General features: G+C 41.4%; 1 protein-coding gene across 1 annotated transcript; it reads left to right on the plus strand.

Moving 5' to 3' along the window:
* Window positions 1-46,116: 46,116 nt before the first annotated feature.
* ZNF516 (zinc finger protein 516) lies at window positions 46,117-102,371 on the plus strand. The gene is made up of 5 exons (XM_062500698.1): window positions 46,117-48,013; window positions 88,408-89,877; window positions 94,731-94,835; window positions 95,746-95,813; window positions 102,309-102,371. Exons 1-5 carry the CDS (start codon window positions 46,117-46,119, stop codon window positions 102,369-102,371), a joined length of 3,603 nt encoding a protein of 1,200 aa, XP_062356682.1.
* The last annotated feature ends 41,808 nt before the right edge of the window (window positions 102,372-144,179 follow it).

A 144,179-nucleotide genomic window follows, 5' to 3' on the forward strand; every position in this document is an offset into this window, starting at 1 on the left:
AAAAAAAGTGAGTTTGAGAGGATCAAAGGACAAAAAATCAAAATCAGGCTATTTCCTAGCAACTGTGTTGGCAGTAGGGGCAAATATGAAAGACATTAGAGTTAAAAATGTTGATTCTTCAAGAAAGGTCTCCAGATTATTTCTGCCATAAGGAAAAGCTCATTATATGCCATAAATGAAATGATGGAAACAAACACCAGTCATCTTTTATCATTGATGCAATTACATTGATAGCAAGGGGACAACTTGCATGAATAGAAAGTAAAGAGGTTATGACCACATCCTGACACCTGATACAATTTGTCAACAGATATGACCAAGTTGCTTATTGCTGTTCCACATTAATAGACACATCAAATCATGAAATATGTGCACCTCTCCAAATGGAAAAATATTTTCAAATCCATTTGCTAGATTTATGCCTGACTAAATTAACAGGGTGCAAGAGCTTGACCTCAATCCATGCAGACCCAGAGTACACTGCTGTGCAAAACTTTGATGGGTGGGGGTGTGTTTTCATAGTACAAACTCTGGAAGCAGCCTGACACCGTACAGCTACTGAGGCATGATTAGAGAGGAGAAAAAGATTGCTGTGGTGCACATCAGAAGTCAATGTATTTAATCCAAGTGTATAAGTTTATTATCAATTGAAACATTTTTTTTTTTCAGAGTGAAATTTGTGCCACCCTCAAGAAACTCTGGAAGCACACAAGTGATAGAATGGTCCATTTTAACTGGAGTCAGAAATGTGAGTTTTTCTTTAAAAGCATTACTGGGAATGCTTCTGTGTGGTGATCTGCAGACATAGATGGGTATTAGAGCTACCTGTGCCTTCCAGTTGGTAACTTCTACACGTTTTTTTTATATCTCCAGATACACCAAGAAAAAGTCTGGTTTAGAATGTAAAGAGTAGTACAAGATTATTTGTCACAGTTTGTGTGCCCCTTTTTCTGACCAAGCACAGCTTGAGAGCAAAATCTCTGTCTTAGATTTAAACAGAATTTCAGATAGATTTGTAGTAACTGAAAATATTAATTGGCACAAAACCTGGGTAACTCTGAGCAAGCACACAGAAAAAGAGACTGACTCCCCCAGATTACATTTCACAGACCGTATTTGTGTTTGTGACATGTACACACACACACATATGCAGACACACATATAAGAAATGTAATCCAAACTTGGCTTGTTTGCCTGTCTTGAAGTATTTTTCTGTGCTTTCAGCCTTGCTTTTACAGAGATGGCCTTTTTCCTCACTACTCTACCACAGTGTTTCTTGGGAACCTTTTCTTATCTAAACTTCCACCAATCACTCCTAAGGCTAAGTTATGCAGACAAGTCATCGCACAGAATTTCATCAAACTGCCATTTTCCCTAACTTGAGAAAGCCTGGTCCCAAACGCTGAACAAATAATTTATTAGACCATAGCAAAAGTAAATAAATGCTTTCCTGCTCCAAGTATTTCATTAGCCAGAATTATTATACATGCAAGTCTATAAATAGTAAAACATGTATTGAGCCATTAATATTGCTGACATTCTCATACAAAATACTGTAATTTAAAGAATTTGAAACTGGAGGACATCTACTGGAAGATTTCTGGCAAAGATAAAATGAGTAAACTGTCTGCAAACAAATTAGTCACCCATGGAAATGGTTCATTACTAACGAAATGAAAATTAAGAACATCATCTCTACCTGAAATTTCTAATGACATCGATGATATTATGCATATATGTCCTGCATATCTTTTGAGTCTATAAATTCTTGCACTGTTTCAGTTTTGCTTTTAAAACCCAGAAGTGCTGGGCTCAGCAGAAGAAATGTGAGAAAATCTCCTATTTAAAATTACATGGACAGAGGAACTCTGCTGGTGACTTTCCGTGAAATTAATATACCGCTTGATTGTTTTTAAGGTCTCTGCATCTTCTGAATTTTTAATTGCCTTTCCATTAAAGTGGAATACCCCTTGCGTACTAAGCTTGATATGGGTTCTCCAGTCCTTTCACTTTTGTAGCCTCCTATTTTGTTATAAGAACAAGGAATATAAAACTGGGCCCTATGGAACCAAATATGGAAAATATTAAGTATTTTAAGCATGACTTTGTCAAGTAATAGAGCAAGCACTGTGTTGTGTATTCTCGTGTTTTACTGTCTAAGGAAAAGACTCTGTACAGACTCTGAGAGAAAAGGAGTAGGTCATAAAAATCACATTTTTAGGTAGAGGAGTTGAGAAGTTTCATGCACCTTTCATTGCTCTGACTTGTCAATTTTTGCCATATGGAAATTGTTAGCTTAATACTGTAGTTCTAAATACTGCCCAGGAATGCTGATTTATAATGGATTTCTTACTCTTTGTGTAAAGAAATGCTGAAGTACTATATACACCGTGATTAGAGAACCTACACGCTTGTATTACAGGCGTGTGCCTGGGGTGGATTCTTCAGGCTCAGATAGGTGACATCTGCTCTGGTCCACTCACAGGTAAATCTGGCACCAGTGAACTCAGAATTCCCACATAATGCTGCACTTCTGGAGTAACTGGGAACTCAATTTGGCCTGCAATTGAAAAAGTGTGCAGGAAAGATGCTGATGCATAAGGGACAAAATCCAGACATTCCAGATGCGTTATTTACTACTGAGGCACTTAAAGACACCACATTAATATAACGAAGCTGCTTTTGAAGAATCGGCAACATGCATTTTTTAAAGTGCATCCTCTCTATATTTTGACCAGCTGCTACGCATGTCTACTTTGCTTTTCTTTTTTTCCCCCTGTAAATTAGAATTAAATTTGATTGTCCCAAATACATCCCACTCAGGCATTCATGCTGAAAGCAGCAACAATTGTCAATGACCTTTAACACGCCTGCTATACAAATTAGTGCAGATCATTAATCACACATAGCTTACATTTTATGATTCGTGTATCCTTCATTACCAACTTTCCCCTCTCGCTCGCTGCCCCCCACCCCCACCCCTTCCCTTTATTCCGAGGGTTCTTGTAATAAGCACTGGAAAGGCCAGGATTTAAAGCGTCCCCCCGCCCCAATTTTGTTTTCTTCTCGCCGGAGCAGTTCGCGTCCCAAGGACAAGACGGAGGGAGGGCGGAGCGGGGCCGGTGCGCCCAGGAAGGGCCGGGGCGGGCCGGGGGGCGAACTCCGGCGGGGAGCTCAGAGCCGGGGTGCCCGGGGGCGATGATGGGGTTCTGGCGGCGCGGAGCGTCGAGACGACACCGTCCCTCCGTCAAAAACGCTCCGTGTCAATTGTACGTCATCGCACATTACGAGACAAAGAAAGGAAAAAAAAAAAAAAAAAACCAGAAAAAAAAAAAAAGGGCTCCATCCACACCCTTGATGTCTAGTACCGAGCGTTAAATTAGGCTTCCCAGCCACAGACTAAACACACTCCTCTCGCCTGTGGCACACACAGATTTGGCGTGATTAAACCGAGCTTCGCAAACAGGCAGGAAAACAAGAATTGAACTTTTCAGCCATAGGAAGGGGGGGGGGGGGGGGGTCGGGGGGGGCGGTTGTTGCTTGTTTTTTATTTTTTTTTTTTTCTTTCTAAAGCCATATGGCAGATTGATTTGTTCGGAGGTCTTTCAACTTCCCCAGCGTGGCTGTTGAACAGTATTCCTCTTTGATCTTGATTGAGGACTTTAATGTTGTTGTTTCTGCGCATTTCAATAGATCCATAAATATTTTACCAGTGGAATTCGCCAAAAAAAAAAAAATAAAAAGAAAATAAAGTTTCTCATAGAAATGCATCTGGGGCAACTCCAGCCCGCATCTTTCGCAGCGGAGGAGGTACGTGGGAACCGGGGCGGCGGTGGGCAGAAGGGCCACTCCGCGCCCGCACAACGCGACGCCCGCCTTCCTCCCCCCCGCGCTCCCGCAGCGCCCGGGGGCGGCGGCACCCGCGCCCCAACTTTGCCCCGCGCAGACAATGGTCCCCGGAGTGTGCGGGCGAGCTCGGCACCGGCCACACCGGCGCGGCCGCCGGGGGACGCGCGGCGGGGCGGGCGGGGCGCGGCGGGGGCGGTGCGCGGGCGGCGGCGGGGGCCGGCGGGGCCGCCCCCGCCCGCGGAGCCGCTCGGCGGATCATGTGCAGCGCGGCGCCGCTCGCATGCGGCGCGTGGTTTCACCTTCAGAGCGGCTCGGCGCGCCCTTCCCCGAACGCAGCCGCTGCCGGCCGCGCAGGAGGTGAGGGGCGGCGGGCCGGGGGAATGGCCGGGGTGGGTGGGGGGGTCCTCGGGCTGTGCCCCTGGGGGAAAAAAAAAAAAAAAGCAAAACCCTTAACTTCGCGCCTCCCCCGGGGGTGCGGGGACTGTCCCCCCGGTCATCGGAGCAGCTCCAAAATGGTAACTTTGCGCTGTTCCGCGAGGAGGAGGAGGTCGGGTTTGCTGCAGTGGTGGTGCCGGGGGATGGGGGAGCCCTGCGGGCTCCGGCAGCCTTTTGGCTTTGTACGCTCCGTCAGGGGCGTTAGGGGAGGGGGGACGGATTGCGATATTAATCCATTAAGAGACAAAGAATAAACTGCCGCACTTTAAAGTAAAAAGCTTCTGCTGAAGAAGGCGGGTGATGGGTCGTCGAGCCCCGAGTAGCCACCTCAATTATTAACAGTGGGTTGTTGCCCCGCTTTCTCCCCCCACCCCCGCTAGCACTGATCCAGCGTGTGCGTGAAATGCCCGATGCGGGGCTGTGTCCGTCTGTGTCCCCCCCTTGTTTGCGAGTCGCTCTCGGTTCCGTGGCGAGTCGGTCGCTGCGTGATCCCCGTTAGAGAAGTACACAGTTTATCAAAGGAAGTTGGGGGTGGGCGGGCAGAGAAAACAATTATTCACATATAGACAGCGAGGAGGACTCGGAGGACAATGTCTCCGTAGCGATTATTTCCAGAAGAGGAAAAATAGCCCGTTTGATGCGAGTGGGGTGGGGGAGGGAGGCAGGGAGTTTAATGTACATGTTAAAAAAAAAAGGGGGGGGGGTCGAAAGGGGGGGAGGAAGGGGGGAGAGAGATAGAGAGGGAGGGAGAGAAAAGAAGAATAGAAATAATGCAGTTCCAGACATTTTGTGCTATAAAAGCTTTCCTCCTCCTCGTCCCTCCCTCCCTCCCCCCATTACTATCTTCGGTGATCATTAGCATAGCGCCGAGTCGCGATCCTAATGCGAATTAAGCACTTGGGCAAGTTGAGGAAAGTTTGGATGGGTAAACTTTGCTATGAGGGAAGAAGGTGGGGTGCTAAAACTGGCAGTACGTGTGGGGAGGCGTGTGGAGCATGACAGCCGGCCGTTGTTTTTCCCCTCAAACCAGCTAACCTCTGCAATTAACTGCTGGAGACAAACCCTGTGTTTTAAGCCGAAAAGTGTCGGTTTGGAGTCGGCACCATTTATTAGGAGAGTTAATAAGCTCCCAGCAGCAGACAGGGATCTTCTGGGGAATGCGCATTGTGTGTGCCCACAGCTTATCCTTTACATTACCCCTGTAGATACGGAGGCGCTCGGGCACTGGACGTGCGAATATAATTTTGCTCGGACTATTTTGGAAACATTAATTCTGTTCTTTATTTAATCCAGATGCAGGGTTCCCCCTTCCCCCCCCCCCCATTTGCTGCCTTATTGTTGGTGTACATTTTCTGAAAAGGCGACTGGTGTAACCTGTGGAATTTGAAATGCAAATAAAAGCCTGTGGGAGTTGAGGCAGAACAAATCAGCATTTATAAAGTGAAAAAGATTTAATGTCTTTGAAACCACTGCGAGATTTTTTTTTTATAATAAGAACTCAATCGTGACGTCAAGTCGTTTGGGCAAGATTTTTAATTTTTTTTTTAATGTCTGAAACGCGGGTATGCGGGGTGCTTACAGGAAAAACAGATTACAAGATTAACATCTGTTAACATGATCGTTTATCTCCAGCCAAAAATAGGTCAGTCCTTTCTTAAGGAAACACGATTGCTGGGCGCATGATTAAATAATGAAATTAGGCTGATGAGTTCATAAATTAGACGCTGTGTCGACGTGCGTTACGATCCGACCTGTGACAAAAACACGTAATTCGCGGTCCGCCGGAGAGAGATGCGGGGTCAAAGTCCCTTTTTGGGGAGAGGCGCAACTCTCTCGCCGCCGCCTCCTCCTCCTCCTCCTTCCTCCTCCCCTCGCTCCCCATCGCCGGGCGCTCCCCGCCGCTCCCCCCGCCCCCGTTCGCACCCAGCCGAACTCTCCCAGCAAGCGCAGAAGTTTCCTCAGCGGGGAGGGACGCGGGGGGTGCCGAGGTGAGGGGGGGTTGGAGAATGGGGCCGGACGGACGCGGAGCCGAGCCCCCGCCCGCCGGCGGCCCCGCCTCGCCGGGGCGGCCCCAGCCCGCGGGCCCGCCCCCCGCCACCGCCCGGCCCGGCCCGGCCCGGCCCCGCTCCGCTCGGCCCCGGGGTGTCGGGGCGCGGCGAGGTGGGACCAGGAGCTGCCGTGGCACCGCCTTCCTCCGGCCTTCCTGCTGCCCTGCCCTGCCCTGCCCTGCCCTGAGCGCACTCCCGGCCCGCCCTAGTTACGGTTGTCCCCTCGCCGTCCCCCCCCTCGCAGCGCCGGGATCCGGCTTTTATTTTTTTTGGAAGTGGGTGCAAAAGCCCCTTTATGGAAAAGCTCCTCGGGCCTGACGGGGCCGTCGATATTTTGATTGTTGTGGGGTTTATTTAAATATTATTTTGTTATTTTGCGGCGGGTTCAGCGGTTCCTGGAGAGTCTCTCCCCAGAGCTGGCGCTGGGCCGTGTGCTCAGGGCCGGCTCCTGGGCAGCCGGGGAGAGGTCCCAGCAGCCCGCCCGGCAGAGGACCGCTGCGCTTTGGCCCCGTGCCACGGACCTTATTTCATGCTTGCTGCACTAAATGAGTTAACAGGCCGAGGGTTTTTCATTAACTCGACTTGGCAACCGTGTATTTCGTTGGCTTCTCCTCCCACCACCCTCTCCCACCCCCCCCTCCCCCCCCCAAAAAAAAGCTCACCAACCCAAAAAGCATAATTTTAAGCAAATTCTGAGTGGCTTAATGTGCGTTGATTTTGATTTGGGAGGGGGAGTCTTTTTCAAAATTGGCTGTTGGATTTCTCTTGTGCCCCCATCCACGGGCACGGTGTGTGTGTGGGTGGGATGATAGCCTAGTGTTTTACTTTGTGAGATGCGCTGTGTGTCCTGATTTGAGACTGTTGCTTTCCAGCGGTGTTTTTTACGGCCCTGTGTGTCCTGGACCAAGCAGGAGGATGCTGACCCTGTGCCGGGGCAGTGACCTTCAGCTGCCCTGCGAGGGATACGTGGATGGGGCTGGGGGGAGCGTGTACGTGTACATGCTGGGGATCTGGGTGCTGCATGCAGAGCCGGGAGAGGTGTCGCAGCAGGTGGATAGGAGTGTGTGTGCACAGATGCAGGGCAGGGATGGGGTATGTTGCATTGCTGCATGGGAGCCAGATGTGTGTGCCTGTAAGTTCTGCTGGGTATGCCTGTGCATGGCAGGAAGAGGCTCGCATGGCTGCGGGGTGGGGGAAAGCTTCATCGGAGCAGGTGCGTGTGTGTGCTCATGCCCCCCTGTTTGTGGCTATGTCCCGTGGGCAGGGGTGGGTAGTTGTGAATACTGGGCTTCTCTAGTAGGGCCCCCATGTGCTTGCTCCTCAGGCTGGATGCTGCCAGTGGGCTGAAAATAACTGTGCTGTAAGAAGTGCTGGCTTTTTTCGGGGGGAGCAGTGCCAGGGAGGGGTGTTGGTGATGGGAGCAAAAGTTTCATCTCGGCGGGGAGTGTGTTGGTAGTTTTGCTCCAGTAGTTTTGTCTGTGGCAGCTGGCCGGGATGAGTTGTCTGTCAGTGAACATTGTTGCTTTTTTTCTCTGCCAAAGTGTCCTTCACTTCTGTCATAGCAAACCCACAATCATCAGCCTGGTCATCAGCTACTCTGTGCACTCCAACTTTGTCCCACCAGGGTGGGCACAGTGGTTTTTGGAGCTTTCCTCCCGTTGAAAGTGGAAGATGAAGTTGCATAGGAGCACCTGTGGTGTAATTAGTATTAAGGTGTGGATATTCCAGCAGACATCTTCAGTTTCACAAGAGTAGCTGCCATAGCCATCTCGAGTGAGCTCTTTATAATAAAGTCATTTGCTGGGGCTCTGTTGTTACTGGCACAAACACACCTTTACTAGCTCCTGGTGTAAAGTGGTTTTTAGCTATCTCTAGAAATTCTTGCCTGGGGTTTGTTTTCAAGCCTTTAGTTCCTGTAAATATGAGTGGTGTTGAAGTGACACCTAGTTAGTGATAAGTACTGTAGAGGTTGTGTGAACAATAGGGCATTGTAGCCCGCCCGATAATGCTTACAGGAAGGAGAGAATACATAAAACATCAGTGAGAATAACATTGTCTTAAGGAATGATCTGAAACATGTTTGAAGAGAGGGGTGGTCTATGTTAGCAGGGCACCTATCTAAGCTCAGAATAACCTTCTGAATTCCTGTACCAGTTACATCAGTAGGGTGAAACCTACCTACTGTTACTTGCAAGTGGCCTCAATAACTCCATCTGCCCAGAATGGAGCAACGTTTTGTAGATTAAGGTTTTCCTGTGGCAATGACTTATGTATTTACTTACAAAAATAGGTTCATTGTATGATTTTATAATTGGTCATAGTATACTGTCACCAAGATTTAATAATAGCAATTATCAGTACAGAAGTGTTTATTGAAGGGGTTGAAAACGATTGTGCCATTGTTCTGAATCTCTCCCTGTTGAATTGGTCCTTATTTTAGCAAAGGAGGATATTTATGTCTTAACATCTTACAGATCACCTTCAGAAGCTGGGCTGTTGGCTTCAGTTGACTGAAAAATGCATAACCTTTAAAATGCACCCTGCTGTGGGAGCTTATACCAGAGGGGTCAGCCTGGAAGAGTATCCTCATAGAAATGGTGTAGTCACCAACTATTGAGAACTTTGGGCAGTCTGCTTATTTGTTTTTTTTTTTGTTTAGGTCTTTGTGTGAAGATGACTTCAACAGGTACCTTTAGTTACCTATAACTATTATCTTGTTTTTTATATATATATATATATATATGTAGTTATAATTACTGGTAAGTATTATCTGTCTATAGCTACCTATAACTATAGTTATCTATAGTTACCTATCTACAGTTCTCTGTGGTTAGGATCCGATGAGCTTTATGCTGAGGTCCCATCTAATGAAGAGTGTCTATATTTAGTATGATCCAAAACCTGTTGGCTTTGAAAGGCCTAACTTCTGTGAAGACTTCAGTTAGTGCCAAGAACTTCCAGGACTTCTCTGGGATTACATGCAGTGTTCAGAAGGATCCAGTGCATAAAGCTTTCATTGACGCCAGTGATGAAGTCTGTATATGTGTACTTAAACTGGAAATCTGGGTTTGAGTATAGTGTTTCTTAAAGTCATCAAAATAGAAAGCTGAAATGCAAAATGATTGCATTTTGCAGGAAGTGACTTGTCCAAGTTTGCAGATTTCACAAGAAAAGTGCCTGTTTAAGTTTTTGAAACACAAGTATGAATTTGTAGATACATACCTTTTAAGACTGAATGGACATTGGACTTTTGCACAGAGAGAATATATGGACTTACTGTTGTTTTTCACAACCATGTGATGTTCTTTAGTTGGATAAGAGCACATACAACCACCCTAAATATTGACTTGTTGCTTGAGAATCCACTGCTGCCCCACAAAAAGTAGCCTTTCCACTCCCTTTGACTACTGGGAGTTGCATGAGGGTGATTCTGGGTGGAATGACAGTTTCTTTATGCATATCTGAAATCCTTAGTTATATTGGCAGCTCATCAGCTAAAACTTACTACGGTCATTTTTTTCCTCTAGCCATAAACTTAATCCAGATACCTAATCACAGTTTGACAAAAAAGCAGGGAAAAAAGTCGCATTTATTTGATTAGAGATCTGCAATATAAATATTTGAAACTTGGAGCAACATTGCTTTTTCAAAGCAGACATCTTAAATGCTGCAAATATTTATACAATTCAGTGCTAGGATAAAGCTGTTCTGACTCAGACACTGAAGGCAAAATGCTGTTTTTCAGTTACTGACTGTAATTGCACGGAAACTCCGTACCGTACTTCGGAGTTAGAACAACTTATCAGATAGCAGTATTTCTTGGTTGTCACTTCTATGTTATAATTAAATAAAACTTCCTTTCCTTTTTGAGCATGACCGATTCTAGTAAATATTATGTTAGTGAGCCTGCATAGAAGCTTGCAAGTGGATTATGGTCCAGGTAGTTAACACTGCTACGGCTTTCATTAGGATGATGACTTCATTACAGATGTTTACTTTCATTACCTAAGTATTAGTCAGCAAATGTTTGGTCTCTTGATGTGCTGAACCTGCTTTGCCATTTGAAGCCAGTGAACTCTCTTTTTTTTTTTTGTGTGATAATTACTCAATGCTGATTGTTCATTTTTTGATGTTTACATTTGGGTTATCTGCAGAGGCACTGTGTTAGCAGTTTCTCCTTGCATTCCTGAAACCGCGTTACGGCAGCAGCGCTTTTACACACGAACGTGCGGCGTTAAGCGTGTGGTCTGAGATTTAAATTAGCGCGCGGATGGACAGAACTTGCATCTCATAAGTTGCTACCGAACTATTTATTGCCTAATACATTCTGGTAGGCCTCATAGCAGTAGCACAGATCTGCTGTAAGATAAGTTGTTTGTTTACCACTGCCAAACTGTGAGCTAACGCTGCACATAGTGTCCATGGCAGGGACACTGGGACAGCGGCTGCTGAAGACTCTGGTCTATAAACTGTTTGAAGTCATGGAAGAACAGAGGCTGTTTTCTGTGGATTCAAGACTGCTTACCTTTTGAGGACTACTTAAAATTAATTTTTGCTAACCTTTCATTTAAGTGATTGCTTATGGAAAAAAACCTAAATTTTTTACCAGCAGGATATTGTGTCCCTTAACTTGTTCAACAAAATCCAGATTTCATTATGAGCTGTCGCAGAAGCTGTAGGCCTGGCATTGCTGTTGTACCGTTGTGGTAAACCCAAGGTAACTTTAGTAGGGTGACTGAATTTACAGCATTGGATGTGGGGATGAATTTAGCACACAGCACTTAGCTCCTAATTAAAGCTTATAGTATTACATCCATAATCAGGGCAGTCTTAGAATCTCAAAGAAATTACTTTTTCCTTTGTCTACTCCCTTTTCTTTCTTTCCATCTCACTGTGTGGTGTTGGGAAGCTTGCTTCTTCATGTTGGGGTTGTCATATTTATGTCCCAAAGGAAATGCTTTCCAGCAGTGTACTTCAAATGGCAAAGTAGAAAAATTTTGTGGCTCCCTGAATCTTTAAGGCTGGTTTCTAAAATGATCTAGCTTTTAATCTTCTTTTCAAAGTGAAATAAAAACTACAAAGCATATGTAATTACAATTCGTAGCTATTTTTAGATTCCTGACATGTTTCATTTATAGTATAATGATAAAAAAAAATAGCAGAGAGGCTAGATAGACAATTTTTCAAATCAACAGCATCCACTTCAGCTACCCTGTGTGTATTTCATATGTATTACCTTTGGTTCTTTTTTTTTGTTGTTGTTCTTTTTTGGCTGGGAGTGCACAGAAACTGTATGTCTCAGTACATGCTGGGGGGTGCAGAGAAAACGAGAGCTCTGTCTGTCGGGCAGGTCCTGTTGTGAGTGTTTGCTGAAAACCGGATCGTATGTCAGTGAGTTTTAACGTACTGCACGCACACACACACACACACACAGAGACATACACACACGCATGCTTTGCTTTTCCGGCAGGTACAATAAAGGAAGAATGGTGAGTTGGCTTGTCACTATTTTTACATTGCATAGAAATGCTTATGTTGGCTTATTATGGGGATAAAGCTGACTGAATAGTAATTTTTCCTTGCCTTTTTAAAAAAGATGGTGAGCAGGGAATTGGTGTTAGTTTTCAGTAAAGAAAGAGGGAGAGAAGCTGGTGGAAATTGAGGTGTTACGGTCACAATTGTAGCCTGATTTTTAAATGGTCACGTTTACTTATTTAAAAATAGATTTGGGAATGAAATTAGCCATGTTCTTTGTTTTTAAAAGGGTAACGTGTGTGCACTCACCATATGGTAACATTTAACCCATATTGTATGAGCTGACAACAAGTCACATTTATTCTCTGATTTATTTCAGTGTTTCAGAATGTTCTTTTTCTGAAATCTAGTACAATAAAAGATGCATTTAGGATTGTGCAATGTAATTGTCTGTAGCTGTTTTGCCTCATTGTTACAGTGATACCAGGTTCATGAGTAAGCAATATTTTCCTCTTCTGAAATAATTTCCTTACGAAATAGTCATTCTCTGAATGTTGAAATGGTTTGGGGGAAGAGTTATGAACAATAGCCAGTGACACGGTGTGTTGTAAAGGATTGCGGGGCGAGGTGTTACAGTCTCTGCTGGCTGAAACTAGAGCTGCTCCTTTGATGGTAGAGTATGTGCTTGCAAAGTCTTTCTTCTCCCCCCCCCCCCCCCCCGCCAACCCTCCTGTCCACCAGTCTTCACACAGAGGTTGCTTAGTTTTCTATTTTAATGGATGCATTCTGGCTTCCTTTGTGGTAGACTGCGAGGCACCTGTATTGGTGAGCTGGTAGCAGTATTGGGCAGCCACAAGTATGATAAAACTATGAATTGGGTGACTTAAGGACTGGCTTCAACTATGCAGTTAGGGAAATAAGATACCTTATTTTCCCTTTGGATTTGGATTTCCCTGGGAGTTGTGTTTTTAGGCTTTCTTTCCCCTGTGCCATCCTATCTATGCACATCTTCAGGGTTTCAGGAGACGAGGCTCTACTGTGAAGTCCCAAAGTGTGCAGTAAATAAGAGTTATCCCCCATATGGAGCGTTGCGTGAGAACTTTCAAAAGTCGGTGGCACTCCTCACTGAGGTACCAGTTGCTCACCATCTGTCTCTTAAAGTAATTTCATTTAACCTTGGGACTCTAAAATTTTCAGCAAGGTTATTCATGTGTTTGTGTGAAGTGTCTGTAAGTGTACTGAAAAACTGCTAAGCTTCTAATTTCAACATGGTGTTTGAATACTAATGTATACCAATTAGGAATGGCTGACGTTGTAATTTATAGAAGTTGAAAGGAGCATTAAATACCACCCTTCCAACACTAAATACAGCTTTTCTTCCTGTGTGTAGCTGCTTACATGAAACCAAGGGTCTGCCTTCCAGACTGTTGTGCTAGCACGTTGATGCATCCTTGGATAAACTACCAGGCTTGTGTGCTATCACATCAGTCCCTTTGCAGCATCCTGTGTGTAACTGTACCTTTAGCTGATTAACACAATGCTTTCTTGGTACTGTTTTTGATGCCTCTGTGAATGATAATTTTAAGACCTTTTTTTAAAGGAGTATTTTCGTCACTAAAGAGAAAAGCTCAATGAAATCTGTGAATACTTACTTTAATTAGATTTGCTCTTTTTGTCTCTTTTTTTTTTCTTTCCCTCCAGATAAATTTTACCTCAGTAATGAATGCTGTGATCTTCAATGCATAATTTATATTGACATTAATAATGATAGTTGGAGAATATTTTAATGCCAGTTTGAGAAAACATGACAATTTATGTTGATAACATTGGTCCCATTAAATTAGAACAGATTTTAGTAGAGAGTTGTGAGTATGAGTAGTGTGATGAAATAACCCACTTCTTTTCATTGTGGCAAGCATATTGGGGAATTCTTCTTATCATGAGTGGTACATACCAGGTGTCAAGTGACATGCCAGACACACAGCTTTGCTTCTGAATGACTCTTTCCAATTAGAAAGTAATGGCTTTAACGGGATCAACCAAGTAATCGGAGTCTGTCAGTTCTCCAGTGCCAGGAGGTGTATATTTGCAAATGTTATTTATTTATCTGCTTTTTAATGAGTTGCAAAATTGCTGGTAACCTTGGGTAAATTTTGGGGGGTGGTGCAAGTACTATGTGGAAATTGTGGGATTAATGGTTTAGCAGTTGGGATTAAAAATAGTCTCAGCAAATTACCCTGTTGATACCGAAGCCAGAATCTGTTAATGGGGTTACAAGCAGATTGGTTTATCGGTCATTTATTTTCTAGGTTGATTAGGGATTATAGGTTGCCATCACACAAGTAAGCAGTGCAAAAAGCGAGGATTGCTAATATTTCGCTTCAAAGTTTCATGCACTTAGAAGGAGGGTGTCTGTAGCTCAAAAGTGGTTTCTAGATTATGGGCAGCCCTTCCCCTCTGATTTTTGTATTCTGAAGTAGATGTCTAAGGGGCCTAGGTATTGTAAAGGGGTGGTTTGGCTTGTTTAAAGCCTGAAAACAGTAATCTGTGAAATTCATGCAGGCCATAAAGAAAATTGTGCCTACTGCTGAATTGCCTGCTGTTTTATCTCCTTGTTTCAGTGCAGGGCATTTCTTACTCACAACAATAAGTATGGTGTGCAGTCTGTGCAATAGACTGATGGCTTATGCATAACAAAATCCTTTAACTGCCACCTTTTTATTGCAGATCACATGTGTGTCTCTGAGCTAAGGGATAGAGTTGCAAACCAGGGCATCCCCTCTGAGTCCTCATGAAAAGATGACACCCATGATAGAACCCTTTAGATATTACTCTTATCTTCTGATATCAAGTTCAGGAGATGCTGTAACTTTCACATTCCGTGCTACCTTGTCCTGATGTACAGCTTGAGATAACATCGTGACATTTATTTGGGTCTTCAATTCTTGCTAAGTCAAATGCAATGAAATAGCAGGTGAACATTTCTGCAGCTTTTTAGCTAGATGTGGAGTACTGCACAAGATTGGTGGAGAGACCTGTAATTGTTTTTGTGTCCTTGGCTCTGACAGAAGGGAGAGAACAAGAAGTTCAAGAAGAAAAATGCTGGGTTGGTTTGTTTGAGGAGTGGAAGATACAAATTTAAAAGGAATCCTCTGGGGATTGGCTGATGTGGCAGGCCTGGTGAAAGGGATAGAAATGGAGACCTTGAGTTGCAAGAGATCAAGCTAATTCCTTACCATTCTAAAGACTAGGTCTTCTTACGTCCTTGCAGAAAGCTTGTCCAAGCTTCCTGCAGTTCTAAGACTGATATTCAAGGATCAAGACTTGTATCATCAGACTGGAAAGGAAGACAGTTACCTGCTTAATGCGGCTCTTTGGTGAGTTTTGTGCTCCTGGAGGATGGGACTGTGAGTGTAATGGAGTTGATGAAGGATGAGCAGCCCAGGGCAGTGATAGGGTTAAGAAATTTGTCTGAATTTTGGTTCAAGTCTTTTCTCCTGCTGTTCAGTTTGCACACCAGCACAGGTTACTTGGAGTGTGTAGGGAGCATAAAGCTGTCCTGCTGGCTCAGTGAGATTGGGAATGCTGCTCTCTGAGTTGGTGTTTCCTCTGAACAGGGAAAAAAACTTCATTGCTTGGTACAGTCTCTGTCATCTGTGATCCCCATGGAAGAAGAACACTATCTCTTAAACTAAACTCTCTTCAACATGGAAGAAAAAGGACAAGATGGTGTCAGTTGAGAGTCTATCAGCTAAGGAGATGCTAGACATGAGATAGATTTTTGTTTTCTTAAACACCCAGTTTATTCTGCTTTATTCATTGTATTTTACACTTTGAACAAGATAACAGTATTTGAAGGGCTAAAATCTCAGCTTCTTATTCTCATACATAAAATGAAGTTTGGAACTTGAATCTTTTAAAAAGAAACTACCTATGTGGGTATAGCAATAGGTGAATGTAGGAAAATAATTTTGCAGACAAATAATAAAAATGCTTTTCACAGAGTCCTCCCTGTTTTCCTCCCATGCTGCTAGGGTTTAATGGATTTTGCCTAGCATAACTCAATTCTTGTGGAATCTTACAGCAGCTCTGCGAAGTTTATTGAAGACCAGGTAGCCAGAATTACTCCTTGTGTAATTCCACCCACAAGTAAGGTAATTACACCTTGTGTTGGGGATAGCGGAGCTATGCCAGTATGAACTGGTTCATGTGTAAAGATCTCTCAGACGTTTCACATCTGGCATTGGTGTCAGTCTCTTTGCTCAGAAGTGATGAAGGGCTGGTGCAAGCAGCAGGCACAGCAAAAGCTGGAGGAGAAGAAAACAGGGCATGATGAGCTGAGCACAGACTTAAAGGAAATAAGACTGTAGCAAGATCATACAAAAAATAAGGAGGAGGAAATGGGTGTTTGGAGGAGCTGTGAGTGTCCAGGAAGACTGTTGAAGGTGGAGAACTACTTTCCCTTGTACCTAGGAACACTGAGTTTCTGTAGGTAGGTGTCTTTCTTTCATGAGAAATCACCATGGCAGGAATCTGTATTTATCTGAATTAAGGTAATAAATCATTCCCCTTTGGTGATGCTTTTTTTTCATGAGTGGTGAGGCCGAGGTGTAGCCGGAGCTCCCCTGGTCATCCTGTCCCTGTACAGTGTTGCTGAATGTCACTGTCTTGGATGCATTAATGGGGTCTGACTGAGATTTGTTTTATTTCCTGCAGCACTGGTCTGCTGGGTGGTCTCAGGTGCCATCCTGCAGCAGCACCAGAATGGGATGGGGTATGTGCAGAGTTGTGTAGGAGCAGGATATGGGAGATGCCTGGTCTTTAGTCTGGTGCCTAGCATGTGCAGTCCTGCTTCATCACGAGGAGCCCTGGATGAAATTAGAGTGGTGGTGGTCATGGAGAGGGGATGTTAAACAGAAGAAGAGGAGGAGGTTGGCTGAGCACATGTTTGCATGTGTATGGGGTAACTGAATTTTTCTTGTGTGTAGTTTTTTGAAGGGACTTCAGATTTGGTTCTATGGCACAAATCACTGTTTATTGTAGAATCCTCTCCTGTCTCTTGTCCCCCAGGTGTACTTTGCTCTACAGTTCCTTTTTCCTGGCTGTTGTGCGTTTCTGAACTTGAGCTGGTGTGAGCATTCAAAACTTGAAGGTGGCAGAGACTTGGGATGAGTGGGTGGATGTGGCATGCTGAGCATGGGAGTTTTTGGAGGAGGAATATGAAGTGAAGCAGGTTTGTGTTCAGAATGAAAACAGGAGTGATTCAGGTGTTGCAAGGGGCCCATGAGAAGGATGCAGCTATGCTGAGAAACCAGGCTGTTAGCACAGAAGGGTTGGGAGGATGTCAGGCACAATGCGAGCAGCCATCTAAGACTGATTAATTTTAGCACTGGTAGCAAACTTCCTTAAGAAAGAAATTGCTGTTAATTAATAGAATTTGTTAGGACTAGCTGGGTTTGTGAAAGATGTGTGTCAGCAAAAACAGCCATGAAAAGAAAAAGCACTTGGGAAGTCTGTTGTTCATCCCCTGTCTTTTCTGTGAATACTGTCATGAATCTGTCCTGAAAGTACATTTTCTAGACGTGACTTTTACTGCTACAGCCTTAACTCTGATGACTTTTGCAAAGAACGTGCTGGGTATAATGTTTCTGCTCTCTTAAAAAGAGGTAGCTTTATGTTTCTAGCATTATAAAGGAGATAAAATGAAGAGTTGCAACAGTTCTTTTCCAGGCTTCTGTAGCTCTGATCAGTTCCATATGCTAACAATCATCCTCTACATCAAACCACAACGTGATGGTCAGGTAAAGGTGCGTGGGAACACAGCAGGCATCTGTTTTTATCTGACACAAAGTCAGCGGTTTAGGCTTACAGAAGATTATGATTTATCAAGAGAGTATAATTATAAGCTGTTGTCATACAGTGGCACCCAGTAGCAGTGATGATCTGTTGCTGCTGTTCTGGGATGTGTACAAACACACAGTAAGAATAAATTCCAGGACTTGATTGTATCTCTTCTGTGTACATGTGGTTGTACATGGATCCATTAAGGGGTCATTAAAGTTCTCCAAAGCATATCTGCTGTCAAATTAAATGCTAATAAATGTCTGTTAATTATCACAGTCCTTTTCACAATAATAAGTTATTAGAATCAAATTTACTGTGCATTTTGCTACAGTGGTGGGGGGAAGCCAACTTTGTTGTTTCATCCTCATCTGGAATTTGAATGTGTATGCATAATACAAGGCAAGAATTTGGCCACAGTCTTCCTAGTACTGAAGGTTTCGTGTGTGGTGATGCTGTGGAAATGTCCTCTGCTCTCTCCAAACACAGCTGGTTTCTGTACAGAAATTGGTCCTGCCACAGGCTTGCAAGAAAACAGCACAGTGGGGCTCTGGTTCTGTATCACACCATGGGTGCCTAGAAATGTCAATGCCAATGTCCCTGGGTCATTCTAGAAATTAACCTGCCAGCTACCTGAAAAATATTAGGATGGTTCATTAGCCCTCTCTCTTTGTGTCCATTACAGAGGGGTAGTAGGGGAAAGTCACATAAGAGATCAGTGACCAAGGAGGGAAAGGTTTAGCATGCCTTGTATCATGGGTATAATCATGTGAGTACAGCTCTCTTCCCTGGGGAAGAGTACTGTGTATGGAATTCTCTTTCATTGCAAAGATGCTTTCCTTTTTCAAACAGCAGCAGCAACTTTCTGGTTTTGGTAATTCAGCCTACTAGTAAGAGCTGTGTGGCACAGTAAATTGCACAGATACGAAGATTACTTTTATGTATTTCCTGAGCAGTGCAACTGGAAGTGAAGTGGTGCCACATCCCATAGATATGTAAACAGCATTGTAATTTCTTCTAGACAGTGGTCAGAAAATGATACATACTCCATCACTTTAGGACATTGCATCAGCTTGACCCTAGAGGCTAAACCTTGCTCATTTACTGTGCATTTCCATGGTGTTTCTCCAGTGACTTTGGCCATGTTAGTTTAAATTTACATCAGCGTATGTTGGACTAGAGCTTTGCATTGGGTGTGCTGAACATACACTGTGACATAGAAGGTTGAGCAGGATGACAGGAAACTGGGCTGGCAGAAGATGTGCTCATGGCATGTTTTGTGCCTCTTGAATACTTTATTTCAGCCCTGTATTCCCTGAGTCATGTTAATCCTGGTATCGGTAGGTACTGCCTACGCCCAGGTTATTTCTACCTTGAGGTCATGGCATAGGGTCATTATCTCACTTTCTGAATGTAAGCCATACTGCCTTGTAGGTTGATGAATTCATGGCTTTTAGGGAGTCATGCCTGCTCCTGTGCATGTGCATACACACACACCCCCCACTGCAAAATAGCAACTTCAAAGCCCTCGCTGGGTAATCTTCACTGACATCAGTGAGCACTTCTTACTCATCTGAGGAGCCTCGCTGACTTGAGAGGCACTTTCTTGTGAGTAGGAGTTTGCCAGTGTTATAAGTGGTGGCCCAGTCTGGCCACAGAGGGTGATGGTGTGACTCAGTTACCCTAAGTTTGTCATTGCCTGGGCAGGGGCACATACGCACGCATGAACAAAGAGGGAAAAAAAAAAAAAGGAAAGGTGTTGGTGTTACCTGACTAGGATTAAAAAAAAAAAAAAAAAGGAATTGTTGGTTTCATGTCTGTTGTTGATGCTGTTTAAAGTCAGGTAAACAGAATACCTGCAGCCCTTTAGGTACAAGTGCCTCCTTGGCTGTGCATAATGATGTGGAACATGCTGTGTTTATGGCAGTGCAACGTGATGAGCTTCTGTCCCCTTGCCTCCTTCATGACTCTGTGGACTGGAGTCTCCTCAACTCTTTGCCATCTCCACCCACTGACATGGAGAGTTCAGGGATGTAGGCTGGGCCAGTTTGGTTCTCTGTTTACACAGAACATAGACCTGCATGCTCTGAATATATTTGTTTAACCAACAACAGGTTAGTTGTTAATAGAAAATGGTACATACCTTGCTGGGTAATAGGAAAATGAAGGCAATATTGTCATGATGATTGCTTTAGAAACAGATTGTTTTCTGTAGTTCCTCAAGTAAGAGAGAAGACACCTAGCGAGGTATTATTAAAAAAGGTGCTTGCTGGAATAGTAGTAAGTGTATGATGAACTTAATGCCAGAGATAACAATCCAGTTTAATAGAGTGACTTCAGAATCCTGTTGTTACTCAGTATTTCTGCTTCTTTTGTTTTAGTAAACAGCAGATTTTTTTTTTTCCTTCTCCTATTTAAATTTTTTCAGAAGTAGGTTATCTGTAGTCCTCTATAGTTTTGAGGTTATATATTAGCAAGCATCATATTATTAACCCTTCAAGTCAGTGTTGATTTTTTGTAGTATAAACATAGTATATGCCTATACATGTGGCAACAAAAGTCGGAGATTTATTTTAAAGCTTTAAAGGTGGATATGTAGTGTTGGCAAGAAGCAGTGTACCCTAAGGCATCCTTACATTGCCATTTGGGATTTAAGCCTTTATACTAGTAAATTTTATTGTCTAGGTTAAAAGCCAAATTCATTCAATGAAATTAATCTCTGGTTCTTTTCCAGTGTGGCAGAGTTTAACCAGGGACAAGTGTAGCTTGTTTGGTTAAACATTAAAAGATGCTGTTGATTTGATATTTTTTTAACTAATATTAGAGTGAGCTCAAAATGAGAAGAGGTTTTGAAGTTGTTTTTTTTTTTTTAATGGAGCTGCCATGCTGCCAGTAATAAAATGGATATTTATTTATTTATTTATTTAATCAACATGTTTGCCATGAGTACAAAGCTTGTAATTTTACACTCCTTGGTCTGGCAGGCTGATCCCTGTAGGCAGATGCTGGTGGTCACTTGGAAGTCTGTTGACCTGACTGCAAAGATTGGATCGTGTGGGTCAGTCTGTACAATTTGGGGTTTACTTTCAGAGACAGTGATTCACTACTGCCTAATTTTGGAGCTCAAGTAAATGGTTTGCTATCAGTGCTTCTTTTTGAAGTGTTCCTAACCAGGGTGTAAAAGCAGGTAGTTAATGTTAAATGGCAGGAGAAACAGTTTGTCTACTGCATGAAACCGCTGTGTTTATGTATCAGTGTAATGTGTGTAATCTATCCAAAAGTTTATGCATTCATTGTCCTCCTGGAAGTCTCAGAGATCCACAGTGCCCCTGAGCACCAGATTTAGCATTTGACGCTCAGATGTAGTTTTCAGATCTATAAAGTGTCTTCATCCTTACAGCTCCCTAGTGGTTGTGCTTTGTAAGATATTGAGGAGCTTGGTACTCTTCCCAAGTCAGCTGTGATTTATGCTCAGTCAGAGAGCACTGAGGCAGCCCATTGAAGTTACCCTAAGGAAAGCTGTCATCATCAGAATGATAAAAGAGCCTCGTTGGGCATATATTACAATACCAGTGTGCAGGATAACCCTGCTGCAGGTCAAGAGCTCCAGCCCCAGCTGATGCTTCTGCCCAGGTACCTGAAGGATGGCAGAGCTGCAGGTACAGAGTCAGCAGGTGGGGACAGTTGTTCCTGTGGATTTTTCTCTAAGCAGTGAGGAAAATGTGAAAGAAAGTTTAGGAAGACTAAAATACCAACTGGCGTAAGTGGAAAACAGCTTAATAAATGCAGTGCTGACATAACATAGGTGAGATCTTGTTGCCCGGTTGCTCCACATGCCCTGCTGTGACAGCTGGGGTGGTTGAGCAGGGTAGCACGTATCTGCTCCCCTCTGCAAGTTTTCATGTTGCAACTCCTATATGGATGTCTTCTGGCCAAAAACTTCTCTCAGGCATCACTTTAGGAAGCATGTTTTGACACTGCCTGCTTGCATATGTGCTTAGAGGGAGTCACTGCAGGTGTCACTGCGAAGACAACTCTGCTCTCGTGTATGGTTGAAAGGTTGCAAAGCAAAGAAGTTAGTGAGAATTACTTAGTTTTCTTTGAAAAAAACCCAAACCCTAAATCTCCCTCATTAAAATTACATGAATTTAACACAAATGTATATCAGCACTGGATATATCTGGGAGGAGTTGATTGATATGAAATAGTGGATTTAGAACACTCCAGATCAAGGACATAGTATTGCAAGTATCAGAGGTTTTGGGTTAACCAAAATGGTATTTTAATTTTTTAATTTTTTTTCAGCACATCAGTAGATTCACCTGGGGACAGAGATGGCCCTTCATTGTGACTGTCTGTGGAGAGGTGACCTTAGCAAGAGATAGTGGCCTCAGTGGGCTCCTCAGCCTGCTGTATGCCTTACCCCTTCCTTCAAAGGAAAGGTTTGGTATAGAGTGGCTGATTCAATATTGAGAGGTGTGGTTCTTTGGGTTTGTTTTTGGATTTAATCCATGTACTTTTTTTTTGTGATTGTGACACTGCCATAGGTGAAAACCAGGTCTACTGAGAAACATCATTAACACACTAGATGTCCTATGTAACTTTACCAGGTTGAGGAGGAAGGGATTTGGTTGGGATGGTAGCAACTGGCAAGAATGCTGAAGTGTGCTAAGACCAACTGGATGCAGTCACTGGGGTGCAGTCAGATTTGATTGTCCTGTGCTTAGTTACTCTTCCTGTAGTTACTGATAGGTGAGGCATCCTGAAGTGTAGCAGGCATCTGCATGTTTGAGCTAGGTCATAACAGTACCTGATCTTACAGATTTAATAGTCTGGGGTGGTTGCACAGCATAACAAAAAGAGTTTGCATCCTACTTCAGATTAATGAGATCTGTCTCTTAAAGCAGGGGGTTTAAGATGTAATTACTCTGAATTTATGTGTCAATCACTTGTGGTGTAAGCGAGGTAGCTTATATAAACTTTTCTTTAGGATTGATTTTGTTACTGTGAATGAAAAGTTGGTTTATTTTTCTTTTAAATAAAATTGGGTGCTAAGATCAAGCTATTTTTTTTCCCTGCACATAGAATGTAACCACTTCAGTGGGGCAAATTTCAACAAAGGCGCTGTTACTTTATGTAGATTCAACAAGATGGAAGTTCTGCCTTGTGCCTTATGGATCTCATCTTCTTTCAAGGCCAGTGGTCCAGACTTCTTGAGCAGCTGAAGGAAAGAGCTCCTGTCTCTCGTGTCATGATGTCTGTCGTAGTGGCTGTGCAGTGGAGGGCAGAGCCATGGTGGAGTGGTAGGGGTGGAATAGGTAGAGACATGAGGGCAGGGATATAGCCTGAGGTGTTGGCTCACCTCCATGAAATCATTGAGACATTTTTGTTTGAGCTGGGGAGTGCTTTGAAGTCCTCCGGTGGAAAGCCTGCCTCCTCGCCTGTCTTTGCTTTCAGGTGGGTAGGTTTTCTACCTACACTTTACCAGAAGTGTAGGTTTAGCTGCCTGTGCTTTACAAGAACAGAATGTTTCCTGTGGCAATCACAAATCGCATGCAGAAACCCATGTTTGATTTCTCAATTCTGAGTCTCCCTGTTCTTACAAAAGAACGCTGCATTTTTTTGTTCGACTTGTTAAATTTTGAAAGGAAAAGATTCAAATTGTGCTTTTCAAGAGTGTGTAAAGTATTTAAGCCATTGTCTTGGCCAGCAGAGAGGACCTTGTGGAACTGGGAGGCAAAAAGGAGAACAGAAGTACCTGTTCAATTAAAAATGCCAGTGCAGACTAAGGAACCTGTAGCATTTTTAAGCCAAAACTCAAACACCAGTTTCAGTTCAAATGTTGACTGACACAGTCATTGCCCCTGTTGCAGCATCTGGGTAACTGTGAGGAAATACCTGAGTATCTCCTGGTTGCTGCTGGTGTCTTGCTGACCTCATGCAGTGATGTGTGTTTCCTCCCACTGGTGCCTGAACACACGCTGCTGCTGGGGCTTTCTTCCATCCACGGTGGACAGGAGCGAGCACTAGGATTCGTCTCTGTGCTGCTGCCTATCCTTGATTGAAACTGTTGTTGCCTCCTCTTGGTGCATGGAAGCACATTCCTGAATGTTGAATGCTGGCAGTTTACTCTTCAGTTAGGAGTGAAGGCAGCCCTGTTGACCTTGAGCTTGCAAAAGTGCTTTCCTAGTGGGTTTTACGGGGTTTCCTTCTTCTGCTTCTGTTTGTTTTTCAGTAATTGAGACTTGCCACTGTTCGAATATTGAGAGTGAAATTTTAATTGCTGAATAAAACTTCAGTTATTTGTATAAATTATGAGGAAATCAGTTAACAGCTTTGTGTTTCTTACTGTTCTGGTTATTCCTACTAGGAAACGTTAAGGAAATACATGAAGCTGTCAAGGCTGCAAAAGCAAGAGAGTCTTGTTCTTGAAGAGAAGAGACTTGGATAGCTCATAAAATCTCAGCCTTTGGGTGCTGCGGAGAAGTAAATTGAAGTCATTATGACATTGTGGCAGAGAGCGTCTGATCTGCCAAACTGTCAGTGTTTGATGGACGTGGTATCTACTGACACGATGCTGTGCGAGTGCCAGCCAGTTTCTCTTCCTGTCAGCACACTGTTGATACTGCCAAGTGCCTGTTACTCCCTCGAACTACTGCACGTGTAGAAAAAGCTGCTGATCAATACTATAAAAGGGCAATTTATGTTGGGTGATTATCAGATGCGTATTGAGCTGTCTTTTGGTTATGGTTGTGTAATGTTAGGAAATTAGTGATTGAGACGGTTAAGTAATGGTAACAGATAATTTCTCTAAATTACAACATAAACATTTGCAATGTTTAATAACTTACCAGATAAATATAGTTTCCTGACAGCTTTCCAGCATCAGTTTCATTTAGGAGCTGAGTCACTAACACCCTAAAGTTTAGGAGGAAAAAAAAAAATCAAAGTATCAGGAAGTGACTTTTTTATAATATTATAAATTTTATAATATTATAAAATTTGATGCGCTTTTTTTGTTTGTTTGTTTAACGTAGCACAAAATGAGCATCCCAAAGAAATGATCTTAACACCCTGCTATGATCAAGTGCCTCCAGTATGAGTCTGGAAGCAGGTTCTGAAAGTGGAGATGCAGCAGAAGCAAAGGTGAAATTTGAAAGACCAAATGCCAATGTTATGCAAGACAGCAGATGAGAAATGATTCAGTAATGGTTACAAGCATTCATAAAAGGGGAGGAAAACCAACCCAGATTCCCACTTAACAATATTGATTCCATGCTTGAAAAATGAACTGCAGTTTATTGTGTCCAAGCTGTAGAGAATGCTCTCTGCAGATCCAGGGAGAGGTGCGAAAGGAGGGTTTTTGCTGTGTGCTTAGGCAACTAAGTAATATGGGAGGGATTAAAGGACTTCTCAGGTGAAGTCATCCTCCAGTTAATGTTTATGGAGAAAGCACTGGCATCTTGTAGTCTTGGCTGAATATATTTTGGAGGAGTAAGGATATTTCTGTCACTGTATGAGTGACTTGAAAATAAGATCAAAGCTCCAGTCTTCTATTGGCATTCTCTCCTAACAAAGGTGTGTGCTTTGTATTTTACTGTGACATAATTTCTAGGGGTTTGTTTTTGTTTGTTTTTTTCCTCTTGTTTTTGTGTGTGCAATAGTTTGTCATCTCTAGTACAATGCACAAATTAGTTATTCAGGCAAAAACTGTAAAATCTGGATGACCTAATTATAGATTTCTAATTTGCACTGTGACCTGTTGTTATGTATTCCCTTACTCAGAAGAGCTGAGTACTTGGAAATTCCATTGCAGTCAACGGAAAATGCAATAATAAGTACTTTGAAAAGCAAGCTTTTTTTGTTAAGCCCTTAAACATGGTGGCTTATGGAGATACCCGAATGAAAATTCTTTACCTAAATTAGTAACCTAGTTAGTATCTCCAGAGCCAGTGAAGTGTTTGAAAAATATTTGCACATAATTTGGGAAATTTCAGGTTTAATTTTAAATAATTCTGAATCTTATAGATATTTTTGCTTGGAACAGATGAGTAGAATTTGATTATGTATTTTGAGTACTGTCTTTTTTGGTCCAGTGAAATCTCTGATTTTTTTATTAAATGTACTGTGTCATGATTCTACTCACATTCAGAAAATCTGAGTGGTTTTGAAAGGAAGAGTAGCCCCACTGGACTTAAGCAGATTATTTATGTGTGTGAAGCTACTCAGTTGCATAAGTGTGTGCAGAACTGGGGGTTGTGTAAAGTTTCAGTTAATGGCTTAAATTCCTTTTTGTTACATTCTTAATAACTTTATTTTTAAGGTGTCTGAAAAGCCTGTATTTACAGCATAGCTCACTCTCTGCATTTGGTTTGAGAAAGGAAAATCATTTTAGGTCAACTGCTGTTCATGTAGAAGGAAAAAAAAACTGATGTGGAAATAGAACGGATTTTGGCTTTATGCATTTTTCTTCAGTGATACAATGGACTCATTCATGAACCTTTAGTAATACGTATTTTGATATTTTTCCTTTCATTGTAAAGCATAGGTGCAAGTTTTCCTGAAGAATTAACAACACAAAAGCCTTAATTTAGAATTATAATTACAAAATGATGACTTTACCATTTGGAGCAGTTTAATGGTTTTATGTCAAATGAGAAGATAGATGAGGCTTCCTCAAACACAGGCCTCTTTATGACACTGTGAATAATATGCAACAAATAATTTTGTTCAAGCAATATACAAAAAAACATGGAAGTGATAAGACTACATGTTTTAGGAAAGTGCATTCATGAATGAGCAGTCTTAAATACAACCTGAAATAGTTTCAGACAGTATGGACATGCTGTGAAGCTCAGGACATCCTAGATTTCCTCAGACAATATAAAATACTTCTTGTTAATAAATTTGAAGCAGGATTCACTGTGTCCTTTTATGTAGTTGTTCTGGGTAATACCTGGGAGTTAACGGTTTCAGACACCTTTTAGTTTCTCTGCAGACAAATTGAGGCATTTTTCAAAGTAGCAGTTAAAGCCTACTGAACTCCCATGCACTAAAGGGTACTTCCAAAAAAGTACTTCCCTCAAAAACATACACTATAACCTCCCTCCATCTGTTTTTCCCTACTTCTTCCTGTGTGCTAGAGACTTTTCATTTCTAGCTATGCATTCTTGAGTACTTATCACTAAATTATCTGCTTAACTCTTGCATTAAAAAGCCAGTGTGGAGACTTACAAAAAGCGTAGCTGAAGTTTTCAAAGGAACTTTCTTAACACCATTTCTAAGACTCTTCAGTTGCTTTGAAAATTTCAGTTTAGGCCTCTTTCATTCTCTGCCTTTATCATGCATCTGTGCACGTGCAAGTGTATAAAATGTACTGTATGGTAAAACTGGCTAAACATCTGTTTCAAATTAAATGTAGTCATTGAGGAAAGATTGTTTTAGGCTCAGGTTATTTCACCAATATTCTGTGTTGAACTTCTACTCAAACCCAGTATTGCCTGTTTACAGCCTGTGGAGTTGGAGCGAGGCTTGAGTGAAAAGAAATGTCTTCGTGTGGCTGGGTGCCAGAGTGAGCTGACCTCTCAAAGACATTTGACCTGTGGAACTCACTATACTGAGATATTATCAGAGTAAAATGTTACAGCTCAAGCTAACTAATGGAGAGGTTATGACATATGACTTTTGGCTTAAGAGGGCTACTGAAAGCATAAGGTCAAGAAGACACGTTTTCAAAGACGGATGCTCTTGCCTTCTTCTAAATCACTCTGTGCCCTCTGAAGCTAGGGTACTGGTCTCATCTCTTACTGCTGTTCTTAAGATGAAGGATGGCTCTGGTTTTAGAGAAAGTATTTTTTTAATCTGAATTCACTACTATCGTGGCTCAGATTTTAAGGAAATGTCCTCATGATTGTGTATGCTCTATTATTTTGGTACCAAATATGAACAGCGCCTGTCACAAAAGGAAATTCATTGCAATAAGATTGATTAAAAAAAACCCAACCAACCAGCCAAACAAAAATAACCAAACCAGAGCAAACCATTGCAGCAGTTATGCTCGAAGTCAGCCATAGTAAAGCCACAGAGTGCTTGCAATGTCACTGAAACGACACTAAGTTATATGACGAGGAATGGTGACCTTGGCAGCACTTGCACTTGATTATCCTCAGAAGTTTTGTACAAGAGGCTCCAATTCATGTTAGAAACCAACACTGTAGTATTAGGAGAGCTACACACTACTGTGGTCTGCAATTTACGTATAATGTGCTTCACTCTAGATTAGCTTTATTAAATCAGCCACTGCTTGCAAATCTGCTTCAGCAAAACCAAATCTGAGGCTTTAAAATTTTTTTTTTCTTTCCCTCATTGACAAAACAAGCAGAACCAGACAGACTTGCTGCATGCTGCTTCTCCATCCATGGAAAAGATGAATTCAGAACTGTTAAACCAGTTTCCTGTTTAAATCGCTGGATTTTTTTGTTGCCTAGAACTGGAATTCAAATGAAGCAAGAACCAACTATTTCTCTCTGACCTCGACACATTTGCTTTTCTTGGCCAGCTAGAAAAATGTTAGAACAAACTTTATGGCAAGACACTAAGAGAATAATTAAAACCTTACCTGTCGTTTTCCAGCTCTTGGTTGTGTTTCTTTAGAGAATTGATTCAAATAATTACAGATAAAAATAAGTGTAACACTATCAGAAAATCTGCTGTGGATGGTGGAATTGAAGGGCGAAAAACTGTCATTTTTTTGCATATTTTATGGTTGATTATTGATGATTGTGGCAACTCTCCCTGGAAAGGTTTTATTGTGCTGAATGAATGTGACCAACTTTAGACTTCAGCATTTGTTCAGTAACATACTTTAAATGAGGAGCACCTTTGGTGCTCAGCAGCTGCATTTTTTCCTTTAGTGCTTTCATCAGTGCAGAGCAAGAACAATAATGTGGAGATAATTATAAAATGCATAGATGTTGTTTCTCTTCCTTGCTCAATAGGCCAGAGACTTGGGAATATGAACCAGTGAAGCAATAAGCATTCCTCTAATAAGGATGCTTTTACAAATGAAATAGCTTTTAAATTTGATATTTCTGTGCTGTGCTAAAGATATGTTGTGTTTCTATGCCTTGGAGTTTCATATGTTCCTATCAGGGGCTTATCAGAGTAGTTTCAGTGTTTTGGGTTGCAGATCCCTTATAAGGAAATGCAGCATGATACAAGAGGTGTTGGTTCAGTTGCACTTTTGGTTCATTTGATGTATACGGAAACATAGTTCTCAGTTCTGTGAAAAATACCACTCTAATAATATCAGTACAAAATGTGGGTCTTTTCTCCAAGCCCCACACTGTGCAGTTAAACCTAAGCTGGGCTATGAAATGCTCTTTTTTGCAATACAAGTGCGAGTTCCATACTGGCCTAGCTCACTCCTGTAATTAGCTGCTGCCGCACAGGTGTGGTGGCCAAGGGTACAAACTATTGCAAGCACATCTCTGGATCTGCATGTGTTGTTTTCATTCACAATGTTAATATGGATGACAAACATTATTAATATGGGTTACTAAATCTATAACTTTCTTACATCTCTGCAGTTTATTTTATTTTAGGCTGCAGGAAGCATTGTGAACTCTGAAAAAACTATAAAGAGAGATTAATGGAAGTAACACAAAAGAATTTGAGATTTAAATCTGAAAGCCTGTAAAATTGCTGCTCTTATTTTGATATTAACATATATTTCATGATTTTGTAAACTACTTTGGTCAAGGGCTTATATAGATTCTGGGTTAGGAGAAATATTTTAAAATAGATATTGGAATGAAGGTTGATAATATATGAGTCCAACTCTTTAATGATTTAAAGTTGTTATTCATTTAAGTTAGACCTTGCTGCACTGGTACACATCTGGTCATTACTTTCTTTTGGCAGGATTTCCCTAACAGTTTGCCTTCATTAATAGCTACCAAGTGACTCTTAGACAATAATTAAAACTTCATTTGATGGTATTTGTAATATGATGGTCGTATCATTGCTGGAAAGTGAAATCAAATGCTTGTTAGCAGCTAAATTTCTACAGATGAGCTTCACTGTTTCAAACAGAGAAACTATTGATTTAGCAGTGAAAGCTGTGACGTTTGGTCTGTGCACAAGTACACTGATAATTTCCTCTCTTCATAGTAGCATGCCCTTTACTCAAAAAAATCTGTGTACTGAATGCCCTTTAAATCTTACTGACATATTTTTTATATGTTATTGCTTAAGATTTAAAGAATCTCTGTCATTAGTTACCAAAGTTTATTAACTTGGTTTTTGTTCCTTCCTTTTGGCTGCAAGATAATTGCTGTGAGTTGGTCACTCAGGTTCATTCGATAGAGGACAAGAAGGATGCCTCTGAAGCCTCTTGTAGGCAGTGTCTGGTTTGTAGTAAGGGAGGTGTCTGTGTTCCTGACAGCCTGTGCAGTGGGAAGTAGTGACGTACAAACAGAGCAGGTAACAGAGTGGTGGATGTGTGTGTTTTTAGAGCTTTGTTTTTGTTTTTTTTTTTGTTCCAGGGAATCACCACTGTTTGCCTTCCCAGTTTGAAAGTTGTGCTGTTAACTCTTCTGGATGCTGTTGCCCTCTCACATATGTTCATAAAAAGGCAGGGAAGGGAGTCCTCTTTACCTTGCCAAGGCATATTCCTGCTGCTGTGCTAGGGATGGTTGCTGTGCTCTGGGTGGCTCCAGTGCCAGTTGTTCTGCAACTTGCCGTGAAAGATAAGCCTTGCCCCAAAATTCTGCAGCCACATAAAAGTGACTCCCCACCCTCCGACTGGAGGTGGCTGGGCTGTAAGATCTGAATGTAGGGAGGCCTTTGCCCTTTTCTCGTACAGCAGCAGATGGCTTTGGATTTGTTACTAATAATCATGGGAACATAAGAAGGTCTGAATTGGGTCAGGCTTGAAGATTCATGTGCTCCATCCCCAGTCTTCACTCTGACAGTGCTTGAAGCATCAGAAGCCTCTTGGGGTACTCTCCCAGTTTGACCAATCTGCAGTTCAGTGACTAAGCTAGAGGTCATATCTGAGTCTTCTTGGTTTTTTAGCCTAGATGGGCTTTTCTTCCTGGAGTTAGTCCATTTGCAAATATTAAGCCTTATGTGAATTGGTTAGATAGTGGTTCTAGGCAAACTGGGATCTTTCTTAAAATTCTGTGTGTCTTGGGATCCCAGCCGATACGCATCTTGTAGGCGCAGGCAGGGTTTAAAAAGAATACCAGTGCAAAAGGGAGTAATTCTAAATGTACAAGGAAGCTAAATGTCAGCCTTGGACTTGAAAAGAAAAACTGAAGAACTGGTGTCTCCCTTCTTGTATGGGTATAAGTGTTCAGTGAGTGCTAAAGTTGTAACAGCAAGTCCGGAGTGACACTTGTCTGACTCAGATTAGAATTTGACCCTCAGTTTGTAATCAAAGCCTTGAATGGGTGTAAACCTCTTGTAAGCTGGCAGTCTTTCTGCAAGCCCTGAAGTGAAAGAAACTTGTTGATGAAATGAGCTGTATCCAGCTGCCATAATGGGGTTCCCAAAGAGCAGTTGCCTCATACAAGATATATCATGTTGACCAATGACAGGGCCTGTTGATGGCTAAACACCACTTCAGAGGCTGGAGCAGCTTCCCTTGGTCCAGTCATCAAGGTAATAGCATGGGACCACCCTTTGCACCTTTGGTTTGTTGTGATAAAGCTGTCGTTTTCAGCAAGTTCCAAGTTGGTAATATGCTAGAGAATAAGTGATAAAACAGAGGCTATTCTGGACTTAATTTTCCAGCACTATTGCTATATCTCAGGGGGTTGTTCTGTTGACTTCTCCTTTATAGGATACCTAACAGTTTGGGCTGAAACAACCTCTTACTGGTTTTGGTGTTAGCAGATGGTGCAGCTGCCTTTAGCTGTACCCAAGACAGACACAGTTTTTCAAATGACAAACCCTGTAAGACACAGCTTGTCACCTCTTTCAGAGCTATCTTATCTTACAGTGGTGTTGTCACCATCTATTTTACTTATATTCAGGGTTATACTAGAAATATTCTGGCAGAAGATCTTTCTTCCCCTAATTTTTTGATTACTTCTAAATCCCTGGAGTAAGTGGAGACTATGCATGTTCTGTGCATTTGACCATCCATCCACTGACTATGTATGTGGAGGGATTGTTCTGTTTATAGGTAAGCTTTTGGAAGCTTTTGAGGAGTATTTTATGAGTGAAGCAGCAGAGCAAACAAATACCACATTTGTTTGCCTCAGTTACGGCTTTCCCACTTACAGTTTTGTCAGTGGAGAAGGTAGGGATCATTTCCCAAAGCACCTTTTTCTGCAGTCCAGTGGTTCCAAAAGAGAAGATGCAAGCCTGTGAAAACAGAAAGTTCCTTGAAAGGTTAGTTTTTCCTAACCTTTGTGGTTATTGGAAGAAGCTTGAGATACGACTGAGTGTACTGTAAAAGCTCAAAAGACAAATACGAGAATCCACTGCCAGTTATGGTCAAAAACCTTGCCTACGTTGATGGATGTACCATGATATTTGAGTGCTCGACCAATGAGGTTTAGTTCTCTGAGATGGCAGTACTGTAACAACCATTTTTGTTTTGCTTTTTCTGCAAGTTTTATCCATATCTGTTTTTGGAGATTGTATTTAATTAACACCTTGATTTTAAAAGTTACTTGAATGAATCACGCTTGAATTAATCAAGTTCAGGAGATACTTGAAAGCCTGTCAAAAAAGAAACGTGACAAAATGAAGGACAATGCTTCTAGTTGTAAACCTGTATTTTCGGAGATGTGATATTGAAAGGAGTTGTCCTGTTTGAATACAAAACTGATATGAGGGTTTAAGGAAAAAGTTTCCTTATTTTTACAAAATACTTGATTATAGATAAGGTGGTGTACTTTTGACCCCATACACGCTAGTAATAATGTGTTTCTTTTTCAAGATTGTGTTTTTTTACTGTTGGTCAGATTTAGGCAATTTTTTTTTCTTATATATATGGCAAGTTTTTACTTGTGAGAAAATAATCTCTTCATAGAATAAACAGTAGCTTTGGTAAATGTACCCATTACTTAAGGAAGTGAATACAGGTGTGCTTATCTAAACCTGTTAAAAAAAAAATCCCAAATCCCCTAAAGTATTAGGAAACGTTCTAGCTGACTGTTGTAAACCTGCCAAAATTAGATTACACCTGCCTAAAAATGTGCTTTTAGTCAGGCATTTTCTACAACTTATGCTTGCTATTTCTACTGAAATATAAACCTCCCTGGCATAGATTGCTTCTTTTTATTTGTATGCTCTTTGTTTAGTGCTACAAGTGGAGTAGCCACGGAGTACTAAAGGTAATATATAGTTAGAATATTTTTTTTTGTAGTAAGAAGTGTCAGGTAACTGTAGTGTAGCAGTTGTTTATACATAGAGCAAATATAATACTGTGTTGTTACATCATGATTATTTAGCACTGTCTGTGATGTAGAAATACATTAAATAGGGAGTAATTGAGTAATAAATGGGTGAGATGCAGAGAAGTGAAAGCAATGGTAAAGATGGATAACATAAAATAGGAGAATGGTCTTTATGTATGTGGCCAAGACAAATGGCATTTGTGTGTTTGGAATAGCATCACAAAACATCCCATAATGAACCAGCCACGCTGTAATCCATGCTTATTTGTTGTGTAACAGGTTTAAGGATTTAGCAGTGTGGCTCAAATTCTGCTCGTGGAGTTAAAGAGTCACAGTTATGTTGTACTTCTCTGGTGGAAAATCTACTTGCTTCAGCATTGCCCTGAGGGGTGAAGGAGTATATTTCTATTTGCAGAATGGTAAAATGTGTGATATAAAACAGCATGCTCATGCTGGAGGAAAGTGAGTTTGAAAAGCTTTCAAATCATACTTAAAGTCCCATGTGTAGAAAGAGGCTAACCCGTGTAAGAAGAATACGTCACTGAAGTGAGCATCACCTCTAAGGATTTTGCCCTTTAATTTAGTGTTCTGCATAGCCTACTTTTTTTCCAGTTGTTTGTTGAAATGTAGAGAGAAGGGCAGCACTTGAATTGTATTTGTCATTATGCTTCTTGTTTGTTATTAAATGCAAATGCATAACGTTGGCTGGAAGTGTATATTTCAAAAAGGCAGACAGGCTGGAGGTTAGTGACATGTGATTTGTGCCTTGTTAGCTTCTTTACTAGCTTAGCTTTACCATTTGTTTGATGGTCCTTTTGGTTAACTTAAGAGATGAACGATGAACTCTGGGTAGGCAGAAAAAGGGGTTAGTTTACTTTTGGAGCTCATGGGAAAGAAGCTATTTCTCAACTTCTGTCTGTACCGCTGATGAAAAGAGGGACTTTGACTCTTTGAAAAGGTGAATCTTGACTTTATAATGATAATTTGCTCTTAGAAATTATTTGAAGTTGTAACATTTGGCACTGTTTAAAAGTACATAAAAGCACATATAAAAGATCTCAAGTTCCTGCCTTGAGGAATGTACATACCAATTAGAACATAGCAATATGTAGTACACATACTATTCATGAGAGGGGAAAAAGCTATACAGAACTGAGCGATGGATTTAATTTTAGAAAATAATTTTGGATCATTTGTGGAAAATATAACTTAAGAATGAATGAAAATGTAATGAAAAACCAGTTCTAAATACAGTGTCAGAGCACAAGGTCGTAAGTGGGAAACTGATATAAAAGACGTATTAGGGATGGTGAGTCACTGCCCACACAAAAGAGAGTAGGGTGGAACTGTGTAGGTCCTTGAAGAAGAAGAATGCTGCTTGAACCTCATACGCGAGGCATTTCACATGGGTGTTGGCATCCTTTGATTTTTGGGACAGCAGCAGTTACTGAACAGAGAGAGGGGGACAAGTTACAGGCTTGGAGGCTGGAGATGGTTCTGTTGTAACTGAGGATATGAAAACCTGAAGAGTGGGCATCTTCTGGGGAAGAGGACAGAAGGGGCAAGGAGGAGGCATAGAGTGTGTGTTGGAATGTCCTGGCAAACAACAAGCCAGTGAGCAGGGACTCAGGTGTGCTAATGAGGGAGAGCCCAAATGGAAGAATTAGTCATGAAGGGCCCAGACAGGTTTGGGAGAGAGAAGGAAGTGAAAGTGCTCCTGGAAGAAGCAGAAGTGTTGGGGACAATTGAGAAAGGGCTGGAGGGCAGGCAGGCAGACAGGGAAGAGTGGGGAAAAGACATGGCCTTTAAAGTACATCTGTGGGATGGCAGTGGCCAGGAAGGGAGTGTGAGCCTGGCAGCTGGCCTCAGGTGGTCCAGAAGGAATGTGACAGGCTGGCAGAGTGTGTGGATAGCTGGGGATGGGAGGCATGATGGTGACAGTGGCAGGGTGGAGCCAGGTGAGAGGGTAGCAGTGAGAGGATGAGTGCTGCAGGAGCGGTGTGGGTGTGTGTGGGATGGACCGGGCCGAGGGACGGACGGGGCCGTGGGCTCTGGTGGAAGGCGCGGTGACACGTGTGGCGATGGTGGCGTGTTGAGGTCTATGTGGTGAAGGGTGGTGGGAGGAGAGGGTGCTGGTCTGTGCATGTGGCGCATACACTCGTTTCTGTGAGAGCAGTAATGAAGTCTAATACTTTGCGATGAAAACAGATTGTTGTTCTTGGTGTACGCGATTCATGCTCTTCTGACCAGTTGATAGATTTGTCTTGCAAGTCATAGTTGTTGTGTATGGAAAAATAAAGTGGCAACAGCCTGTGCAACAACCTTTCTTCTTGCAGGCCTGCTCGCTTGCTATCCTGTGTGATCATTTCAGTGGTTTTGGTTTGTTCTGAAGTAGTTGTTCAGTATTTGAATGTTGAGGCTGTTACCAGAGTATCTAAGTAGGGGTGGGGTTAGTTCCTTTACTTTTTTTCTTCTCTTAACTCTGCCTTGGCGTACCAAAGGCCAGCAGTGAGCTCAGGAATGGTTTTGGAGATTGATGTCCACCCAGGCCCTTCTTTTTCACAGAGGATCTAGCGCAGAATCATTCTCTGCATTTGGGTAAATTTCTGACTATCTTTGGAGTTCTGGGAAAGTGCCTTGTACACTGTAGGTGAAGGACTGGCCCAAAGGTTCCAAGACTTTGATTTGCAAGGAGAGAAGTACATGTATGGAGTAGTTCTGAACAGAGTTAATCGGGGTTCATCTTGTGATTCCACAATGTCCTGACCTGCCAGATTCTGAAGGATGCTTTACATTGTGCTGTTATGAAAGCAAAATTTACAGGGTTGGTAAAATGTGCTTTGAAATTCTATTTATGAGGAGTGGATGGAATGTTTGTCTCTTTTAGGTGATACACTGCAGCGATGTTCCACAGAGATAATTCAGCACTTCATACTAAAATAAGCCAGACCAACAGGCAGCTGAAAGATTTGATTTCAGGTTTAGTTTATTTTCTCCTGACTGGAAGGTTTGAAATCCAGAAAAGATAATCTTGTGCTTTGTATTCATTTGACATACAAGACTATTCCTTTCTTCACTTTGTGTTTAAAGAAGTAAATGAATGAAAAGAGAAGAAAAGTTGTTACTTCACTGTACAAATTAACTCATGCTTTATGGTTGTGCCACTTTTATTTTACTGGCTATGGGTGTTTGCTTTTCTCTGCTGGCAGGGACAGGCCAGTACAAGATTCAGTGTGTTTCAAAGTTGGATTTATCAACAACTGTAATGGAAATGGCTTTTAATGATCATAACTGCAGAAAACTCTGAAATGGACTGTTGGAGTAATGAAGCAACAGCTGACATCTCATCTTTAAAACTACTGGTGAACTTAGGAGCTCTTGATCCTTCTTTTAAACTGCTAGAGTCACCCATCTTACTGCTATGTGTAAGATAAGCTCATCATCACAAGGTACACTTGTGGATGGACTGATCTTCAGGGGTACTGTGTGCTTCAGTATAAAGAAGGTGAAATGACAGTATTTCTAAGGCACTGGCTATCCACAGATTGACCCTCAGCACTGTTCTCTGCCAGTTTGGTGTCATGGAGCCAAAGCTGTGTGTGATTCAAGCAGTGCAATAGGTCCTGAGTCTCAGCTGGTGTAGAGCAACCTGCAGCTTGGGTGGTGAGGGTTCTCTGAAGTGCAGTGTCTTCATCTGGGCCTGGGCATTGTCTGCATGCTTGACATTCAGAAATGTTGCAGAGAATGGAAAAACTGTGATTGAAAGTCTTAATGAATTACCTGCTTAAGTTCTTAAGAAGTTTAAGAAAGCTTCCTAAAGTAGAGCTTGTCTGTGCTGTTTTGTGCTTTGCAAGAGCTTACAGTGAAATACTTTATATACACACACAGACACAAATACCTATCTCTATGCACATGCCAAAAAAATAAGTAACCCAACATCTGCAAATGAGGTTTTGCCAGCTCTGTGTTTTGTGAATTTTGTGTTGCTTCTCAGTGCTATCTCAGAAGGTAATGTTTAACAGAATACTTCCATGGTTTATTGCATATGATTATTCCTCCTTGTATTTCAGGGCACAGTTCCTCTCCCTTTTCCCTCTGCCCTTCTCCCCTTCCCCCAGTTTTTTTTTTTTGTTTTTGTTTTTGTTTTTGTTTTTTTTCCAATGCATTTTTTGCTTTTGTTTCACTGGTTGACAATTCTTTTATAATACTGTGGAGGGGGAAGAAGTAAGCAAACAACTTGGTGGTGTTACTTAAGAAATAATTTTTGTTACAGTAAGACATTAGTAGTTAATCAAAGCACAGTGCTGCAATTCTAAGTCTATTAACAGGTTAACGCTTGGCAACACTTCTTTTATAAGGTAATGATTTTACTGTTGTAGTTTGAGCAGTGGGATATATTAGGCTTAAGTGAAATTAATTTGTTACCTTGAATTTCTTAATTCTTCACACAGCTTATTTTGCAGAAGTGGCCCACAGAAATAATATTTACCTTCCTTTGACCTGGTGAACACATGGCTGTAGCTAGTAAACTTGTTTGGTATTTAACATACAGCTTTTTGCATTTGAGGTCTGCTATGGACTAGTTACAGTGCTGCATGAGTCTACTAAAGCACTGAAGTTTGTTCCGTACTGGTGCAATTGTTAGTTGTGACAGAGTGGAATTTGTGCACTTTGGGCAAGGTTGCTTCATGTAACTTTTGCTGGGGTAGGAAATCAACAAACCAAAATATTTACCTTCAGTATGTTTGTGTTTTTCTTGCATTCAGGTCTTGATGTACACAGCAGAAAGGCATTCCAGTTTTTGTTAGTGGTACAGCTTCTGAATTGTTACCAGTTGATTTCATGGCACTGTGTGCACTTATGGCAGCGGAGGATGTGGTTTGTGTGTAGCTTTCATTGATGGGGCAAATGAAATAGGCAGCAAGAAGGGATGGGTGTGTGTCTGTGTGTGCCGTGTACTGCACTCCTGCGTTTTCTGCCAATCCTTGTTCTTCTATACAGATAAGGTAAAAATTGCAAAAAACCCTAAGTATGTCCTTGTCATGACACTGCAAATAAAAACAGATACTTTAATTTCTTTTTTTACTGTTGTAAGATAGAAACTGAGCTTGGAACAGAGCATATTGACAGAAAAATACCCAGCCCATACAGTTTGAAATCAGCCCCCACAGTGAAGATTTAAAATGGCCATGTTACAACTCTGTGTAAATCGGTCTGCAGTGGAAACTCTAACAAGATCATTAAATATAAAAGCACTATTGGATGCTGGGAAAATACTGTGCTGCTCATATATATATATATATATATATATATATATGCGCATCTCCATAGACATGCATGAATAGCCAGCATCAATGCCATCGATTTACATAAGGAGGTAATACAGAATATTGAGGGAACTTTGCTTGTAACTGACTTATTTTTGTTTGAAACTATCAGAATTGTATATATTTCTTCAACTTTAAAATCTTCGGTTTCAGGAGTAATGAACCACTAAAGTAACTCCCTTGGTGGGTGTGGCCAAACAGGAAAACATTGTTACACTGAAGTAAAATGTAAGGGTTTTTTGTTGTTGTTATTGGGATTTTAAAGGTTTTTTTCCCTTTTTTTTGAAACTGAAGTTGATGCTTATTGTCAGAATTAATGATACTGTTCTAGCATTTCAAAATAAGAGCTTCTGACTTGCCAATATATATCATTAATGACCCTAGGAAAAGAAAAATCACATCTGCGCTGATGCAGTTCTTGGCTTTTCTAGGGCTGATCAATAATCACATTGTGCATTCATTCCTGCTAGCCCCCCACCCTGCGAGGTCAACTTTAACTACTAGTCTTTACATTTCAGAAAACGGGCAGACTGCCTTATGCATTAGTAGTATCATCTCAGTGTTTCTTTTGAGTCTAATTTACTGTTGCCCATTAAAAAAAATCAGTAACTTTTTGTTTTTTGAATTTATTTATCTGTAATTTTTCGGGAGAGCTTTTCTCTTCTGCCTACTGATGCTGTGCTGAGAGGTCTGGGTAGAAACTGGACTCAGGATTCTGAGGTTTGCTATGGTTGTGCTATTTAAATGGATCCTCTCTTGATTGTATTGTAGCATCTGACAATGACAATGGGAGAACAACAGTTTCAGGGCCTCATGTCTGGATGGTAACACAGCTGCTGCAATAAGTCTTGTTATGGTTGACCAGTCACATTTGGACAGTTATTTCTAATTAGAAGTTCTTATTTACGTTGCATTAGAAAATAGTTTGAAGCAAGCTGGTAGATGTTCGGGTGAAGTTAGTTCATTTTCTTCTGCTTGCCTTGAAAGATTAATGTTGCTTTTTGTTTTGTCCTGCAGTCAGACTAAGTAGCCTGGAAAAAAACCCCTTGCTGTTAAAATAATCTTTTTTTTTTTATTTTTAATATAATGTAATGGTCTCTAGCAACTGTTCTAAAATAAAGGATTGTTGTGGGTAATTCTGTCAGTGTTAGACATCACCAATAGTTTTAAGTCTTGTGATGGCATTTTGTGATTTTTGCATTGTTGGGGTTTTTATTCCATGAAAGTACTAGTGTTAGTGGTTCCCTTTTATTCATTTCTTCATATTAGGGGGAAATGTAGTTTGTTCATAATGGATTATTGATTGGTCTGCGAACAGCAGAAGCCCCAAGGCCTTGTCATCAATGGTACTTACTCTCCCAATAGTGAATGCATCACTTCATGCAGCCATTCTCAACCTCAGTCTGTAGAATATAAGCCCGTAATTGTTACTCTTGTGCAGCACAGTTTTTAGGGAGAGGAACTCTTCATTGTCATTATGGGATTTTCCCCCTCAATTTGTTCAAAGAATAGTCCCTTTGTTTTGGTAGCAAGATAAAGCTTGTCCTGGATGTTAATGATACATTTCAATTCATTGCTTAGAACACTACAGTGTAACTAGTAAAGTACAATTCTTTGTCTCTCAGAAGACAAACATGCACAGTACACTAAAACACAAAGTATGCACTGAGTGGGTGACAGTTCTGTTTCTCAACATACCCTGTAGCAGTGTGAAAACAAACTCCCCCCACCCAGCCTTGCTCCTGAACTGATTCCTGAGGACCCACAAAAAAATCTGCGTTACAGAGGTTTTGCTGACTTCATTTTGAGAGCAATCACCTCGTTGCAAATGCATACCTCCAGATTTTTCAGCATTAGTATTTTTAACCTTTATTTCATGTGTTCTTTCTCTGTTAAGGGTGCGGCATCAGTTGGAAAAGGCCTGACTCTGCTTTCCTGGCTGCTGCTTGGAAGCCTGCTGCAAAATGTCATTAGCTTGTGGAGAGAGAAAGACATAAAAACACATGATGTATTTGGAGAAGATCAAAATAATATCTCAGGGTTCAGACAACAAACTTTGGAAGTGGGAAGAGCTTTACCAGCTGCAGGGGAAGGCTGGTTGAAAATAATTAAACAAAATGTTTTGCAGAATGCTGCCCAAGGATTTTAAAAGTCTGAGCGGAAATAGATTAATAGAAACTTCTTGTTTGTTTTCCCAGAAGCTTTAGATTTTTATTTTTCAGTCCTGTGTCAATTTTGGCAGGCTTCAACAGATTTCAGGAGGTCTGTTATCAAGATTGCTACTTCTGATAACTGAATACATTTGGAAAATTTGTAAGAGTTCTGCTTTGGATTTTTACATAGGTTTTTACTGGGTTAGTTTGGGTTACTCTCAAAAAATCAATTTAGAACTATGCTGCCTCTACCTTTGTAGGCTGCCGAATGCCAGAATTTCCTGCAAATTCAGGTACAGGATTACTGTTTAAAGATAAGCTTGTTCTTGTGTGCTCTGGTGCAGTTTGTGGCCCGTAGTCTGGTGATATGGTCTATAAGAGGCATTTGGGTAGGACTGATGTTTAAATAAGGATGGCAGGATAGAGCCTTTACTCAGGGTGATGGACTGATGAGCCCCATGGGATGTGGCTTTTCAGAAGCCATGTCCCCTCACAAAGTGAGGAGGAGCATGGGCAGATAGAGCAAGGCTGGTGGACAGGGCTGTGTGGAGGACAGGGTGTAGCCTAGGGAGAAGACGTGGAGGGGGATAAAGGTCTTTGTGGTTCACTGAGCTCGAAGGCTGGGGCGGGGCAGCTGTAAAATGTTCTCTGTCTTTTGTTCCCTCTCTTCTTGCACTCCGCTCTTGTCTGGTGTCTTTGCTTCGAACGGCAGAGAAGCAACCTGAGCCTTCTCAAATCTCTACATTGCTGTTCTTCAAAAATACAACTTCCTCAAATTCATCTAGATATTTGCATGCTATCTCCTATAATTTCATCATCTAGAAGGAATTTCACTTAAGATGCTTTCCCACAAGATCATGCCTCCCATAGGTTTTCTTTTTTTTTAAAGTCCTTGTTGCTCTTGGCAGAGGAACATGGTAGAGTGATTGTGGTGTATGTTCAAACCTCTTGGAGATTAGAAGAGCGATTATTTCTCCAGTGCATTTATCTTTCAGGTGGGACTTGAAATACACCCAGACTGAAAGCAGTTTGTTTTAAAAGATACACTGTGCTATTTGAATAGGTCTATGTAGCTTCCCAAATTGTATTTTCTTCTTTATTACTTACTGAAGAGTTTTCCCTTCTTGCCCATATAGATCATGCAATATGATTTTTTAAATCATGTTTAACTGAGGATAAATTTAAAAGAAATGTGTAGTTTGCTTGTTCTGTGTTGGAACAGGAATAATTTTGTGTGTTTTTCTCTGTCTGCACAGCACAGCATATTTATATGTAAGAAATGAATTTGCAATTACTTCCACAGCCTCACTGAGAAAGCTGTGGACGATGATGGAAAAGATGCTGGAGCTGTGTGGTGAGAGCAAGTCACTTTGGTCAAATGTGCTTTCTCTGAAAGGAAACAACTCTACCCAAGTTAGTTTTAGAAAACAGAGCAGTTTTGATGCCTAAATGTTTGAAATAGAGTAGATTCTGACAAGTACTTGCTTTAAGTGTGTAGGAAAGCTTGTCTTCCCTTTGAGGGCACCAGGGAAATAAAAAGAAGTTTGTATTTGTTCCCATGTGGGTCAAGGCAAAGAATCTAGTGAGGCAATGGTGCAGGAAGAAACCTTATAACTAAAATATTTGGCTATGCAAAGGCATTAATTTCTCAGCACACCACCCCTCCTGGTTTTGGGTCTTTGGCCATGTTTCTCTTCTGTCTTGCTTTATATACCAAACTTGCATGTAAACAGTGATGATAAGTGTATTTTAAAGGGGCTGTAAATGTCTCATGGATAGTGGGCAGCTGTTTCTTACTTGAACTGCTGATTCTCAGTTCAACATAATTAACTAAATCTAGTTCCTATGCCCCTTAGAGTATCACAGCTCCCCAGGTAGCTGGATGGCATTTGGCATAGACTGCAGTGCCATTAAAACACACAAAATATTTTTAAAGACTATATATTAATTTATGGCTTACATTCACTTGTGTTTTCTTATGGCTTGCCTCTCTACTGGTGGGGATTTCTGTGCTGTGAAAGTCTGGGAGGAATCTGCAGGCTGGGTGAGACTCCACTATGGATTCTGTGTGATGAGCCAGTGCCATGGAACTGCAGGGAGAGCTTGGACCAAAGCAGTGAAAGGCTGCTGGTTACCACCTGAAATTACTGAGAGGTGAAACAATTTCAGTGGCCTGAGGGTAACTGGAGGTGCTGCATTCCATATGTGTGCTGATAGAAAATTATTTCAGAATATTTTAAAATTTGGAATTACCTCAAAATACAGCTATTTTCATCATCACAGCCAGCCAGAAAGAAACAAAGATAACTACGGCAAAATTTTACTCCTAATAAAAGAGTAATTGGTACTGTTTGATTTGCCAGTTGACATCTTCCACTCATTGTGACATTTTTAATGTTTAGTAATTAATACCGAGGTAAAAATTAAGACAGAATGTTATTTTCTACCTTTAGGATTCTTTGCAGGTCTTTTTTCCCTTATTTTGTAAGTTCAGTCTTCTAAATTGTAGCTTTTTTTTGAAGCTGTAATTTTATTTCCTACTTTCCAATGAACCAACTTTGCTGTTCTGCGAAGAGACCCCTCTGGAAGAATTACTTCTAAGTAGCCACTCAAATGATATGAGGAGGGAGAAGTGAGTTGTTTATATATTTTACCAAAGCCAAAGATTGATCTCCATGTACTTTGTAAAGCAAGCTCAGATTGGGTGAACACCCTCCACCCCCCCTAGAATTTTGTCTGGAATATCAGGCTTGAAATGTTTTGAGTCTTAACATGTGTATGAATTCAAATAATTCAAGTCTAGGAATACTTTTAACTTTTAAAGTCACAGATTGCAGTGCATTGGGAAAGATTAAGTAATAAAGATGAAAAAAAATTTCTCATAATATTTTTGTGAAGACAGTAACACTTCCATTACGTATTTTAGACTAATAAAATTATTCAGTAGTTTTTAAGTCTGACATTTTCCCCCCTCAGGCCTAATTTAATACAGGACTACGGGGATCTCCTGCGAGTGGCTAATACCCTTCCTATAAGTAATGCTTTCTTCATAGCCTCATTTTCATAACTAAGTTTCATTAATGAAAATGCTATAAATAATTAAAGTGAAATATGTCAAGACTAAGCCCAGGGAATCTGTGGCCAAGTAAACAAAGGGACTCTGAAGCTTTGGATCTACATGTGCTTGGATTGCTGCGTACAGCATTCTTGTCTAAGCTTGGCTCTTAAAGCTCTTTTGAACTTTCAGACAGGAAACAGTGCAGAAAGTTGAGTTCAAATGGGCCCTACATTTTAAAATAAAAAGTCATTAGTCTAAAAATCAGCCTACAAATAGAAGCAGTGTTCTCACTGGTGTAAGCTATAGAAAACTAAGAATGTAGAAAGCATTGTATAAAATACATGATTCCTCCCCCCCCCCCCCAGCTTGATTTTTTAAATTTTATTTTATTTTTGAAATGGTGTGGAACATTTCAGAAGAAGTTGTTGCTTGCATTTAGTGCAGTATACTTGAACAAGAATCTGGTGTTTCTTTTTATGATTTAATGACTTCTAGGTTAAATATTTGATTATAGGACAAAATGGGCTGTTACTTCACAGTTGTAGATTGTGGGTCAGATAAATAAGAGGTTACTTGAAGTTGTTTCATCCACTGATGGGCAATATAAACTTGTATTTTCTGTTTGGTGTGTTTGTACCTTCTGGTGCAGCCACAATTTCAGTGGCTGACATCCTTTATTCACCCAGGAAGTCTCTTCTGAGGCTGTCCCTCAGTTTGATTTTAAATGACTGATTTCAAAGATTAGTTTAGATTCTGTAGTTTGCAAACTTCCTGCTCGTATGGACTTCTGAATTTGAGGTGTCTATTATTTTTTTAATAATAAAAAAGGCTTCATTTAATAAATGAAATTGCATTTGTAATTCATCCCTTAAATGTTATTGGCAGCTCTCAGAGGAAAAGGTAGTTTGGGTTTGACGCTGTTTGAGAACTCCTGACATGCTAATTGGATACTAGATATGCAGAAAATCCAGCCCAGAAATTAATGTCTTGTAAGAGGGCTGGATTAAATTAAATGTAAAGAAGTTATTCTGTAGCCCGTAACTGAGATGAGCATTGCAACAGTCTTGCCTTTTGTTTAGCTCATGCTGGTGATGTGGTTAGACTGCTTCTTTACCTATTGAAGAGACTCAGAGGTGAATACAGTGAGAAATCTTAAAATTTGCAGCTGTAGATCTGCAGCTCTTTGTTGAGTCATAGATGTCAAGTGATGGATGTGGGAATATATGGTCTCGTTAGTGCTCTGCATATTTTTAGCTACATTTTAAGAAGCTGATGTTTTCTTAATGTGGCAATAGATCGGTTCTCTTCATTACAGAATGCTGTCTGTGTTCTTTGATCTTAGTCATGTGGTGCTTGTAGTCCTTAATGAGGATGGGGAGGGGGGAAGATTTTGTTTTGCAGTGTAGTAATTGGAAGAGAAACAGCCTATGTGGATTTTGATTCTTTTTTTTTTTTTTCTGCATACAAGGTGCTGGTATATTTGATCCTACACTAAGATACTGACCCTTGCATTTATCCATGAAAATATGCAAAACTATTTAAACTTTTGTTTATCTGCTCTGCTAATCGGAGTTTTTTCTTGTATTGTTTGTTTGTTTATGGTTAAAATTCTGTTTCATTGAGGTAGGTGTGTTGTCATTTCCTTTGTGTCATGTTGACATAAATCACTCAGATTTGAGGTAATTTGATAGCTGCGTTATCACTTTGCTTTGTTAGTTTGAGACTAAAATTGTTTCTTGGAGGGTTTTTTTTAGTTCACTGTCCAGAAGGAAATAACTTTTAGTTTTCGTGAGTGCTTTGTCAGTGCTCTGCATTCTTGTTTTCTCTGTAATCAAAGTACTGAGCGTCCTCAGCCTTTGCGCCTTTCTATGCCTGCCACTTCAAGCACAGCCAAACTGTCTGAGACACAAAATAATGCAGTTGCCAGCAGGAATATGATACTTGCTAAAGTCTCTAGGAAAGCCTTTTATCTTTGGAAAGGACGTATTTTACATGAAATTACATGTGATGGTAAAGCCACAGATTTAAAGTGTAATAACCCCCACAAGAAATGTTTTCCTCATTTATGGTGTATTTTTAGCCCCTTCTGCCTGGTTTCAAAGCAAAAAGTATTTTTAAAATCTTCACTTTGTTCAAGACACTGATGTCAGTGTATGGAAATAAATATTTGCTCTTTTATGGATTTTACTTATTTAGTAATTATGCTTGTCATTGAATCTAGAATATCAACAAAAAGAGAAACTATTATCTTTTGGTGCAGTAGATTGTCACATGGTGCCCTTCTGAGTGTGTTGTGAGTGATGGAAGACGTTGAATTCAAAACATGAATAGGTTTGAATATATTTAAGAATCTGTACATCTGTATGATTTTTGTTCTTGTTTCAGGTGATCTATGCCATCTACCATCTACTTACAGAGCACACAGAAATAAATTGGTGCTGTGGAGTCTGTGGAGCAGCTGAAAGGAGAAACGTTACCCTGAGGATGAAGCAATAAAACACCTCTCTGCAGAGCCGTATGATTGAAAACGCGGTCCAGCCCTCCTCTGCCGCCGGACATGCTTTTGTCCTCCTGCCCCGCTTACCCACTGTTGCAGTAATGCAGATGGATCGTAGCAGAGAGGCAGAAATGGAGTTACGGAGATCTTCCAGCCCTGGCAAGCTAAGCAAGAACGACATGGATGCTGACAAGACCATGTGCCACAGCTGTTGCATTTGTGGCAAAAGTTTCCCTTTTCAGAGCTCCCTGTCGCAGCACATGAGGAAGCACACCGGTGAGAAGCCCTACAAATGCCCTTACTGCGATCACAGAGCTTCCCAAAAGGGCAACCTGAAGATCCACATCCGCAGTCACAGGACAGGCACTTTAAGTCAGGGGCATGAGGCAGAGATGGGAGAGGCACAGCTGGGGGAGATGGGTGTTTCAGAGGGCCTTGGTGGGTGCACCAGCCCCACTAAAAGTACGTCTGCCTGCAACAAGATCTTGAATGGTACCGCTCAGGTCGATAACAGCAAGATCTTGTTGAGAAGCAGCAAGAAGGAGGTCACAGAGATGACACCAGCTGAGGAGGATGGCAAGCTGACCTCTTATCAATGCACCTTCTGCAAAAACAAATTCGAAAGGAAAAAGGACCTGGAGCAGCACTTGCACCAGGTCCACAAACCGTTCAAGTGCAGGCTGTGCAGCTACATGACCTTGAGGGAGGAGACACTGTTAAACCACATAGAGAAAGACCATATAACAGCTCAGGTCCCCAGGGGGGAGACCTACACCGAGAACTGCAAGAGCGAGCTGAATGCGGGCGAGTTCCCGTGCGAAGTCTGTGGTCAGACCTTTAGTCAGACCTGGTTCTTGAAAGCTCACATGAAAAAGCACAGGGGCTCATTTGATCATGGGTGCCATATTTGTGGCAGGAGATTCAAAGAGCCCTGGTTTCTCAAAAACCACATGAAGTCGCATGGCCCCAGGTCTGGGAGCAAAAACAAACCAAAAAATGATTTGGAGCTGATTGCCACTATCAATGATGTGATACAAGAGGAGACAATTGTGACAGGCCTGTCTCTGTATGAAGTTTGCACCAAATGTGGAAATCTGTTTACAAATATGGAAAGCCTGAAAGTGCATAATGCTGTTCACTATCGTGTGCAGCCAGGAAGCACTGGGGACAAAGCTGAGGATTTGACTGATGGGAGCCTGAACTCCTCGGTAACCAAGCAGTTTTTCTTGCAGTGTCTCAATCTACTGCCATCTGTAGGGCTGGATAGAGTTACGAGAGGACAGGCTGGGAAAAGAGTAGCTGAGCTGGATCCGGTCAGTAGCTACCAAGCTTGGCAGCTGGCCACCAAAGGAAAAGTAGTAGAGCCCTCGGAGTATGTGAAGTATGTGGGTTGGGATGAGGCCCTGGCCGATGCAGACGTGACTTATGACAAGGATAAGAGGGAGTATATCCTTGTCAACCAGGAGAAGCGTAAGCGAGACCAGGACTCACCCAGCAACCCCAAGAAGAAGAGCTGCACCGGTGGGCGCCTGGAGAAAACCAGCAGTGTCCCAGCAGGAGAGAGCTGCCCGCTTGCCCCAGCGCATCTGGACTATCGCCCTGCCTCGCGCCAGAGCCGGCGGGCCACCCAGAACAAGTCCACTGAGTGCTTTGAATGCGGGAAGATCTTCCGCACCTACCACCAAATGGTGCTGCACTCGCGGGTGCACCGCAAGGAGCGCAGGAGCTGCAGCGAGGGCGGGACAGCCGCCCAGCCAGACCGCTACGGTTCCAGCAGTGAGGAAGGGGACTCAGGGTCTGTCAGCGGGCCCAGCACCCCTGGCTCTGCATCCGCCCCGGAGGACTCGGCCACCTCTGGCCTGGGAGAGGAAGGGGCTGAGGAAAGCTCAGAGGAAGGAGCAGCCAACCCCTTGCTAGGTAAGATCGCTCCCAGCTTTGCCCTAGTAATTGTTGCTGGTCCCTGTGTCTCCTGGTCTGGGACACAGCGATGACCAGAGGGAGAAATATGTGCAAGCATGTGAGAGGTTTTATTAGATGTCCTGTGCCCGCTGCTTGTCTCAGTGTGGCACCTCGTTTCTGGTGCAGGTAATATAAGCGAGATGATGTTTTTGTAATGTACTGATGAACTTGTATTTTGATGAAGGACACCCGAGAAGTATTTTAGTTGCCTATAGCAACACTGCAGGATAGGATAGTGTTTTCCCTGGATATCTTGGGGGCTGTTTTTCTACAATTCATGGGTGTCCTGTGCAGTGTTCTACCTGCAGTGTACAGGTGTAGCCTGTGTAGCGTAGCCCCAAAGCACATAAACTTGTTAAGCGCCAGTGTGAGAGGAGTCTCTCTCCTCTTCTCCGCTTCACTTCCCAAATTGTGTTTATAACTCCAAAGGCTATAATTAATCTCTCTGGATTAAAGCGGTCCTTTGAGTCCAATGCTACTAAATGGAACAAATTATTCTCCAAATAGCAGCAAAGTAAATATTTAAAAGAACACCATTAAGCACTTTCCTATCTTTTTTTTTTAATCCGTTATTTTTGTTGTTCACCATGGTTTGTTTATAATACCCTTTTAGAAATGTGAGATTAACCATTCTTTCCTTACTAGCCCTTCTGCTGGTTTTTGTTTGTTTTCTGTTTGGTGAACAAAAACGGTTTCCTCTCATTTTCATTCCTTTTGTTGTGAAGAACATAGTTATCTATAGAGTTAAACTCATTTTCAAGACCATCGTGGATGAAGTAATCTGCACCATTGTGGAAGAGAGTGGGTTTATTCAATTACCTTGCTCTTTCAGGATATTCTGTAATGTTGCCTTTTCTCCTGGCTTCAGACCCCACAGCAACAAAGCAACATTTGCCAGAATTGTGAATTGTTATATGTTTTTCGTAAGTTTTTGAAGCAATGTTGGATATATTCAAATTAATCCAGGAACACCAATTTTTATACTTTTTCCTGTATTCATAGATAAACAACTCTAAAAATGTAGTGACAAGCTTGATTCTTACAGATTTTTAAATATTTGCAGTATGATTACTTGCACGTTTAAAAGACTCAGAATTTGGCTTTCCCATCTGCTGTTGGATTCTTGAATGCTTAAATTTCTTTATGGATACGTGCCTGCTTTGGTGCCAGTCTATCAGCTGCCACCTGAAACACTTTGATAGAGCTGATACAAGGTGTGGTGATAGAATTGCAGCTTTGTCTAGACTGAAATGGGGCTGCCATGTTTCACCAGTGTAGTGTACAGTGCTGTGATGGAAAACCATCTCTCTGGAGATGGGCTGAAAACATGGCAACACATTTTAGTCTGATGTTCAAATAGGAAAACTGTTCCTACATGCTCTCCATATTTTATTTCGAACAAGAAGTGTTGTCTCCTGTCTTTGTGTGTTCTACTTCTTTCCTCAACTCAGGCTTTGAGCCCTTGTTGCAGGAGTGAAAGGGGAGAGTTTGAGTCATACAACACTTTGCTCTCATAGTAATTAAAGTTACTGGCTTAACTGATGCCAGCGACTGGAAACTCACTTCTTTGGGTACCAAATTGATCCTTGTTGGCTTTAACTATAAAGAAGCAGTGAACTGATGGGCCTGAATAAAGGCGTATTTTGAAAATGGATATATTTGCAATGATGGGCTGGGAGGGTGGCTGCTGCGTTTTATATTTGCTAATATCACAGTTGAAGAGCTAATCAAGTGTTTAATTGGCTAATGGGAAAGGTTTCAGTGCAAGAGAAATGTTGCCTATTAATAGAGGTTATTTAACTCAAATCACTGTCTCAATGAAGGGAACATTTTTTTACAAGTGACAGGGTTTTTTTTAATTTGAAAGGAAGTTTAAGGTTTTTTGCTTATTTCTTTTGTTACGTTTAAAAGGATTTTTCATATGTAAATGTTCAGGACTAAAGTTCTCAACTGTCTCTTTTTGGTATGCAGGTTTATTGGCACTGCCCTGGTATTGTATTTTAAGGAGCAAGGTCTTTCTGTCCAGCAAGCTGTAGGATTAATTCTACTCTTTTGCAGATTCTGCTGTAACTCAAAGAGGGTTTTTTTTCCCTCCCCTATGAACAGTAACTTGAGGTGTATGGAATATAGGCCAGATTCTGCCCTCATGTATGTGCCTGCAAAAATGAGGTGTTCTGGTAAGGCCTTGAAGCACATTTTGTCCTAGAACTGCTGTAGTTTGCTATCCTTTGCTACAGCTTTTTTTAGTTACTCTTCCAGGTGAAGATTTTCTATCAAGAATAGAGCTCCAGCCCCATGGATAAGCTTCTTTCCCAGTAGAGGCAGACAAGCAGGGCTCTCAGTTCCTGTTCCTGAAACTATTTCTACAGCATTATTTTTACACAAGCCATAATTAGGAAAATCTCATGCTACTCATAAGTTTATATAATATCTGTTGGGGTTTTTTTTTTTTTTTTTTTTTTTTACTTTCCTATCTTTACTTTTTCTTTCCCCTTTTGATGCATTAGTATGTTATCCTGTGTCAGAAAAGGGCCTTGAGACTGCCAAGTATTGAGTGCTGTGGCCTTGACTCAGCTGAAAGTATTTCTTTGTGCATTTACTTCTTAATAATCTGAGGAGTGCTGTTGACGCGCGGTGGGGAAGCAGCAGGGAAGCTGGCAGGGCACCTCTGTGGTCACTTTGGGCCAGCAGGTGTAGGGGCTGAGGGTGGCAGGAGCAGGGAAGTATTGACAGGGCTCACTGGGAGAAAAGCAAGAATTGGGGTTGAGGGCCTCCAGGACAAGGCACTCCTTTGTTCTTTACACGTCTGTGGTTTGCCCCTGCTGCCATTGTCGAGTAACATCATGATTTCTCAGGCACTGGGGTGTAGTGTTGCAAACCCAGTTCTATCAGCTGCCAGGGGTAAAGTGGCTGACTGCACAGTGTACTTCATCTGGTGGGAGGGAGGGTAAAAATGAGTTTTCTGGAGTTACACATAGTGTACTGTGTGATACCTGTCATGCAGAGATCAGGACTGAAGTATTTGTGCTTTGTGTGATAGCCATGTGGGGAGAGATGGCTCAGAGCGTGTTGGCTTTGTTGAGACCAGACTTTGATTATTTTTGATGTGTTCCTGCCCCAGATGATTCTTCATTTTTATTTATCATTCAAGCCACTTGCAAAACTGTATCTGAATGTTCACGGAGTTGCATCCAAAGCTGTGTGAACTATCTGTAGGTTGTTGCTCGCTTCTTCCAAACTGAAGCTTTTGGTCAGGATTTTTTCATTTATTTTCATTATCATATTATTTTCATTTTCCCTGAAAAGAACCCCAGAGATATGACAGAGAGAGTAGAGAGGGATTATATATATTTATTTTTATTTATTTATATATATGTGTTGATAAAAGTGAAAGGAAGACACTGTTTTTATAATCTTTCAGCTGCTCACCTAAATTGTAGCTTTAGATATATCAAAGTAATTTGGTGGTTAGTATTTTTAAGGCATGAGCCTCTTCATTGCCATGGTGGTTTTAGCAACGAACGTTTGTTACACAGGCTCTGTGTCAGTCCTGAAATGAAAAAGGAAGAATAATTTTTGAGGCTGGGACTGCTGTTGGCAGGTGGAAAGATGAGGAAAAGAAGTGAAAAGAATTTAAATACCTCTTGGTTCTTGTCAAGCATGGAGTAAAAGCGCTGACCTGAGATAGCCCAGCCAGTGAGGAAGTGCCATAAAGGAGTTGCTTCCACTTGTGTGTGTCAGTCTGGGGTGGAAGTAAATGTTAAAATAAATCTAGGAGGGGAAAACAAACAAAAGAAAAGGAGTGTTACATAGAAATAAAGGAGAGGAGTGCTGCTTCTACCATGGCCATGTCAGGGAAGGACATCAGGGACAGGAGAGGATGTATCACCTTGGAATGCTGCTCCCAGTGAAAACCATCTTGTCTATTCTATTTCAATTATCTCCTGCCTCCGCTCTCCCTTCTCTTTGCCCTTTTTTTCACTTCTGTCAGACTCCTCTGATTTTTTGAGATGCTATAAGGAGAGACTGATTCACTTGTATTGCACACATGTTGTTTCTCCTACACTGGCCAGTGCAGGAAGGGGCTGACTGTGAGTGAGGACTGTTGTGCTGGGCCCTGCACCAATACTACTTTCAGCCCGACAAGCTCATGACCTGACTGAGGGGGACACAAGACTGTGTAGAATGTAAAAAAATCTCAAACAGTGAGTACAAAACAGTGTTTTTGTGGCTGTGCTTGGTTTACGTCAGGAATCGTACCTGGTGGTGTGGTGGGACCTGCTTAAAATGTGAGCATCACGAAGGAGTGGGATGAGATGGGAGTAAGGTGCAGAGTGGAGAGAAACGAGAATGGGGGAAGGCAGAGAGAAGCAGGACCTTGGTGAAGGGAGCTGAGCCAAGTGATGAGGTTTCAAGGGGGATGGGGGGCTGAAGAGAGGTGTGCAGTGGCATTGGAGTCAAACCCTCCAAGGCAGTGCCAGCATGCTGAGTGGCTTGCACTGAAGCTGTAAAGGCTCATGATGTGCTGTGCTCAGGTGGGTAACTCCAAGAGGATTTCCATGTGAAAATTAGAAGGTCTGGAACTCTTCCTTTGTGTTTGTTACGTTTCAAAAACTCTTATAGGGACATGGCCAGAGACTGATTTAGCATCTTTTTTAGTCAACTGAAGATGAGACAGCTGTCTGTGAATTGCTTACATGTTATACAGTCTTGGGGATGCAACATACACCATTTACCCAGGCCTGTTATATGCAAATCCTCTATGTAAACTGGAATGCTTGAATAGAAGCATGACATCAGCAAGTTCTGAGGAAGAAGAGTAGGGGAGATTTATGAAGCATAAATTTGGACTTTGTTTTGCTCAGGTATGAATTCTAACAAGTCCAAGAGCTGGAACTTTACTGAAAAGTGCATCTTTTCAGAAGTCTTTTGATGTAAAGTAATTCAAAAGTATAAGTTGTTTAGAGTTGCTTTAATATTTCAGTGAAGCAGCAAGGCTGTAATTTTAGGGAGGAAAGCAACAGTAAGAATAAAACAGCTAAGCAAATGGAATTAGAAAAATAAAAAACGTATAGTAATTCCAGAGAGCAGAACTATGTCTGGTAGTTGTTTTCTGTTGCTAGCATGAGTGCATGGAACAGCTGCCAGTATCCAGTACCAGGACTTCATTGTTCTTACATGAAAGAGCGTTTTTCTCTGTGTGCAAAGGGGAGGTCTCTCCAGTACGTAAAAATCAAACATTTTTGCTACATATCTTGATTAATTACACTTCAGATACTTCTCATACCAGACTCTCTCTCACTGTAAATCCCACAGTATCATGCTGCTAAAGGCAGTGTTCCTGGGGCATTTTACACTAAATGATATCTAAATGATGTACACTCTTAAGTATATTTAAGTTATTTAGCATATTTAGTTTGCTGAAGGAGCATATAGCAAACTGGAGAATGTTTCAGTGCTGGACAATTGGTGACTATTGCCCGAGGCATCCAAGAAATAAGGTGGTTTCAAGAAGGAGCAGTGTCTCAGAACTGTGAGCATAAGAGTGTTATGCTGTGATTACACATTCACGAATTAATTTGGGTATTGCTGAGGGGTGGTTCTTTGAATATAAAACCCTTTCAGCTTTACAACTGAAACTGATTGTTTGGATTCTTAACTCCAGTGGGATCAGTGAAACTCTGGGACTTGGAATTGCAAGCAAATTGATGATTCAAATGATAGGGGAAGTTGGGCAGAGGCAAGGGTCCTGTGCTAGCAGTAAGATGTTGCTTGGGGCTTAGCAGAATTCACCTGTTCCTTAAAGCAAATTTGGACTAGATCTGTTACCTAGTTTGTTACCTAGTTTGACCACTTCTAATAATACCATGTAGAAATTTCTCTTTCATGTCTGCCTTGCTATAATGCACATAATCCTGATGCATGTTAGGAAAGCCGTGTGCAGTATGGTACTTTTCTCATAATCTCAGGTTTCTTTGCAAAACACTGCAGGTTGAACCATCCTTTTTTTACCGGTACAGACCTGTGTGTATCTCCACAACAGCACTTTATTACCTTTTTCATTCCCTTTGGATTATTGTACTCCCCTCAGGACTGTGTATGATATCTCCTATGTGAGTGTATATAAATATATATTTATTCCTGTGGTGTTGCCCTCCGCAATAGGTTTTGCTTCTATTTCTCTCTAACTGTGGGTTGATCTTAATGGGAAGAACTACTGAGGAAACAGAACAAAATGGAAATTGTGCTGATTGTCCCAAGAAAATTGTTAGCAAGAAAAGTGCTGGCAGCCAGGATCAATTCAGTGTGTACTGAGAGGAAGAGGGAAAAGCCATGGTACATCTAAAATGTGGTTAAAACCTCCCTTGGCAGGAACACCTTATACACATTAAGTTGCTTGCTTGCCCCTTCTATGTTTTAGGCTGGTGGTGGGAGCTATGGTTCAGGAAACCCATGCAGGTAGTGTTTGAACATTGAAACAGGGCAGCAATGCTTTGGCATGAAGCAGTCTGTAGCCTTTAATGCTATCTATTAACCTAACATCACAGTGACTAAGGAAAATGCAACTATTGCCCTGTAGGAATCTTAGGTAAATTCCACTGTGTTCCTGATTACCACACCTCGCTCTGCATTACCAAGGCCTGTTTTACTCAGCCCCATGTAATGTGGGTGGCCAGCAAGAGTATTAAACAGCAATTCAAGTTTGTCTTGAAATGGGGCATGGTGATGAGGAACAGATAACACACAGCTCAAGTCAGAAGTAAGGATTGCTGGCTGATCTTGGGATACTTCAGTAGATTAATAACTTCTCATGACAGAGATTCTGTTTATTGTTGCTCAGAGACAATTTCTCACGCAGCATTTCTAAGTTATTAAACCAAGTGTAGCGCTACTTTTATTCCTTGTAAACATTTCAGTGAGGGTGTTAAGTACAGAACTTTGTGCATGTCAAAGATACTTCTGTTGCATTTAAAAGCTTTAATTGTTAGTGTTCCTTTTTTGCAGGTTACCATATGCAATAACAAGTGACACAGTGAGACAGAGGTATTATTTAGGCAGTTTATTTTAGCTGTACTTCTGTGATATGAATGACCAAAACACAGATCAGCTTGGAAGAAAAATTGTACAAGATGCTAAGAGAGAGATAGGTTTATCCAGCCTTTATTTTATCTCTTAGGTAACAAGGAAGCAATTGTGGTTTCTTAAAGGTAGGTGATAGTAGGATAAGCTTTGCCCTGAAGCTTATAGAAAATGCCCAAGATTATTTCTTCATACTACTTTCACAGTTTCTGGAAATGTTGCCCCAAGAGTTTCTTCAGAAGATTGCTCGTGTCTTTGTTTAGTCCTTCCTGAGCTGTCAGTCACCATTCCACACTTAACATACACTGTAATCTGAAAAAAAAATATTTCTGAGTGTGGAAAGCTACTGGCCATGTTGATTTCAGTTTGTGCATTCAAAGTACCCCTTTATGTTTAAGTCAGTTGCACAGGGATTCCAGTGTTCATACTAGGCTTCTAATTCTTCTTCAGTAAATACGAAAAATGTCTGCATATAGGGATGTGCCCTTGGGAATCCAGCTGCATAGAAGCTTCGTTTTAGCAAACCCCTCACTTCTTGACACCTGCCCTGGCTGTGCTGCTTTGTAAAAGTTAGTTTAGCATCTCTGGTAATTCTTTGTACTGCATGTTCCTATTGCATCAAACTATAGTGTATGAAATACTGCTTTGTGACATTTATGGTCAGAAGATCATATCGTGTGGTGCTTTTATTTTCAAGCAGTTTCTGATCAGTGAGCAAGGACTGCCTTCCTCCAGCTAGTAAAACAAGATCCAGGCAATGAAAATTGTGATGGCAGTTTTTAATCTGATTCCCAAATAGTTCCGTAGCTCCATAAGTGTGCTTAGTCAGATTCTACTGATCTGTAAATGACTGCTAACGAGGGGTTTGTATAAATGTATTTAATGTTAAATCTTTTTGCTGTTCTTAACATTATGGTTCACAGTTTGCTCTTGATTGAGTGAGAGTCAGATCTTTTTTAGTGCTTTAGGTTTGGCAGTAGGCACTCTCAGTGGATGGGGTGGGCTGAATTCTGTGGGAGCTGAAACTTAGGGGAGTCCCAGGGCTGCACAGGGTATAAAAATAATGTGTGGTTTGGCCTAGCGTTGGTAGATAATTTGTTTTCTGCAGGTGTGTTTTACAAATACAAGTTTTACTAGGTCTCACTTGACTTCACATTATTACTTTTTAACCCAGTAGTCTCATTCAGGCACTGGATTACTTTACTTCCCTTTGTGGAAGGGCCTGATTGTGGTACCAGTCGTACCAGTAAAAGTCAAGAGCAACTTCACTGCAGTTAAGGGAACTCTTTATGATGGGAACATTGATAGCTTTTCTTATTCTGTTTTCTTTTGATTGCCTACAAGATTATTGTCAGCAAACCTGTACTTTTTAGGGACATGAAAAGCATATACTGAATTTTGTTGAAACTGGAGGAAAACTTGAGTTTTGCATTATAATTGTCAGTGCCTTAGGCCTTGAATGAGACTTTTGGATCCTGGTACTTGATGTTTGATTGCTACTGTCCCATATTTTCTAACTGACAGATAGACATTATTTTCAATGCCCTGAATGGATTTGTAAATGTGTAGGGAACCTACTTTCATGGTGAATTTGTTTTTCTTGTTTATAGACAGCATGGGTTTGGACTGGAAAATTGCAGAATACTTCGGCCCTGATACAGCAATAGTTATAACTACTGGCTTGATTTTAAGCATACAAGCAGTCAGATTGGAATCATTGTTAACTGCTTTGTTGAACCACTTGGCACCTAATGGTCTGAGATTAGAGAAGAATAGGGAAATGTTTCTTTTCTGTAATCAGTGCCAGTATAAATTGCATATCCTGAAATGTACTGCAGCATGCAAACTTTACAGGGGGTAAGACTAGGGGAAGAGCAAGTATCAGAATTGTCTTTTGTGGATACTGTATTGATGGATTCAGTTCAGCTTTAGCAATGCTAAGGGCAAAAATCCAACCCTTCATCCTTTTAAAGTGAAGAATTTCTTTTGAGAAAGTGTCCATGTGAAAGACAAAAGTACTCACTCAGTTGATGATTATTGTAACTTTGATACGGGTGCTTACTTAACATGGATTTAGCTACTTATTCTTGTACAGGACCCATGGGGGAAGATTTGCCCTCCTGCTTTCAGAATTTTTTTTTTCCAGGTTGGTAATCTCAAACCTCAGTTATTACTTCATTATCTATTACTTCAAATAACAGAAAAACAAATAGCCATTAAAATGATTGTCATATCACAGGTATGAAGCTAAAAAGTTTTGTTTTGTTTGGGAGCCAAAAATTAGGATTTACTCCAAGTCAGATCTCTCACTTTTTTTTAAACAATACAAAAGCACAGATTTTATTTATTTATTTAAAGACTAAATTTAGGGTTAGTTTGTAATATAAGGCACTCCCAAACCTTGTGTTTCTTTGAGATAACAAATTCATCATCAGGCAGTTGAAGGCATCAGCTACACCTAACAGCACTACAGAGGTGTGTGTTATCTTAGGATAGCATATGTCTTGTGATGTCTTACTGCTTAAATAGCATTTGAGGCAAGCTGTTGTCAGCAAAACCTAAATATTTGGCAGGGAGAAAAAAGCATAACCACAAGGGAAGTGTATGGGTTCTTTGGGAAATGTGAATCTCGGGTCTAAAGGGCTTTTCTCTCTCTTTTTCTCTCTCTCTCTCTCTCTCTCTCTCTCTCTCTCTCTCCCTCTCCCTCTCCCTCTCTCTCTCTCTCTCTCTCTCTCACATCTCTCCTCCTGTGAAACATTTTCTGGGTGTTTTGACAGTAGAGGTCTTTCACCAGTGTCATGAGGGTGGAAGACTGAATGCAGTGATTCAGGATGAAAATGGGTTTTAAAAGACTTCATCTCTTCCTAAGCCTGCTGTACCCCAAGGTAGTGGAGCAGATGCTGTGTTTCTTTGTTGCCTTTTGCAAGTTTTGTTAGGTGTATAGCACTATGGAACCAAAGGTATGATCAGTTTTCTGTGGTTTAGCCTTTATTCAGGAGGTAGTAAAGCCTTTTTTTAAAACTAGATAATGAAGCAAACAGATCTGTCTCTTCCCTTAAAAAGAGAATTCAGGAAGTACAGCTTACACTGCACATGGAACATATTAATACTAAACTCCTTATAATACTTTGCAGAAGTTTCTTGTCCTTGCACATGTCTGTATCCACATGCACAGTAATTTCCCAAAAATGTCTTAACCTTAAGTACTGCTGAAGCCTGGAGGAGCCTTAAAAATAGCCAAACACAGAATGACAAGTAAAGGTGTAACAGGAAAAAATTAATTTTTACTTGGATTGTTCTGGGACAACAAAGTGGGTGCACATAAGTGAGTATCACTAACTTGCTACTGTAATGTTAAATATATTTGACAAGGAAGTCTCAATGCTGTTATTTGTGTGGAAGTAAGGAGTGTTGTGGTTTTTTTACTTTAATACACAGACATGACACATTAGTTATGGTTCAAACATAATATAATTTTGCGTGTTATTAGGATTTTTTATCTTGGGTGTTATCAGCATGCAAATGTCTAATGTTACGGCTCATAATGGAAATGAAATGCTATTAATTTGTAATGAAGTTTTTATATGCTGAGTAAGATTTTCTGCTATACTGACCTTTCTTGGTCAATTATATTAGAGCTAGATTGTGTTTTAAAAAAAAGTATCTTAGAATATATTCAGTAAATTGAAATAATGACTTTACTCACCAAGGCATCATGGAAGATACTCTTGATAAAGTATTTACTCAAATTCCAGTTTTGCAACTTTCTTTGAGGCCTTTAGAAGCCAAAAGGAAGGAAACCTGATACCTAGGGAGGAAGGGAATGTTGGAAAGGGCCAAAACCATAATGTAATTAAAAAGTCCATCAAGCAGGAAAAGGTTTGAGAAAGGAAAGACAAAAACTCAAAAAGTGAGTTTATGCAACAAGTATCGGTAAATAGATGTAAATGGTAAAGGGATGATGTGTTGCCGTTAGATTCAAATGATGTAAACAACTTCTTCTGGAAGCTCATTGATAGTTCCAAGCAGATCTCTGCTGCTGACAGCTTTCCAGAGATCTGTGTTGTAGTGGGGAGTGGGAGCCATGCTAAAGCACAAGGCAGAAATGAGGTTTTCTGCAGTTAACTGCCCTGTCTGTGAGTTTGCTTTCTGACATGCACATGTCTGATCTGAGGCTTGGTATCAAGATTATATTGCAGCGTATGCATTGTAGGATAACCAGTCGGTATTTCTTCTGTTGAGGGTCCCAGCTGGGACGGAGCCAAAGTGCCATTTCACGATGTATCCCGGTGTTGCTGTGGGCGAACCGGGCACTCCGGCCGGTGCTGCCGAGAGCTGGGTGATGGATGGCACCTGGCTGGGGGTATTTTCCTTTCATGCAATTATCATGTGTTGCTGAACTGAAGGAAATGATGGAAGCGTTTGTCTTGAAGGGTCTGGATTTCAGGCTTTTGTCAGCTGCGAACCATGGGTGGTTTATGTAGGAATGAGGAGTCTTAGGAGCAGCCCTGGAAAAAAGCTGAATCAATGGCACAAGGAAGTAAGCTGGAGGTAAAAGCGTGCTGTGTTTGCATAAGTGGTGTCATAGTGTTGGCTTGCTGATGGGAGGAGGTCCATAAAGATAACCAAGGCCTGGAGCAGCACGTGCCAGGGAGGTTGGCATGCTATGGGAACTCATCCTGTTTGGGCACAGCTAGCATTTGGGAACAGTGTGTTGTTTAAAGAAAGGAAATGAGTGACCACAGAGAAAAAGTGGAGCACCAAAGAAGAAGGTGCTGTAGCTCTCAGTGTCATCCTGGCCACAGTAGGAGGTGGGAGTGAACTGAGGAAGGAGATCACACAGTGCTCCTGCTACAACCCTGCATGAGCAGTCCCAGCATCTGGAGCTGTGCACAGCAGCAGAGCTGCAAGTGAAAGAAAAGCAGGTGAAAATTCCTTTCAGGTCCTGAGGACAGTGGAAATGGAAAAGAGAAGGAGAAGTGATAGGGAAACATACTAATGAAGGATTCCATTTTGATATGTTTCATGTCTTAGTGTTTCACCTGGCAAATCACAAGGATAATGATCCTTGTACCTTTTAATCTGAGTGCTTGAGTGGCAGGAGATAATTGTTGTATTTGGAGAAATACTTAGAAAAAAATTGTACCTCTGTATCTCTTCCACTTGCCTGGTATGTGGGGAAAAAGATTAAATATATTTTTATCAAGTATTATTGAAGGAAGGATTCAAAATGATAAAGTGCTGGCCTACGAAAACATGATTACTTAAAACTGGTGTGGCTGGACCTCTTAGCTTAAACGTAGCATGTCATTTCAAAGGCACTAAAGCCAGATGGATAACTTTCCCCAGATGTTTAGATTCAGTGGAGCAATCACACATGGTGTTTTGAACAAAGTTGCCTATATCCTAATAATGGCATTTTGCAAATAAAACTGTAATTTCAGACACCTTTCTTTGTCTGTATTTTTCACACAAATAAATTGGCACCCATGGCAAGCACAGTGTTTGTCAGACTAGCTTCAAAATCTTAAATGTGTTGCTTTCTTGTTACAGTGACTTGAAAGTACTTGCTCTGTTTCTTTAATGAAATTAACAGCTTGTTGAGAGCTAAGGTTGCATGTTGGATTCATAATCAGTTTTTTTTATACAGAATATTTTATTTTCTGCCTTTCTTTCATTTTGAGGGGCATTTATATATTAACAGAGCTTCCATTAACTCCTGCTGTTTATTCTTTACCCTTAAGCTACAGCCCTTTGTTGTAGCATCACAGTGTTGACCCTGGAACCAATTACTGTGAGTAACATCCAGAGGATGATGAGGATTATTCTGCAGCTATTGTTTTCCAGTAGTCCTGGTGCACATAATTCTCGTAGTGCAGTAGGATAACTCTGTTTAAGAACTTTGTGACCTACCTGGCCAAGACCAATAGTAAAAGCAATAAATAGGTTCCTTTGCCCATCTCTTGTTTTACAGTCCAAAAAGCACAGCTGGGAAAGCTGCAGCATTCTTCCTGCATTTGGAGAGTTGGGATGTTCTCCATTAGTTTTGATGTCTCTTGCTTCCCTGGAAGTGAGCACATGTGTAAATGCGATACAGATGTTGTATGAAAGCTTAATTGTGCCTCTCTTTACTTTAGGCTTTGGTGCTGTTCTGTTTTGATGCCCACCCTCCCACCCCAAAAGGCTTTTTCTGAGAAGAGAAGGGAAACAGTTTTCGCATTCCTCTCTTACTCAAGAGTTAATTATATTGTGCACTATGACTACACCTCACCAAAAACTGAATGGAAAAACAAGACTCTTGACAAAAAGGCGGAAGTTTTTAAGCAAGCTTAGATTTTCTGTTCTTTCTTAGGACTTGGAAGTCCTTACTGATTTCAAAGGAAGAAATCCCACCCTGAGGTTATCTTTCATCCACGTGCTTTATTTCTGAGAGAGCTGAAATCCTCATGTTTGGTTGCAGGTCGTTGACAGCCAACTTGGTTAAGTTGTCACAGGTGCAACTGTAAGCAGCCAGCAGGAACTGAAGAAACAGGGGTAATCCCACTTAGGAAATCCCCTAGTAGCTTGGTGCTCCTTTGAAGCAGAACACCAGAAATACAGTTAGTGGCAGTTAGGGGGAAAAAAAAAAAAGGAAGAAAATAAATCCTCGCTCATGAATCAAAATTAAAGCGATATACACTTCTCTCATTTCTGGGGTTACCATGTTATCACTGCTCTTCTTAAAGTGTTCCTCTCTGCCCTCCTGAAACCAAAGAAGAAACTGCTTGATCACTGTCTTTAGCTAATACTGTTCTCTGGTTCTAGGATGCCATATATGCAGTCAGACTGGATGAACCCGCTTAATTTTCATTCTGCTGTATTTATTTTTGCTGTATTTATTTCTGTGGCTGCCTTAGTGCTTGCTGAATTTCAATGCTTTCACAATCACCAGTGTAATCTCTTCCCTTCTTATTTGCAGCCTCCCAGTAGAACAAAATTAAACAAGCAATTTTTTCATTATGTCCGAGACCCAACTTGTTTTTATTTTCAGATAAGCAATAACAAGAATAGTCCCGTAATTTTGGTGCATAACTGAAGCATAAATTATTTTTTTAGCTACCTGAGTCATGAGGTAATGACATTGTCAAAATCTGGTTTTAAACTAACATGACTTGTAACCCATATATGTGAAAGAAAATTAATTGAGCAGATCTGAGACAATTTTGGTGCTTGTTGTTTTGTTTTTTTTGTTGGTTTTTTTTTTTTTCCTTCCCAGAAGAGGAGCTTCCTGTGTCTTTCTAGAAAAATGGTCAGCTTTTCTAGGGACAAAGAAGTATGTGAAATGCATTATTTCATATGTCATGTAAAAGAAAATAAAAACAGCAACCTCATCTTGACCATCAAATTCTGTTGGTTAAAAATACTTTCCTTTTTTCCCTGTATCTTTTAAGGATACATATTCCATTTTTACAGAATTATATGTATGATTTTTTTCCTATTAGAGGCAGAGTCACAATGTCGCAGAATCATTTTCAAGTAGAAAGCTTGACAAAGTCCTCAAGGGAAAAGTAAAATAAAACTTTAAACAGGGGTCAAAACAGAGAATTAAGGAGAAGATAATGGTATATCTGAGAACTGTGGAAGTGTTAATGACCAAAATTTTCCAGAATGATTTCCCACTGCGTGTTAGCATTTTCAAGCATACAGCTGTGTCTAATTGCCTAAAACTGATGTACAGTGCAATTAATACTGCATCTGAAGAGCCAGGTAACAGGGAAGCTGACCACCTACCTGTGTGAACAAATAACCCCAGTATCTGTGTAATCTGGGCATACAAATGCATGAGGAGCATATTCAGATGGTCACACATCTTTGCAGGCCCTGCTTCTGAGCCAGTGCCATTCCCTGCCCTCGGACTGGACACATATGCGTGAAAGTCAAGTGAAAAAAGAGCAGAGAGAAAGCCAGTCAGTCAGGAGCACAGTGTCTAAAGTTCAGGGAAAACATTTCTAGATTCTGTTTCAAGCCATAAATAAAAATAATCCAGCAAATAGCTCCTGCAAAAATAGAAGCAATCTGACTTTTTAAAATTTTTGAACAGCTGATATCATGACCCTGTATTCTTTGTTATTTATGGAAATCTGTTACTTGCCAGACTGTGAAAATGGCTGCCTGCTTGTATATATATTATTTTTGAATTGCTTATAAGCCAGCAGCCACATTTTCACTAAAAGCTTAATAAAATTATGAAAGATGGGAAAGACAACATCTCTTTATTAATACCTAGATATGAAATTATTTCAGTACTTTAAACATTCAAATCATTTGTGTGAAACAAAAAGGCTGGAAAAGCTTCCCCAAATAAATGACTGTCATCAAAGCTTCTTTCCATATAAGGCTCATATTTCAGCTCCAGGCCTAGCTAAAAAGAACAGAAATACGTGATCATCACATAATTAATCAATTACTCCCTTCTGATGGTGTAGTAATTTTACTAGGCTTTCTTTAAAGCGCAGCTAGTTATTTTCCTACATTATGAAGCTTGCTTGAGCTTAATATCTTGTATTTTGCTCAGCTGTTGTAAGGCAAAGCTAATCTTAGTAATTGATTTACTAAATGCTACTGTTTGTATTTTCCTGTCCATGTCAAGTATCGTATGGGCATTTTCACTAGCTGAGAACTTATGTGGAAGCAACAGAGTTAAATGACTGATAAATTACCTGTTTTCTATCAAATCTGCTTCTCTCTGTCTTGTTTTCATATCACCCTGCCGCCTTACCAACCGCTCCACCAATTTAGCTGTAAATTTCTTAGTGAAAATTGTTCAGTCTCCAAAAGTATGTTTCGAACCAAATTCTGAATTCTGGAAGTCTCTATTCATAAGCCTTAGGAATGGAATAGCTGAGAGTCTGACCCATCAAAAGCAGCCACTGACTTGTACATGTGCAAGATCTCTACAGCCTGAGCACTACACACAATCTGTTGAACAAGACCTTGGTGTGAGAAAAAATATTTTAAAGTGAAGATGAGAGTGGGATTGGGTTTTGCTCTTTACAGGAAGTACGAGAAAAGATGCTCTACTGGTGCGTTCAGGCAGGATGTTAATTAGTTCGTGGTCAAAATGTGGCTCCACTGAGTTGGTGGAAAAGATGAGTGTCAGGCTGTAAAAAGTCAAGTATGAAACCAGTATTACAGATCTTGGAGTCTCCAAGTCCAAAGTATGCAGGCTCCAGAACTCAGTCATAGTAAATGAAATTTAGCCCTGGGTAAGAAAAGGTGGGGGTTTTGCCTTTTTCAGGCTGTTTTCCTAACAGGAGATTTGCCTCCTTCAGGCTGAGTTGGGGAGAGGATGGCTTTTGGCAAGGAAAGTTTTTCAAAAATACTGTAGCATTATTTTGCTTCTGTCAGACAGAAGCCTAAGAACTGTGCTGTCTACAGAATATGTACTACTAGTTTGCCAAAGCCCAAACAGGTTTTTTGACAATCCTTATGCTTCCAATATACCCTGACCTGCCTTATATGCAAAGAGAGTGCCTTAAGGCTGGTGTCTAGACAGAGACTTGTATTTCAGCAAAGGGAGTTAAAAGTAGGCTCTGATACCCCTAAATTTTCAGAGAAAACTGTATTTTGGCTACCTGCCTCTCATATTTATTGGAAAAAATGTTAGATTTTTTGTTGATTCCTGGGATGTGCAAAGATAGGGATAGCATTTCAGGTGTTGCTTGTCAGGATGTAACTGTATCATGGCTGTTTCAAATGCCACTGCTGAACTGCTATTATAAAGATTAAAAAGTGGGGCTGCTGTTTGTAGACAATCCTATTCCATGTCTCAGGTGTCATTGTTATAAAGGATTATTTTGCCCTTATAAACCATACAAAGGCAGCTCAGTGAGCTTGACCTTAAATCTAAGAGGAAATTATGATCTGTTCTGCACCCTGCAGTATGGACTGAGATAGTCAGGATGGTGATTCTTCAGTAATTGTGAATTATAAGTAAAAAGCCACTAGTTAGTAGGACTGTTTGTAGTTAGTAGTATGCTAAAGTATGCTTATTTGGTGTATTAAACTTGCTCCAAATTTCAAAGGTGTGCTGCCATTTGCTACCATTAGAATTAATACCATCATTGAGTAAGTTACTTGGGTAATGTTTGTGTCAGGGTTAATACAGTGTAGGTCATGTTGCAAGTCTTTGTTTCTCAAACACCCAGTGTATTCATAAATATAGCTATTCCTGGTTTATTACTTACTCATTTTAAAAGTAACATCAACACTTTGGTCTGTCACACAAAGGTTTTTTATTCTTTGATTTTAGTTCAAAGTCACTTTATCAGGATGACACGTAGTAGATGCTCAGTGAAAAATATGTAAGGGAGTGCAAGGAAAATGCACTTCCCAGCCTTCAGCTCAAACACTCTTAAAGCTTCTCAAGCTTTTAAGAGATTTAAGACTGAAAACTCAAGTTCAAATTTGCCTTAGGGATTTTATTCTTGACAATGAATTGCACAAAATAGGTATACATGAAGTGCTGTTTTGCTGATTCACAAAGCCTAGTGTCTTAGGTCTCAGAAAAAAATGCAGCTTTTGTTTTCAGATCATCTGCATTCCCTTATAACTGGTTGCATCATTGAAAATACTTTACTGTAAGTGCCCGTCTATCCTTCATTTGCAGTGCTCTACTGATGGTAAGCAGCAGGTTTAGAGTTTTGACTAATAGGCTGGGACTCAGATGGATGACCTCTATCAATTATTCATGATAGATCTGAGTAGCCAGTGTATAACACTGACAACATTCATACCTTTCTACTGTAATACGAACTGTAAACGATACAGTGATTGATAGACTACAGATGACCCTTGGTCATTTTTATTAATTCCTGTTGCTGAGTTCTGCAACCTGTTTTTCATTTCTTAAGCTATGGAGCTACTGTGTTTTTAAAAACTCCAGCTGTCCATAGCTAGGAGAGGCCCTGAATTTACTGGTTTTTATCTATTTATAGATAGGAGAGGCTCTGAATTTACTGGTTCTTACCTATTTATGTTCTTCAGACTGGTTCTCTTCCTTTTGAGGTTACTAGTTGTATCCTGGAGGATTTCAGTGGGGTCACAGCAGGCTTCTTGTACATATTTAGAATAGTGTTAGACGAATGAAATAAAACATGGTTGGGGGATTCTGTGCTGTGCCTGATGGTGAGTAGAAGTGAATAGAGCTATGGGAAGGGGACTTCTCAGCAAAAGCAGAGAAAGATGTGTTGCTTGCCCTTTGCTCATGGGCTGCTTCTGTTTGACTTTTAGGTTAAATGCAAACCAATATAAGGGTTGAGGTGTTTTTACTTCTTAACTGCTGCATAAGGGAGTTCAGTTGTATAATCCTACATTACACATACTGTGCTGTGAAGAGCTTCGGATGCAAATGTAGGGTTAAGAATAAGCTGAAGTTTTAAGAACATTTAAATCAGTTTACTCAGGACTTTATTGAAGAAGTGTTTTTGGAAGTCCAGAATGAGAAAAGGCTCTTGAATTTTTAATTTATTTTGCTTATGGAGTATATTGCATATAAGCGCAGTAGTTAGTGTTTTTGCAGATTTGTTTGAGAAGAGCTGTAGGTAAAGATCTGTAAAAACATAGTTCTGCATTTAAGCATATTGCTTACCAGAAGTTGATAGGAAGGGCCTGTGTAGAAGGTAAAAAAGCAATTGAGTCAGACTTGGGAGAAATCAGCACTGTGCTAGAACACAGAAGGGGATGGAGGGGAGTCCTAGTTTGTGACAACATCCAAAAGTAACCCAAAACTGGAAGATCAGCAAGAAATACCTGTTTCACAGAGACTCAGATGCACTCTGCGTTGCAGGTTCTGCCATCAGAGTTGTCTGTGTTAGGTGTGTTCGGCTTAGAGCAGTGTTACCCCCTGAGCTCTCTAGGTCTGCTGAAAGGGGACCCCAGGTGCAGATGCAGCAGTGTCAGCTAAGTGACACCTCCAGCTGGTTTTTGTGTAGAGGAAGGGCTGTAACAACACAAACAGCAGCCTTGCCATGGTATCTCCATCCATGGTGACAGTCCTGTGGAGTCTGGTTTTAGCTGCCAGCATGGATGTAACCTTGGTAGTCTTGGTGTGAGGATCCATCCATTGCCACCCCCTAAGATCTGTGAGCCAGGGCTTCTTAGTGCATCACCACAGGGATGGTGGTGACTTGCTGTGTAGTGGCCGCTACACCACTATTGCCTTGTGGGTGAGGGTGCTGTTCTATTTAGGGTTTGAGCAAGTGGGGAACAAGAAGTGTTTGGAAATCCTGCCACCTGTGCTCACAAGGTTGCTTCAGTCACAGGCATTCAGGTGGGAAATCTCTCCCCATTGGCTTCATTCCTGGGAAAGAGTGGTGGCAGGCTGTTGCTCTATGCATTGAACGCATTCAGGAGACTGTACTCGGTGTGTTAGGTTACCAAGCAGACCTGCTGGCACACCTGAATCCTGATCTGTCTGGCCTTCCCCAGCAGCCCTAGAGTGTCAGGCACCTTTCCCCAGGGAACACCAATCCTTGTGCTCTGCTCCCTTGTATTTGCTGTGGGTCTTTAGTATAGGACTAAAAAAGCAGGACTGTTCTCCGCTCATCAGTCCACCTTAACAGAGCATTACTAGCCAACATATTTTGTTGATCAGTGTGATTCCAGTTCTGCAGCAATATGTAGACTAACCAGATGGAGGCTTGTACCTCTTGTGATTGTAAAATTAACCAGAATCATTGATAGTTACGAGAGTGATGACGGAGACCCAGGCGCTGTCAGAACAATGTGCTTTGAGGCATGCTTAAATCTGTTAGGACAATATTTCATGTTGCTGCGTGCTCGCTACACAATTCTACAGCACAGCAAGGCGCGTACGCCTCACTCAGCTCTGAGGGTGGATAAAGGATGAAGATTATTCACTACTGCATTTGACTCAGCAAAGAAGGTGCAGGTTCCACTCCGTTCAGAGGCATAGCCAAGAAATTTTAGTCAAATTTGTGTGGGACTGGATTTTTGGGTTTTATTTATTTTTTAATAGGCCTAACTAGGATTTTCTCTCTGAGTAAAACTAAGTTTTTTTGATTGGAACCTAGTGTGAGAACTTCCAGGGAATCAGTGAGAAATTTGTAAGAAACAGCTGGAAATAACAGTGGAGAAGGCAGTGCCATCTCTATTCTCTTCCTGCCACAGAGCCCACAGGCGTACTGCAGTTCCCTGTTCATTTACATCAGTGACTAAAGGACCTATTTAAATGAATGAAGTTAATGAATTAATTAATGCAGAATGGGGGAGAAACCTGCGTTACAAAAGGTACTTTGTTCTTAGATGCTGAGAGAAAGAGTTGGGTTTGATATTTCACAACATAGTAATGACTACTGTTTGCTGTATTTCCTAATAAACCCCTGGTAACATGAGATCATGCCACAGATTCCTCCTATTAAATGGTTATTCAGATGTGCTGCGCTACTGGCAGCTTTTTGCTTGAATATGAATTACTAGGTGTTTGAATTAGCAAAATGTGGATTAGCAGAGTTTTTGCTTCAGTAGTGGTGACACAGCAGACACTTTAGCCATTTGGTCGTCAGATACAGTCATTCTGTGTTTGAGCTTCTCAAAATAATGCCTGCTAGTGCCTCTGTAATTAAACATCTGTCAGGGTTTTAGAAATGCCCTATGGGTTTTCTTTTTTGGGGGGAGGGGGAGACAAACCCCTGCTTTTAGGGGGAAGAATGCTGTGTGTAACAGCAAAATATATTTTGTTTTAGCACGAGGGCAAACTTAGGAGATCAGCAGCTTTCTTCTCCATTTTGGCTGATGTAAATAAGCAGTGAATTTATTGAGACATCCGGCACAAAACTGGTGTGAGAACAGAACTTTGGGCCTCATGTGGCAGCTTGAGCAGATGGGTGCTTCTTACTATTTCTTAAAAACTGAAATGACAGGGAGATTAGGGTTTAAAAATCACAGCTTCTGTCACATGCATTAATTAAGGGTTTTAGTATAATAATTCTGTCTTATTGTTCTAGAGCATACACTCAGCTACTTTCAATTTTTAAAAGTACTCGGTTTTTCTCTGGGAGCCACGGCTGTTTGTTCAGTTAAATTCCTTCTGATTAAAGCTCCCTGAATAGTCATTGCCTTCATATACCAAGACCAGCCCTGTTTTCTCTATGCTACGCTGATAATGGGGTCACTGGGAGATTTCTGAATTGCAAGTTCTAACTGAAGTTGTAGCGCTCCAGGGATGCTTCACTGCTCAGCACAGTCTGATGAGCCTCAGAGCGCTGTTGGAGCACTTGGAGCAGTGGCTCATACATTTCTGTTCCTGACTTGTTTGGCTCACAGGGGAAGTACTGAAGAAATTTTGGTTATTTCCTATCAAGTCCAAAATACCATCATACTTTTTAATATGGAAAAAAGTTTGAACCCAATGACTGCAATGATCCAGCAGTGTTAGCATTTTTTTTCCCTTAGTTATGCCTGCAGTAGCCTCTTCTTTACTACTTCTTCCCTGCAAAATATAAACCTGCAGATTTTTCAAACCTGAAAGTGGCATGTGTCAAGAGTACCGATGGCCGCAGCGATGTAGGTGGGTCTCCTCCGGAGTCCCAAACTCTGATGAGTTGTGACAAGGCTGCTTAAAGGAAAAGGCCCTTAAAGTAACTGCCATGCAAGTTTTATTTTAAAATGTCAGTCCTATGAATACTGTGGATTTGTTACTGGTTTTGCTTCTCCCAGCAAAGCTTGACATTCCCTGGAAGAGTAGATGTTTGTGGAATGAACTCCTTCTGGGGAATTAAGTAATTAAGAAGGTCGAGCTTCTGTGTTCTTCCAAACCACGTATCCTGAGGCTTCAGTGTAGTGTCGGGGCTCTTTCTTGGCAGTGCCTGATAGAACATGTAGGTTGAGAATGGATGAAGACCTGTAACTGTCTGCCAGGGTGTTGATCTGGTGTTGGAGTTCAGCAAGGGAAAAGGAAAGGGCTGCCAGTCCAACAGCTTTCCTGTTTTCTCTTTAAACTCATCATCAAATGTGGTGGAGGTGGCATCCATTTCCAGCAGTTTGCTGGAGAACCTGTCTTGATACCAGTTCAGTGAGTGAGCAGGCAGACTTGATTTATGCTATCTGTGGCCAGCATCACCTCATAGACACAGCATTTGTATCTGGGATGTGCAGATACTGTCATCAGCTCTGAGATGAACTTAGTGATGAGTAGTAAAATGATGATTTTTCTCTTTCTTGCTGTCTGGGATTTTTTTTCCCCTGGTTTTGTTTTGTCGTTTTTAATTTTTTGGCCAAGTTGGCAAATGCTACTCCCAGCAGTTGGGAGCAGAACCTCGAAGGAGCAGAGTTGTTGTTCTCTGCCTCATTAAGTGCTACAGCTGCCTATAACGAGCTATTAAGCTGTTAGAGCAAGCTGATCTATCTTTAGACTGTACTGACCCATTATCACCCCTAGACTTCATGTCTTAGAGGACAGGCCACATCAAGTGAGGGATTTCTTAGATCCTCTTAGTTGCAGGAAAGAGCTTGGTTAGGAGAGGTAGGATGGCACCCACCTGCAACAAGAATGGTAAAAAAGGGGCTGTTGTTCATCTGTTTTCAGCTTTGGGGGAATGGGAAACCTCCTCAGAGGGAGTTCCAAAGAAAAGGTGAGACTTGCTCAGTGGTGGCTCTCGGTTTTGAGGCTGCAGCCATCTCTTTGCAGAGAGAGTCTGTGGAAAGAAGACGACTAAGTTGGCAAGGATTTGAGTTTGAGAAGAGTGGCAGAGGGACAGAGAAACCCTCACTACCCCTCCTCGTGCCTTTCAACTTGGATTATAGAACCCATCAGCCCAGAATTTGGAGACAACTTTAACTGAGCTCATTTGGATACATTAAATTTCTCATACTTTCTTTTAAAGTGAAGGTTAGAAAAATTTCACGAAAACTACTTACAATGACTCTGAGACCTAAATATGCTTATTTTGAAAGTGTTGTTTGTAGCAGTGTGATGCCATAATACTAAAACCGCTGCTTTCCACAGAAAATAACTCATTACTTGTGATTCAGTAATGTTAGACAAAGTATTGCTTTGTTTTTCTGGTTTTTTTTTTTTCAGCCTAGTAACAAGATGACTCAGATAGTAACCTGGATAATTAGGTTACATAGAAACAATTTATATTAAAAATATAGGTTTATGTTCTTAATATTACAGCTTAAATTTATTATCAGTACCAGTAGATCAATTTTAAGCCAAAACAGGATATTAATAAAAAAATTCAGCTCAATTTTAAAGGCACTTCTCATTGTAAATATGGGAGTATGACACTACAATAACATTTTTTAGGTAAACCAAATGAAGAGATTTTTAGAAGAGCTGCTGTGGCACTTACAGTCTTGATTTGTTTGAAAATGAGGATTGTACTTTACTAAAACATTGAAAGTACTTCACAGTCTTAAAAGTTTTATGTTTTGTCCATTAAGAGGATTTCCAGGGTAAAACTGTGCTTCATGTTGAAGTCCAGCACTAAGCAGCAAGAAAACATTTAGCACAGTACAAGTGCCAGTCATACTCAGCTGTATGAAATTCACAGTAGTTTAACTGAAGTCTGAATTGTATGTTTAGGTTACGGGAGCATGAACTTCTTGGGCAAGAGTTTCTGCCTAAAGGAAGTTTTAAGATTTTGCCCGAGTGCAAATTCAGTGCATTGAAAGTATAAAGAAAACTGAGAAGAACTAAAGAGTGGGGTTCAGAGATGTTGGGACAAGGACAAAGGGAAGGAGAATGTAAAGGGCTTTGTTTATTTTAACTTTACTTTTTTTTTTTAATAATGACTGGGACTTTCCTTGGCTTACTTAGTTTCACTGCAACTAGTTAACTAGAGTCAAAAGAAGGAATGACCAAAAGAAGGTGTAAGAGTTTACAAACTCTGATGTTAATGCTCAGTTGTTGTAAATGATGACAACTAGATGTGGTAAGGAGTTATGATCAGCAAGGCTGTTTTCAGTGTGTTACATCTTCAAAACTGGAAGTGTACCAGCTTGTTAAGTTCTCTGTCCTGACCAGGGCAGGTGATAAAGGAACCACAACTGAAATTAACACAGAGACTTCTGTGTGCGGAGCTGAGTTGAGTAGAGGACAAATCTTCTCAGTTGGAGCTAAGAGACACTCTCACTTCTGAGCTACAGAGCTCCTCCTCCAGAGGATAGAGAGCTTTAATCTCAGAGGGATTGAACAACTTTCTCATGGTTGTTTATGGGACTAAAGTATGTAGTAAACCCAAAAACTGTGGCTTGGAATGCCTTTCGTTGTCTTTAACTACAAAACCATCTGAGATAAGTGTTTTTTCTTGTGAAGCAGAGAATGGAGCAAGAAAAAAGGAGAGAGAGAAAGAATGACTAGCAAGAAGGGTGTGTTTAAAAGATGCTGGAAGGATGTGCGGAAAAAGGGTCCAGAAGATATCTTTATAGTTGGGATAAAGGTAAAAGGCATTGCACCTAAGTAATGAGCTTTTCCAGAGGCTAAAAAAAATACAGAAAGACAGCCAAGAAGATTCAGATGGGAAGAGCAAAAGAGAAAACTCTTGGGGTAAAGTCCTTTAGTGGAGGAGATGGAAAGGTTGACTCAGCTTCATAGTTGGCAGAAAGTGCTTGCTGCTGAGCTCTCCATGCTGCTAAGAAAGAGTGGCTTTCACACCAGGGACTCTAAATACAGACCTGGCTTAGCTAGAAACTGTGCCAAGGATTCCTTCTCATGGGAAGCCCTCTTGCACATCCCAAAAGCAATGAAAGGAGGTACCTTGTAGTGCAGAATTTCTTAATTATAGACAAAAGAAAACTGTAAAGGCTCTTGTAGAAGGGATTGTCAGGAGTGAGCTTGAGAAAGCCAGTATCATCAACAAGTACACAAAATTATGTCTGAGCCTTGGAAAGTCCCTGGTTAAGCTCAGTGCTCATTTACACTCTTATATTTTTCAGGGAACTTCCATTCTGAAATAATGAAGAAATTAATGTGAATTAACCTTAAATCTTTAAACCAAGACACCTTTTTTGAGAATTTACTTTGGAAGTGCTGCTTTTTGTAGAACTTTGCTAAAACATCCTTAAACTGCATGTTGTGACTTGACTACTGTTGCTTTCCATTCCCAGATAGTAAAATAGAAAAGTGAGGCATCAGGGAAGAGTCAGTGGTTTGCTCTAATTTCTTCATAAGCTGGAATTGAAAACAAAAATGCCAGAGAACTGAGTGCACTTGGGTGCCCAGTGGCAGAGAGTTTCCACATTCTGCAGAACATGATGAAATGTTACCTGGATGCTATGCCTTGTGAATGAAAGTATATGAAGTAAGTTTTAATGCCATAAAATAGGAGTACCCCAAAATCCTTCATTGCTTCAAAAAAAACTCTAGGCCTTCATTTCAGGACTCTTTCCTCTAAAGAACTTATTTTCTTTTTCCTGAGAATAGAGTTGGCTCTACTTATCCTTCTCCTGGTCTTTGTCTTAAGTTGAATTCAGAACACAATATTGTGCCTTTTATACTTCCTTGCTGCATTTGGCAAAATGTGAAGTTTTTATTCACGTGCACGCTCCAAACATTTTGAATTTAATAATGTGTTGTTGCGACATCCTAATTTGCCTTCCTGTAACCACAAACCAGCAGTCTGGAGTAGTTTAAAACTGACCTGGTTGCAAATGTCGGCTGCCATCTCCACAGATACCTATTTTCTTGTGCGAGTTACTGCTTATTAGTTTACTTTCCTGTTAGCTCTAAGTGAAGCTTCTCCCACTGGCAGAGCACTTTTTTTAATTGGCAAGAATGTTCTCTCAATTAGCACTTGGCAGGCAGAGTTTTTTGCATTTGTGAGGTCTTTGTACTCCCTTCTCCCGTGTTTCTGTGTTTTCCCCAGTGGCTGCGCTAGGAAAGTTCAAGCCATCCTTTCCTGCGGAGAGGAACATGTGGGTTAACTGATTACCATGCATCAAGAAGTACACTGTAAAGAAAGGTAGAGGTTGGCATTACCTCGTCCTACTGCTGAGCACCCAAACTTTGGCCTGTTTTGACAGGGATTTTTCTACATAGTAGGGTCAGTGAACAAAAGTCAGAATGCGTCTGCTAAAGGTTTTGTTTAAGGTTTTTTTAAGGTTCCCTTAAAATCCGCAAACATGGTGCTTCCTTGTAAAGTGATCCATATTAACCTGTTAGGAACTATTTAAATAAAGAGAATTTTCGGTTAAAATAAAAAGAAAAATTAGATAATATAGTTCATTATATAGAAAACCCTTGGTCTTTCTGTAATTGCACCCCAAGTTATTGGACTCGACGCAGCTGTATTTTCTTGATGGCAGCAAACTCTTTTGACCTAGGGTCATCATCAACCTCATCAGCCGCGGTCAGTCCTGCGGGGAGCGTTTGCCACTGGATGGAGCCTCTCTCTGCCCCGCAGCTCTGACAGGAGCCCCGCACTTGTCCGCCAAAGGACTTGTGTCCCCAGTGCACAGAGGCGGAATGACACGTATGAATTTGGTTATGGACGGCAGGGCAATTCTGGGGGCGATTTCTGTTGTTTGGTTGTTTTGTTTCTTTTTCCTGTCGTTGTTTCTCTCTGCGTGGGGGCCCTTGGGCCGTGGGTAGGGTTTGGAGCGGGAGGCTCGGGCAGCGTCTCCCAATGGAGACAGCGAGGCGGCGGCGCTGCCTTGGGAAGCGGCTCCGCCATCATCCGCTGGGCGGCGGCGCCACCTGGCGGCCACGGCCGGCACCGCACCTCCCTTCCCTTCCCCTCTCCTGCTCCTCTTCCTCTTCTTGCTCGGTCTGCTCTCCTGCTCAGCAACCCGCGGCTGCCCGGTGCGTGCTTGCTGCCGAGCCATGGGCTGACATGGGCATGCGGGGAAAACGACTGCACCTTTAGTGACAGTGAAAATACCTGAGCTCTCCTGCCAAGGGGGATGTCCCGTGCACATCGACGTCCCTGGGCTCTTTGGGGAGCTGCGGCGGTGGCGGGAGGAGCCTGAGCGTGCTGCACATGGCAGCAGGGCCCTGGGCTGGGGTTCCAGCAGAGCAGGGTACCTGTGCGCGGGTGGAGGTGCCGGTGTGAGCTCAGCAGCGCCGAGAGCGCAGGGCTGCACCCCCGGCACGGGCTTCGCGTTTGCTGTGGAGCCTCCCGCACGACCAAGGTCCCTTTGGAGCTGGGTGTTCCTGCTGCTTGAAGGTGGCTCGGTGTGGTCGATGTCTGTGCATGAGGACCGGTTATCACCTGGATCTTGTGCGCAGTCAGGTGCGCGGCTGGATTAAGTTGCGGATAAAATGCCTCTTAGTGAACGGATTTAAAATGACTCTGACTTTGAGAAGGATTTTCAAAACAGTTTTATTTTTGTGACGGGTGCCTAATCTGTATCTTTGCCAGCAGTACTAAATACTTTTTCATGAGGTGATGCTGGGGAGACACATAGACACACTCTTAGGAAATATTTGGGCAAACATCTGTTTTTCTGTATGATTTTCTACTATTTAAGAATCGGAATTAACCAGATTACTTTCGTAAGCCCATTCTTCTGTAGACAAGTTTTATTTTTGTCTGGAAGCAGTTTTAAGGGGCCAGCTGTGGTTGGGATGGGTGGCGTCCTGCCATTTGTAACAGAAGGGTATGGATAAATTAAAAGGAAGCGATATCCAAGATCTGAGGAATTCTTTCTTTATTAGTAACTTAATCTTTCTTTCTTTTCCTCTCTCCCCCCCCCCCCCCCCACCCCGTGGAGTGTTACCTGCATAAAAACAGACCCTGCCATTGATACACGTCTGGGGCAGTGGGGTGAGGGTGGTTTGCTTACCTTAGTTCCCCTCATCCCTCCCCAGTGCATCCTCTCCCCAGTAGAGTTGTTCTCACCTATTGTGTGCTGCTGGGAAAGCAGATGGCCTTCCTGAGCTTCCAAAAAAATCAGGTGTCTAAGTCCTTAACACCGGGGAATAATTAACACTTAAACTTCTTAAGAGGAGAGGTGTTTGTACTGCTTCCTACAAAAATACACCAAGCCACTGCCCTAGCCCAAGAGAAGGAGCAGCTTGTTCCTTGTTCCCAGTGAGACGCTCTTCCATCCTGCCAGGTCTGCATGTGTGAGCAGACAAGCTTTGCACTGAAACATCAGACATCTCTTCTGTTTAAGGATACCTCATATATAACTGGTCATCAATATTTTAAAATCTTCCTTTGTTAATCCCACGGTAGGCCCAGGGATCTTTGATGGGGCTTGCTCTCAATATGGAGGTGAGAGATACCAGTGAGGTTAATGGAGCCTCTCACCCAAACTGGTGCTTGCAAAATGCTGCAGGTACATGTGAAGTTCTTTACTATCAAACCTAAGTTTTTAAGTTTCCCTTAAATAAGCTTACCTGCTCACTTGTAAGAAATGCAATAAAATGAGTGCTGGGGCAAGGAACTAAATCTGAAGTATTTTCCTGCCATTCTGGATGTGTGTATTTGGTTGTTTGGTTTTCTGTTTTTAATCCTTTTGAAATGGAGAAATTCCAAAATAAGCCAGCCTGTGGCAGTGTTTTTCAGCATTTCTTTTGCTTCTGCTGCTTTTAACGCTTAAGTTTTGGTGCTAATTGGAAAGTGAAGAAGCTCCCTATGTGCTACATGCAGTAGTTAGTTTCAGATTTAATAATGTTTTAGCATTTTCACACAGCTATTATTAGAATGAGGTGGTGATATAAATAATCATGGCTCACAGGTGCAGAATTAGTTTCATTGTCTCTGAAGCTTCTTTTAAGTGTGTTTCTATTGCTATTTTTCAAATGGATTTGATTTATCTTCCCCATCCTGCTTTAGCATAACAAAGCTTATATTATTTGAAAGATCCATTAAACCAAGTTTTCAGCTGGTTCTTCTTTTTAAGATATCTTTGTGACTCTTGTCTCCTGACCTTTCTGAGTTGCATCACGTACCCTGGGATGATTCTCATCTGACTTCTTTCCAAAACAGAGGACTTCCTCTGTCTCTTCCACCAGAGTTTAATAGATGTTAGTATTTATTTAATCTTTTAAATGTGATTCTAAAAGGTTGTTTTTTGTTTTTTTTCCCCTTTACTCATTTTTCAGAATAGTAAGACTTTAAAAGGAAGAATGTAAGTGTACCCAGAACTCTGGTGTTCTCATGAGATCTCAGATTTACCTCTCAGTATACAAGGAGCAGTGTCAGGAAAAATGCTGAAGTTCCAAATCCCTTTTAGAGCACATTTAGCCTGCAGACAGCTACCCTTTCTGCTGCTATGCTGGTGGTGCTAGGTTCCAGCCTCCTTTGTCTATCAGCTCTCCAAGGGGATTGTGGAAGTTGCTAGTAAGTGGCTGATGCCTTTAGTGATCTGCATAAGCCTGTCACTGAGTTGTTTCAAGCCAGGTCTGAAAGACCATTTGCTTTTCTGGAAGTGCTTTCCATTGTCATTGTTAGTGTAAAGGGAGGGTAGTGGAAGGAAGGGGAAGGGGAAGCTACTTTCCAAGCAATTAACCAGCCTGCAAACACCCCTGTCCTGTGCCATTGAAACAGGCAAACACTGCCCATGCTGAGCCAGAGGCAGCTACAGGGGAGCTGGGTTTGGCACCTCCAGCTTCTTCTCTTGAGCTCTCTGGCTCTGGGCTGGAGGTTGTGTCACGTGGACAGTACCTTTGGAGCAATTCAGCTGCAGTGGGTACTGAGTCAGTGGCTTTGGCCATGCGGCCAAAGGCTGCCCTTGTGCCTACAGTCACATCCTCCTCAGGAGCCCTGGTTCCCTGTGGTCCATCCAGAGCAGATCTGTTTAAATCAACTTTGATCTTTCAGTAGCATGGGTCCTTCTTCTACCTTGAGAAAACTCTTCAGGGCTTGGTCCCTCATCTTTCCTGCCATGTGCTTGCAGCACCACATAATGGAGCTAATTATGATCCAGCAATGTCGCACTTCACCAGTTTCCATCCAGTTTCCAGCGGTGGTCAAAGAATCATAGTTCTGTCCAGCCTATGTTTTGGGTTTGATAGTGTGTACTCTTTCCCTAGTCTGACCCTATTTTCTTCTATTCTCTTTTCAGTCTTCTTTCTCCTGAAAGCCAGAAAAACAATAAGCCAAAGAAAGTGTATTTTCTGTCTGAGCACTGTATAACTGCCGAGTCTTTAAATCTGTGTAATACTTACAGTCTAAGTTCCCCTTTCTGTCATGTGCTCCTGTATTTTATGTGATGGACATGCACAGCAGAGATTCTTGACTGCCTTAAGTCTGTTAGCAGAGTCACCAGGCATGGTAGCATGGCCTTCAGCAGGAGAAACAAGGTAGAGGAGGTCATGCAGAGCTCCTTATTTCTGTGACTGCTGCCTGTGTTAGCATGCTGGGCTTGCTGGCTGTAGCTGAGGTATTTCTGCAGAATGCTGGCTGACAGCACAGCTGTACCCTCTGTTTTTAGATTGAGTAGCTATAGTAAAGGGCTTTATGATGTATGGCAGTATGCTACCCATGCTTAACAAATGATGGGAGAAATGAAATATTGCGTGAGGAATGTTAAGCTGTATGGGATGGCTGCCAGTCCACAGTCCTGGCCTGGAAAGCCTTCCTCCTTAATGCACTTGAAGGAAGATGAACAGGTGGTGGTCAAGAAGATGCTGTGGAGCAGACATTGTGGCAAATCTGACTGCTGGAATGAAAGGGAAGATCTCCAGGAAGATTTACAACTGTTTGGATCTGTGTGTGGAGGGATTGTACAGGCAAGCTGCCACTTGCTTAAAAAAATCTGAGTCATAATTTTCCATCTCCTCTACAAGTATTTTTGATACATCAAAGGCAATTGTGCTTCTCTTCCTTTAAACTAAAAGAAAAGTACCAATACAAAAAAAAAAAAACAACACAGCAGCCCTTCCCCAAATCCAGCCCTCTCAAATTTAATTATGTATCCTGCTGTGTTAATGGTCTTAGACCCTTTCTTTTACCCCCATCTATCTGCACCAAACTTCACAGACAGGGCCACACACAGAGAAATGTGCAGCAGCTGGGAGGTATAACATACTGGAGGTATTCTGCCTAGGGTTTGGACCAGTACTACTATATTGCTGTATTTACTCTGAAATTACAACAAAGCTGTGTTAAGAGTCAAATTGGTATTATCTGGCCTAATCACTTCCTAATTTTGCAGAGCATTCCAGGGGTTTTATATCCCATAATTTTCTTTAAGTATATTATGAGCAGCAACATTTAAGGCAATGCCAAATTGTACAGTTTCATTTTGGCAAGCAGCCCCTTCAACACCTGTCTGTATTGGTTTTGTATATGTATTCCTCTGGCCCTTTATTTTACCCACAATTTTTAGGTAAGTAGTTGCCATTCCTCCACCTTTTTCCAGGATCCAGACTGTAGCTAAAACAACTCTCTGTGAGATGGGAAGACGTCAGGATGCTCTTGAAGCTCAGAGGGCAAAAAAGGATTATGGGCCATGACCAGGAAGTCCAGTCCCAGGTCCCAGAAGGGGCTGTGCTGGGGATGTGAGCAGGATGTGGCATCAGAATGGGGATCAGATGCTTTAGTGGCAGCCTTGCTTTGTAGAACTGATCAGACCAGTGTCACCTGCCCTCAGCTCTAGGTAAAAGACAAACTTTATTCTCAAACAGTGAAAGCCCAGTAAAGTCTTCTAAGCTACTAAGCTTCTAAGATAAGTCAACCAAGCTACCCTTGGGTTGATATAATATGGATGAAGAGTGAAAAAGGCACTTAGGGTGTTGTAACAGGAGCTACAGCTTCACCTGCAGATAAGTACACGTTGTTTTGTGGGGCTTTTTGCTTGCTGCTGGGCAAAGAATGTGCTCACAGACCTGTGAGAAATACACAGGTGAAGAGACTGGTAAGTCTCAACTACTCTGCCACTGCCCGAATATGCCTGTGTGCCGTTTATAGCATGACTTACCAAAAGAATGCCATTGAGGAGGTGCAGAGAAATGTGATGAACACCAAAAATGTTGTGTCTGTGGCACACTGCCAGCAGCAGCCATTTTACCCACATTTGCGCTTTCATTTCATTACATGCCCTGCTGTGGATGCTTTCCTTCCATAAGCCCCATGTCTCTGTTGCCTCTGGAAGGGCTGATACCTGGGAGACAGATCCCAAAGCATCTGCACTAGAAGAGGGATTGTGTTTGGGGTTCCCTACAAAGGTTTTTGCACCTGATGTGCACTAATACCAAGCTGAGGGTGATGAAAAGATACTGTGCAAGAGGATATTGGAGTAATTTGCACATGGATCTGCTGTTTCAACCAGTTGACTTTTGGAAGGCTTGTAGCATCAGTGCCCCAGATAACAACAAAGCCAAATATTCTTAAAGAAAAAAACATTGTAGGCAAGTAGTTGGAGAGAAAAAGTTCACTGTGAACTTTCAGGATTGTTTTTCCAGTACCTAACAATGTGCACTTCACTCTGAGACATTTTGGAGCTGATACCCTTTACAGCTTAGTTTCTTGGTTAATTTGTTGGTGCCTGTTCTCTTGATTATGCTTGAAATTCCAATAACCTTGCTGGCATTTGCATCTGTAGCTGTGCTGGGATGGTTTCAAACCCCCTTTTTCTATTGGAAAAAAAAAAAGTGATCTTGAAGTGTGACATAACTCTAAAGTATTTTTGCTGTGCAGATGAATTTGTAATTTTACTGAGCTAGGGAATACTTTGTAGAGAGGGGTCTTTTGTGTACTGTACTGTTAATGTTCTCAGACTCAGATTTCACTTATCTTAAAAGGTTTAGTTTCAAATGTAATCAACTAAAATTGTTGTACTTTTTTACACTCACTTTGGTGACATTCCAGATCTGAAGTTCAAAACTAATGTAGTATCTCTAATGATAACACTAATAATCTAAAATAATTAATATATCTCAACATGTGCAGTCCAGAACTGAACAAGCTTTATTAAGTCTGATGGTCACGTATTAATGTTTTTTGCTGTCTGGATTGTAAGAGCTTTGTGAGTTTTATTTTCATAAGTATCAGGTGTCCTACTGGATACTGCTGGAGAGATTAGTCAAATGGCAACTGGGAATCATTGGAAGTGATGGGCTCGGCTGTCCTGTCCTGTTTTTGTGCCCTGCAATGTCTCCCCAATTCTGCAGAGGAAAGGAAATGAGCAATGCAATGGGGCCCTTCAGCTATTTGTACTCTCTGGTCTTGGAAGGATGCATTTGACAGTGAAGATAATGAGTAACTTGCAGGTAAAGTGAGAAATTGAGGAGGGTAAAGTTAGTGAAATGAAGGAAAAAAACGGACTTTGAAATAAAGGGAAGCAAAAAAAATGGTAATAAAAAATTGAATTAAAGACACCAACCATTAGTCATGTAATCAATGTGGCAACAGCAGTAGTACTGTTTGGGAAGTAAATGGTGTAAAAGATGTTAAATTTTGTTACTCCAGGGTGCCTGTTGTGCTTTAGGAATGTTATTCTCCAATTTGGAACTCCCACTTACATCATGCTGCTGCTGGTCACTTCTTCCTCCCCTCCTATTGGAAGGACAAAAAGCAAAAATCACAGATTGAGATGAACAATTTACTGGAAACAGAAATAAGATTAAAAAAAAACCAAACACAAACAATATTAATAATAAGAGGTATAAGACAGATAAACTATTCACACTGAAAACAAACAAACAAAAAAAACCCAAAAAACCAACAACAAAAACATAGAGCACTTGTCTGGTCTCCAGGTTTCTCTCTTCTCCTAAGCAGTGAGAAAGTGTCCCTTTCCCCTCCACCCAGCAATGACCTGAGGTGGTATCAAATAAGGTCCTGACCATACTCCCTCCAAGATTTTGCAAAAAATTAACCCTGTCCTGGTCAAAAACCAGGACAGTGCCTAAAAATAGTTGCACTCTTTTAATCAGATAACTGTTGTACTCTTTTCATCAGATAACTGTTTTCTCACTCTGGGTCCACTCCCCCTCTTCTCCTCCCCAAGCAAGCAAGAACAAATCAGAAGTTCTTACCTCTGTACTTGTGAGATCATAGGTTTTCATAGTCATCATTCTTCCCCAATAAATACTTGGTAGAAAGTAGAGAGTTCCCATCAGGATGCTTTGCTTAAAATTATTGGCTGTGAGTTTAAAAAGTCAGTGGGAAATCATTTCAGAAACTACTAAAATTTGGATGTAGAAGAGGGGAATGAGGAGACAATGAATACAAACTGTACCAAAGGGCTGGTACTTCTGATTGGTAAACCCATGACCTGGGTATATTTGCTAAGGATATATAGTATTGCGAGAAATGTATAGCTGATTGTATGGAAGTGTAAAACTACCCAACAATTAGCCTCAACAAAAATAAGAGAAAGAAAATACTCAAAAGTAATAAGAAAAAAAAGCAGTGTAATACAAAGCAGAAGCATCTTGCTCATGACCAGATTCTTGGGATTTCTCAGGGCACCTGGGACTTGCTTTCCATGTGCTCCTGGGTTGTGTTGTGGAACAGCATTACTCTCTCCTTTCTCCATTGTGCAGCTGAAGGGAAACCTCTGTGGGACAGGGTGTACCGTCTGACTGACAAACCATCTGTATCTGCCAGCCTCAAGATCTGTGCTGGGTTTCTGCCCTGTTAAAAACCTGAAACCTCAGCCAAAACCACTCACCGTCAATTCTAAAATTAGTTGGAGAGAAAGCAAGGGTATTAGTTGCTTGTGTGCTTTCTACCCTCAGTATCACCTTCTTACCTGCTAACCTACCCCATCCTGTGGTGCTGAGTGCTCCAGTCTAGTCCTTGAATTTCACTTTCTCTGAATTACTGGGGAGCTCATGGAGGAGTCCCTCAAAACATCTAAAAATGTGTAAAGCAAGAGGAGCTTTGCAGATGAGAAGCTGTATCTCCTGTCAAAACAGCATAACCTTTTTTTTCCCAGTGTCTCGTGGCGCATGGCCTTGTACTGTAAGAAAACCTAAGAGGGTTTGTAGGAGTTGTCTCTCACCTCATACCCGTGATGCCACCACGTGGGATCCTCGGAGTGACAAAACTGGATCAGAAAGCAGGGGAGGTGGTGGACAGCATGTGGAGTATAAAAACTTGACTCACAAGCAGCTAGAACAGGGGGCATGGTTCAGCTAAGACAAATCCTCCTCTGAAAAACAGATACCAGGTCTCTTTGAACAGCTTGAGCTATACTCAGAGGATAAACCTGCTGTGAAGGAGTGTCATGGGCTCACTGTTGAATGCTCCAAGAGTCCTTTTTTAAGCTAAGTGTGTCTGGAATTAATATGAAGGGAAGGCTAGTTTTCTGGCATGTGCCTGTGAAGCAGTTACAGTGTGAGGATACTGGGCTAATGCAGGGTTTTGCTTTGCTGCACTGGTAGAGCCAAGGGGAGGGAGTTACTCATGCTTGCTGCCTCCTCATGAAAAAGATGGATTTGTATGTGTTGATTGTCAATGTTTTTGTCCATACAAGTTTTACAGTCCAAGTGGTGTTTTGCCTCTTCCCTTAACATTTATTCCTCAGGCTGCAAATACGTGTTCTCTTTTACTTTCCGTTAATCATGAGTTTTTTGTGTGCAAGGGTATCTGATTTTTGTTGATAGACTCCAGTGCTCAGGATGACATAATTCTTCTGGAACTTGAACTCCTGGAGAGACTGCAGACGTTGGCCTGTCACCCTTCTGTCTTCCTTCAGCCATGTGGGGAAACTCTTCATTTTCTGGTGGGCTACCTTCCTGTGGCAGTTCTCTGAACTCCTCCTGACTTACCTGGAGATCTGCACAGATATTCTGGGTGGATGGGCTGTTTTTGTTGAACCTTCCTTTCTCAGAATAAAATGCCTGCTTTTCTGCTGCAAAACTGCTTTTTGCCTTTTTTCCCTTGCTGGGTCCCATTGTATTATGCTTACTGTGGGCTTTTGCGTAGTGCCCATTATTATGTTGTGTATCTATTTCTACTGATACATTTTTGATACATGCTTTTTAATATATTTTATATATTCAAAACCCAGTATGACCAGCATGGCCATTGGGTCTTCTTCAGAGGAGTAGTTTTACTATGTGTGCTTGTATTTCTGAAAGCTAAGCTGAAGAACTTCATCTAGTACACTCATACTTAACTTGCTGTCTATTGTAACATCACTTATTTTCAATATTGCTTCTTCACAGATTTTGCCTTCCCACTGCATGGATGTTTTTTGGATCATTTTCCTTCACTTCTCTTAGCCTCCTTTTCTTCCCCAGAATGAATCTCATTTGATTATTTTCAGACTGCATTTCTATTCTCTCAGAGTCCCTGTGCATTATTTCCTGTCCCCATTATTTTTGCAGCTCCTCCAAATGTGATATTTCCTGGAGATTTAAGTTAGCATGCTGTCTAGAATCTCTTCTGGAACATTAAAGAAAATACGAAGTGAAATAGGACCTAATACAGGTCTTTGCAATGTTGCAGCTTCTTCCCTTGTTATCCTTTGGCTTTTATCATGATTTATTTGCAGTCAGTTTTCAAATCAAGCCACAGTATTCATCTCAAATTGCAAATCACTATCAAATGTTTACTGAAAATCAAACACACCACATCTGCTCCTTTTCCTTAGACTCCTAGTGCTGTAACACTAGCCAGAAAAGGGGCCAATTTCTAGCCAGTTACGCTCTTCTGAATAGAAATCACGATTTCATTGTCCTCAGCCTTGTAGCCTGGTTTACTTTATAGGAAGCTTCATGAATCAAAACAGCTGTGCAGCCCATGCTGAAATTCGGTTTTGTAGAGAAACAGTGCTGGGAAGAGAACAAGTGGAGTTTATGCATGTGAGGGGGAGAAAGAGAGAAGAGGGATATATGTGTATGGGGAGAAGGGGAGTTGCTTTTATCTGTTTATGTGAGTAACTGGCTGATGGAATTAGGTGTATTTCTGAGGAGCTGCTCAAATCCTTGAATATTCTTGTATTTCTAGACCATGGTTTTCATATAGTTAAGCGTTTTGCACTCTCCTGCTTTGCTTTCCCTGTGGCCTGTGATGCTGTTGATACTTGCAGCTGCAGCCAGACTGAAGTCCTGAGATGGCATCAGCAGCCACCTCCTGGCTAGGCACCTTGGAAAAGTCCTCTGCTTTAGCTGTTGCCCGGGTATCTGTGATACAGAAAAACTGTAACGCTTTTCCTTTAGCGAAAGGACCTTTATCACTCTAAAGTACAACAGATAAAAACAGCTGTTTGGGGTAAGAAACAAAGAAATTGAGACAAAATATAAGGAGATGACGGAGACTGTAGGATAAAAGCAAGAGCATGCTTATCCAAGAACTCATTCAGTGGGGAGTATGAGTTATAGTCCCTGGATATCAAGCAGAAAGCATCTCATTCATGGCTTTTTGCTTTGACCTGGCCATAATAAAATTTCAAAAGTTTCTGGTGCCAGTAATGCCTGCACTGGGCTGGTTAGAACAATATTTTGTACCAGTGATTTAAAAGGATTATTAGTACCCCTTTTCAGCTGGGGCAAGTAGCTGGGAGCAGGCAGAAATAAATTTAATTTATTTTTCTAAGACTTTACCTATATTTTTAAGTATGCTTACAGTCTTCTCATGCTCTTGCCTGCATCCTCTCTTCTACCTGGCTTTTTTTACCTGCTCACTGCCCAGCCTGGACCACCTGCCATGATGGGAAAGATGGCATGAGGCAGTCTGGGTGTTGAGATCTGTAGTTTTGGATCCCTATAGAGGGCAGGATGGGACTAGGGAAGAGCATAGGCTGTGCTTTGTACTGATAAAGAAGTCTGAGTTGGCCTGCAGGTGAAACTTTTTTCTGTCTGAATCTTGGGAAGTAGGGGTAGGGATGTGTGGGTTTTTTGTTTGTTTGAGGTTTTGTTTGTTTGTTCATTTGTTGTTGTTGTTTTGTCTTTTTTTTAAAGTACAACTTGAGAAATTAGCACAAATATTGCTATTGAGCCTCCTGATCTAAGCTTTAAAATTGCTCCTAGTATGCTCATTACTGTTCTTGCGAGGCATCAGTGGAATTGAAGAGGTGTTAGAAGCTTATGGTTGTATTTTGCAATAGTCTTAAAAATTTTTATCTAATGCATTGACAGCATTGGGGAAACTGCAGGCCTATAATGTCAGAAATGCCTTCATCATTTTTCTGCTCTGTGTTACATTTTCCACCTGAAAAAAATCCCTTTTTCATAGGTGGATGCACTAGGAAACAGGGCAAAAATTACTGTAGCCACCTCAAAATTTGCAGTCCCAGGCTTTATGGACGCATATGGGACTGTGGGCTGTCTCTCTTCTTTCTCCTCCTCCTCCTCTCCCCAAGTACAGACCTAAACTGAACAGTCGCGACCTAAGTGCCATCTCTAGCAGTTTGACTTTATCCTCCTTGCTGAAGCATCTTGGTACATAGATTTTGACCAAGCAAGAAGGTATGCAGAGCTGGGAGTTGCAGATTTCTGCTGATGCCACATCACAGCTGCACAGGTGGACCAAGAAGCCTCCCAGCTCTGTAGTCCCTGGAATGGAGCTGGCAATACTGCTGCAACCAAAGGATTTGTTTTTGCTTTGCTTTATTATTTACTACAATGATCAAAGCAGCCGCTCCTTGTGATCATAAAGAGAAGCCTTACAATTTTATTTAAGGGCATAAGTATTTTGGGCTTTGGCAGATGTGCTTTGAAAACAACACAGATGTGCAGTATCAGATTTCACTGCTGCATGCAGTGTCTTTGTTTCAAACTGTAAATTTGGCTAGTAGTACTGGGCATGTGCTTTCCCAAAACCTTGTTGCCTGCAACATGGGAAAACAAGTTTCTGGGTTGTGAGGATTTTTCCCCCTGGAAAATATTGCCTTGGAGAGTTTGAAAGGAAAGTGATCTTAGCAGAGCGAACATTCAGCCCTTCAAGGCTGCAAATCTGTGGGTTATTTTTAACCTAATTACCTCGAATTAAACAAAAGCTTAAGAATGTTTTTGCTTGAATTGAAGGTGAGGCTAAGTAGACTTTATGTTCAGAGCAGCTCCAGCCAACGGTGTGGCTCTTCCATTGCGCCGTGCAGAATAATGCCCGTGGCACTGCTCTGCAGTAATGAACGGCGCTCGATTTTCTGGAGGGCTGGCTTTTCTGAGCTGATGTGAGAGGATATGCAGCTCTAGAGCAGTTCACTCCTTTCCCCTTCTCACTCCTCCTCTGGATGTGGTGATCACTTTGGACTGGTGACATTTTAGATGGAGCATGCTCTCCTTACACTTGCCTGGCAGTGGCTCATTAACTGCTTGTTAATTGAAACTGAAAGTTTGTCAGATGATTCAATTCAGTTACATGCTAAATGGATTCAGTGCAGTAAGCATTACTGCTGTGATGAAAATCTCTGTGGAATTGATCTGTGAACTGATTTGAAGGGATTCATTGGCTTCATCAGTGGCTCTCAGAGGTCAGCATCAGGAGAGCAGGCAGATGTAGCCACACTCCTAGCAAAACAAATCCTACTCTTCCCTTTCACCCTAAACAGGTTTAATTACTGGCCAGTATGCTCCCTTTCCAGGACATATGTTAGATGGATAAATTTACTCCGGAGAGCTGAGACGTGAAAAAGAAAATAAGGAAAATTAAAAGTGTGTTTTGAATTCTGTAATCTAAACAGCTGAGATGTTGAATTCTTATCTTCCTATGGATTGAGCAGTCACAAAATTTTCCTGAAGTTTGACTCAAACATAAATATATGTTACAAAGGAAAAAAAAAATCTAAAGGAAAAAAAAAATCTAAAGAACCAAAGGAAAAATACCCGCTTTAAACTAAAGGACAGGAAATTCAAAATTTACACCCTCTATAATTCATCTTTTATACTTTGCCACTGCAAAAGTCCCCCTTAAGTGGGCAGTTTATTCTGTATGCTATACCTGCTTATGTGGTTGGTTTCAGTGTGAAGCCAATTTTTATTGCTGAGTTATAAACCCTTTGAAAATAGGGGCTTGTAATGGAAGTGCTGACAGACCTTTAACTAGGTCAGTTTTATCTGACTCCATTATCTTTGCTTTTGTTAAACATTAAATGGTTGCAGATTTGGTTTATTTTTCCTGCAGTCCCAGAATTTTAACATGGATATATTATAGAATTGTTTTTCCTTGAAAATGTCATGAACATGCAGTACTAGAGAGTTTATCCAGACTCCACAGTCACCTTTAAAAGTAAATTGAACTGTTGTGTCTTATTTCAAGATTTTCTTGCTCGTACAGTACATTAGGTGTATAGCGCATCATTACCACAGTAATACCAAAGTTTCCTTTTTCTCCTGGTATCCTATTCTAATCTTGAATTCTGCTTTGTCTTTTGGGTTCCTTTCTGTGTAAAATGACAATTATGTTTTCTTTGTTTGTCCCATTCAGATGGAAAGCCATACCACTGCAACTTCCCTGAAGAGGAAACCCCAATGATAACATCTCAGTTGGATGAGCTCCCAAAGCTGGGAGGCCGCAACACCAGAGAAAATGAGGCCAGGAAATCTAAGCCAGAGATTCCTGCTCTGGTGTCAGCACTGGAGAGTGTCATCAAGGAGCCCTTTTCAAAATACCAAGGCTCTGCAGACATAAAGATGCCAGTATTTCATCACAGCCAAGGGCTTCCTTGCTCCAGTCATATTGCTAGCCTTGCTTCGAGTATGGGCCAGACATCTTCAGACATAGTCATGGACTTGAAAACATCACTTGAAGTGCAGGCTAGCCGTGCTAGAGAACATTTGCTAGACTTGCACAGGGAGCATCCTCTGATAGAAAAAGGTGCTGAAGCTCTAGAGATAGCTCCACTCGATTTGAGTGAAAAATCAACAAGGGATACTTCATGCAATAAATACCTGAATACATCCTTGCAAGCTGCTTTAATTGTCTATCCGTGTCCTTTCTGCAGTCACAAGACCTACTACCCTGAAGTCCTGTGGATGCACAAAAGAATTTTGCACAAAATCAGCTGTAACTCAATGGTACCCCCGTGGGTTCAACAGAACGGATTCAAGAGTATTAAAACCAACCTGGTCTTTATGGCGAGGAGTGGGCGCACTGGCCCCCCTCCTGTTCTTGGTGGTAAGGAATGCCAGCCTTTGCCCATTGCCAGATTTACACGTACTCAAGTGCCAAGTGCGTTGCCAGGTTCCAAACCCAGCTCTCTTTCTGTCGGGATGGCCGCAAAGTGCGGGAGCACACATCCATCAAAGGACAGTCACGCGCTCGGCCACTGTGGTTCACGTGTGTCAGGTCTGGATGGGTACAGACAGCCTAAGTTAAACCATTCCCAGGAGCAGTACAGCATGGCAGCGCAACAAAAAAGCAAATACGAAGCAAATTCCAAACTTATGCAAATGGGAACCTATGGCAGAAGTGTAACACCTACTCAGACAGTCATATCCAGGCCTAGCACGCAGCCCACCAACAGTAAGCAAGTGGAAAAGTATGTGGTTCCCCAAGGGAGTACTGGTTTTGCCTCTCCAGGTAAGCACTGTGCATCCGATGCCATGAAGGCCAAATACAACCCCCCGCTGCAGTACCATCCTCTGTGTAAAAGTGAGCAGTACCCTAAACACGAAGAGCTGTCGGTGCCTCAGAGGGAGCCTCACATGAAGGCTGGGAATGAGATGAGGACAATGGCAAACTGCACAGCGGTAGCCCGAGCCAGTCCAGTGCTGCAGCCTCAGCCTGGAGCTGTGGGAGTTCCTCCGGCTTTACACTCCAGCAAACAGGATCTGGGATCAGATGGGCATGAGAAACATTTGGACATTTTAAATATCTTTAAAACATACATTCCAAAGGACCTTGCTTCACTGTACCAAACCTGTGGTGCCAACAGCCCTGTCCTAGATCACACAGGTAAGATTTTCACAAGGCCTTCCATAGCTGAGGACATAGCTTGTTTGTTCCTTCTTTGTTCAGAGCCATGACATGCTGTTTCCCAGTTTTTTCCTTCTCTGTCTTTAACAGATAGGATTACAAGTTCACTGTTTTTATCATTGCTGGATAGGCTTGAATAGGTTTGTTTACTTCTCTCTTAACATTGCAGCATCCCCCCTTGTGCACTGTGTGACATTTCTGTCGCAGGTTAAATGTATCTGGTTCCACCTGGAGTACTGCTGTTCCTTTGTCCTCTTGCTTGAAGCAGGCTAGAGTTATACAGATGTGCTGTCACAGGAAGATCCCCCCTGATATGCTGGTGCTGGCACACATCATCATCTTTTTGCTTCAGGCAAAATAAACATCCTCCAGGGCTTATCTGTGATGTTATTTTGGAGGTTTTGTTCAATTTTGTCTGCAAACAAGTCTTCCAACAACACAGAGGGATAATCGCTTGTCGGTGTCCTTTGTCTTTCTTGACAAAAGTCTTAAGATCTTCCTTGTCCATATCAAAGGCGACTAGGTATTTTTCAGATGAGTATTTTGATCTGTTTGTATGCTTATAATTAAAAAGAAGTAGAGCTGAACATGTGCCTGCTAATTCACATAAGCAGAAAAATCGGTTGTGCAAATAGCCAGTTGAAAAGTTTGGCGACTGAAAAGTTCAACAGCCGTGTATAAAAATAAAAATGCACCTACATATTTGCATTTGTAACCATAGTCTTCTGATGATCTGCCAGAATTGGTTCGTCTCAGTGGAAACTGAAAATCACACTGACTGATTACACATGAGATGTGTGTGTGTCTGTAGGGAAGGAGAATTGGAGCCATAGTCCCAGCACTTGTAAGCTGTGCTATTTTGTATACCCTTCTTCTCTTCATAGAAGTCGTGCAAATCAACTCCACATGAGAAGTGCACACATTCAGGCTGGTGTTCCAGTGTCCTCACTTGACATAATATGCTCTGTTTTGTCAAAAGCGTGTGTGAAATGGAGCTTTTGCAAGCAGTGCAGAATCCGGGATGCTTGGAAGCTGGTAGTCTTAAGGACAGTTATGGTCTAGTGCCCTGAAGGGGTGTGCAAGTAGAGGCAAGGAAGGAGCCCAGAGTGTTAGGTCAGGTCTTGGTGGAAGGGCCTTTTGGAGGAGAGAGGAGGGCAGAACCTGCCTGACACAGTCCATGAGTGAGTTGTACCTTTCAACCACCTCATTGTCAGTTCTGCTCAGTCACTTGGAAGGTGGTGCTGTGTAGGAGCCTGTTACTTATTGAGCAGATCATTTCACAGGAGCTTATGGCCCATGTGATGTTTGCAGCCAGCATAAGGCTCCTGGGTTTTGTTGAGGAAGCAGAAGAAGGTATGCTTAGGTTCTAAAACTACAGTTTCAGTGTTCCTTAGGGGTTTTTTGTGGTTTTTTTTTTTTTGTTTTTTTTTTTTTTTTTGTCCAGCCAGCTTTTCTTTCCTAATCCCAGTGGATCCCTGTCTAAAGTTTCTCCCTGCCCACTTCCTGCTCTAAGTACCAGTTAATTGTTCCACCTCCAACTTGCGGTACCTTCAGGTGGGTGCCCTCCTTGATATTATTTAGTAGTACATTGTGTCAGCCTGCTCTGAGAAATGGTACTGATCCAATGAGCTCCCAGCCGTGTTAGGAGGGATAAGAGAAAAAGCTAGGAAATAGAAGATGACTTAGTGAAGGCAAGGACCAGAAAATTCATGATGACTTTCAGGACAAAGTAAAATAGGATTTCTAAAGAGGTCTCTATTTACCTGCTTTTTAAAAGAGGGATTTTATTGCCAAAATGTTTTTGCTGGGCAGTGATTTCTAGAGACACTTAAACTGGAAGTTATTTAGTGTCCATCTCTGCTTTGAAACCTCTTCTTTCATTCCAAGTATTTCACAGCAATCAAGTTTTCAGAATTGGAAGTCTCTTTTTTTTTTTTTTAATGTAGCTTGTCTTCATTTTATATACAACTTCCAGGTTGCTGATGTTTCTCCAAAGCAATTGGCATGATGGCTGCTTTTCATAGCACTCAAATAAAAAGCTGCTTCAGGCAAAAGGAACGAGATCCTACCAACTGCAAACAGAGGAGGGTAATTGAACTTCATCTGTAATAACATATGGCTCTAGATAGGCTGAGTCCTCTGAGTCAGTATGCATCATCCCATTTAGCCTTAGTACTGTAATGTGAATATGGCAATCATGACATGACGGACATCCAAAAATCCTGCTTAGGTATACTATTTGTCATGTTTTTTTCTCCTTAGTTGAATATTCCCGATAGACATTCCTTGGGTTTTTTTGGTATATGATGTCATCTTGGATCACACTAGATTATTTTAATGTGTGGTAGTACAGTGTTCAACTTCCTTTCCAGTGGCTACATTTGTTTTTTGGGATCCTTTCTTTGACATTTGTGTTTATTCCAGTGTGTCCTTGGAAGAGAGTTGTTATGTGTGCTGTTGCGATACAGCTGCAAACGTGAAGTTTGCTGTGCTTAGGCTAGGTTTGTTTCACACTGCCCAGTCTTCCTTCCCAAATGGCTGTAGAGAGAATCTTACTGTTACATTTAATGGAGGTTACTTACTTTATTCGTGCCATTTATATTTTAGGAAAGGGTGGGTTATGGCAGCAGATGCACTCTTTCTTGCACTCCTTTGAGACCAACTTTGAGCACCAAACTGCTGTTCACACAGTGGTGTTCATTTACTTTAACCCCTTTTGTTCACCTAGAGAATAACCTGAGTGATGACTCACGGGGGTATTTCCTTGTGGCAGCCACAGCTCAAAGCTCTGAACTATCAAAAGCCTTGTGGTGCTACCTGGGAAATGCAACAATGGCAAATACACATGGAATCAATCCATTTTTTCCACTTGCTTTTTGAGTTACTCCTGTAAATTAAGTGCTAGGGGCGGGGTTAGGTGGAAGTCTTAAGCCACTCACCCTTGGTGTTTATACACCGGATTACAAACAGCATCCTCAGCCTTCCCTCATGGGTGGGAGTGGTGCTTCCATGGAGACTGTTGGATCTGGTTGGTGATGGCTGCGGAGATAAGTGTATTCCCCTTCAGCAGAAGGAAACGTGGGTTATAGAGGGCTTAAATGTCTTTCCAAACGTGTCAGAACCATCACCTGAGGAACCCAGCTCTCTTGGTCCTCACGAAGCTGCTCTGCCAGTCCCTGTCTGTCCAGTAGTCAGCATGGCACTCCTGCAAAGGCCACACACTTTGCTCAGCCTTGCATTCCAGCTTGCAGCTACAGTTCTGGGCAGTGAGGAGTAAATGCTCATAACAGCTCAGAAATCCTGCTTTAATCTTTACTGTTTTACAAGACAAACCCGTCCCATTACAGTTCAGTAGGGTTCTCATTGATACTTAAGAACACTTAACATGATTTTTTAAATTTTATTTTTTAGGTGTTTTTTTTCTTCGGGTTTTTTTGTTATTCTTTGTTTAGGGGTTTTCTGTGTGTGTATACCTGATCTGGATTTTTCCCCAAATCATGATCTTGTATTTGACTGTTAGAAACTTAATTTTTGTGAATGAATGTTCATGTGCATTATGCAGACTGTGCTGCCATCTGCAGGAGGTGCTGTTATAAAAGGAGAAAACAATCTGTGAGTGGGGCGTTTATTTGGAGGGTTTTTTTTTGCAGCAAGACATTTCTTTGCAGTATATGGTCTGGTGAAAACCATCCCAGGATGTTTGGTGTCATACAAGCAGAGTAGATGGCAGCTGTCTTCTTCTCCAGTCATTTTCAGATAAAGTACCCATATTTTGGATGAGTCTTGTGGCATCCTGCAGTTGATTTTTCAGTCGTGTGAAGGTCTTTTGTTGCCACTTTTTTGGTTACAATTTTATTATTTTTAAATGCTGTAACTGGTGAGGGGGAATATGAACGAAAAGCTGAAACTTCACTTCTGTTGACATCCCTCTCAGAATTTCTTTAAAACCCAAAGTATTTCAGGGACAAATGGAAACATCAACTCTTTTCTTCCAAAGAGGGTGTTTTACCAAAATAGAAAAGATGATGTTCAGAGATTTTTTTTTAATAGTAAAAAAGCCCAATAAAAGTCAAATGTGTCTTTTTTGATCAGCAGCAAAAAGACAAAGACCAGCCCTTTAAGTCAGATGCTGTAAACTGACCTTTGGAGAAAAAGGAGAGGTTTGAGCGGTTTTCCACAAATGCTAATGGCCTAGAAAACATGTTTACCCAGGGCTGGGGGAAGGCTGCTGTGCTGCTACCAGCTCAAAATGTCCGGAATGACACTTTCATTCACAGATGTCTTTCGTCTGTGCCTCAGAGGTCCGGGGTCAAAGCAGCACCGGCAGGCAGGTAGGCAGGGGCGAAAGGTTTGATCAGTCTGCGATGGCTCCGCTCGCTCTGCATTTGTCTCTGAGGTATTGCCGCCTGGGGGGGACAGTCGGGCTCTGGTCCTACTCACTTCCTATTATCCATGTGACTTGTCTCCGCCACGCTGGAGTCACTTTGATTTGCCTGATGTACTGCTTGACAAAGCTGGGTGATGGCTGAGAAGTGGATCCAGCTGCTCTGAAAAGCGCACACCTGACATGCCAGTCCTGGCGCGGGCACATCATGGGGAGCTTTTTTAATTCAATGTAATTTATGCATTCTTGCAGTCCTGTGTGTGCCTGGCCTGTCAGCCAGTGCCTAGATGAAGGCTGACAGTTGTCATCCAGGGCCTGAAGGTAGCCTCACATAATGACACATTAGACATACTAATGATGTTTTCTTCTGGCATAATGTTTTCTTCTCAACTTTCCTCTCTCCTCTCCCCCCCGCCCCCACCCCCCCCTTCCTCTCTCCTGACTACAGGGATGCTCAGGACACAAACACGCCAAGGAGACTGTGTCTGCAGAGAATGTGGAAAATGCTTTACCCAACCCAGCCACCTCAGGACTCATCAGAGGTCCCACGCAGGTATCTTTTCACACTTGCTCTTGCTTTCTCCCTTTTCCACTTGCCTGCTTTCAGATTCAGCTAACAAAATGCCAAGAATTGCATTTCACATACTGTGTTAACCTAAGTAATTCCAGTACCTAAATCTAATAGACAGGTTTTTTATTTTTATGACTATTGCTCTTGTTTCTCCAAATACTGCTTACCTGATCCCTGCCTGGACTCCATAAAATTGCAATTCATTTAAGATAAGTCTGTTTGCAAATGTTTTATTTTAATTAGAGAGTAGGGTACTCAGAAATGAATATGCTAATGAATTCTGTTGCCACCAGCACAAATTGAAATCAAAGTACCCCTTTCAGCACAACATAAGGCTTTGTTTTCCCTTATCGTTGCTGTTGACATGAACATTTTTGTGGGGAAACGAGATTTTTCCTCAGACTGGTCAGCCCTAAAATGGGAAATCCCTACCAGCCTTTTTTAACCTGAGGTGGTCTGTGGTTGAGGCTGGAGGAGGCTGAAACCACCAGTGTCATGAGCCCTCCTGAGCATTGCATGAGACGAGTGAGAGTAGCAGGTTCCTCCTCAAAAGTGTGAATGATGCATACATAAGCCAGTCTGATGCAAAATGACAGAAGCCAAATGGTAAGTAATGCAAGAAGAGGGTCCCTTTACACATATGCTGATAATTAATGTTGTCAGTGATTGCTTTCTTCAGCGCTGAAGTCTGAATTAAAAAGGGCAGTGGCCCTAGGCTGCCATTAGCACACTCTCTTAGAGTAAGTGTTACGGTAAATTGGTATTTTCCGGCCACAAGCTAGTAGCTGGTGTCTTTTTTTGAACGTGGTTAATCTGTAATAGTCTCAAATAATGTACACACACTAACGAAGCTTGAATGTTCATCTGTTAACAAGCCCCCTTGTTCCCACAGTGGTATTTGAGTCTAATGGACTCCGAGGTACTGAAGTTCACACCACCTCCGCAGATGCCCCAAAACAAGTATGTTTTACAATTAATTGGGTGTTTGGTTTTTAATGTGGTAGCTGGGAAAAAATTGCAGAGTGATGCTCATCACTAAAACACTGTTTTATAGCATGTGTAAATAATAATGGTATTGCTTAATTTTTAGCTCTTAAATATTTTAAGCATTTTATCAGAATCTGTTATATAGAGAGTCAGTTAACTGTAAAGCAGGTAGTTAGTGTTTAAATAAACATGTTACTGGCTTACTGGGGACTGGTGGGATAGGTAACTCTGTAATGTGCACTGACGTGTAATAGTGAGATAGTACATAAAGAATTCCTGGAAATTTGCTTCTACAATTAACACATTTTCTGCTGCAACAAGACAACTAACATGTAGTCTGTATTTTTCTGAAGAGTATTTGTACCAGTATCTGGCCTTTGAGAAGCTCTCATCCACCAGTTTCCACGGACTCTGTTAGTGTGCTTTCCTGTTTCTAGTATACAATTTCTTGTCACAACAAACACTTCTCAGTGCTCTGAATTATACATTACAAAGATGTTATATATAAAATTATGTTAAACAGAGTTTGGGTATCTTAACGTTGTTGGAGAGTAGTGTCGTAGCCTGGGCCTTCCCATTCCATTTGCAGCTTGGCAGATTTGTTTGAGAGCACATCTTCTCATGGGCACTTCTCTTCCATTGTGGACCTGCCTTTAGCATCACTCACTTCTCCTTTCATACTCACTTCTAGTTTAATTTTCATTACAGCAGTCCCTGTCCTCCTGTGTCTTACCAAACTATTGCAGATGATGTTTTCGTTCATGCTTAGAGAATGCATCTCCATGTTACTCCCAACATTGTGAAGTTTAAGAACTGGTTCCTACTTGCTCAGTAAACATTCTCACTTGGCACCACCACACTGCCTAGTTCATAGGTCTTCATGAAGATTCTTGGCACCTTCTCTGTGCCCTTCCATCTTTCTGGCCTAAAGGCTGCATGGAGAACCCAGCCTCTGACACAGGAGCATCTGAATTGACACCAAGCCATAGGAGTGGCCAATAATTCTCATAAAATTTTCAAGATGGCATAGCACTTGAGCTGTTGTTGTGGGCAAGGTTTGCTTTGCTTTTGTGGGACAGTAGCTACAAAGTTATGCTGCAGTGTTCCCCTTAGGATGCTTATCTGATACAGTTGTGCAGGGACTCATCTGAATAACAGAGACACACACAGTCAACATGACAGAGTGAAATACTGCAGCTCTGCCAACTCACTGAGCTAGTCTTTGGTTCTCATCAGTTTAGTAACATAGATGTAGTAAACCTAAGCATCTTCTAAAACACTCTTTCATCTTTTCATGCTCGTGGTTTTTCTCTCACATGTAGTTGAGATGACATTCTGAAGACATCTGGGCTTTCTTCTAGAAGACAATATAAGGTCAAAAGTGGAAGTACATTTCCAAAAAATTCTGGAATGGCTGTATCTATCCTAAAGGAAATGTGACAGCTCAGACCACATCAGACTCTTTTTGTAATTTGGGCTATATTGCTGCACAACAAATAGACTCATAATCTTGTCTTTGTAAACTGTTGTCATACCAGTATTTATGTTGTAACTTCTTCCATGGCGAGGGTAGTTTTCTCTCTCTGTCTGCCAGTCTGCCTTCAAAGCATTTGATTAAATTACAGTATCTAGCAGCACAGCAGAACACCAGGTAGGGGCTAGCTTCTTGAATGGCTTCATCTCATGCCACTCAGTATTTCTTCCTCAGAAGATGCAGTGTGATCACTTCTGCAGGGATTGTTCCCTTTCTTTTGTGTTGTTTGCTCCTCAGTACCAGCCTTTGTCTCAATTTGTCAGCATCTCTGTCAGGTGGGATTATTCACTTGTCTGCTGTTTCGCTGGCTCTCGTCACAGGCAGCCACTGTGCTGCCCCAGAAGGCTCCACCTGCACAGTCCCTGGGCTTCACAGGGGTGTGCTGTGTGCTCTCATCTCCACAGGCAGCTTGTAGGGCCTTCAGAAGCACAGAAATGAGCTCTCAGTGAGAGCGGTGCCTGCAGCATTCCGTTAACATTACCATTTCCCACTTTAAGCATTGTCACTGCATGTCTTCATTTCATTTCTTAATTGGGGACAGATCTGTTCATGAGAGTTTATGGTGTGAAGTCAGTTCAAGTTACACAAGTGCCATGCACATGCTCCGAGCAAGAAACAATGGTTACCTATATGGTAGTTTGAGAAGGAAAGAGGGTTTTTTTGATGTCAAGTGGAAATGATTCACTTTACATAATGTTTCCACCTCACAGGTAAGATATCTTCCCCTGAGTAGTCTGCTAAAGAGTAAAAATATTAACATTAGTATTTCACGGTTCCCCCATTCCCTTCTCTAGTCAGCCAGAAGATCATCTCTAAAGGTTGCCTTTAGGAAACAATGTTAGGCAGGGCTTTTAAAATCCCCCTGCACGGTAGCTTACAACAGTGCTACATTGAATAGCAGTTTTATCACAGAATAATTCTAATTCTGCATGTTAAAAATAGGCTCTACAGCCAGGCTTTTTCAAGAATGAACCAGCTAAATCTATATTTAGGTGTCTAAATAAGAACCTTGTTTTAGGGTAGTGAACCACCAACAGGAGGTGCAGGTGTTTAGCATCCCTGAAAAGGAGGTCACCTATAGGAGTGTGTAAAAAAGATCAAACACACAGAGTTCTGCTGCTGTTAGCACTGGGCTGTGTTTCACGCTTTGTTATCAGCACCAATGAAATACAAATAAAATGGGGGAAATAAGATGTTCATTCATAACATTATTTACTGTGGTTTCTTATTTCTACCTGAATGCTTTAGAAAGAAACCTAACAAAATGACATTTTTGCATAAAATTAATTTCCCATGAAGTTAGGAATATTTCCTACTCTTTATCTAAAGGACAAAAAATGCTCATTACATACTCCAAGTCAATACAATCTGTGCTAAGTCATGTACATTCTCTTGAAAAGCTGCCATACTAAACATACTGAATATTCTGAATATTTTTATAAATGCTAAATATCCCAGTATATACATAATTAAACTTCCTTATCCACACTGAATATGCATCTTAATTTGGAATACTCTTAAGCAACATCCAGAGACATGATTTAGCAGGCATGAATTCGGGGAGCAAACTCCAGTTGCAAATACATGGCAAGACAAAAGCTGGCTCCTCTTCAGAAGGGGCCCTGCAAGCATGTATGTCTCAAAGCAAGGCTCACCTAAAATGTGGGGTCATTTCAGAGGCACTGCCTGATGCTGCAGCCAGAAGTCCAATTCCCAGTGGTGCAGGAGTCAGTCTGGAGCCTGCTTTTTCACAGTGGTGACAGCAGTGGTAGCAGTTTCTAATGTGCACACTCTGTGCGTTTGACTTCTCCTTCTGTGTTTTTAAAGTCGTATAACAACTTGGCCCACTTTAGGAATGTAGTTTATGCTCTGCCAGTGTCAATCAATACACTCTAAAGATTTTAAGGGACAAGAAATGGGGTGTTCAAAAGGGCATGATTTCCTGGTTAGCAGTGAGGGAGAGCTCTGTCTAATTGAGTGTATATGTACATGAACCATATTTGCAGCACTGGAGCCAGAGACACCAAGTTGTCCATCTGCTGTGTGAGTGAAACAAGGAAAATCCCCAAAACTCTTAACCTTTGTCCTCTCCAGAAAAACAGCCTTTTATTTACAGAAAATCAATTAGAAGCTGCATTCCAGGGACAAAACCTGAACTGTTGGTATCCTGAATTCTCTGGCTGAAGCTTTCCCCATGCCAGAAGGCAGTAATTGGCCTTTTTTGTGAAACAGCCCTGGACACCACAGTTTTTGGGCCCTGTTCACTGAAGAGACAGGTGTGCAGTAGGTAATGTACCTACTGTGTGACCCTTCATTAAGGAGTCCATAAACCTTTATTTTCTCCACTATAAGTATTTAAAAATATTTCTTGCAGCATTCAGTACTTGAAATAGCATAAATGTGAATAGCCCGAACCTGGGGATAGCAAGTTTGGAAAGAACCATCAAGAAAAGACTATATACATGTCTCTATGTGTGTGTTGTAAAGGAGCTAGGGGGAAAAGCTGGGGACATACGTTACCTGTAATGTTTTTATAGTCCAGCAACACTATAGCTCTGCTTGTCCTAAAGCAACTTTACAGAGAAGGGGAGCAGACAAAAAAAAAACATAACCCAGATTAAAAAGTTACTTAAACTGTTGGTTTTTGAGTTTGGCTGGTTTGGGTTTTCTTGCACTCAAAATTCTAGTACTGCCTGTTAGAAGACCTGTTTATGACATTTGTTCATGTGAAACGCCTTGCCCCAGTTCCTTGCAGAGTTTTTTCCAAAGATCATGATTAATAGTTCAGTCTTCATTATTGCAAATGTTATTTTTAAATAGTTATTCTGAGAACAAGAATTCCATTAATCAAAATAATAGATAATGAACAAATAAATGGCAACCTAATTTGTCTCGTTCATACATATGGAGATTATAATGCAAACAATCAAGGAACCGTGGAGGCTGCTGTACTGGCATCTGTACTGTACAATACGCATGTACTGTATGTCTGTTACTTTATGAACATTAGAGACAGGATTAGGAGCTGTACTTTGTCCCAACACTTGTCCCTTGCTAGTAAACTGCAGTGGTATCTGTGCTCCTTGCAATTTATGTCAATATCATGCAGTGATCTGTCTCCAGCATATTAACATGTGCACAAACTGGGTTTTTTCTGTTAACTGGGGAAAAGCCCTGGAAGTTGCTATGAGAGCAGCTTTTGGCTTGGAGACTGTAGGTTTCACGTAAAGATCTGCTGCTTTTCTCTGAAAGTGAAGAAAGCCTGCTTTTTAAAATGGAAAACATTTTTATTTCGGGAAGAATTCAATCCAGCTCTATATATCAGCTGGTTCAAAATCCAACCATACCTTTGGATGGTGTGAGTACAGGAGGATGAGCCCCTGGGTGGGTTTTGGCATACGTGAAGCTTAGGTCCTGTTTGCCAGTGAAACAGGGAGCACAGCTGTGCCTGAAAGGGGCCCAGCCAGCCACCACCTTCAGCCCCTCTGCTCTGTCCTTGCAGGTGTGGAGAGGATGGATTGTCCTTCTCCTGGATCCCTTGTGGTGTGCAGTCCATGACATGCAGGGCACACCTTCACCACCTCGTAGGCCGTCCATCCCAAAAGAGTGCCCCTAATTACACCCCTTTTTCAGTTCCCACCCAGAGAAAGTGGGGCAAGGTGCCTGCCCTCCCCTCCCCTCTTCCCCTCTCCTCCCCTTCCCTCCCTCCTCCCCAGCCCCGCAAAGCTCTGCCGTGCTCCCCCGTGTACATGGAGCTGGTTGGATACGAAGCGTTCCAGTGATGAATGCCTCCTCCTGGAATTGTGGCTGTGTCTCTCAGGCATGATGCAGCCGTGCAAAAATGTAAAGCATCTTTCTTAGTTTACTGCGGGAAATTCAGCATCCAACTAAGGAAGTTTTATCACATCTCTCATTCAGTTACTGTTTCCTACATTTCAAATATACTGCAGTCTGTACAGCAGCTTTTTTTTTCTTTAATTTTGTTGCAAATCTTTCCGACTTAAAACCAAACTTTGACTGGTAAATGTCATGAATCTTGGGCCGGGTTTAATTAGGAATTTTCTAAATCTATTAACAAAAGAGATGCACTTAATACATTATGTCAACCAGAGCTGGTTTTTCTTTAGCTATTTCGAGGGCTGCCATAGGCACAGCTTGAAACTTGCTTGGATTTTACATGGGTGCCGTATTTTATGTTGCATTAATTTAAAATGGTCTGTTTCACTTCATCAAGACTTTAGCTTAAGGATAATGCATTTATGTAAGATTAATCTTGCCATGTTGTTTCAGGATCAGGATTGTAAACTGCATTGTTCCGACAGTGATGTTCTAAATGTCATTTTAAAGCTTTTCTTGGGAGCTGCAGGCTCCCACTTATTCATGATGTTATCTTTAATTTCACTTGATTTTAGAATATCCCTGCTATTTTTTTTTCAACGTGGTAATTATTCATGAAAATTGTCTAAGAAAATAAAAGGAAGATGACAAGGGGGGAAAAAAGCCGCCTTAGCATTTGACAGACCTGCACAAGAATTCAGTTTTTCTTCATTTAGCTGCCTCTGTGACCTCAAACTTCAGCCTTTTTAAAGCACTGATCTAGTTGTGAATCCCTTTTGGCTAGCACGTAATTTCCACTTTTTGGAGGCCTCTTCTTTCCCTCCTTCTCTGAACTGCTCCACCAGATCCTGTTACTTCTTGGTCTAGTCCATTAGGGACTTTATATGGGCCTGACACTCTTTGCTCTTGGTGGAGATGCTTAAAAAAAAAAAAAAACAAAAAACAAAAAACCAACCCCAAAGTGTTCTTACGTGGTGGGTCAAGATGAATGTACATGATGCTAATAAAGGGTAACGAATGCCGGCAGAACTCGCTGGAGGGTCATGCCTGGGAGCGGGGGTGAGAATGAGCTTTTCCCCATGTTGTCCTTCTTGCAGGGGAGAGACCACGGCGGCACGGAGGTCACAACCCACACGCTGCATCTCCGGAAGGGAACCTAGATCCCGGGCGGAGCAGCCCCAGCGCTCCAGAGCATCCATCCCCCTGCCAGCCATCTCCACACCCAGAGCTGCTGTGCACCACAGGCTGGGAGCAGTGCTCTGCCAGGAGGGGGGTGCCTCCGTGCTGTTAATCATCTTAAAATAAATGAAGATGCTACACAAGATATATATAAATTGATGTACTAATCAGTCCCATGGTTCCTTATTTCCTTTGTAATAAACAGTGGAGTTGGCAAGCGCTGTGGCGGCACAAGGCATCTATATTAATCAAGAGAAGTTTGAGACACTGGAAAAATTAAACTTTATGTGATTTGGACAGCATGAAGAAGTTAAGCACTGTAACAAAAACCTCCCTGATGCTCACAATGACTATTTGATGCATTTGAAAAACAGCAGTGGATTCGAGGGCTGGAGAAGTATTAATTAATGAAACTGCCATTGCCTGTCATGCTGAAAAGCAAATTAAAAAAAAAAAAAAAGCAACAGAGAGAGGAAGAAAGGGGGGGGTTTAGGGAAAAGGTGGCATTTGGTGCTAAGAAAGCAATGCTTGATGAAGGATTAAAGGGACTAAAGAGAAAGACCGTCGTTCTGCAATGGTTTGTTTCATTACAGTTTGGGGACCACTTGCATTTCTAGTGCTCTTGCTCTTGACTGTGCACCATTAATAGTATGTGAATATGGAAATTGAAACACTTCCAGAGAAAAGCTTCTATTATGCTTTGGAAAAGAAAAGCTAGTTGAACACTAAGAAAAAAACCAGGCTTCTGTGTTTTACTCTCAGGACCTTTTTTTGTAACAGGGCTACTTTCTTCGACCTGGTCACAAAGGAAGTCTTCACTTAATGAAAAACAAAAAGGAAAAAATACAGCATTCAGCTGTCTTAACACTGCTGATCTGTCTGTTTAGAAGAGAAAAGGTGTCACTGAAGGGATTCGGGGAGCCCTGGGGCCACAAGGTGCTCTCTCCTCCTGCATTTGGTTCAACAGACCAGCTGCCACTCCTCCTTGGACCTGCTGACGTTCTGGAAAGACGAGGAACTTCTTTTGTGGTGGCAGGTTAATGTTCATATAAATGTGTCATGTCTTGTACTTGGTGATCACTGGTGGTGTTGGAAAAAAAAAAGAAAAAAAAGGCTTTATATACCTCTTCTACAGTAACTCTTTAACTGCAAGTTTTCAAGGTGGGGTTGTGGCACATAACAGGTTGTTAAACCATGCAGTGTAAGCAATTAAAAATGTATTCCACAGATATAAATATTTTCTTTTCTTATTGCTGTGACACTATGTGTGATGGTAATATTTCTGAAAGTTTCAGATTTTGCACATATAATTTTATGCATTATCAAAAGTTACTGCTGCCTTGAAAGAAAATGTTCTGTGAAAATTTTTGCAAAAGCTTTACTAGTTTTTTTTTTTTAAATTGTAACATTTTGTAAAGGCAGGAAATGGAGTTAAAAACAACTAGCATGCTAAATATATTTTTCAAAAAAGCAATAATTTTACATGTACAGAAATGATGCTAACCTTTAATACAGGTGAGACCACAGTTTACTTAGTACAGTAATGGAATAGTGCTGTTTTTGTAGAAATGGGCTTCTGACAAAAGGTTTGTTTAAAAAGAAAAGGCAGGAAAAACCTTAAAATGTGATCTTTCTGTTCTAACAGTTCTGTTCTAACAGGTGGGTAGGGGGGGTTGCTTTTTTTAAAAAAAATCTAGTCAGTAATTTGGGCTGGATAGTATTTGTTACTCATTTTAAATTACTTGACAGGTTTTGTTACTTTGCAACACTTGCAACAATGCAAATTAACTTTCTTACTTATTTTTTTTAAACTAGATTTTCCTTATGCTATTACACGAGATGTAAACCAGAATTCTCTGTAAGTCTCGGTGTAGTTAGGAATGTCTGTGCAAGTACTTAAAAGTGACTGTAATTAACTGTTCTGTGAAGTTATTTTGAGGGAGGTCGCATAGACACATTCCACTGTACACCAAAAAAAGAGAAAGAAAAAAAAAGTTTTGCTGTGTTGCTTAATGATTATCATTGTGGGTTTGCACTAGCTTTCTCTTTGTTTTTGATTTTTTTTTTTGTTGATTTCTTTTTTATTTTGTTTTATTGCTTTTCAGAGTCATATTTTCCATGAGAAAAAGTAATGGTGACAGTTCAGGAATACGCAAAAGCTAGTTGCTTAACCTACTTGTTTGTGGTTTAGTTATTAAAAACTCTTTTATACCCAACATGGCACAAAAGTGTAGTGTACATTTGTACAATTTCTCTCTTTTTTAAATTGTATGTTTTTTGGCAAGCTGAACTAGAAAATCTGAGTTAATATTTAGAGCCAAAACCTTCTTTCTGGAATTTTCTTCCCGAATCCTTGCCAGAGAACCTAGTGCTGTCACTGCCATTACCAGGGTACTAATCAGCAAAGTTTACAATCATAATTTAGCTTCATGAAGAACAACAGTAGGGAAAATCAGTTTAAATAATTATATGCTGTGTATAGCACAGAAGTGAGATTTTCACTTAATTAATCAAGAAATAAGAGTGGGTGGGGGAAAACCAACCTTAAGGACCATCTGTTTTTTGAAAGTGAATCCCATGATTTCTGGGTTTTTTTTCTTTATTGTTGTATTGTATCGATTTGTTATTTTAGTTAGACCATAGTATTTAAAATTAGTTGTGTTCTTATTTATTTAGTCAAATGAGCTTTGATCAGCTCTTTTAAGCAACGTGGTAAGTTTTTTTGGCGTGACACACTCCTGTAAAGCCCCTTTATGACTGTTACAGGGACTTTCTACTACCTCTACCAATCTACTGTTTCTTCTTCTTAACAGGTTTTTACGGTGTTGCAAGTCTAATGTAACTTAGACAATAAAGGGTTTGATTATCTACACTGCAGATTCTCAGTGTATCTGCCATCTCTCTCTCTCTTTCCCTCTCTCTCTGGTTTGTGTGTGGTTTATTTTAAAGTGTAGATCTCTTTTATCATGGTTGAAGTGAAAGACCACCAGAGTATTTTTGTATCCTGAACGTTGTACACCTACCGAAAGTCCAACTTGGAGAAACTTCCTCCACAGGGCTGATCAGCTACATTGCCACCATGCTGCATTCTTGAAATTTCTTCTGTCAGAAATGCTGTGTATAAATGGGTGCATTCTACAAAAAGTTAAGCCAGTTGGAAAGCCAAGACAGTGTTTAGGTTTGTATTTTAAAACCTCTTAAAAGCCTTAGTGATAAACCTTAGCATAAATTGCTGCCTGTGTCCTATCGAAAAACTGAGCTTTAATGATAAACAACTGGGTATTATCCTTTAGAAAACAGCATCTGCTGGTAGGTGCAAAAAGTGGTTCGCTATTGATTGTAGGATACAAATTTCTCACTTGGGGGGATTTCCAGGCACTGATACTCTGCAGGTTTCATGGTAAGACCTGTAAATGTGTTGCTTCATTCTCATGCTATGGGGAGCTGTGGTGTCTTCGTTTATCCTACTGGAGGCATCAGAGCATGCGTGATGTTGGGAGCCATCTTACAAAGTCCTGTTATTCTAGTGGGAGTGCATCCCCACTGTTTGCTCCATCTCATGCCCAAAGAGTTTCTGGCCAGGCCTGTGCTTGGTTTTGTTCTTCCTTACCGTAGTCCCATGCTGAGTTACCTTGTGTATCTCAGCAGCTCCACCAGGAATGGTGGAATTCATTGACGTAGGTGGGGATTTGTCCTTGAAAAACTGATCTGTCACAAGACCTGGAACAAAGCAAGAGGTAACTTCTCCATTTGGTTCTTACTATGTAAAATGTGTTGGAATATTGGGGGAAAGGTTGCATTTGATGACAAATTGAATTTCCCAGCCTCCATGAAAGTCACTATTTTTAAGCCAGCGGTTCTGTGCAAAGCACTGAATTGCAGAGTCTGCTCCACTTGTGCTCTCTCTCCTTTCTCTTTTGCTGCGTTTGAGAACCCCATACTTAGGGCAATCCAGTGTTCAGAGACAAAAGCACAAGTGGATTCACTGAGAGCTTGCAGGTAAGGAATACCAGCCCAGTCCTGCTGTTCAGAGGGTAACATGAATTAAGTGGAGTGTGTTGATACGTAAAAAACCTTCCCCTTCAGTTTTTTCTTACAAATTATGAAATGATTGTTTCTGGAGCAGCAAGTGGTGTAAAGCAGTTGAAGGTACTTGAAAGCATAGACATGATCCCCTATTAGCTGCTTTCCATGGGATTCTGGGAATGCTGGGATTTTCAAGAGGGACTGTACTCATGGCATAATTAGCTATCTCCAAGTATACAGGAGCTGTTGCAATTTTTTTTTTCCCCTTGGGTTTATTAATACTGCATTTGGGAGGAAGAAAACCACAACCACCCCAAAACACTAGAAAAAAAATAACGCCCTTTTGTTTGAGGCTTGTAGTCACAGAGTAAGTAGTACATGGGAAAAAAAAGAATCCAGGTATGTTGGGTATAAACAAGTGTTTTCAAACTGACCACCAGTTATTGGTCAAAGTAGAAGATGCTTTTGCTAGTGAGAGAGGAAGGGGCATATTGTGAGTAGGAAGCAGACACAGACCAGGGGTTTGTTCTGTTCCCAGCTCTCTGGGTTGGAACACTGCAGTGGATGTTGATGACAGGGCCATAAGAAAGAGGAAGAAAGCCCATGAAAGATCAGTAAAGGGCTAAGTTTTGACCCTCTGAAATTGAAGTAGATGGAAAGCAGTCTCTGAGGAAGGCTGAAGCTGAGAACAGTACCAAGGAGAGGCCAGAAGTAGAGTGAGAAGTTCAGAGGAGAATCACCATTGAGTGAAAAATTTGCCAAAGAAGGTCAAAATCAAAAATTTAAGATATTAAAAGAATTGGGAGATGGAACAGAATCACTGAAACCAAATCAGAGGAGTTCTTTGCCTATATCAGAGGGCTTCTGTTCAAATGAAAGTGAGGAGGAATGTGCAGACAGGTTCTGGGAAGATGGATTGGAAACTTCTGAAAATAAGCACATAATTTAATCTCAGTGAATCATCTTACTCTGCAAAAATGTTCTTAGATTGAATGATGTTCTGACAGAAAATAAACGAATGCCTTTTTTGATCTCTGCTTCTTGACTGATGGGTGAACCAGAGGTGGAACGAATTATGAGTAGTTGAGGGTGGACTGAAGGGTCTCTCCAATACCTAAGGCAATCTGAGAAGCATATTGCTCTTCTAGAGAAACATGTAGACTGATTAGCCCCAAGCAGGAAGGGGAAAAAAAAAAGGCAGGCAAGAGGGCTCAGTGTTTTAAGCAGATGCTGAACTGGAGCAATCCTTTGAGGGTGCTAGAGGGTACATTGGGATAGCATTCTGTAATACAGAATGTTTTAAGATCCCTTGTAGTATATTGGTTAAAAGAGCTGGAGATGCTTAAAGCTGTTAAGATAAAGTGTCCAATATTAAAATGGTTTCAGACAGTTTGCTCTTTCCTTTGTGAAATCCTTTGTATCTCAAATTTAAGTTGTTCATGTGAGATTGGTACAGATGGCTTGATGTGTTTGTTCCTGTGTCGTCAGGTGAGTTACTTGTCAGGAGTTTAGAAAATGTGAGTTACCCATGTTCCCTTTCTGTAAGTGAAAAGCTGTGCTTGTCATCTTTCATCATCATCAACCCAAAGTACCAAAGGAACCTCAGAAGGTTTTACTAAGCAGAGAAAAAAATATTTTTTTGTCTTCTGAATATTCTATTGTTATGATATGACAGAAAATAAATGGAACACTGACCCTGAATTCTGGGAGTAAGTTCATCTTACTCCCAGAATTCAGCTTATTTTTCTGGGACAGGGCAGTGTTGTGCTTTGCCTGGGACAGTTCACGATCCAGTGGTGGTTTCTGAGGTCTGCAGTTTGTCTCAGAATGCTGGAGCAGTGCTCCAATAAACGTGGTTGTTCTTGTGTGAGGGACTTCCCTTGGTGAAGGTAGGTCACAAACCAAAGCATTTCTTGCTTTTACTGTGAGTCTTCACAAGAAGCATGGTGCTGCTGCCAGAACACTGGGTCTGTTCTTCCCCATGGAGCCAGCAGTGTGAGGTCACTGCAGTCACCTCACCCACAGAAGACCATGGATGTAAAATGGTAACCAGTTTGCTGGCTACTGCTTTCCCAAATGTTTGTTCCTTGTGTTCCTCTCCTTCTTCAGAGAACACAGATGTGTGTGGTTGCTTGCACCACAGAGGAGGTGACACCTCCAAAGCAGCAGTGGGGACAGGCAGCTGGGGAGAGTTTTCTGTTTTCAAGAAGTTCACATCAGGAGCTTGCCGAATCCTGTCCCCTCTACTGGGGTTTCCTACCTGCTTGTCCTAATAAATGGCAAATCAGTTGTATGGCCATGCTCCTGATAATGTGCAAAATCCTGCTATGGATGTGGGAAAGATTGGCTTTTCCCAGGATTATGGTTTTGTTGGTTTTTTGTCAAATATTGACAAAAGTATCGAGTGTCCTTGTTGGGGAGTGTTTGCCTGTGTTAGAGGGACAGGAGGAAGCTTAGTGCAGGTGGGACATGAAACATGTTTTTTATCTCTAGGAACTGTAGGTCTAGTGGTAGGTTCTAAGTTCTAGGTACAAAGACAGATTTTGGGGAATTTGCTAACAAGAAGGGGGAATTATGTGGAAATTTGCTTGGGGCCTCAGTCTCTGGTTGCTCACCATCCCTGTGCCTTGAGGGCTTCCTGCTGGCACTCAGGTGGCGAAGGGATCCTGTACTTGCTTTCCCCAGCAGTGACACACATGCGTGGCTCTTCCTGGGCTCCCTCCCCTGACCTGCTTGCTTCCTAGCTCACAGCCACAAATGGGGAAACTCTGCTGTCTTAACATCCCCAGAGCTACATCCACCAGGACAGAGGTGTGAAGGGAATTGGTGTCTCAGCCCTGTCACTGAGGAGGGTATCTTGTCACAGCTGTGTTCTGGGATTTTTTGTTTTGCACCAGCCGTGCAATAGGAGCAGCCCAGTATCCAGAAGCCTTGTGCTCCTTTATCTGGAGAGGTGTTCAGGCCTCTCTGGGGGGACCCTGAATGTGATGAACAACTGAGAGTCCAGGCAGTATCTTCTGAAGAGGTTCACTGCAGCTCTATGTTCATCCTCTGCAAGTTAAGCCATCCTTGTGTTTGGTTAGGGGTCATCTCTGGTGGAATGACAGCTGCAGGAACTTCCTGAGCTAGGTCAGGGGCAAGTGCTGGAATTAAATCCAGGCAGACCCAAGCAAAATTCCAGGGGGAAGGACAGGCAGTGAGCAAGTGTCAGAAATTACAAGGGCCTTTTACTTGCTGCTGGCGAGGCTGCTGATTTACTTCACAGCACCATTTCCTACGCTACCCCTTAAAATAGTAGTGCTTTCAGGGTTAGACACATGGAATACCCTGCAAAATTATGTAAGTTATTTTCATTTTGTCTCCTCTGGCAGCATATGATATGAGAAATCCCGTGGCTTATAAGGTGAGGCAAGTAGAAGGGGAATAGTCCAAGTGGCAGCAGAGTTACTCTTCTAAACTGCTACTTTTTCAGACCATGACATTTAAAGTATTTGATAACTTGAGTTAATTCTCCTTTGCATGGATTCTGTTGAATAAACAGTGACTTTAAAATGAGGCACAGCTGGAGGCACCATTAAACCCACCTGAATTTTGCTTCTCTAGCTGTGTTTTCTGAGTATTTTGCAGAAAATGAGTCTTTGAGAGTTTTTAGAAAAAAAAAATAAGCTCCTAAGTTTAGAGAAATCATTTTGACTGTAGCCAGAATTGCAATGCTTCAGGAAGCTGAACTTGCAGAAACAGGTGAGTGGCTGAGGTGGCACAGAGAGAAGCACCCGAGCTGTAAATCTAGCTAGATGGTGTTATTACTGAGACTGGTTTGGTAAATATGATTCCAGGGAGCCCAGGTGCCTTGTAGGGCCTCCTCTGATACTTTTTCATGCCACTTTTGGCAGAATAATTTGTAAGATTACAGTTTGCTTCATTACATAAAGTAGGTAAATCTTAGGTAGGTGTCTGTCTCTGGTGGGTACTGTATGTTAAGTGACATTTCCTGATGCTAAAGCTGCGTGTGGGCTGCCATGCAGAAGTGATGCTGCACCAGCCTTGGGGGCAAATTCTCCTTCTGACCACAGCACTTACCTGCTTGAATGCCTTTAAGCTGCCTGCGAGGCAAAGAAGGTGCAGCTTGGAGAAGGGAGGTGCAGTGCACAGGGTACACACGCTGTGCTCTAAAAGTTGTACCTACTGTGGGGATGGGCCCTGGCACTCCTGGATTCAGCCGATCTGCCCAAACCTCTGCTCTTAGTGCAGCCAAGAGATGGTGCAAATAATGGTGGCTGGGTGGTGGACAAGGGCAGGTGCCATGTGTAGGCAGTCTGGCTGCTCTCTGAGCCCAGGCTGCCTCCGAGGGCAAGTTAGATGAGGTGAGAGCAGGGTTTTACATCTCAGATAAATGCACAGGTAGGGAGGAAGGCTGCAGAGGAGCCTCGCCTCCACAGCTCTGTGCACAGCACAGTGTGCTGAGCCACACACAGCAGGGGCTGTATGAAGGGTGTGGTGACAGTCTCTCTGCTGGGACAGTGGCTGCCCTACAGCCATCTGTAAAGGAAGTGTTATTTTTTAGGCTTCCAAAGAATGCTCTAGTGACAGGACATTGAACTGAGTTGTCTGTGGAGACATAAGAATTTGACAGTCTTAACCCGCCCAGACAGTGATGAGGAAAGGTTGATACTTGGCTGTTTCTTGGAGCCTTTAATGATTATTCTATCTGTGGGCCTGTGTCACTTTTGCACCATTGGAAGGAGGCAATGTGTTTCTCAGAGGAGGCTGAAAACCACTGAGGTTCTCTGTATCCATCACCAACATGGAAAATGGGCAAACTATCTTCTCCTTCCCACCCGTGTGTATTTGAAGGAACTACATTAACATCAGTGGGATTTTTGCATAGATGCATGGCTGACTGTAAGGACAAATTTGACCTCTACTCAGAGATGCATGGGAACATGATACTTGCCTGTTTACAGGGAAGGGATTAGAGCAGGGTTTGCAGGATGATGGCAAAATGGTTCTGCTCCACACTTGCATCTGGGGAAACTGACACTAGTCCTAAAGCAAAGCTCTAGTTGAATCAAGAGATTAGTGTGAAGCTGATGTCATACATTAGTGCATAATGTTTTAACTGAAGTTTCTTCTTTTGGCAAGAAACCCACTTCAAAAAAAAAACCAAAAAAACAAAAAAAACCCCACAAACAATGAAACTCAACAAAAATCTTGCAATAAAGTAGTCTCAGAAGATGAAGGTAAACAGATGTAGTTGTCCCAGTGAACCAATTGTGAATAAGCTATGGAAATGATACTTAATGTACTTTAAAAGATTTGGCTTTAGTATGGAAATGATATCAGCTGAAGTGAAAGCAATACTATCAACGTGGGAAAGTGGCATTGAAATATTCTTTCTTTCTGCTGCCTTTTGTCAATAAGAGAAGCTTGAATTATGCATTAGCAAGCTATAGAGTTATGGAAGATAATACAGCAAGGTTATGAACCCAGAACAAAAGAAGGGGAATGTAGGTTCAACTCTGTAATATATCACTTGGAACATATATAAGTGGTTATAATGCTTTGCACATTATAAAGAGAGTAGTCACATATTTAAATGAGAACAGAGCCATTGCTTCAAGATTTTCTTCAAATATTAATTTGGGCATTGTAATTAGTTCTTCTTGAGAAGCCTTGCGATGTTCAGTATGTTTAGAGTTTTGTGGAATATTCTAGAAAATTACTCTAGCAGATGTACGTTAGATGTAGGATTTTTCATAAATATCAATTTGTATTCACATAAATGAAATTCTGAATCTCTGACTGTGAACAGTCATCTTTTGAAATGGGAGCGATCTTCGGACAGAGATGGTCAAAGCAATACTAATTCTGATGGAGGAGAAACCATAAGCGAAGAATTATTACTCACAGCATTTTTTTCATTATTAATATTTTTATAATGTGCTTCTCTCCCTAAATTGACAAAAAAAAAGGAGAGCAAAATCCATCGGCTGCTCTATTTGCTGTCTGCTGATAGTTCTGAGATGGCTTGTTCCTTTAAAGCCTTTTTCCTGAGTGACATCCCAACGCTGTCATCTGCTGGGTGCTGGTGTCCACCCCAGCCCACCAGGCTGTGTCCACCCCTGTCAGTGCAGCAAGGGGAACAGTGAGCAGCCTGCCCTTAGCAGCTTCAGGTTTATTTAAATTGCTTTGTACCTGTACAGGAGGGGTCCTGTCCCCCTGTTTGGAGCTGGAGCACTCTCTAGTTCGCAAAGATGGAGCAGCACAGGGTGGGGATTGTACCACGGGACAGAGCTGTTGCTGGAACATCGAGTTTCCTGGTGATCAGTGGGATCAACCAGCTGGTCTTTCTCTGACCCCAGGGACATGGGATGACCCTGCGAGTTTCTGCCATGTTGGCTCTGAGATCCTTGGCTGCCCCACCAGCTTTTACTTGGGCAAGAGTTGGAGGCAGCTCTGCTCAAGTCCTTTGTCCACAGATGCGCAGAGCCCAGAGGCTGCACAAGCCTCCTGACTTACAAGCCTGCCTCCCTTCTTTGCTCAGCTCTGGAGCCAGCCTGGCTCTTTTGGTCCTCTGTGCTGGGCTGTGGACATCACCAGTCCTTGCTGTGCTGCTGCCCACACGTGGCCACCTCCTGCTCCCAGAGCTTGTGTTCCCTCCTTCTGCATTGTCAGGGAAAAGATTCTGTGTCTTTGTTGTTCTTGCAAATAATGAAGCTAAGATTTAATTGTTATTTTTTTCTGATAGGATTTTGGGCAGTGATCAAGTAGAGAAAAGTTAACTACAGCAGTTTGGGGCCTTTTTGTGTGTGTTTCTGGAAGGGAATTATGGACTTTAAAAACAAGGTCTTCTGATGGCTGAAGCTGTTTATTAAATCAATGAGGCATCAGGTGCACTTGCAGTTCCCTGAGCCGTATCATTAAACAAGTGTAAGTTAACCAGCCTTCAGACCACTGTTAGTTACTTTTAATCACAGCTGGGGAGCTGCTTAAGAAAACTCTGGGGCAAAGCAAACCATTTCTTGAAAAGAGGAATATAGAGTCCAAGGTAAGCATTTACCAATCGTCAAGAATTTTGATATTAATTTAGTGTCTCATTATTTGGTGAATAAACCACCTGGCATTGCTTAGAAATACATCAGTATAATTTCTTTCCAAGACAGACTTAATTGTATAGCAGTGTGTGGCCATTATTTTCTTCCACTCCCTATCTCAGACTGGGAGTGCACGCCGTGTAGTTTCATTCTCTTTTCATTCAAAAACAGTGTCCTTAAAAAATGAATAACTATGGAGAAAGGGTGCTGTGTTGGGCTACTCATGCTAACTGCCTTGCTTAAGAAAGGTGCCACCTGAACCCTTAAAAAAGAAGGAAAAAATACAGTTGGCCCAGCACAATTGTGCTCTGCAATGAATGATTATGAGGGAAACAGAAGAGACTTCGGGTTTGTCCTTTGTGTGGTTACTCTTTGGGCTCAGAGATGAGGGCTCCATTGTCTTGAATCAGCCACCAGAAGCCTCTCATTTTCTTCCTCCTCATTACACAGTTCCAGTCTCCTGTGTACATAATTACAGAAATCTTTTGGTTATGAGAGGAGGGGTAATTCCCAATGTTTGGTTTTTCTCGCTACTTGTAAATTTTGAAAACTGATTCTGACAAGCGTTCAGTGGGAATGGGTTGGGATGTTGCAGGGAGGTATGTACAGCTCTCCTTAATTTCATTTAGCCACCCCTTAATCTGGTTTAGTCAAGGGACTGCTGCATATTGCACAAGGCATCTTCATGATCTTCAAGCTTTTTAAATTTGGGTTTCCCTCCTGAGAACATGGTGCACTGCCTATGATTAAGACTGACAGTCCTGGATGCACAGATCACTCTTGAGTGAGCGATTTCCACTTGGAAGAAACTACATCTCAGGGCCACCTAGGAGAACAGGTCGATGCAAAGTAATTACCTGCGTTGTTCAGCCAATCCTAGTGAAAAGTGTGGCAGGGCTGAGTTCTCAGGTACTGATGTCCTCCTGCAGGTGTGAAGGCCACACCTTCACCTAGCTGTTTGCTTCTGCTTGTCTCCTTGTCACTGAGGTCTACTACCACCATTACCTTTTTAGTGAATTTCTGGTTTCAGACAGGCTCTGGGAGAATTGGGAAAGTGGGACCTGTGAAGGGTTGATGGCATTTTCCTGACTTTTGTTAGCTGCTGTAGTACGCAGTAGCTGGAGCTCAGAATGGATGTAGAATAGAAAAAATATGAAAATACACAGCCTGTGGAACCTCAGGGTGCGCTGTCTTTAGTGCCAATGTCCATCCAGTGCTAATTTTGTAGTTATAAATCCCAAATAATTTTATGCTTTTCATAAGAATTTTCATTTAAAATTTTCCAACTCTTGGAAATTTAACAGAAGTAATGCTTGGCTCATAAAACGTAACATAGCTTTAAAAAAAAAAAGGCAGTGAGGATACAGGCAGTTTCTGGGTAGAAAGTAATTCACAACTTGGGTGGTTTCAGGTCAGTTTTGGGTCTCATGCAGGCTGAGAAAAAAAGCTGCTGCTTCTGCTTTCCATAAAAATAAGAGCCTGTCCTTGCTCTTCATTTCCAGTACTTATTATTTTTACCACATTCATATATTTATATTTTGCTTTTGGAAGACACAGGGACAGAATGATACTCCTTTGCCCCTGATCTCACTGTGATTATCTAACATAAATCTCCCTTTATAATCTTATCACTGGGCAATTTGGTTATTCTAAATGTGAGCCTTCTTGCCCACTGATCAGTTCATCTTCAGGTTTTTAAAAGCCCTATTTCATAATTCTGCACATTCCAATTGCTTCTGAGTGTCCAGCCCAGCTCTGCCGTCACTTATCCCCTTCTCCTTCCTTTCTGACAACGCAGGCTCTTTCTCCCGCTCACAGTCTTTGCATTGCTTCCAAGTTGATGCACATAGTCATTTGTAATCAAGGCTGTAAATTGTATTTAAAGCTGTACTGCACTATCCATGGATATTTGAATCATAAATGAGAGTATTGTCCTGCCTGTACTCTCACTTATTCTTTCAGCCGTAATAGATCCTTTCATTTGTGCTCAATTAGCTTTTCCACTCCCGCATTCAGACCATGAAAGTTTCCACTCTTTTCTTCAGGCCTTGAATGCTGATGGTGTGGCCATGTTTGCCTCTACCCCATAATTTGTTTAGCTCTTTTGTACCACAGATTTCCCTGAATATGGTTTGTTTGTTTTGACAAGTCCGAACACCATGACTATATTGTGCCATAATACAAAAATGTTCCCTTTAATTATTGCTGGGGTGTTATGGCTCTGGGATGCACCTCTTGAGTGTTTCAGCTTTTGTCTCCAGGTTGAACATTAACAGAATTTTTCTAAAAGATTGATTCTTGATTTATTTATTTTTTAAATTTTGTTTTCTTTGTTTGTTTATTGGCTTTTGGGAGGTTATTTTGTTTTATTATTCTGATAGAGCAGTGAGCCAAACCACAGGAAGAGGCATTTTTAGAACAACGCCCCACAGCATGCAAGCACACAGAGTGCCCTTCCTTTTGCTGCAGTGCCCTGATGCTGGGACAGTCAATCCAGCCCGGTGCTGGCCCCAGACCCTTCCAGTGCCAGCTCTGCCCTCCTGGCTCCGGGCACAAAAGCCTTGGGGGAGCTGCCAGCTGCTCCTGCTCGGGTGTCACAGTTCCCCTGGGACTTCAGCCCAGTGCAAAATGTGGCTCCTCATATTTGTAACCTCTTGTCCCGCTGCCTGCGCAGCTTTTTATGTTTGCAGGCGTCTCTAAAAGTGGAATTGGAGAGAACCATCTTGTGAGCAAGTGTTTCCTTTTCCCCGCGCATTTTTTGAACCCACTTTTATATTTACCTTTTTTGTGTGTGTGTGTCTTTATTTTCTGAGAATAAAAAGAAACAAAACTCGGAGAAAATTAGCTATAGGTTCACTTCCTTTCTTTGTGCTACAGAATGTGCACATACTTAGGCAGTGAGATCAGACCGGTTTTGTTTCCCTTCTTGTTTTATAAATATGGGCTGATTTTTATTTTTTTTTAATTGATGTTCATTTCTGTTTTGAAAGTATTTTTAGGGGAATTTCTTTCACTTTGAACACAGCTGGCATGTTTAAATAAATGTTTCTCTTCTGTACTGAGCCCTGGGATAATGTTGCAGGCAGAGTGATTGATGTCTGTTTGAAACTAACATCTCAGAAATTATTCTGTGATCTTGTTCCAAGAGGACAATGATCACGACCTTTCTTTCCAGGACTGTCCATGGATGGAGGCAGAATCTGGTTGGATCCTGTTTTGGGTGAATGTTGTCCTTTGTATTTTTGAAGGTTTTAGTAGGCTTTCTCTTGCTATAGATAGCCATCCCTATTTTACTCTTAACATTTTCCAATCCTGTGATACTCTAGAATTAAAAAATAAAATTGAAAATAATATATATATCTTATGAACTAAAAGGAAGAATGTTTCACTTTGTGTGTAAATGCACACAAGAAGGAGAGAGACAAAGATTGTGCAAGTGTTAGGGTATTAATCTGTGATGTGAATCTGAAAGCAAAACATGAAAATACAGCAGCTAACAAGACCTTTGTTGACCTGTATTTTGTGGGGATGAATTGGGAAAATAACTCTGTCCATAAATCTCACCCTAAATCTGTTCCTAAATTGCAATTGCAGTAAGAGATGACAAATACATGTAATAAAGTGTTGTGCTTGGGGCTCTACATCAGGAACACCTGAACTTGTTGGACAGAACTTTCTAGAGCAGCCAAATCTAACATTAACCCATTCATGAACATCAAATGTAGCTAGATTGTCTTTTCATATTTAGTGATTGCCTTCCTTCCTGGAATCCTTCCTTCCTGGAATCCTTCCTGGAATCCTTCCTTCCTTCCTGGAATCCTTCCTTCCTGGAATCCTTCCTTCCTTCCTCTTGAAAACTTCGCAAACATATTTTGAACTTCCCCATACCTCTTTTATTTCTAAACTTCCCCATACTTCTTATATTTTAACTAACAAAAGTGTGGCACAGTTCTTCAAAACCTTTATATGTGTCTGGAAAAATCACAGTTGCTATTCTTTCCTGTGGACACTTTTCCCAATCTATACAAACCCCCGATTTCAAATCCTGCCATTTTCTTCTGAAAGAAGGGTCAATGTCAGCCTATGCTGATACAGATTTTTTCCGCATAAACTGACCTTGTGCAGAACTTCTAGTTATTGAATTAAAATCAGTGGAGAGAGCCAGCCATGTACGAGTCTCAGTGGCCTCATTTTATTATATGCACTTTAAGGATAAACTGTTATGGAGGAACATTGCTTGGGTGATTCAGACAGGAAGAGCAGAATGGAACTGCTGGCTTAGTGTCCTGATCTGGATATTTCCATGGTTGAAAGTCTTGTACTATCCTCCCTCTTTTTACATCTATACCCTCACATATTTTACCTCATCTCCAGAGCTGCTGCCATACTGCAGTCATGACATCTAATATTTCTATCAAAATATTTTTTTTAAGTTTTATTTTGCATTTGGATGCTGTCTGAATTGCAGACTCCTGGCAAAAGGGTGTTATTCCCTCTTCCCAGTCCAGAAAATTGCCTTTCTTTACCATGACAGATGTGCACCAATGTTGCAAATGATGACATCCTGCCACATCCTAGCATGGTAGCTCACTTGAAGCACAGATTTGGATTTCTGCATGTTTCTTTTCTCTTTTCTTTTCTTTTCTTTTCTTTTCTTTTCTTTTCTTTTCTTTTCTTTTCTTTTCTTTTCTTTTCTTTTCTTTTCTTTTCTTTTCTTTTCTTTTCTTTTCTTTTCTTTTCTTTTCTTTTCTTTTCTTTTCTTTTCTTTTCTTTTCTTTTCTTTTCTTTTCTTTTCTTTTCTTTTCTTTTCTTATATCCCAAGTTCTCCACAGTTTAAGGATGAGCTGAGAGGAAGGTAGATAGAGGTCAAGGGAAGAGAAGATTGGAAGGAAAATGTGATGTTCATCAGCAAGAATCATAACCAGCAGCATGCCAGAGGTGCATTAGAGGGACTTGCATGTAAGGAAATTTGAGTCTGGCTGGTGAGATGGAAAAGGGAACCTCTGTTTTGGGGAGTGGTCAAACAGGGGAGGAAAAACAAAATCATCCATTCCTGGCTGCTCCTGTACTCTTTGGAAGCATGTTCATGCATGTTCCCTTTGTTATATGTCCTTTGGGCACGTACCAAGCTAGGATTTCCTGGAAGCAAAGCAGAATTTGTCAGGATATAAAAACGTCCCTGCTTTGCATTTTCATTTGAAAACTGCCAGAACTCTGTAAATGCTGTCTGTCCATACCCCTGTGCACAGAACTTTGGTGGCACTTACTGCATTGCACTCCTTCCTGACCAGAGACCTCCAGGAGGTCTTGAGCCAGAGATGAGACATTAAAGACAGATTTTCTTCTCCAAGAAGTGAGACTTACTATTATTTCATCATAGTGTTTTGGTATTTAATATACAAGGACTTGATAAAGTACTACTATATAACCTTCTAACAATACCCATTTTGTCCCATAAAATTATTATATCCAGTCTTAAAATGTTAAATATGTCACTATTAGGGTAGAGTATAATAAAATTCAGTTTATAATATTAAAACTCAAAACTGACACAGTGTTATCAATTACATTCCTTGGTAATATTCAACTTTTTTCATTCTTCTTTAATTTTGCATTTCAGTGTAACAAATTGAGATTAAAGCCATAGCCTCCAGTTCAAGGTCTCTTGGCAGTGAATGGCAGTAAAGTTACAAGTAAAGTGATAAGAAAACAAATCACAGTAAAATCTAATATTTAATAACATTTCAGACAGATTACAGAGATTTAAGGCCCTGTGCTGCAATCAGCATTGGATCAGAGCAGATATGCTAGTAATTGCAGAGGGAAATGCTCTCATCTTCTTGAAATAAATGCAGATCATCAGTAGAAGACTGTAAATGTACTGAACAGCCAGTATCAAACTGAAATTTCTTTCTGGTATGATTGAAAAAAAAATATTTCTGGTGTACTCCCAGAAGACAGAAATCTGTGTTACATTGTTTGATTTTAGCTGAGGAAATGGTATATTCCCCACTCCCTTAAATTTCTGATGACCTCTCCAGTTGGTGCTGGTACAGCATATCTTTCATCTGGAATTTTACATTTCTTGAGCAAATGTAAGGAAAACTTCCCTAAAAATGGAAAAAAGGCCACAAAAAAGGCTTTAAATGCTCTAATGCATTCCCATATATTTTCTACTTTTTAAAAAATGTATCTTTATGCTGTATTCTATTTTTAGAATACCAGAATGTAACATTTTTATTCAGCTCCTAAGGGACTAAATCTCCTTTTGAAAATTTGTTCAACTGACAATGAGCCAATGGCCAAGTTACACAATAATGTGGAAAAAAAAGAAAGTTACACATGAGTTAGCGGGGCTTTCTTTGCACGTAATGTACATATCAATTACTTAGTGATGCATTATATAGTATAATCTAGTTCAACACGTCAAACTTTTCAACCCAATTTATAAATTCAGCTGAATCAGCCTCTGCATCATTTACACTGGGTAAATTTTAGCTTCTCTTGAAATCAGTTCCTATGGAAAAAAAAAAAAGTCTCGATTTATTGTGTGTGTTATACTCCGGGACCTAGTTTGCTCAGTGAGCAAAATGAATGCAGTGAGTTTCACACAGTAGAAGTAGATATTGTGTATTGTGTTTTGTATGCTGAGCCTTTTTCTTTCTTTTCTCTCTCTCTCTTTCTTTCCTTTTTTCCCCCCCATCCAATAGAGCTATCCAGTCTTGAATATGTCAGTGTGCCTTGAATGTGCAGTCACATTCTGAGGTATGTCTTTGAACTCTTCAATGGTGCTTTGCATTTCTTTGAGACCTTTTATGAGAAGGAAATAGAGAAATGTGGACTAAAATGCTGTGCAGTTGTCTCATTATTTCTCGTCTATTAAAAAAAAAAAAAGGAGAAGGAGTTAGTTTTTGTTCGACAGGGACACCACCATTATATTGGATATTCAGCATCTACTGTGCATGGCTCCACACTGATGCTTGCAGACAGCATGGGGTATGGTGTACCAATTTAGGAGGCCAAGACAATAGTTCTGTATCTGCTCTGAATAAAGAAGTTATCATCCCCAGCTAGCAATTCCTTTGACAAGAGGAAATTGATTTTCAATATATATCTTATTTCTGGCCATTTAAAAAATATATATTTCTTAAAAATCAATGAAACCCTAAAGTGCCAACCCCCCCTCAAAAAAAAAAAAATCTCAAAACCCAAGCACTAGAGAAAGTTGAAGACTAATAGTTAGTAATCAGAAGATAATCAAGTATGACCAGAAAAATTAGAAGTTCCCCTGCAGCTCTAATTAAGCCAGTAGGAAACTAGAAGCATTAGAAACCTGTGGAAGGATGGTAGAATGGTGCCTGTAAATACACGGTCTTCTTTAGGTCAGGATTCCATCACCCTTCCTCAAAGTTACTTTTTGGTACCTAAATGTCCACAAGCAGCAGGGAGTGGATTGTGGGGTCGCAGGACAGCATTTGGCATGTTTCAGCTGGAAAAGCTTGTGCCACCCGCTCAAAACACAGGGCGTAGGGTACAGCCTGCTGCCTCTGTACTGCAGGGATGTTAAGTGTGAGTGTCACCAGCCAGAGAGATATAAATTAAATATATTTAAGGAGAAATTTCACAAAGGATTATTCTGGCACATAAAAAGGGAAGCCAATAAAAGTTTTGTACAGAGGACTACTCCTAGGGATTGTATTAATATATTTTATGAGGTTTCTTTTAATTAAATTTACAACTTAACAGGTTTAATTTCTACATGTGTCAGGCATGAAAAGGAAAGAGGACAGTTTGAGACAGTTTTTCTACAACTGAGGCAATTTTTTTTCTTGTAGTTACAAATATATCCCTTGCTCAGTGATTGTGTTTATCTTTTAAGTGGTGGGGAGTATGGGTTTACTATCTCAGTGAATTCTCTGCTCTAACACCCATGAAGTGTAATGCATTAAACAAGTTTAATTTTTAGAATCTGTTTTGCACATGGCCTTTTGACAGAGACATTCCACCAGCAGATAGCTTTTAATACTGTACTTGGGGCACAGCGCCTGACAGAGATTACTGTATAACCTGAAGTAAAAGTATTAGTGTAAAATACAAGACTGTGTACATGGGATTTCATCCAGAGCACTCAGCCAAAAGAAATACTGAACCACCAGTAAATCATCCTAATGAGTTAAGTATTGTGTGTGGTTTTGTTATTTTAAGCAAATGCACTCGTATTTGTTTCTGGAACTATAAGGGATCAGTCAGGGAAATGTTTCCGTGAAAGGAAAAAAAAAAACGTGTTCATAAAACTTACACTGCCTTGCTTCTTGGTGGCAAAGTATTTAAAATAATTGTTCAATGAAAGACTAAACATTTTCTTGGAAAACTCATTTAACTCAAAAATTAGCCATATGAGGTGTCTACTCCACTGTGTAAAATAATAAACTTCATTCTTTCTTTTTCTGTTTTACCTTTAATACATAGCCACCTTTATAAAATCCATATGTTACACATAACTAGGCATTTTCATTTGAAAAAAAAAAACCACTCCAACACAAACCAACAACTCAAACCTACAAAGAATTAAACTTGCAGGCCTAAGGAAAGCATTTGACTGGTTTCCAGTTTAAACTGGGGGTGAGAGAGTGGAGAGAGGGGCAAGGTAAGGAGGAAATGGTGCTGGGCTGCTAAAACAGGGGCTGGCAATAGGAACAAACAGAACTGCCTCAGCCTTTAAGCTCCCCTCCAGTTCTCCAGGGGTGTGGGGATTAAGTAACTACTGCCATTCACACACCAGCAGTTTCCCTCCCAGGTGTGAGACATCTTCCAGAGAGATCAGATGGGAGTTTTGGAAACAGCTGCTGCTCTCTCTTCTCTTCCCCCATCTCCACCTCCTGGTCATCCCCTGTGATGCATATAATAATGGGAAAACAAAAGGAGTAATTCATAGATATTGTCTCTGGTAGCTTTTAAATAGAAGCTGCAAGTTTTCCTATGCATACATTGCACTTGCCCTTGTGGGTAGTGGAAGAAGGAGGGATAAATGTAGGACAGTGTTTATGAGGGGGTAATCCTGGTGGGATAGCACACCTTGGTAATGATTCTGGCTGGCTGGGGAATTCCAGCCCGAGGGCCATTTGACACAGCCTGGGGCAGGGGGTTGCAGAGCACTGGTCACTTCATTATATTTTTTGAGGTCCCCCAGACCTTAGCCCACTGTAAGTCAGAGTTCATTACTGCTATAATTTAATGTAGTCACAAGTGTGACCCAGTCACCCAGGGGGTTCTCCCATCAGCCCCAGTTTGCTGGAGTCCCTCAAGCTGGGACTGTGCCACAGCCTGACTTTAAGATGCCACCTGCTACTCAGCTGTTTGTCTTTCTGAAAAAGCCTTCAGATGATCATGTATGGCAATGCACTAGACTCCCAGGAACAGAAAGAGGGATCTTCCCTACTCCAGGCTACAGCTTTTTCCTTAGTCTTCACCAGGCAATCATAGTCCAAGCTCACTGTGGTTTGCTCACACACCATATATAAATACATTGTTCTGGCTGGATCTGCTGGCTTCGCACCTCTCCTCTCCAAAAAAGTCCTCAACCTGGCCACTTTAGGAGATATTTCACTGAGCAGCATCTATGATGTTTTAGTAAAATGTTTTAGTAAAATGTCTTAGTAAACATTTTAAATTATTTTCCCTATGATACAGAAAGACAAAACCCATATAGAACTGCTATTTTTTTCTTTATAAATCTCTAGTATTTAAAAATCATAAAAATATACTGTTCTGCTTATGAAATTTGTTAAAATAATCATTCTCACCTTTTTTGTGATAAAATATGTTCCAGCTAGGCGTCTTATTGGTGCATTTTGCCATGTTGTAGTAAAAAAAGACCTATTTTAGCATAGATGTCACAAATTCAAAACAGCAGAGGCCTATAAAACACAGAGAGTGTGGTTTCAGTTTTATCACTACAGGCTAAGGCACAGTGTGTCCATTATCAACAGCTGGAAAATGAGACAATGACTAAAAGTGGCATCATTGTGTTTCCTGGATGCTTTACTGGCAAGGTTCAGTGAGGTGAAAACATTTGTGATGGAGACAGCTCAACAGGAATTTTTCACTTTGTGTCACATGATAGTTTAAAAAAAAATCCACTAACAGATGTCAGAGGTGAACTGAACAGCTTGAGTCTAGTACAAAAATCAATACACACAAATTGTTTAGGTCCCAGTTTTGCTCTACAGTGTGCGTATATGCCTACAAATTATAAATATGGCTATCTAGGAAATCATGCCTTTGCTGTTTGTCACCTACTTCATCTCTGCCACGTGTTTCAGTGAGGTCAGTAGATGTTTGCATAGCAACTGCAACCTCCTCTTTGCAGGAGGGGATGGCAGAGTGCTGGCTGGGCACAGGCTGTTGCAGGGTCGTTTAGGAGATGGTGATTTCCTCTCCCCTCCATTTCCATTTGTTCACCTTGTGTTCTGCTAAGCAGCTTCACTCTCAGTCATCTGCTGAGTAAGGATGGTTCTACACAAAACACCTTTTTCCGTTAGAAGCACGCACACTGCCCATGTGCTTGGCTGAAAAAAAGTCCTGTGGTCACTGTGACCCAAAACCCATCACCCCTTCTCTTACAAGATTAAACAAATCAGGCCTTAGCAGCTCAGGTGGAAGGCAGAAAATGCTTGTGTAAGTCAGGGAAATGTCACAGAGGGCTGTTTCTCAAGTCTGCTGTAGTTTCCATACCCAGATGACTTCTTCAGTGTTATTGTTTTAAGTGAAATCTAACCTTGATTATGTGGCAGGGACCCGTTGCATTATTTGACTGTTGGGTGCTCAATGCATTTGCAGTGCAGTATTTGATTATGAAATGTTAACAGCATTTGTGGTATTGACATAGTAGCCACAGACCCCAGGCACTAACAAGGCCTTACTGTGCCAGTCATTTTACAAATCTGGAGCAAAAGACAGGCCTTGTCTCCGAGACTGTGAAGTTTAGAGAGAAACATGTCTGAACATTGAACTTAAGTACAGAGGAACCCAGTAACTTGCCTGAAGTCTAAATAGCCAGTCAGTGGGACAGCCAGAGGGAAAAAAAACATGTTCCCTGAGCTCTGGTTGTCCTGCTCACTTCGCTTTTAAATAAATCTGATGTTTAAAGTGCTGTTTGTGGCTATCATTCCAAGACAAGTTGATTAGGTCAGTGCACAAGCCCCTGAGACAGAGGAGAGTTATATTTGGAGGTGCTGCAGTGCACAGACGCTGCAAACACGGGCAGCAGTGGGGAATTTTGAAGAACGGTAGAGTAATGAAATGAGTTAACCTGTGAAGTGGGAAAATTATCAGACCTTCTTGTCTGAGCAAGTGTCAGGATGTGGGGGAGTATGGAAGCAGAGGAGGGAGAAGCAGAGGGGAGAACATATGGATGTGTCTTCTCTTTCAGTCACAGTCTCCTATGCAGGGGAAGGTCACAGTGTTCTTAAACACATCAAATGTGATGCATCTGCAAGGCAGACAACTGGAATAATCCACTAAAAATTGCATGTATGGAGATTTAAGCAACTGTATATACAAACATGGAACTTTCACTTGTGGTAGAGGGTTGACCAAAATTGTATTTAATTTCATTTCCTTATTTAGTTGAGAATGTGTGATTCACATTCAAGGTCCAACAGAAGCTAAACCCATTTAATTTAACTAAACCACAGTGGGTGTCTGGTACATCAAAAGTGCATGAGTAACTGATGGGACGTGGCAGGGATCTGGTGACAACTCTTCTCAGAAGTTGCTGACCTCAACAACAGCTCCTCTTGTTCAGTAGCAGGGACAGATCAATTGAATTTATTTATCATCTTCAGCTTAAACAATAGCAGTATTTCAAATATTTTCCTGAATATTGTACTCTCATATAACCAGGTTTTGAGGAAAACAAAGGATAGAGGATTTATGTGAGGAAAAATGGTATTTATCTTAATGAAATTATTTCTAAATGAAACTCATTTTTAAAAATACAATTTGTAACTGTGCAACATGGAATTCAGTCTTCTTTCACTGAAGGTGGCCACAAAGCATTCCCTGACTTCTGTGTAAACAATGGTTTCCTTGGATGTAATTTTAGCAAAACATTTGTGTTACATCTTAACTAAAGGTGGGTTAGACTGCTATTGTTGTTAAACAGCCTAAAAGTTGTTGTAAAAGCTGTGATGAATGAAGATTAACTCCTTAAATTGTAGAAGAAAGCAAATTCTCCTATCAGTTCCTGGAGCTGGTCACCTTTTCTATCACTGTGGAACAGAGGTTTCCAGTTTTCTTTCTTCATATTACCTGAAAAAAAATCTCTGTTTTAGAGTGCTACTTTAACCATTTTAACTTTGAATAAATGTGCATGCCATGGGCAGGCAGAAGTCGTTGGGCTCAGAGGTATCTCTAGGCTTGCCTTCTTACTTGTGCTGACAACTAGCTGTAATAAGTTAAGTCCATGTGCCATCTGTTCTTTTCAACCGATCATGTGAAAAAGTCTGCTTTTAAAGTGATTTTACTGCTTTGATCCCATTCCTCTGTGTCTTTTACTGCTTCTTACTTTCTATTCTCTATTACTTTTCCTTGTTTCCCATTATTAATCCTTCCTTACCCTTGATATGTCCCCCAGGGCTCTTATTCGGTGGATGGTGAGCACTGTCCCATGCATGAAGCTTCTTTTGTCATCAGTGGCTTACTGATGACTTATTCCTGAAATCCCATGAAAGCTCAGAAAACCGTCTCTCATGTGTGTCCCTGTAGAGCAATCTTGACACCTACCATTGAACTTTTTAATGTGTTGTTTATTCCAGGTATTAATGTGCACCGGGGCAGTAACACATCTGGGTAAGAGTGGCAGAGAGCTTCTCTGGTGCATTTCAGGCTCTCTGTGTGAATCCTGTATCAGATGTCATGCTCACCTGGCAGTGTCCTGCCTCCTACAACTTCTAAGTAAAACCTTGGAGAATCAGTAGCATTTCAGGCTTTCATGAAATAAATGGAAGACATGGCTGGACCCTCGACATTATTTTCAGTGTGTCTTGGGATCAAGAATGATTTTGTGATCATTTTCCACCTCACATTCCCACAGGAAATGGCTCCTCAGCTTTGCTCATAAGCTCACATAATTGTACGGTCTTTTCTGATCCTGCAGGATGGAAAATTGCACTCTGCTTTCATCTGGTTCTGCCTGGAAATACAAAAAGTATAATAAGATGGGAACATATGATTCCAGCCTTAAGATTTTGGTAACCTTGAAGAGTTACAAAGCCTGATCAGTGAAGATACCCATGCCAGAACCTGATGCTGCAGGAAAACGACATTTTATAGGTCAATATTTTAGCTTCAGTCTGTCACGGATAGATCTTTTGATATCTCTTATAATTGAAAAGATATTGCTTCTCTGTGGTAAGAGGGAGACAAAGAGACAGGTTTTCTTCTTGGTCTGTGTCTAGATCTCTGTGCTCTTGGTTTCAGCCTGCATGCCTTGAAATACTTTCCTGAACTGAAAAATTTAGTATTGAAAAGTATTTAGTATTCAAAAAGTATTGAAAAATACTTTCCTGAATTGAAAAAGTCAAGTTTGCTATAATCACCTGAGATGCAGCTCACAGGATGAGTCTTCCCTCATTGCTGCCAGTTTAAAGGTGAGCTTATGTCCTTCTGCTCCCTTGGGGTGTAGGTTGGTTCCAAGCCATTCAGAAAATCACCCCAATGTGGAGTCTCTCTGTTTCTTATAACTGAGTTTAAATTAAACCAGGAGGTACCTGACCTCACTCTTCCAGAGATGCAGCCTCTGAATGAAGCAATGCACAGAAATGACTTCAATAGTCAAGTTTCATATTCTGAGGCCAGGTCATTCTGACATTCTTGATTTGTTGCAGGCAAGTCAAAGCGTAGCTACAGAACTGGACAGTCATTTGGATGTTGACATGCAATAGATATGCAAAGGTGATGTCCTCTTTGGTGACCATGGATCAGTTTGCTAAGGCAGGGAGCCTCCCTTCAGACTGTATCTCCCATTGATATTTTCAGGACATCAAGGAGTTCCTCTCACATCTGAGTTTATGAAACACCAAGACATGCAAAAATAAGGATAGATTTGGCAGATCGGTGGCCAAGGTTTCTCTTTCAATGAAGAATTTCAAGACTTACAAAGATTTACAAAATGTCACCTCTCAGCTGGACTGTAAATGGAAAGAAACTGGGGGCCAGAGATGTCCGCCAGCATATATTCATGGTCATGTATTCATTTGGTGTAAGGAGGTATTAATAATATTTAAAAATAATAATTTTTTGGCAAATTTATGGTGAAAATATCTCCAGCTTTACCTATAAGGGATGTATAACCACACAAAGTCATATTATATATATATATAAAATACTCCTGGCAAGTATTCTGTTTGCTATGCTCTCACTGGTGCTCACTGACATCTGAATTAACTTTGCAAGGAGGAAGACTGCAGGCTAAATGATCTTCTGGATGGAATTTTAATTTGACTCAAAGGCTGGAATGTCCAGGTGAAGCTCTGTGGTGATATAGGGAAGCCCTCACTGCACAGGGTTTTGTTATCACTATTAGGATTCACATCCAGGCAAGAGAGTCAAAATCAACCTAAATAAAATATAGATGGTCTCTCACTGTGTAAGACTTTGAGAACTTCAGTTTAGTTGATGTACAAATGACTGATTCCAGCCATGTGCTGTGAATGTTATACCCTTTAAAAATGTCTTCTTTGAAATACATCAGAATGTAGAAGAGCACCCCAAGTACTCAAATATCTGGGAAACCAGCTTAGTATTGCTTGACAAATCCTCTCTGCTGAGCTAAACCAGCCAATTAGTCATGCTAATGCTTGTTAATGGCATTTCTGTCAGAAGAACTGTGTAATTTGGCTCTATTTCTAAATTCTAGGAACAAAAAGCCCCAACATGTATTGATCCTATATTGCAAATGAATGATGTTTCTATGCCGCTGAAACTCAAAACTGTGTCACTGGTTACACCTTGCTACCATCTGCCAAGGCAGCAACTCGGTAGTACTTTCACACCTTCCAGTAAAATTTCATGATACGGATCCCAGCAGAGACCATTACATCAAACTTTGTACAGGCATGGCAACTTTTCTGAGAAGAACAGAACAGGCCTAAAGAAGCACCAACATTTGGCTTGTGGGATCTGAACCTATTAACTGTACTGGCATGTACCTCCTCTTTGTGCTCAATTATGAGTCCATTTTGAAAGGACAGTTTGTCTTTAATGGGTTAATGGACGCCACATTAACAGAGGAGCTACAACACGATAAACAAATATAGTTTAATGCACCCTACTTTGAATGCAGAGTTCATATGTATTCCAGACAAAAGGCCAAACAAATTTACAACACTTCATGCATTTCTATAGCTGAGCATTTTTTACTGAAGGATATGTAAATCCTGCACTAATCAGAGGTTCTGGGATTCCAAATGCCACTAAAGGTTATGACCTGAAGCCCTGCTAATAGATGACTGAGGGCGTAGACTAAGTAGTTCTGAATGACAGCAACCACAGGGTGTTTTGCATGAAAAGTAACCTCTAATAAATGACCTCTGCTTTTTTCCTTTCAAAGCTATGACAGTAATGAATATGAAAGGGGGAGCTTTGTACACACCGGGTGTTATTTACACCTAAACACTGCAAGAGTGTGGATGTATGTGTGGGTTTCAGTTTGGCTGAAAAAAGGAGGAATTGCTGCCTTAACAAACACTGCTGCACTTCTGGCTTCATTAATAATCCCTTTCTTAAGCAGCGGTACAAAACAACAAGGTCATGCTATTAAAGGGAGTATTTCCTCCTTCACTGTGTGCATGTGTGTGTATATAAATGTCTGTACTATGTATGTATGTAGATATGTTTACTGGATGGATTACAGGCTTCATGTGAAATCTGGATTGCTAGAAGCATTGATAGAAGCATTCAAATTTCTGCTGTTTTGTGACCTTTAGTTAGGCAGAACACTGTGTCTGTGGTGGTATGAACAAAGCAAGGATGGTTTTAATGGCAGAGTCTGTTCTCATGGATGATATTTACGCTTGGACTTCTACCAGTGAAACAGTTCTAAGATTCTTTTCTTACATGCAAGCAGAACCACAGCTCTGAAAAAATACTTTTTCCCTTTGAATGATGGTGATCAGTTGCTGAACCCTTTCACATCTTGATGGAGATCCTGGAGGGGGAATAGAGCAATTATGACTGGACTGTATGTCTGTGCTCCTACCAGGTCAGGATTGTTCCCAAACGCACACGTTGCTTTGCTTTTAGCCATTCTCCATGTAAAACACTTGCAATGCATTGCTTTGGGGGCTCGCTTCCTCTCCCTTCCCGTTTTCAGTGTGCGAGGGCAGACCAGGACAGGGGAAGGCAGGCAGGCAAGAGCACGCCAGTTCCTCTGTGCAATCGGGAACTGAGCCGTGCAGGTCTCCTTACTGCATCACTGACAGAGTGACTGTGTGGGGACAAAGGAAACTGCAGAAACTGGGGTCACATCAGAGGTCCCTGAGCTGACGTGCTGAGGCACAGGCTGTATGTTTGAGATGTGTGGTGCAGATGTGCCTGCCTCAGACCCAGCACCCTACAGCCAGCTCAGACAGTGCCAGAGGGCACTGATTAGCCCTCCATTTCCCTCTGCCAGCTTCCAGTTTGGGAGCTGGTGTGCTTAAATCCCATTGCAGTCTTTCTTGACAGTCCTTCAGGAGTCATATTGAGGGCCTGGCATCTTCTGGGTGCCCAGGTGCCAGTCTTGCTGCTGAATAGCTCAATCCTGTACAGTGCCACCACTACACGCTGCTGTGCACAGACTGCCTCCAGACACGTCACACATGGCAGTAGGGTGGCTGTGACATTCCACTTGCCCCTGAACCCTGTTAGCTTCCCTGTATAAAGTCTGTTTATTTAGGATTCAAGCATGTCAGCAAGCAGCATGTGGCCTACAAAGAGCATCTTGATAGCCAAATGCACTCCATATCCCAGGAAGCTTTTGTCTGATGCACAAGCTTTTTGCTTTTCTTCATATTATCCAAATATTTTTTCATTAGTTAATTTTTAATACAGGTGTTTTATGTGCAGAACATAGTTATGTTTGTTCAGGTATGACTGCCATTTTGTTAGGTGGCAATTTTGCCTGAGTAAGAAGACCAAAGCAGGGCTCTAAAATGCACTCCTCATAAAAAATTAAAGAGCTATTCTTTATTTACATATTTACACAACACTCAATCGATCGTGTAAAGCTTTCTCTGCCTTAAACCCAAATCTCGGGGGTGTACTCTGTGCCTGGGGAAATTGGATGGCTAAGAAAAAATGATAAAGAGGTATCTGTCCATCCACCTATCTATCATTTTTTATACCATACTCATTACCATGGTCTCTGAGCTCCTATTACATGTATGGAACCTTTCACATTTTGGTACAGAGCTGGCCAGCAGAGACAGCAAAGCCATCATTATTTTCTGAAGAGTGTGAGCCTGGGGAAGGACTGGCTGCTCACTCTGCAGCGGCCGTTTGGAAGCAGCCAGTTTGTACAGAAGACAAATCCCTTTTATTAGCTGCCTGGGAAGTCCGGTTTGGCTTCTGGAAGATACAGTTCAAATGGACTGTGTGCAGAGAATTAGCCTTAGGTATCAACATTGCTGCTCCCACATTCACTTCATGTCACCTTGAGAGAGAGGCTACCTCTTCCCTGCCTTGCTGACAGCTGCTTACCAGGAGGCGGACTTCAACTCTGAAAAGGCATCAAAAGATCTGGCAACTTTAACTTAGATAGACTGTCCGAGGGACTCTTCAAATTAACAGAAATAGCAGCATTTCTCATTCTCTTGCATGTAACTGTTTGGCCACTTCCAGGCCACGTCATGACACATTTGTCTCATTGTTACCCTGGGGTCCACCTGTTTCTTTGCAGAATTCACTTATTGTCTTTTGACTTGTGCTTCAATTTCAAGTTCTGGAGGATGGCAGCTTTTTATTAGGTTGTATTCAGGGCCAGCCACAGTGGGGGCCTGATCCTTGACAAAGACCTGTGAGCATTCAGCAGACAAATATTACTTAACAATGATCATTACAAAGAATAAAGTAACATCACCACTCTACAGCTCGCTTCAAGGCTGATTCTATTACAGCTGCTATTGCCAGTGATTGTACCAGCACCATGAGACATCCTGTTGTCCATTTTTTAAAATCTTTTTCCCTCCTGTGCTAGGAGGAGTTTCAAATCAATCTTAGCTTGCCTACCAACTCTGCCAGACATACTGCAGCAGCCAGAAGCACCCTGTTCTCCCACGAGGGCTGTTCCTGGGATGTACCAGTGTGGCCAGGGCATAACACTGGGATGTGGGTTCCAGGATCTAAACGGTGGATGGATGCTCCAAACAAATGCATTCTTCTCTTTCCCCTCTTCCGGTGCTATAAAGCAGCAGAACAGCAGGGAGAATGATTGTGTTGTTCCTCTTTAATCGGTAAAGGGCAAAACCAGCCCAAGAAGAAACACAGAGCCTAAATGTCTGACTTGTCCCTTGTCTACTGCAATCATCCCTCTCATTCAAGCATCCCTCTCATCAGCCTGGCTCAGGCAAGCATTAGTCTGCTACTGGCTTTATTTTAGAAATAGAAGCAGACTTCATCAGTCAGTCATCAGGAGTGGCAGACAGCCTTCAGTTAATGAAATAAGTCCAAGACTGGAAGAGAAGATTGTGTTTTTGAAATAAATGTAGGGGAAAAATATAAACGGTAAAGGAAGAGCTAAAACACCCCTCAGGCCAGTCTCAGAAAAGGACTTCTCAGATCACCTTTATCTAAAATTGGAAGGGTTTGATTCAGGCTTTCCTGTTCTCTTACAGAAACCTTCTGGCATAACTACAGGCCCCCTGAGTAGAGCCAGGACAAAACTCAAAAAGGTATGATTAGTTTAACTTGAAATGCTTCATGGAAATGTTTCAAGTTTGACAGATTTGCGGTGGAAGTCTGCCTTTTTTTTCCTGGTTAGTTGTCGGGACCCTGGGCTTCTGGCCACAAGTTCAAGATTCCTGCACACTTGGAATCTGTTGCAGCCTTGGAGAACCTTATTTTGGGACTGGTGACTGACTGGTACTCCTAAAAGAGTCCATGGGACATAGTACAGTACTTAAAACATTTTATTTTCCCTCCCTTTCTTATTGTTGTCTTATAGCGGCAACAAAAATTAATTGTCTAATAATGTGCAATAGAAATGCATTTTCTTTTAAAGATTGCAGACCAGATTTTCATCTCTTCCCAACCAGCCTAACTCAATTGATACCTTTGATTTATGCCAGCCTAAGGAAGAAATCGGGCAATTTAAATTTTAGCTTCCTCTCTTAGGAACAATCCTTTCATTCCTGAAATCTGCAGATGAAGAATGAAACTAAAAAACCTGCTCAGGCTGGCCACGGCTTGACTGCAGGACTCTGACAGCAGCAGTCTTGCACTGCGGTAAAGAGGCGATTAAAAGTTTTACTATCCATTTTATCATCTCGGTTTTTACAATAAAGAGAGCTGTCATTGTTTTAGGATTATTTTACTTATGTCTATTCATTTGGTTTCATTGTCTTTACAAGTCTCACTCCCATTTCGTGCTGCTTTCGGTTCTGCCCTTTTCAACTCCTCACGGATGAGTGGGGAAGGAAGAACAGACCGGCCAAAAAAATGGGGAGGGAGAGAGTGAGAAAACTGAGCTTCCATGATAACATCTTACTTCATTTGGGCAGAATGAGAACAGCACCCTTCCCCCCCCACCCTTTACAGTGCCTTTGCATCTTACAGGTACACTAGAGCATTGCTACTTACATACTTACATGATCAAGCTGTGCAGCAATATCCCTCACAGGCTGTTTTTTATGGTCTTGGGAACCAAGGCAAAGGTATGGCCAGACCTAGCTGGAGAAAGTAGAAGGGAAATATTTTTAGTCGGGCATATGGAGGAAAGTAAGGGAAAAAAGACTGGCAATGGAGACAAATGGGACAAAAGAAGACAGAAGGTGGGAAAGCAGAAAGTAGAGGTACAAACAGATAACATTTTTAAACTTGCTTTCATACAATAGTGGAATTACTAAGCTTGGAAAAGACCTCTAAGATCAGTGTGATATATCTGTAACCCAGCATCACCATGTTCACTGCCAAACTATGTCCCCAAGTGGCACACCCATATACTTTTGGGGTGTTTTAAGCAGCTTTGGTTGTGTTTTGAACACCTCAGTAAACAAATATTTGTACCATTAGATGCTTAAATTATTTTGAAGATCAGTGCATTGTAGCTATAAAATTTATGCCTAAAAATTAGGGATAATCATGCTTGAACTTAGAGGCTTTTTCTTGTACAGACAAGAAAATTTCCTGAAATACTCAGTTTGTGGAGAGAGGGAGGACGGTATGTTTTCCAGGTGTCATGCAAGTTCAGAAGCCTTGCAATTTAAAAACACAACTAAATACTGAAAATTTGTTCTGGGAATATCCATTCCAATTTATTAAAGAATTAGGGTCCACCTGTGCTTACTTTCTGCAACAGTTTGCTTTTGGGACATTTTTCATTTGCTTTTCCAGCAGTTTCTGTATCAGAAACATTGTTTTAAATGTCACAGTTGTCAAATCAATTAACTAAAACAGTATCACATGGCTTAATTTGAACAAGTAATGCACTTGGAATTTCAGATTTGGAACAACAGTCTTCCTGATCTGTTCACAGTCCCTCAGCAGATGAAAACAGAGAAACTGGAGTAAGGTTAAGTTATGTCCTATCCTGCAGGGCTGCACAGAAGAAGGAGGGGAGAATGTTTGTGTATGTGTTAACCTGGAAGTACCCATCTATAATGGAAATTCAAATCACAGAAAAAAACCTGTTTTGTCTATAATTGTCTGTTCATCTGTTAATCTATCTGCTAATCTATCTTTATTTCTGTCACTGAAGCCTATACCTGAAGTCCATATAAGTTTCCATGGACTTTGATTAGAGTTTAATGAGGTTCCTATCACTGCCCACGGGATAAAAAAAAAATAACAAAAACAAAAACAAAACCCAAAAAACAATAGGAAAAACTCTCACCGGTACCAAGAGGAGTAGTGTTGTTTTCTTTAGGCTGACAATCTGATACCACTATACAAAGAACTTTTACACACAGTTTATTCATTAGGACACTAAGAAGTAGCTCAAAACAGAGACACAATTCTGAGGTACCCATAACCATACCTACATCTGAAATCTAGGTAACCAGAGCTGGAGCTATGGCTGAGGGTTGTAGAACAGAGTCCTTCTTTCTCCAATTCCTCCCCCCTGCCACCTAATCCAGTGGCTTGTTGTTCTCTGCCTTTTCTTCTTTCCCTGCTTTGACAGCCCTCCTACCCCCCAACACTTAGTGTTAATGCAGCCCTAAAGAGCACCAGAGAACTTTAAAAGTTTTGGTTTGCACCAAAACTTACCAAGCCCCTCTCCAAGCTCCTTTATTCTCCTTGCTGAGCATGGCATGAACCCATCAAGGGCAGCTCAAATCACATAGAAGTATGGGGTGGTGAGATTGATGGGATATTTTCAAAAAGGAATTTTGCATCAGGATTTTCTTCTGTGCTACAGAGTACAAATTAAATAGGAAAAGTAGTATAAATACCTGGAAAATCAAACTATGGGATAGCATATATTTTTTGGTCAAAGAACCAGCTTTACCCAGCCCTCTTGTTTAACCTTCATTACATGAGGGCAATATCAGCAAAAGAATTGTCTGGTTTCATAAGAAATACCTACTTTGCAGCCTGTCAGGTTTGGGTTTTCTTTTCCTGGTGAGTATCAAACAAAAATAATGGACTGTCTAAGTATGTTTACAAAGATGAATAGTTTTAAAAGAAGGATTTGAATTAAGATGATAAGGAAGAGATTACAGAACTGGTTTTTAAATTGCAAAGATTTGGATTTATTTTACTTATCTGCGGGCATCATAATCTTAAGAGTTCATGCTTTCAAGCTTTAGCTTGCAGACATTACAATTAGAAATTTACCTTCAAAAAATACCGTGTCTGCCAGACATCCTGGTAGATATTTGCAATCAGAAGTTTAAAAAAAGGTACTGACACAATATGAGTATTGCTTAATTATGGGATGTTGGTGGAAGAGGTTCTTTCACTAAGGAAATGTCAGGAGCACATATTTTATTAGCAGTAATAAGCATACTCATTGCAGTCACAAAGTTTCTCTGCCTCACACTAGTCACAGCTCAAGTCCATCCACTGAAGAATCAAGTTTGTATCCCATGACATGAAATAACTGAATAAAGTCATCCATCATACAAACTGCATATTATCATTCTATCAAATTTTCCAAATCTTGTCACCTACTTGCCCTACTGTAGTTACTTATTTACATCATTAATCCCTTAGCAGGAACAAGGAACATTCAGGCTGGAGCAGCACTACTACAGAAAGCCTCTTGCAAGCAAAAATGGTGTGGTGTGCCAAGACTTTGTTCTGCTGATACAGCTCCACTGCACAGAGGCTGGGAGCTGCTTGAGAGTTCACTGCACTCACAGGAAAAACAACCAAACCACTAAAAAGTAGGTTTGATACAGGATACAGTGATAAGGCATTCTTCTTAATTCAAGGTAAAACTCATGAAGTTTGGCCATCAATGGAGAGAAATCATTGTTATTTGAGTTGTATTTAGATTCTGACTTAAATCTGTAAATGTAAAATCATGCCAAAGTGACAATCTGCCCAAAATTTACTTTTTCCACTTATCTCTATGTCTGCAGTCTGAACATTTCTTTAATTTGCAAAAATATTTTGGCAAACCCTTCTATTTTAAGCAAGCTGAGCAATTAAGGCTTGAAAGGTGGCTAAAGCTCAGTTAACTTTTTTTATACATATGGCTTTGGAATGGATCATTTTACCAAACTGGGAACTGTTTGTGCATTGTGCATTCTTAGCCTGTCTCAAGGTAAAAGTCTTGAAAGGATTTTATATTTCCTAAATACGTGCCTAGTGATTAGATCACAATAAATCTGAAAGTATCATAATATGACTATTATAAATTATTATGTTTCAAAAGAATTAGTTAGTGGGCAAATATGCACCAGTGCCTTAGGGAATAACAGAAATTAAACCATGAAATTTATATAACCTTGAAGGTCTGAGAAAAATCCAAACCACCAACAAAGAAGGATGAAAATTTGGTCTGACACCATCTTTATGTAGCACCGTGCTTCCTTAACATGCCAAAGTTTCTGAAATGTATGTGTTTTAGTTTGCTACACTATAAGGGCAGCCTTTAGTTTGGGATTATGACAACAAGGACAATATATCAACCAGATTGGATTTTCATCTTTGAACACTCTTGAGGTTATGGTTTTAAGTCAGGGCTTAGCTGTCAATCTGAAAAAGGATTGTTTTTTTTTTCTTCTGTTGGCATGTTTAATTACTTGAAACCAAATGCTCAGATTTTTTTCAGCCACAGAACTAGGGCTGCTTTAACACCCTGCTAAATTCTGGGCTTGACCTAACTCACAAGGTAGTGGATGTGATCAAGAATAATGGTTTCATTTGTATCTTGCAAATATCATACATATGAGACTTCCTTCCTGAGATGGCACAATTGTTCATGTTTTTTACACTTTTGGAATACATGTTATTTGAATTTGCAAAGAAAGCTCAACTCAGTGCAGAGTACTAGGGGTCTTAAACCATGTGTTCATAAAACCATGTTAAAAGGTTCATGGTTCATAAAACCATCATAAACCATGCTGTCTGAGCTGGGATCCAGTCAGTCTTTAGCTAGGGTCAGTATTCTGGTTTTTACTGATGCAGACCTCAGTACCTGAGGGGCTTAGCTAAGTAAGCTCCTTAATAAGGCGTAACATCTTCCTTATGTGAAGATAGCCATGGTGTACATTCTTTAGGAAGGGGACACAAGTCCAGATTTGGAAGGTTTCTGTAACAGTTTTTCCACTTTGGCTTTCTAGGTTCTGATTTTGCTAATCTGAAACTCCCCATGCTTAGATATGTGGCCACCTCCTTTGATGGGTTTCTAGATTTTGTTAGCAGTGGGATTGAAAGAGCAGTGCAAGTCATTTAGTTATCCAGCTACATTGTGATGATAACTCTGGACATTATGAACTGTCTGCTTTGAGACACAGAAGGAAAGAGCAAATATCAAGTTCTTTCACCACAAATCTATCAACAGGGGGCTGATTTCATCATTCAGACCACCTGAAAGCTCTCATGCACAATGACATTATTTCAAGCCCAGAACATAAATTCAGGCAGGTTAAGAGTTAGGAGAAGACCATTTACTGAGATGAAAGGGCTACTCCTGAAGGCTCTGACCTCTAGGCCCTCAACCAGTTCCCCTGAGACTTTGCAGGAGAGCCAAAAAAAACACTTGTGTGAACCCTGCATTCAGTGGCCTTTTGCCCCACATTAGCCATTGGAATGGAGAGTAACATGGAGGAGGTGAGGTACTGATATCATGATTCATCATGATATCATGACTGATCCATAACATCATGATTCTGTTTGCAATATCAAAGGCTGTTGAGTGCTGATATTATATCAGTATTTGTAGCACTGAGGTTTTTTTGTCCTGGCCTTCATCAATCTCTCTCCAAAGAGCTGGGGCAATCATATCTCTGTGACATTTCTGCTTTGACAGTGAGGATAAAGACAAATGGACAGTATTATTGTCTTCCTCCAGTTGGCCACACTTGTCCCTCTACCCAGGAGCTCATCAATGTAGAGCAGTCTGGCATGGAGTCAGTGTCAGTGGGGTCAAGAAAGGGAGGGAAGAAGTCCCATGGCAGGAGTGCCCCCAGTTTCCCAGGTCACCAGGACAAGCTCCAGGTGTTTGTACAGCAGAACAGGAGTCCTCCTGCAAGTAACACCTGAGTTACCAGAGAACACCTGGTAACACCAGGTAGAACACCTGGTAACACCAGGTAAAACACCACACAGAACATGCAGATGTGTTTCTGATGGGTCCACATGAACCAATGCAAAAATCAATGGCTCTGTGGAGCTTTGAGGTGCTGGCACTTGCTTGCTTCTCTTTCATATCATGCATAAACTGAAGGAAGTTGCTGTTGTGCCAGTCAATAGAGCAATCATAAGTCTGGGAAGGCAGTTTAAACTCAACTGTAATAAAGTAAGTTCCTACATTAGTCTTCTTTTATTATAATATTGTATTATATAACATCATACTGTGTTTCTTAAGAAGATACTTTGATAATTTCTCTACATGGATCTGAAGATGATGTGGCTTTTCCATTATACATCTAGACACTGGGTGTTAAGAGAAGTCTGCTCTGAAAAGCCATACCTATAAATGTTCTTCACTATTTTTCTGTTTTGTGACTTTGTTTCCAATTTTGTGAGCACCTCAACATACATTTTGATGCAGGGAAAATACATTTTTCTGGAGTGCAAGTAATTTCCTTTCTCTTTAAAGTTAGTCTGGCAACAGAGAGGATTTGGATGGACAGTGGGTGATTTGTTTGACCTGGTTACAGCTGGAGGTGGACAGTCTTCTGGTGTCCACTGCTGGAGATGGGGTTTTCATGGCCAGGAAATATGTACACTCCTTCCACCAAAATAAGAAGGTCAGTTTAGGGATTATGGCAACAGGAAATAAACCTGTGAAGACTTTTCCATTGCAGGCAAGATCTCTGCTGAAGTCTTGGAGCATGCATGAGCAAAGAGAACTCACTTGTCATAATTCAGATACTACCTGATTCTTGGTGATCTACGTGTTCTTTTCTTTTGTATGCTGGAGATGTTTAAAAGACCCCAGATTTCTTGAGTGTCTGTACCTAAGAGAAAAAAGTTGGGTACATGGGTGTGATAAAGTTGCCTAAACATCCATTTCTAGTGTCATTTTAGATGTTAGGCTCTGGGGACATGCCTTCCAGTACCTAAGGAGGGCCAACAAGACAGCTGGAGAGAGACTTTTTACAAGGGCATGTAGTGACAGGAGAAGCAGGAAGCGCTTAAAACTGAAAGAGGGGATATTTAGATTGGCTATGAGGAAGAAATTCTTTACTTTGGGTGTGGTGAGGCACTGGAACAGGTTGTGTAGGGATGTGTGAATGCTCCATCCCTGGAAGTGTTCAAGGCCAGGTTGGATGGGGCTCTGAGGAACCCGGTCTAATGGAAAGTGTCCCTGTCCATGGCACAGCAGGTAGAACTAGATGATCTGTAAGATATCTTTCAAACCATCCTGTGATCCTATGCTCTTGACCACCTACCTGGCAATCAGCCACTTCTCTGGAAAGATACAGATCTTTTGCAACTCATATGTAAACTCTTTCAGATCATGAAGATATTTTGGAAATCCCATAGCATGTAAAATAGTGATAGAAATTTATGTTCAGTAGCCTCAGGCATTCTTATGGTGTTTAATAGGGGGAAAGTCTAATGGGAGATTTTCCATTATGCACAAAATGTTTATATACATTACATTTAATACCCTCAGCATCTTGAGGAGCATGAAGTATTTGGTCCCCTTCTTCTACTTGTGAGAACTGGTACATCATAAAACTTTTTAATACTTTATTTAATACCTCTGGGGAGAGCAGGTGGCAGTACTGAAGAGCTTCACAATCAGGAGGTCCATTAGCAGAGGTCACGACTCCACAGCACGCCCTTTCCACCACTGGCCTTTCTCTGTCAGCAGGTCAAAGTTTACAGGCATTTTGGGGCCCAAGGAAAAGAAGGATTGTATTTTTCTTCACCGTCTCTCCTCTCAGGGGCCTGCTGAAAGCTCACTTCTGACAGCAATTACAACTCCTTTGGCCTTTTTGGCACAGGGATGTGCTGTCAGACGAGGCCTGGAGTTTGGATTCTCCCGCCTGTTCCTGGAAGAACAAAAACATGAGTGAAGACACTTTATCTGAAAGACTTGGGGAAGCACCAAACCAAACAAAAATAATTGAGGACAGACTCACAAAGGCCCAAACCACATGCATTGTAATTCTGCTGGCCCAGCAGACGATATCTCATCACCACCTACTCTGTCTAAATTAAGCCATCTCCCCGCGAGGATGTCTGACCCAGAAATGTGCGGGCACAGGCCAGAGTGTGCTGAGCTCGGCTCCTTCTTCTGGCACTCTGGGTCCAAGAGAGGCTGCTGTGAGGAGCCAGGGCTGAGGAAGGGGAACCCTTCCCTCTCCCCGACCTGCTGGCACAGGGAAGAGCAGCACTCCTGCAAATCTCGCCGCGGGCTCCCCTGCCCGCAGCCCCCTAAAATGGAGCGTGAAGGCAGATGTCTTCCCCGGCAGCACCCAGAGTCAATTCACGGCAAGTTCTGTCTCTCACACTCATTTAACTCGGATGAGGAAGAGGCGGGCTGCTCTGCCGGGGAGAGCCCGGGTGTGGCTGTGCCGAGAGGGGCGGTCGAGGCCGCGTCCCCCCTCAGGGCCCCGCGGGTCGGGCGCGGGCAGGGGCGGGAGCGGCGGGGACAGTCCCGGCGGCGGCCACACGGTGGCACCCGCGGCGCTCCGTGAGCCCGCGGCACCGGCCGGGGCAGCGGCAAGGGGCCCGCAGAGGGGGAACGAACGGCTTTATTTATTATTATTTTGCTTTGCTTTGTTTTGTTTTGTTTTGTTTTGTTTTGTTTTGTTTTGTTTTGTTTTGTTTTGTTTTGTTTTATTTTATTTTATTTTATTTTATTTTATTTTATTTTATTTTATTCTTCCTTTCCTTTCCTTTCCTTTCCTTTCCTTTCCTTTCCTTTCCTTTCCTTTCCTTTCCTTTCCTTTCCTTTCCTTTCCTTTCCTTTCCTTTCCTTTCCTTTCCTTTCCTTTCCTTTCCTTTCCTTTCCTTTCCTTTCCTTTCCTTTCCTTTCCTTTCCTTTCCTTTCCTTTCCTTTCCTTTCCTTTCCTTTCCTTTCCTTTCCTTTCCTTTCCTTTCCTTTCCTTTCCTTTCCTTTCCTTTCCTTTCCTTTCCTTTCCTTTCCTTTCCTTTCCTCTTTCCCCTATAATTTTATTTTCTTTTTCTTTTTTTCCTTTTGTAATGTTTTAGTTGATTTTTTTTCATGTGGTTTGCTTTAGTTTTGTTTTGTTTTACTTGTTGTTTGCTTTTTGTTTGGCTTGCTTGCTTGTTTTGTTTTGTTTTATTTTGGTTTTGTTTTTTGCCTCAGGTCCAGCATGCCTCAGTCACAGCCAGAGCTTTCAGGGCTCAGAAAGGTAAACCTGCCCCAGGAGAGGTAAACCAGAGGACAAACACGGGATCTTTGGTGCCTGTGGGACAGTCAAAAGGGGGAGAAGACACAGGTTCCTGCTGGTTAATAAAGTTTATTCACAACCTTAATTCTGGTTTATTAACTTTAGGTATAACAAGTTGTGCAGTAATTGTGGTTGTTAAGGGAGCACCAGGCAGTTTTTCCTAGAGGGTATCAAATTCTGTGTTATTATTATAGATGCATTAAATCTCCATTAAAAGGCTTTCTGTAAATGTTTCAAGGCTATGCCAGATAGGAGGGTACTTCATCTTGGTTTCCAAACGGGGTATTATCTATTTTAAAAACTTGAAATAACAGTTACCTTATTTGTCTCCCATCAAAAAACACGGTGGTTTACGAACGCCTTGTTTTTCAGGGAAAAGAAAGACATAAATTGAACTTCCGTGCCTGCCGTATCAGTCATTAGTAAATCTGGGTTCAAATGTGCACTCTCTATAGAGCCTGGCCTGGTCTTTCACAGCCTAGCAAAATAAGGAAACTACAGGATGGAAACTCAATGAGCCTAACTATTCTGCTTCCTTTTATTTTTTTCTCCCCTTCGAATAAATCACACTCTTTTGAAGCTGCTGCTTTTCTTTTGCGGGCATAAGCCCCTCATCTTTTAAAGTCTGTCTTTCAAGCTAATTGTTTCCACAGGCCAAGCAACTGGCAAAAGGCAGCTCCAGCCTATCTCTGTATTGTCTCCCTGGGACTGTTTATAAGAGAAATACACGTTTATACAATGGATGCCACTGTTTAAAGGCCGGCTAGTGAAGGAGTATTTTTAACGAGATTAGTTAATGGGTTTGTTCAGTGCCTCCAAGGAAGTGTTCAGTGCTGGCAGGGCAGAATTGCTGTGGTGGGGACATAAGCCAGTGGCAGGTATTGGATGGGCTCCCAAGGATTTCGGTGGTCTTTGAATGAAGGACTCAGCGACAGGTAGAAGAAGTTGAAAAGTGCAAGCGGCAGTGCGGAGAAATAAAATGGAGAGCAGCAGGACAGATGCAAGCGAAGAGCAGTGATGTGTGAGCCTCCGGAGGTGCTATTTGTGTTTGCGAGGAAGGTCTGTGCTATTAAGTTTCAATTTGACAGTACATTTTAACAAACATTTTAGAGAAATGTCTTTGCAGGAAAGATTAGAGATACCCAGATCTCTGACTGCAGTGAAGCATCAAGTGAAGCTCAGCGTCTTAAGGGAGACCTGGAAAACTTGAAATTAGGAAGAAAAAAAAGGATTGGGCAAGATTTTATGCTATTTTTGCAGAGGCAGCAGGGTGAATTATGTAGTTCCTGTGGGATTTCAGACCTATCTGAAACTGAATCTACCTGAGTCTCATGTATGTTTCTCAACCTGCTTTTAGCATCCCAGGAATTCTCAATCCTTTTAAAAAACCCTGTATTTTTTTATATTTAGTGATATCTAACTAGATGTTTTAGGATCCAACTCCGTCACTCTCCTGGCAGTGGTTTCCACTCCTGTTATTGAGGCCAATGTTCTGCTTGTGCTCTCAAAGCCAATGTGATTACTCACCCAAGTAGGACCTAAATATATGAATCAGCATGGTAAAATGCATCCCTGAGTCTGTAAATGGAAAACGTTTGCTCCAATAGGCAAGGCTCTGTGTCTGGTTTAGATCTCAGCTCCATTAATATGTCCATTACTTAAATTAGTGAGATAGCAGGTCTGCCCTAGAGTAACAACTTCCCTGCTATCCCATTACAGGAGGCCTCAATGTCTTGGCTTTTCCCCCCATTCAGCAGCCTGTGCAATGTGGGATAATGCTGTTGATGATATGGCCACGACTTATTTCCAAGGAGCAGGATTTTCTAAATGTGTCCACTAGATAGCACAATAAACTTCCTTCTTTTTCTGCTGAAAAACTTTTTCTCCCACCCAAAGAGCCATTAGCCCTTCAGTCTCAGAGTAATGGTGCTTCAGAAGGAGATCAAAGTTTTTCAGATAAGTGTTCCTTTACACAATGTTACCAACACTCCGTTTTGTAAACAGGCTTCTTTTTTATGGTTAAGAAGGACATATAAACATGCCAAGTGAGATGGATAGACTGCCACTTTTTCTTTTTCTCTTTGTATTTGTGTGTGTGTTAACTGCTCAATGAGTATCATGGTTGGGTTGCACTGATACCATTGAATGTGGTCTGTCTTTTGTGTAAACAGACAGAGAAAAGAGAAGGGCAGGAAGGAATCCCAAGTTTAGATTTCTTACTGCAGTTGCTGCAGCACCAGTCCTGCTTTCTGCCACCATTGATGAGAGAACAGTCATGTGTCCTTCTGAAACACAACGGAGACATTAACACTCGAATCCATGTGCTTGTATACCTGCTTAATGGACATGTTAGGCACAGGTTCTGCTTTAGGACCTCAGATGGATAGTGTAAACCTAAAAATGAGGTTTCTGCCTCAGGTAGGGT

This window comes from Cinclus cinclus, chromosome 1 (assembly GCF_963662255.1).
Source record: "Cinclus cinclus chromosome 1, bCinCin1.1, whole genome shotgun sequence".
NCBI lineage: Eukaryota > Metazoa > Chordata > Aves > Passeriformes > Cinclidae > Cinclus > Cinclus cinclus.

Coding starts and splice junctions, on each gene's coding strand:
- ZNF516 (XM_062500698.1), top strand. CDS start 46,117: ATGATTGAAAACGCGGTCCAGCCCTCCTCTGCCGCCGGACATGCTTTT. Junction 94,836..95,745: donor TCATCAGAGGTCCCACGCAG/GTATCTTTTCAC, acceptor TTGTTCCCACAG/TGGTATTTGAGTCTAATGGA. Junction 95,814..102,308: donor CCGCAGATGCCCCAAAACAA/GTATGTTTTACA, acceptor TCCTTCTTGCAG/GGGAGAGACCACGGCGGCAC.